The sequence below is a fragment of the Arvicanthis niloticus genome, chromosome 26 (assembly GCF_011762505.2).
Source record: "Arvicanthis niloticus isolate mArvNil1 chromosome 26, mArvNil1.pat.X, whole genome shotgun sequence".
Taxonomy (NCBI): Eukaryota; Metazoa; Chordata; class Mammalia; order Rodentia; family Muridae; genus Arvicanthis; species Arvicanthis niloticus.
In genome coordinates this window covers 34,888,300-35,032,478 of record NC_133434.1, presented here as the reverse complement: position 1 = coordinate 35,032,478, position 144,179 = coordinate 34,888,300, and the positions used below count along the sequence as shown (strand labels likewise).

The 144,179-nt window shown below is 44.8% G+C and overlaps 1 protein-coding gene, 1 long non-coding RNA gene and 1 pseudogene across 2 annotated transcripts; all 3 read right to left on the bottom strand.

Moving 5' to 3' along the window:
- Nucleotides 1–50,492: 50,492 nt before the first annotated feature.
- Nucleotides 50,493–56,559, bottom strand: LOC143439382 (uncharacterized). The gene is made up of 3 exons (XR_013107650.1): nt 56,380–56,559; nt 54,988–55,680; nt 50,493–54,239 (listed from the first exon to the last, which is right to left on the bottom strand). It is a non-coding gene; the product is annotated as an uncharacterized LOC143439382 (long non-coding RNA).
- A 29,044-nt stretch (nt 56,560–85,603) lies between these two features.
- Nucleotides 85,604–137,617, bottom strand: LOC143439381 (uncharacterized). The gene is made up of 29 exons (XM_076925710.1): nt 137,526–137,617; nt 134,445–134,530; nt 132,001–132,025; nt 130,583–130,668; nt 129,658–129,682; nt 128,242–128,327; nt 127,323–127,341; nt 124,477–124,581; nt 123,475–123,591; nt 123,130–123,168; nt 122,993–123,037; nt 122,826–122,906; nt 120,114–120,203; nt 115,652–115,716; nt 111,405–111,429; nt 108,859–108,966; nt 105,839–105,930; nt 105,177–105,201; nt 102,751–102,888; nt 99,344–99,445; nt 99,056–99,085; nt 97,255–97,319; nt 96,463–96,487; nt 93,818–93,931; nt 92,732–92,770; nt 92,598–92,639; nt 92,431–92,511; nt 88,877–88,987; nt 85,604–85,820 (listed from the first exon to the last, which is right to left on the bottom strand). Exons 1-29 carry the CDS (start codon nt 137,548–137,550, stop codon nt 85,747–85,749), a joined length of 1,965 nt encoding a protein of 654 aa, XP_076781825.1. The 5' UTR covers nt 137,551–137,617; the 3' UTR covers nt 85,604–85,746.
- LOC143438724 (large ribosomal subunit protein eL33 pseudogene) lies at nt 133,181–133,641 on the bottom strand (annotated as a pseudogene).
- Nucleotides 137,618–144,179: the final 6,562 nt, after the last annotated feature.

Genomic DNA, 144,179 nt, shown 5'->3' with positions numbered 1-144,179 from the left:
TGTAGACCAGGCTGGCCTTGAACTCAGAAATCCGCCTGCCTCTGCCTCCCAAGTGCTGGGATTAAAGGCGTGCGCCACCACTGCCCGGCACCTTACATATATTTTAAACTTCACATCACACTAATATAAAGCTAATATTACTTATACTTTCACATTTAAACATTGTGTTGTTTGTTTCTTTTAACATTTCTTTCCAGCTCATAAAAATTTACTTTTGATAAAGAACTCACTTTAGTGTTTGTATTAGAGCAGGTCTGAAGTGGAGGAATTCTCTTGGTTATTTCCTGTCTGAAAATGATTTCAGTTTGGTCAAACTCTCAGAAGACATTTTTGCTGGGTCTAAAATTCCACATGTCAGTAATTTTTGTTTTACCAGCTTGAAGATACTATCAAATTGCTTTCTAGCTTTCTTTTTTCTCCCCTTGAGCTTCTGAAGGGGTTTATATTTCAAAACCATCTTCAAGAATTTTCTCTTTGTCTTTGGTTACAGAGATTTACTGTGGTGCATCTGGGTGAAATCTGCTTCCTGTGAAGGCCACTTGGACTTTGTAACAAATCATGCATCTTTAGCTTCCTGCTGTAGAGTTAGTGAAAATTTTTACTTGGTGGAAAAACTCTTACTGGTTATTTCTGTTATCTTTTAAATACCATTTTCCCATTCTTTTCTTTTTTTCAAGATTCCAGTTCTATGAATATTTGAATTTTCCACCATTGTTGTATGTTTCTCGTATTTTTTTCCAAAGTACAATGTAACTAGCCCTACTCAGCTGTGCCAATCTATCCATGAGTTATTAATTAATTTTGTGAATGACAATTTTAGTTTTGGAATGTCTATTTGATTTTTTTAAAATAAATTTAGTTCTTGTGTAAAGCCATACATCTAGCTTTACCCACATATGAGACGATGAATCACAGTGATTTTAAAGACACTATCTCATGACTCTAATATCTAAGTCACCTATGTCTTCAGTTCTCCTGTTGTTTCTCCTGGATCCTGCAACTTGCTATACCTAGTGTTTTTTATTTTGTTTTGTTTAATTGGACCCTAAAGAGTGTACATTAAACTTTATGGAGGTCTAGGAATAGACCATTGTCTCCATCAGATTCCCCCTGCTTGCTGGTAAGGGCTGCCCACCTGCCCCATAAGCAGATGATTCTAAACTCTTCTAAGACTCTCCTTGTTCTTCCCCTAGGCAATCTGGTCTCCCACAGAACAGTTCTCCTGAGGTTCCAAATGTATGAATATTTCTTGGATCCTTCATCCTTTAAAGATCCTAAATTTAAGTTGTGTCTCTCAAGGGCCATGGGAAGTTTCTGGATGTCTTTATTTGGCTTCTTAGGCCATCACCCACACAGCTAAGAACTGAGGGGTACGTCAAGGAGATTGCCATGGGTTACACTCCCTTCTCTGCGCTGCTATGATGTTGGCTCTTGGCTCCTCCAGCCATAGCTGCCTTCGAAGTGGAGAACTGTGCTTGTCTGCCTCTACTCTGCATGGCAGCTGAAAGCCTCTGGCTTCTCTGCAACTCTGTGGTGACCTCTGCCTGCTCTCTGCGGAAAGTGCCCCGGGTGGAAAGTGATGACCAAGATTGGGAACCTTCCAAAGAACTTTTTTGTTTTTCTTGACTAATCTTGGCCCTTTGAATAGTAGATGCCTTGGCAGCTCTACAAGTCGTAAGTGAGATCTTTAAAAAATAAATTTGGCATTGTGCTGCACGCCTTTAACCCCAGCACCCAGAGACAGGCAGATCTCTGAGTTCTAGGCCAGCCTGGTCTACAGAGTGAGTACAAGGACAGGCTGGGATGCATAGAGAAACCCTGTCTTGGAAAACAAACCAAACAAAATTGCATCATCTAGCCTTTGAAGAGGATCTCTTAGGTCTGACATAAGCCACTTCATCTTAGCCAGATGCAGAATTATAACTCTTGACCATTTAAAATATTATTTTAATAATTTTTCAAAGTAGCAGAACCTACTATTTATTCCCTGATCTCTTTTTTTTGGATCTATGTGGGAAATGAATTCCGAGTAGTTTTGTGCTGTTTGCTGAGGCTCTTGAGTCTGTATCCTCATCGTCTCTAACAGATGAGCAAAATCTATCCATACTTCTATCCTTATGTATGTGTTCATGAGTGTGTGTGTGTGTGTGTGTGTGCTTCTGTGAGCAGGTTACATGTTTGCTTTGGTTTTTTGAGATAGAGTCCCACTGTGTAGATCAGGCTGGTCTAGAACTCATAGAGATCCACTTGTCTCTGCCTCCCACGTGTCAGGATTTAAGGTCCGCATCGCCGCCCCCAGCTCTCACGTTTATATTTTTCTAAGTGGTCATTCTAAGTATCTTTCTGGATCTCCTTCAACAGGGATCAGTCTGTCTCTTTTGCATATTAAAATGTGCTCAACCAAGAAAGGAAATGGCTTGTTCTTTCACTGGCTAACTAGTGACATTTTACTTCTTCTGGCTTGATATCTAATCATGGTGTGGCTTCCTTCTTTTCTTATTTGGGTGTTCATGTGTGTTCATCTGTGGGTTGGTGTGCACATGTGTGCATATGTGAAAGGGCCAGAGTTGATATTAAATGTCTTTTACAATTGCTCTATATCATATGAGTGTGTGTGTGTGTGTGTGTGTGTGTGTGTGTGTGAGAGAGAGAGAGAGAGAGAGAGAGAACGTGTGAGTGTTTTGTTTGTTTTTTGAGACAACTAATTCAGCCAGAATGACCAGCTGGCAACCTCCAGGAAACCTCCCATGTCCGCCTCCCAGGCACTGAGATCACAAATGCCCACCATCACAGCCAGCTTTTTACATGGATGCTGGGTATGGAAGTCAGGTCATCTTGCTTAAACAGCAAGCAGCACTTAGCTGGTAGACTGAGCTGTTATCCCGCCTCACATGCTTGCTCTTTCTTTCTTTCTTTCTTTCTTTCTTTCTTTCTTTCTTTCTTTCTTTCTTTCTTTCTTCTTCCCCTCCCTCCCTCCCTCCCTCCCTCCCTCCCTCCCTCCCTCCCTCCCTCCTTTCTTTCTTTCTTTCTTTCTTTCTTTCTTTCTTTCTTTCTGAATTCTATCAAAGCCAGAGATTCTTTCTGAATTTTCCTCAGTGGTCCTCCAAGATCAGCTTATGCAGTGGGTGTGTTAGGAGCACCTGCCAAGTTGATTTATATTGTGTTGCAGTTGTTTATAGGCAGGGCTCTCTGCCTGACCCTGGCTCTCAACTGTTGCATCAGATTCTATTTTAAAAGGAACTGAAAATAATAAATCAAATTCTAGTGCTACAAGGAACCCACTGAAATTGTGAGGAATGCAAGAAGATTCACTTAAACTCTTACTCAGTGTTTATTCTGTTCTGTCTTATATTTAGACCCATCTGGGTATTAGTAGATCAGGTAAATAACTACCCTTTACTATCCCCTCCCCTCTAAAAACCCCAAACTAAACTAAAGCAAACTGACCTCCTGTGACAGTTGATTGGACCAATTATGTTCTAAAATGACAGGCATGTACATGAAAGCCTTTTCTGGAAGAAACCATTCAGGATTCCAGGGGTGATGGTGGGGACTCAGTTCACACTCTCATCGCTGAAGCGTTTTGGAAAGAGAAGAACGTCCAACTTTAAAACATCTCCAAACCAGGCAGGAGGAATTACAGATGCTTTGGAGGAAATTACTGGTGAGCTTGTCAAAATTTGGGGAAGGATGGCTTCCTCCATCTGGGTCACAGAAGGCCTCAACACCCAGCAAAGCCTGGCACAACCCAACCCTCAACCTTGTCTTTCACAGAGTTTGGAGACTGTACTTTTAACTTGTGTAAAAGGTCTAACTACAACTTCTATTACTTGTTTTTTCACTAAAGATCTCTAAGCGTCTGTCTCGAGTTTATGTCTATCTCCGGCTTGGAACTGGGAGCCCAGAGCATCGGTGGAAATCGTCAACACTGTTTACAGATCAGGTTGCTGAGCAGTCACTGGCTAGATGAAAACGAAAAACAAAACCAAAAAACTATGCAGGAGAGACGCTCCATTGGCAACATGCTTGCTTTGCAAGCATGAGAGGCTGGGCTAGAACTCATGGATAAGCGGTCAGGCATGATGGCAGATGTTTGTAATCCTAGCACTCGGGAGGTGGACACAAGGTAGATTCCTGGGCCCCAGGAGCCAGCTTAGCCATATCAGGCAGTGAGAGACCCTGTCTCACATGCACAGGTGTGCTCTCACGAAGCTTAACTTGTTCTTGTCGACTTTACTGAGATGTATGTACATGAATACATACATACAGAAAAATGCACCCCTCTAAAATGAATCATGCAGGAGTTTTTTTTTAACAGGTATACAGTCATGAAGAATATAAGATTTGAGATATACAACTATTTTTTTAAATATAAAATTTTATTTATCTTTTACTTGTGTGGTGGGAGCAGGCGTGTATGCAAGCATACCCAGGTGCACATCTGTAGAAGCCAGAGCAGGGTGTGGTGTCTTCCTCTATTAGACCCCAGTACATACAGACAGGGTCTGTCCCTGAACCAGAAGCTGGACGTTTTAGCTCAGCTGGGTCGTCTGTTAGCTCTGTCCTCCAATGCTGGGCTGACAGGCATGCACAGTCATGCTTGGCTTTTTACGTGAATGTTCAGGACTCAAACTCAGGTTCTTAGGACTGCAGATCAGGAGCTCTTGGTACCCAGTGACAGCAGAGCAATTTTTCACCCTCGTTGTTATGCTGTGTTTTAATCTATCAGTCCCGAAGCCCAGCATGCCATGCGTGTGGAGGTCAAAAGCCAACTTGCAGGAGTCAGTTCTTTGCTTCCACTGCGTGGGGCCAGGGGTTGGACTTTGGTTGTTGAACTTGGCAGAAAGTGATACGTTTTATTAAACCAAGGATATGTTGTATAGAAGTGAGGTATGGTGCAGTGGGAAGGAATACCTCAGCAGGCCCAGGCTGAGGAATCCCCTCCTCTGAGGTACCAGCCATGGGTCTAGTATAGAATAGAGTTTATCTGGGGACATGGGAAGGGACGTTGAGAAGGAAACAGAGGCAGAGAAAGAGAGAGGACAGAGAAGGACACAGAGAGAGAGAGAGAGAGAGAGAGAGAGAGAGAGAGAGAGAGAGAGGAGAGGAGAGAGAGAGAGAGAGAGAGAGAGAGAGAGAGAGAGAGAGAGAGAGAAAGAAAGGTAGGAAGGAGAGGGGAGGAGAAGGGAGAGGGGGAGGGAGATGGAGAGAGAAAGGGAGAGGGAGAAGAGAGAAGACACCAGCCAGGAACACATGGAAAGAGGGGAGGGAGGGGGAAGGGGAAGAGTTGAGAGAGTCAGAGAGGCCCTTTTACAGCAAGCCAGGCCTCCTGGCTGTTGCTAGGTAACTGTTGGGTTGGGCATGGCATAGAAGGAATGCCAGCAGCAAGTCCTCTACCTGCTGCCACCTCACCAGCCCAGTATCATTTTTAATTATTGTATGTCTTTCATATATATATATATATATATATATATATATATATATATATATATGAAATATTATTCCATATATATATTGGAATCCACTGGTGATTCATTTGGGTGAAAACTTAAATTATGAATCCACTTTCTAAAAATGAATGTGCTGTGCTTGAGCTTTCAATTTCAGTTTCAATTTTTATTTTACTTAGATTTTACAAAACTCTAAAGAGAAATAACAAACCATAGAAAATGGCATTATCCCTTTATAAATGCATGCAGTTACTTCCTTTAAAAGCTAGGAGGTCAGGGTGTGAATGTGTTTGTGTTTCTGAGAGTGTGTTGTGTGAGTGCATTATGTGAGAGTGTGACTGTGTGTGAGTGTGTGACTCTGTGTGACTGTGTGCATGTACGTGTGTATAATACATAAGTGTGAGTATGTGTCTGAGTGTGCATGAGTCTGTATGTGATGTTGTGGTCCGAGCTGCCCCAACGTTTGGGGGCCAAAATGTTGAGGACCGCTCTGTCAATGTTGGACCCGCACTGCCAAAAGCCTTGGGGGCTAAGTTGTTAGAGCCTGCACTGCCCCAAGCTGCTCAGGTCTGTGGGTCAGGGTTCAGCAGGAGAGAGAGTGAGGACGGACGTGAAGAATGGAGACCAGACAGAGTGTGATTCAATCCCGTTTATTCTTCAGTCTCTCTTCCTAGTCCAAGTCTCAAGTCTTGAGTTCCTAGTCCCTAGTTCCTAGTCCCTAGTGCCTCCAAGTTCCAAGTTCTAAGTTCTTTCTCCAAGTGCTAAGTGCCTAATCCTCTGTTGTCTGTCTCGAGTCTCAAGTGCCTACTACCTATTGCCTACTCAAAATGTCAAGTACCTACTACAAGTGCCTAATACCTAATAATAATTTCTTCTGTCTGCCTCTCACCTTTATCTCATTTCTAAGCCATGCCTTTAAGTCACACCTTTAGGTCATGCCCTTAGGTCTTGTCTCTAAATCTGATCTCTAAGTCTCACCCCTAAGTCACACACCTTTAAGTCTCACACACTCAAGGGAAAATCCTGGGTATCTAAAACAAGATGTTATCAGAGTGTTCTCAGCTGTTGTAGGCTATTGTAATCAAGTCTCTTGTCAGGGTATATGGCTCAAGATGGCTGCAAGGATGATAGCCGCCTTCTGTCGGCTTCCTACAATGTGAGTGTGTAAATTGTGTGCTCTTCAAGAGAGAGTATGCTCAACAAATGTCAGTAAATCAAAGCGCCCAAAGATGTGGGTCACTCACATCTTCTTTATTCTTCCTAAGGTATCAACCCTTTACCCTAGTTGAGAGAATTGTTGAGACCCCTCTCAGTATCTGTGGACCTGTCCATATCCGTGCTGTTTTATCATTTCCTTCATGACTCTTGAAATGATTATTAGGAAGAATAGACATATTTAGAAAAATATTTTGAAACAGGATCTCATTGGATAGCTCTGGTTGGCCTGGAACTCTCTTATGTAGACCAGGCTGGCCTCAAACTCACAGAAATCTACCTGCATCTGTCTCTTGATTGCTGGGATTGAAGGTGTTTGCCACCAAACATGGCCCATATTTAGAACTTTTATGCCATATGCTTAATTATCTTTAAATATTTATTTTGATTTCCTCTTTCTCTAGATTTTTTTCATATTTATACCATCTCACCAGTTCTTTTCTGGATATTTTTTAAAAATAGAATATCTTCTTCCATCTTTGTATGTGTCTTTATAGGTTTCTTGTGAGCAGCTGGTAGTTGGATCTGCCTTCTCCTTTCATCTGACAATCTCTGATTTTTAAATTGAAAATTGGACCACTTATAATTAGTGTAATCTGAGGTATGACTCTTCCTTCTTGTTTGTTTCCTATTTGCACTGCCTATGTTTTGAACTTGTTGTTGTTACTGTTTCAGAGTTGAGTGATCACAAAATGCTGTATTGTGTCCCATCCTGGCACAACCTCCCAGCATTCTGCTAGTATTGATTCAATTATACTTTAAGTAGCTGAAAAAATAGAAACATATGTTTACCGACATATTACTATTTTCAACACTTGCTATTCCTTTTGATGGATCCATGTTTCCCTCTCATGTCATTTTTTCCTGCCAGGGTCATTTCCTTTATTCTTTCATAGAGTGTAGCTCTGCCAAGTCTGAATTCTATCACTGTTTGTCTGCAAAAGTTTTTGTTTGGTTTGTGTTTGGAGGACATTCCACTAAATATAGAATCCTAATTTGACTTTTTTTTTTTCTATTTTAAAGTTGTCTTTTATCATTCCTAATGGACATGGCTGTGACAGAGGTCTTGGAGTTTATGTGCACATATGTATGTGTTTTCTCTTATAAACTGGATTGTGGGTTTTTTCTTCTACTGTTTTTAATAATTTATCAGTGATTTTTTTTTTTAACAATTGGCACACAATGTCTGTCTGAATTTTTATCTGCTTGGAATTCATTGATGTTCTCTGATCTGTAGATTTGTTTTTCATCAAATTTGGGAACATTTCCCCAATCTTTCTCCACACATTTTCTTCTGCTCTCCTTTGAAACTGTAGCTTCATGTGTGTCAGTCAGCATAATGGTGTCCCATAAGTCAAAGTGGCTGCATTTACCTGTTGTTCAGCCTTTCCATGTATTTCCGTATAGAAAGGAACCAGTGCTCTATCTTCAATATTGCTGGTGTTCACTCAGTTTTCTCTTAACTCCATATGGATTTTAAATTTCACAAACTGTGTTGTTATTTGTAGAAGCCCGCGTATTTTTAAATTTTTTTTGTATCTCCTACATTTCCCTCACTGTGTGTACATTTCCCTTTATATCCTTGAACATATTAATCATATTTATAAAAGCCATTTAATTTTATTATAAATACGTATTTATTTATTTGTCCTTCTGTATTTATGTGTATGGTGTATGTGTGTAAATGATGTGTCTGTACACACATATTTCTGTGAGGTAACATGTGTGCCATGCATGCCCTCTCACTCATGTACACAATACTTGTGCACACACACACACACACACACACACACACACACACTCATGCATGAGCATACAGAAGTAAAACGTTTTTAGAGCTTAAATAAACCCAAGGCTGTTATTTGACTTGTATCATGAACTTTCAGCCTGCGTATGTGTGGTGGTTGATTTCATTGTTAACTTGACTGAATTTAGAATCACCATGAAAACATGGCAGTTGGTACATCTGTGAGGGCATTTTCAGAGAATGCTAATGAAGACAGAAGACTTGCTCTGAGTGTGAGCACCAGTCAATGGGCTGAAGTTCTAGACTCAGTCTGGGTGTGAGCAGCACCAATCAATAGGCTGAAGTTCTAGACTCAGCCTGGGTGTGAGCAGCACCAATCCATGGGCTGAAGTTCTAGTCTCAGCCTGGGTGTGAGCAGCCTGGGTGTGAGCAGCACCAATCCGTGGGCTGAAGTTCTAGACTGAATAAGAAAGGAGGACATGAACAAAGTACCAAGACTCATCTGTTTTTCCTTCATGACTGGTCATGCAATGAGATGGTCACCTCTTGCTTCCACTGCCTTGCTCACCATGGTGGACTGTATCCCCATAAACTGTGGGTAAAGATAACACTTTATCTCAGGTATTTTGTCAGAGGAACAGGCAAAGTAAGGAATACAATATGTATGGTGTCTTAGATAAGTTTCTATTGCTGTGATCAAACACCATGATCAACGCAATCTGGGGAAGGTCTTAATTACTGTTCTATTGCAGTGAAGGAACACCATGAAGAACATATTCTATAGAACAAAGCATGTAATTGGAGGCTTGCTTACAGTTTGTTGGTTGGACCATGATTATCATGGTGTGAAACTGGGTAGCAGGCAGATCTGATCCACAGACAAGAGACTAGAATTTTGAAACCTCATAACCAGGGCTGGAGAGATAGCTCAGCAGTTAAGAGCACTGACTGTTCTTTCAGAGATTATGAGTTCAAATCCCAGCAACCACATAGTAGCTCACAATCATCTGCAATCCTCTAAGTGTTTATATTTATTACTAGTCTTTCATAGGCAGAAAAGACCACTGTTCTCTCTCTCTTGTCTTTTTGCTGTTCACAAATATATAAGCATTCTTAGAATGAGGTAGCAGTTGAGGGAGGGAGGGAGGGGTGGTTCTCAAACTGGATAAATGTTTTTTTTAAATTTCATTAAATTTTTATGGTGAGGCAGTTTTGCCTGTATGTATGTGTGTGCATCCCATGCATGCCTGGTGCTTGTGGAGACCAGAAAAGGGCATTGGATTTTCTAGGACCTTTGTGAATTGTCACATGGGTTCTGGCAACCAAACCTGGGTCCGCTGGAAGAGCAGCCACTGCTTTCAATGGCTGAGAAATCTTTTCACCTCAGAGGAGTCTGCCTTGAACATTATGCACAGTTGATTTCCCTCGCCAGCCCGCCTGGGGGACGTGGGAGACACAGTCTATGAAGGACATCTCCAGGAATCTCGTAGGATTCCTGGGCTCAGGTAGCTTTAGGTTGCTGCAGGATTCTGGCACCTGTCTTCAGCCTTAGGCTCTAATAACCCTGGCCCTCCAGTGTTTGAAAGGACTTCGGATGACTCTGAACACTGGTCTGTAATGTTCTGTGACTTTTGGGTTGGATTTTAGTTAAGCTGTATAATTTTGTGTCTTCTGGATTCTAGAAGCTGGACTTGCAAAATGTTAATAACTTAGCCCCGAGGAAATCAATCTGGTTGCAGTCACTTGGTTGTCACAACTGGGCTACAGTGACACCGAAATTTTTCATAAATTTGTTCTAGAAGAATTTCGTATGAACCTGGAAGCCAAGAGTACAACATGTTTACTGTAATTCTCACAGAACTTGGTTGGCCTCTAGACTCTTGTATGCAAGAATCTCAGAGATCTTTCTTTAGAGTCAGTCTTAAATATTGCAGAATGTCTGATCATAAAAATATCATGTGCTCAGGGAGGGTGGGTTTTGTGCTTCTGCGTTTTGGCTGGGAAGACTCATCGGGGATCTGGATTGTGGCCTGAAGGACTGTCATCTAAGTCCACAGTGTTGGCGCTTGAGCATCTTGTGTGACTCAGATTCCTTGAGGCCCTCTAGCCAGCATGACTATGACTCGGGGTGGGAACACTGCCAGCAACAACTTGATGTGCTTTCAATCTGGGCTCTCAATCAGCCTCAGCATGCCCGAGGCCACTCGTTGACCTTTCATGCAGGCTCCTTCTTGCTTTCTTGATTACAGACCACTTCTTGGTAGCTCTGCCCTGATCATGCTGATATGCCCTGATCGGCAGCCTTGTCTGTGCTCCTTGGCAAGGTATGCCTGCACATCAGGGGTGTCACAAAGTGTGACTCACACCATAATCTTCTTGCTTTGTTTTTCAAAGCAGGGAAACTAGGATGCTCTCAAACTCCCAGTTTTCTTTCCTCCACCTTATGAGTGCTGGGTTATAGGCATGTGCCACCACTCCTGGCTCCCGCTTGCACTCTTATTGGCCCAAAGCTTGAACACTTGGAATTGTGAAACACAAGATTGTCTTCATTGAGAGACTAGCATTAGATAGCGTTCCTTCAGGCTAAGACTAGTAAGTGATTTTCACAAGACAGAATCCCAAATTATAAAGTCCAACAAACCAATGGCATGCAAACAGAAGAGATAAGTACTTTCTGTAACATAGCCATCTGGAGGAAGTCTCTCTGCCATTATCCTTGTGTGGTGGTTTAAATGAGAATGGCCCTCACAGGCACATGTGTTTTAATGCTTAGTCACCAGGGAGTGGCACTGTTTGAAAGGATTAGGACGTGTGGCCATCGTGGAGAAAGTGGGTAGACTTAGAGGTTTTAAAAGCCCATGTAAAGCCTAGAGTCAGTGTCTCTCTCTCTCTCTCTCTCTTTCTCTCTCTCTCTGTCCCTCCCTCCTTCCCTCCCTCCCTCCCTCCCTCCCTCCCTCCCTCCCTCCCTCCCTTCTTCCATCCCTCTTCTTTGGGATCAGGATGTAGCTCTTAGCTCCTGCTCCAGCACCTGTCTGCGTGCTGCCACGCTCCCTGCCATGATGATAATGGACTGAACCTCTGAATTGTAAGGCAGCCCCAGTTGAATGCCTTCTCTTGTAAGAGTCCCTTGGTCATGGTGTCCCTTCACGGCAGCAGCACAGTGACGAAGACTCTTTGTTGGTGGCACAGGCAGAAAACCCACGGATGGTAGAATATCAAAATCAAAGAAAGCTCGAGCTTCTGACACTGTGGAATATCATCCCAGCCCCCATGCCAGCAGAGACCTGAGTGACCTCAGTCAAGAGCATTAAGGTTGGATCTTGTGTCACTAACAGGCCAGCCTAATCTACTGTTGAAGTCCAAGATCAGTGAGCAGTTCTGAAGCCTTGGTCCCACTCGTCATGGCTTCGTGGCCAATGGGTCTCATGTGATCCACGTGCATCAGTGCACCAGATTATCTGTTGTCAACATAGCACAGCTTCTCCCCTCTCAAAGAGAACAATCCAAGAACTACATTTCCCACAATACCCTCAGTTTGACTCTGTATTCATTTATTCCAAGAGGCCACTTACATGAGAAGTTAAAGGTGATATGGACTGCCCTTACCTTGAATAGCACAGCAGACTCTGTTAGGCATTTTGACATAGGTTGATCGACTCTAACCTGTAGACACACTGCTTGTCTGTGCAAATCAAGTGTTATTGAGGAAAAAGCTATTACCTAATGCCAATAAACCTTTGAAGCTATGAACAGTAAAGTTGATTAGCTGCTAAGAACCATATGTGGTTGCAAAGCCTAAAAAATTTATATTCTGGTTTTGTACAGAAGAAAAAAGTCTCCAGGCCCCAGCAGTTGGGGACCTGCTATACAGCACATATGTAAAACTTAGTATTGGGTATCAGTTGTCTGGTATGGGGAGAAGAATGCAGTGTACATGATAAAGTGTTCATCGTGCATATAGTATAGTGTATATTGTATATACAGTACATAGTATATATACCTATACACAGTGTAGGTACCATGTGGTAGAACAAGAAAGTATCTTTAAGTATGAAATTAAACACTTGCTTATACTGCCTTAATATAGTCAGATAAATACATGATTTTTATTCTCTTTTCTCTTTCATTATTATGATCTCTTCAAACAGTATGCAATGGTAACACAAGGAAGAAATCTCACAGCTTAATCTCTCTGTGTCTCTATGTCTATGTTCTGTCTGTCTCTGTGTCTGTCTCTGCTTCTGTCTTTCTGTCACTGTCTCTGTGTCCATCTCTGTTTCTCTCTCTCTCCTCTCTCTCTCTCTCTCTCTCTCTCTCTCTCTCTCTCTCTCTCTCTCTTCTCTCTCTCTTTCCTTTGTCTATCTAGCTATATCAGGGACAGGAGATGGGAAAAGTAGCCACATACTCACTCCATGATAAATACTAACTGAATAAAATAATTTATCTAGCCAACAGCATTCTGCTGTGAAAGGGTGGGTGCTCACAGGCCCTGCCCCCCACTGAAGACCTGCAGGCAGTCTGTGGTGTAGCCACTGGTTAGTTGTCAATGTTCCTGAAAAGAATGTTAATTAAACTCACTGGGTCATGAAAGGAAGGAAGGAAGGAAGGAAGGAAGGAAGGAAGGAAGAAGAGGACAAGCTAGGAAGAAGAAGAGATCAACAGGGTGGAAGGGGACAAGAAAGGGTGACACTGAACAGATCAATATACCTTATTTGCATGTCTGAAAATGCCATGACATGACTCGTTACTACATACAAGTAACACCATTAATTTTAGAAGTTAACAATAAATAAATCACAATGTATTTTCTTCAAACTATATATGATTTCACTAGGCAAATATATATATAGGCATGGTGGGGGGCACAGAGTGTGGAGGCTCCCTCAGCAGGTGACTATGCAGAGGTCCTGGGTGTTCCCTGATATCCACTGCTAAAATCTGGGACTGTAAATTTCTCTTCCTTTCACTCTTTGAAGGCTCCAGATTGGCCCAGTTGATTTGCCCACACCAGCTGCTTTGATAAAGCCTTTGGATTTACTCTAAATGATAGACCTGTACCTGGAGAGAGAAAACTCCTGGGTTCATGACTATTCTAGAAATTAGCTTTCTTCATGCTCTGGACAGGGTTGCAAGTCCCCTGGTGAGTGGGTTGGCTGTCATTCCAACTGCCAGGGTTCCTTGTGGCTCCCGTGTAAGCAGGCTTACAGTGGGACAAAGTGGACAGCATCATCTCCAGCAAGCCTGAAAGTGTGGAACATCTCAGTCATTTACTCTAAACAAACACTGCCAGCAACCGTTGAGTGTACATGCTTCCCTGTTTGCCCACAACTGACTGGGAGCTGTGGTGAGCTGCTGCTGGCCAGCAGGGCAAGAGAGCTTGAGTTTCGTAGCCCAAGCAAAGACCAAAATCCAAAGCTTGAGATACAGTTTCTACCAGGCCTCCATCAGGTCAAACTGTCTTCAGTCAGACCTCCATGAGTTGATGACCATCTGTAACGTATTAGTAGTAATTACTATGTGTGTGAATGTTTTACCTGTATGTACACGAGTGTACCGTGTGCCTGCACTACCCACAGAGACAAGAAGAGGATGTCAGATCCCTGGAACTAGAGTTATAGACAGATGTGAGGCACCCTGAGAGTTGGGGGAATTGAACCCAGGTACCCTGGAAGAGCAGCCAGTGTTCCTAACTGCTCAGCCATCTCTCCGGACTTCTATAACATATTTTTATAAGAACAACCGGGTTTCCCAAGTGAAATAAAATTATTGAAAAGTATGGCATTCTTTTGTAGTTTTAGAAACTTCTTTGAAATGTGGCTTTACTAGCAGAGAGGTAAACCTGACTGCCTGCTTCGGAAGTTATCCACTGTACATGCGCTGGTTGTGCCATATTAAGGAACTCAGGCTTCACACAGACACTTATTTTGTGTGTGCTGAGGCCTGATCCCAAGGTGTTGCATACTTGAAATGCAAGAACACAGAGCTGCATTCCTGACCCCAGGAATGCAGTGGAAATTTCTGGGTTCTTTGGAGACTCTGTTGTGTGTCTGACATTTTATATGGAAGCGGTCTCATGAGAGGGCGTGTGGTCTTTTGGTTGAGCAGATGCTTGAGAGGGTTCATGATCTTTGGAAAGAGTAGGAATGGAACCCCATAAACAGTGGGAGGCTGCTCTTGCATTGCTATGCTAAGGAATGCTTCCCCTGTCTTCCACTGTCTTTGCTGGTCTTCAGTAGCCAAGCAACACTTTGCTGGTCTTTGCTGGTCTTCACTTTGTAGAGAGAAATGTCCCAAAGAACTTCTTGTAGATGCTCGGTGATTCCTGCCACTTCTGCTGACCTCATCAGAGCCTTGCGGTTTCTGCTGGATCGAGCTGCCCCTACTGATTTGCTTGGTGTGTGCTATTGGGCTGGACTGCTGGTATCCAGACAGCTGAGAGAGGAATCACCCCAAAGAACTACTTCTGAACAGGTCCACAAACCCCTTCTTTTATTAACTTTCTTTCCCCGTACCTTTGGTGTGGGCTAGAAGGGAGGTTGAAGCATTCAAGAACCCTAAATAAGGTAGACTTTGAAAACTCTAAGCCAACAAAAGAAGATTATTTTAGTTTGTTTGTTTTGTTTTGCTTTGTTTCCCTCCTTGATTCGCCCAATTTAGATAATTCCCCTCAGCTATGCCCAGAGACTCATTTCTGTAATGAGCCTAAATTTCATCAAGGTGATAATCAAGATCAACCTTTACAAACAGGGCCTTAGCTCAGGCTAGCCTTGAAGTTACTCTGAAGCGATTCTCGTTTGCTTCCTACGGCTCTGATGAACACCATGACTGAAAGCAACTTGGGGATGAAAGGGTTTATTTCTTCTTACAACTCTCCTGTCACACTCCATTACAGAGGGAAGTCTGGACAGGAAGTGGAGGCGGGACCTGAAACAGAGGCCATGAAAGAATGTGGTTTACTGGCTTGCTCCCCAAGGCTCATTCAGCTTGCTTTCTCCTGTAACCCAGGACCACCTTCTCAGGAGTGGCACCACACACAGCAGGCTGGACACTCCCACTTTAATCAACAATAAAAAAAAAAATGCCCTACAGACACACCCACAGACCAATCTGATGAAGGCAATTCCTCAGTTGAAGTTTCCTCTTCCCAGATGACCCTAACTTGTGTCAAATTGACAAAAACAAACCAACAACCTAACCAGAAGAGTAGCCAAGGATGGCTTAATTGGGGTTTTCATTGCTGTGATAAAACACATGACCAAGAATCAAACATGGGGAGGAAGGGGTTTATCTGGCTGACATTTCCATATTTCATCATCGAAGGAAGTCAAGACAGGAACTCAAACAGGGCAGGATCCTGGAGGCAGGAGCAGGTGCAGAGGTCACGGAGGGATGCTGCTTACTGGCTTGCTCTCTATGGCTTACTCAGCCTGCTTTTTTATAGAATCCAGGATCACTATCCCTGGGATGGCATCATCCACAGTGGGCTGGTCCATCAATCACTAATTAATAAAATGCCTTACAGGTCCGCCTCCAGCCAGATCTTATGGAGCTGTGTTCTTAATTGAGTTCCCTCTTCTCGGATGACTTTAACTTGTGTCAAATTGGCATAAAACTATCCAGCACAATGACCTTGATTTTCTTATTCTCCTGCCTCCACCTTGGAGCACTGAGATTATGAACACAGAGCATCACACGGGGGCTTCATGCAGGCCAGGCAAGCATCCTCTCAACTTTTTTTCACTCTCTCTAACATCGCCTAGTTTGGAATATTTTCTTGTTATTTCTGCTCCCTTGTGATAGTCATTGACGACCTGTGACCATTGAATAATTGCTCAACAAACTTGAGCCCCCAGCCAGCTTAGTCAGATGCTCTACATTCCCAACGCTGCTTCCACATACTGGCTCTGTGACCTTGAATGAGTCCTACCCCCCCACCCCACCCCCGTATGGCCTTTAGCATGTTCACTTGAAAAAAAAAAAAAAGATAACTCGGATGGAAATTTCCAGAATAGTGGTTGGTTCTCTCTCTTTCTTTTGGCCAGGCAGTGTCTCTGCATCCTGGACCGAGCCTGCATCTGAGTCACAGTTGTTCTTAGCATCCTCCTTGGACTGCACAGGGTCAGAGCATTGCTTGTCTTAGTGTCTGTCTCATTCCTGACATTATAGACGGGGAGGGCTGCTGCTTCCCCTACCCTATATTTCTCATCCTTCCTCCCCTCACCCCAGGGGCTTGTGGGAATGACTTAAAAACACAACTTGAAGGCCAGTGAGGGCAATTTCCCAAGGCAGAGTCAAGGATTCCCATGCAGCCCCTCTGGCTCCCTCCCAGGGACCATCCCACATAATGAGTCTTGAATTAATCACCTCCCCCTTTCCTGACCCTGGGAGCTCCGAAAGAGGAAGGCAGACAGTTCCCCCCTCTTCTTCCTGACCTGGTCTGTCCCTTCACTTCTTACCCATCTTACCAGCTGGGGCTTTGCAGCTGGGGCTCACTCATCCTTATTCCAGCTTTTTTCTAACCTAGTCTATCCACAAATGTTCTCCCTTGTAATATTCTCTTCTCTTCCTTCAGTTGTCTAGGAGGCCTCTCAGGCACCACAGCCTACCTCACTGCTTTCCCCAGGCTCTGCAGGCACGCAATCGTATTACATAGTGGTTAAGAACGAAAGTGCTGGTGGCCCCTGTGAAATTCCCATCACATCTCCACCTCTCCCAAAAAAGTCTCTTTGTCTCTGTATCTCCTCTCCCTCTCCTTCTCCCTCCCCCTCCCTCTCCTTCCTCCTCCCCTTGTGTGTGTGTATCTGTGTGCGTATAAGCAGACGTATGCTGTGTGTGTGTGTGTGTGTGTGTGTGTGTGTGTGTGTGTAGGTCAGAGGATAACAGTGGACTTCACTCCTCTGCTTTGCTTTAGATAGGATCTCTCATTCACTGCTGTGCACACCAATAACTTTCTGGGAATTCTCCTGTCTCCAACCTCCCATCTTGCAGTGTTCCGATTAAGAAGGGATTCTATCATGCCTGGTTTTACATGTCTTCTTGGGCTTCAAATACAGGTCCTCAAAGTGACAAGAATTATGCCCACTGAGCCATCTCCAGAGCCCACAGGTGGCTTTAATCACAGTGACCTGGTTTCTCCATGCATAGGAGAACACTGACAATTTTTTCCTTCAAAGGTAACTGAGAGATAAGATATAACAATACACAATGTATGTGTGTGTGAGAGAGAGAGAGTGGGGAGGAGAGAGAGAGGGGGAAGGGGAGGGAGAGGGGGAGGGGGGAAGGGGAGGAGGAGAGGAGAGGGAGAGGGAGAGGGAGAGGAGAGGGAGAGGGAGAGGGAGAGGGAGAGGGAGAGGGAGAGGGAGAGGGAGAGGGAGAGGGAGAGGGAGAGGGAGAGGGAGAGGGAGAGGGAGAGGGAGAGGGAGAAAAGGTTGGGGAGGGCTCTTCACTGAATCTCCATCTGGCCTGACTATACTGAGTCTCTCATTAGCTCACCAGGCTCTGAGCTAATACTGGAGCACAGAACCTAGAACTCCGAGCATGCCCTCAAGGAGCCCTCTGTCAGCAAGGGAGAGAAGAGGGCAGGCTGATGTTTAGACACAGAGCTGTGACCATACAGCATCAACAGGGGATTCACACCAGCCCGATCCAAACCTCTGTGAGGAGAGGGGCTCTCCTAGATAGTGCCACCAGTTGAAGACCAATCACTCAAATACTTGACCCTAAGGAGAATTTTACATTCGAACCATAACAGCACCATATCTGGACCAGATAAGGATTTTCTCCTTCCTGGGTCTGGCTCCGTGATGTCTTCTCAGTCAGCCAGGATGTAGGCAGGGCCATGAGCCTAGCTGTAAACTATGTTGCCTCCAGAGTGCCAGGAGGTCCAGCAAGGCTGAGCTTCCTTCCCAGGACATTGTGCCAGGGGCAACAGCCTGTCTTTTCTTCTGGAGGGAATATATCAGAACGCCTCTTCAACACCCAAATCCTCAAGCTTTATGGAAGCGTCTGGTCCCCGAAGTTGGTAAGACCTGTGGACAGATTCATTCATAAGACCTGATTCATTGTGTCCTGCCATCTGTATAAGTGGCCAACAGCTTATCTTCTCCTGACTGAGATAGAAAAGACCTAATTCACCAGTTGGTGCCTGGTACCTGAACCTAAGTCTTACTAATCTCTATCAGTGACCCTGAAAGGTTTGTGAGGTCAGGGGAGCTCAAGACCAACAATGAGACAGATTACTGGAGAGTGGTGAGTTTACATTAACATCGTGGACAGACAGGCCAAGGGCAACAGTGAGGCTGGAGTTCTGAATAGAGTTCAGGCCTGGTACTAGAGACAGACAGCAAGGTGGAGTCTCTGAAGAAATGTACCACAGCCCCCATGGCAGGATGGGGGAGGTTTCACAGAAAGATTCCCATGCAGAAGGCGGGGAAGTGGGTAGGGAGCAGGATCTGTGGCCAATACTTCCTTTGATAAAGGTTCACTTTACAGGTGAGAGAGCCCAGCCCCGGGAGGCTGATATCTAGGCACTGGTATTCCCAGCGGGGTGCCTCTGGTGTCTGTGAGAAGAAAGCTACTACCTGGATTCAGACATTATCTTCTTACAGCCTGCGTGCTGAGGGTTTACACCTTGATGGGTTATAGACTTCAAACTGGGTGACACACTCTGTCCTTAGAAGTCAGCAAGGCCCAGTCCCCTTCCCTGAGTTAGGAACCAGGGAGCTTCTGCTGACACTGTGTTCCTGGGATTGTTAGAGTCGGAGCCTGGGCCCTGGTAACAATCAAGGCTCAGTCATCTGTCCCCAACAGTCCAGTTCAAGAGACAAGTAATAGAAAAAGGCAGAAAAGGAGCTGTAGTCAACATGGACACATTGGGGAAAAGAACGGAGAGGAACGGTGGCTCCACCCCTTCCCAAGTTCATGTCCAGGGTCCTGGCACCCGACATAGGTTCTGTTTTAAATAGAAGGCAAGAGGCACGCAGAATCCAACTCGGTGCAACCGTGCTGCCTGTTGTTATCTGGGGTCCAGTCCCCCCATAGTCTGATGGGTGGTCTGATGCGTGGACTCTTGTCTGGAGACAAGTCACCCTCTGGCTGGCAGCAGGCTTTAGGCCTTTCCTCTTTCCATCATGAGCTTTCAGAGAAACACCGATTTCTTGGGGACCACCGTCCAGTCTGATCACCAAAAGGAGGGGACATGTGGTTCTTTAAAACAGCTTTGTCCCTGCCAAGTTACAACCCCCACCTGGAGCAAGTGGCCTGGAGCCACTTGCTGGACTGTGAGCCAGGAAGACTCCTCGCCCCCTGGGCCTTCTTGCTTCCCTCCTTAACGTTTTAGTCGGGGTGTTTCAGTCTCTATTTTTTTTTTTTTTTCTGATCTGGAAAGGGCACATGGCACTGTTTGTTCAGCATCAAGGTCACCTGAGCACCAAGTTTACACTAGCCCTACTGTATTTGTCTCACACTCAGGCAAATTACTCGGGTGGTAAAACTCAATTCTTCCTGTGGACTCGTGACTTAGCTGGTGTCCCCTGTCTGGCTGTGGTTCTTCTCCAATGCTAACATTCCTGAGGAAAAGCAAAGGTTCCCATTTGGCCTCCTCCTCGCCGCCTCCCCTTCCTCCTCGTCCTCCTTCTCCTCCATTTGACATCCCCAAGTAATTCCACGAGACCCTGAGACCCTCTTGCAGGTTACCAGACCTTGAGCCGCCAGGGGCTTCAGGTAGCTCATCCCACAGGATGGACACACAGTAACTAAGGGTCTGAATCTTTCCCTCTTCCAATGTTGCTGGGAATTGGACAGCCTGACTCAGACAAGGATGTTGTGGCCCGAGCTGCTCCACTCTTGGGGGCCAGAAATGTTGCAAGCCTCTCTGCCCCACGTTGGGGGCCAAAAAATGTTGCGGCCGAGCCGCCCCCACGCTTGGGGGCCAAAATGTCGGGCACCGCTCTATCAGTGTTGGAACCTGCACTGCCAAAAGCCTTGGGGGCTAAATTGTTAGAGCCTGCTCTACCCCAAACTGCTCAGGTCTGCGGGTCGGGGTTCAGCAAGAGAGAGAGGACCGACGTGAGGAATGGAGACCAGACAGAGTGTGATTCAATCCTGTTTATTCTTTAGTCTCTCTTCTTAGTCCAAGTCCCAAGTCTTGAGTTTCTAGTCCCTAGTTCCTAGTCCCTCGTTCCAAGTTCTTCTTCCAAGTTCCTAGACTCAGGTACAAGTGTCTAATTCCTAGTTGCCTGTCTCGAGTGTCAGGTGCCTACTACTACTTCCAAGTTCTTCCTCCAAGTGCCAAGTGCCTAATACCTAATAATAATCTGTTCTTTTCTGAGTGCCTAATTCCTACTCCAAGTTGTACTGAACTCTTCTGTCTGCCTCTCGCCTTTTATGTCTCACTTCTAACCACGCCCCTAAGTCACGCCCTTAAGTCACACCCTTAGGTCTTATCTCTAAATCTGATCTCTAAGTCTCACCCTTAAGTCTCGGCTCTAAATCACAGCTTTAAGTCTCACACAACCAAGGGAAGATCCTGGGTATCTAAAACAAGATGGTATCAGAGTGTGCTCAGCTGTTGTAGGCTATTGTAATCAAATCTCTTGTCAGGGTATATGGCTCAAGATGGCTGCAAGGATGATGGCCGCCTTCTGTCAGCTCCCCACACAAGGACTCTAATCATCAAATACATAAGACCCACTCCATCCGGGAAACCTGTAAGAGAGGACCTCCCACACTCAGCCTCATGGGCCTGAATTCTCTTCAGAACCTATCATGACTGTCTGACTATGTCATTAAAAACTGCCCTAGTAGATCTCTTACTAAAAAGAGAGTTGGCCTCACTTTCTCCCTCAAATCAGAGACCCTTATACTCTGAACTTCAGTACCATAAGCTATAAAACCAGCACTTATCTTATCCAGCTTATTATATTTTTAAACGAAATAACGCAGGTGCAAAATGAGCTTCTGTTACATTGTAACACCCATTTTAAGTCAAGAGTCTGGGGTTTCTCCATCTCCTAAGGGGTAGCTGTCATTCCTAGAAAGGTCAGCAGGTGGTGGTGTCTCAGAACAAATCTTTCCACTGGTTTCTCTGCGCAGGTTTTCCATTGGGTAAGTTTGTGGTAGATTTGTTGGGGAGCCAAGCTGACAGGTAGAAGTTATAAAGAGTATAGCTCTCTCCTTTCCTAGAAGAGGTCTCTGAGACCAAGAAGCTTACACTTTCCACCAGCTGTGACAGCCAGGGTTCAAACCCAGAAAACCTGCCTTCCAGATGCTATTCATATTTCCAGCCTTCCTTCTTTGGGCTTCCCGCTCCAGGATGGTGTGAGATACCCGCTGAACCCAGATAATCATTGAGGTCAGAATGACCTGCTTCCCAGAGTAATTGATCTGTGGGATCAATTGACCTCAAAACAGCCACTCCTGGGACAGGGACTAACGTGCTCTCTGGGGCTCACCTTGTGTAATACACCCCCAACCCATGCACTAAGCTGCCCAGGCCCCAACTCTTAGGGCCTAGGGATTGAGCTGTACCCACTGCCCCACGGAGGGCTCCCTGCTGTCTCAAGGTACAACCTAATGCTACTGGCAGCTGTTCTCATCTCTGAGATCTTCAGTCTCCAAGTCTCCACAGGGTTGAGCAAGGTCCTCAAAGCTTCTATCCCTGGTCATTCTCTGGGAGTGGAGGAAGCAGAGGTAGTCCTGAGCAGACTCACTCCCCACTCACCTCCCTGCTCTCTCAGGAGCGGTCCTCCACATTCTCACACTCTGCTAAGCCCAGCAAGGCCTTGACTGAGCATTGATCTGCCTGCTTTCTTATAGAATTCAAGACCACAAGTCCATGGTTTATGGTCTGAGCCCTCTCCTACTAATCACTAATTCAGAAACTGCCTTACAGACCTGTCTACAACCTGATATATGTGTGCATACGCACCTTCACGAGTGCGTATGCACACCACACACACACACACACACACACACACACACACACACACACACACTTGAACACACTTGAATGAAGGTACCCATAGACACCACAAGAGAGAGCTAGAATTACATGTGACTGTGAGAAGCCAAACAGCTGGTTACAGAATACTGGGAGCTGCTAAGATTTTACAGGTTACCTGAAAAGTCACAGATGGGTTTTGTAAAACACCAAAGACATTATTCCCCCCTCCAAGCCTCTTTTTGCTGTGTGTAGATACAAAGGTTGAGAACGAAGCTGGTGCCACCAGTAGGTGATCACTGTCAGAGTTTCCACCAGCCCAGTTTACTTAAAGATGTTTCACAGTACAAACAATCCAATTTTAAAAACTGACCATCACTGGGTGGGATGCGGCACACCTTTAATTCCAACACTTGCAGAGGCAGGGGCGGGGGCGGGGGCGGGGGCGGGGGCGGGGGCGGGGGCGGGGGCGGGGGCGGGGGCGGGGGCGGGGGCGGGGGCAGGCATATCTCTGTGAGTTCAAGGCAAGCCTGGTCTACAGAGTGAGTTCCAGTACAGCCGGGGCTATGTAGGGAGACCTTGTCTCCCTCCTCCTCCACATTTGACCCTCAGTTAAATGGTTGTTGAATATTTTGACCCATTGTGACAACATGGCAGAAAAGCATCAATCATTCAGTGTGTGTGTGTGCGCGCGTGCGTGTGTGCGTGTGTGTGTGTGTGTGTGTGTGTGACAGAGAGAGAGAGAGAGAGAGAGAGAGAGAGAGAGAGAGAGAGAACGAGAGAGAGAGAGATATTAAGAGTCAAGTAGTCCAGTAGTCCAGGCTGGCCTCAAACTTGCTATGGAACCAAGGATGACCTGAAACTCTTGATTCCCGCTGACTCCAGGATGCTGGGATTGCATGCCTTGTGGAGTAGTTTGAATAAAAATGGCCTGCACAAGTGCATAGGTTTGGATACTCGGTCCCCAGTTGGTGGACCTATTAGGGAATGGTTCCGGAGGTGTGGCCTTTTCAGGAGGGTGTGCCACTGGGCAGAACTTAGGGGTTCAAACCCATGTCATCCCCAGTGCTTGCTCTGCTTCTTGTGATCTGCCGGGCTGTGAGCTCTCAACTGCTCTTGCCGCCATGTCTTTGCTCTGCCATCATGGATTCTAGCTCTCCAACACAGTAAGCCCAACTCAGCGATTTCCTTTATAAGTTGTCAGGGGCATTTCTGTTTATACACTGAAGGCCTGGAATCAGCCATAGGTCTGAAGACAGCGGTAGGTGTAACATGCATGCCTGATAGCACAAAGTCATGGGTCTCTGTGGAAAAACACTGGAACAGGTGGCTAAAAGCTATTGGAAACAAGCAGCTTTGGTGGAAATTTGCCAGCCTGGGTCATCATAGACCTCGTAGAGAAGTAGCCTTTGTGGACAGTACCAACTTAGATTAGGACAAGTGAATCATAGGCAGAGTCATAGTGTCCAGTCCCCTGAACCTTCACCCAGCTGATACCCTGTTCTGGAAGATATCTCTACTCCCCCTGAACACCTATGCTCCCGCGTCATCCCCTTCCCCACATCCTGCATTTTTGTGTATTAAACCCCTGTGTGAAAAAGTAAAAATTACGATTTGATCAGCCTATAGACATGCCAGGTTTCTTTGTATCTTTGCCTGCTTACCCCCTAACTCTCTTAGGTGATCTCCCGGACCCCTGTTTAATGTCCTGCTGGATAGGACAATAAGTAATCCTGCTCATGGCGTTTTGTCAATGGCAATGGAAACCCTAACTGAGACACCTGATTTATGAGGTGCTGAAAATCACATCCAGGGCTGCACAAACGGTAGGCAAGCGCTCTTCTAATGGAGCAATGTCCCCAGACCACACCCATCAGTTCTGCTGTACACAAGGCTGTTGCAGTTGTCTTCTGAAAAAACGAGAGCCTCCTCTGGACTGTTGGACTGTGGGCAAAGCTAGACACGTTGTTCTTTTGTAGGATACTGGCTTACTGGAGAGGCAGAGTATAGTTAATCTGAGTTGGACATTTTGGCAGATACCATCTTGAAAATAAACTCAATGAGCCAATACTCCGAAGAAAATAACTGACAACAACTTTGCCAACCACAAAACTCAATATCTCAAGGGCAGATTAGAATTTGGGAAAACTTTGTATTTGCCACTGTGAGACCGACAGCTTCTCAATACTTTGTGATAGGTTGTGATATCAAGGAATTTTAAAAAAAATTCTGCAATGAAATGTGTCAACATTTGGAAGGCCTACACAGCTCAGTGAACCAATATTTTCTAAACTATCAATATGTGAAGTTCAGAAATCACAAACGGCAAAGATCCATGTTAAGTGTGAAGCTGATAAGCAGATTTTAGTGTAAGTTTGGAAAGCACATCCTACCAGACTCCACGTGACAGCTAATGTCTAAGATCCACTGTGTTGAGCTTTGACACACAAAGGGTGTCTATGATCGTCTTTAAAGGCTTCTAAACTAGGGCAGAGAGAGGGCTCATTGGGGAAAGTGCTTGCCTTGCAATCCTGAGGACCTGTGTTCAAACCTCTAGTACATATGGATGCCATAGGTTGGCTGATGGAGATAAGTAGCTAGATTAGACTAGCCAGGGGGCTGAGCTAAAATGGTGAACTCCAGGGTCACAGAAGGATCCTGCCTCAAAAAAAAAAAAAAAAATGGAGAGAGATAAGAAAAATTGTTTAACATTGACTCTGACCTCTACATGTGAGTATATGCACAGGTAAATACACTTGCATATACATGTATGCACCACACAAGCATGCGCACACACACACACACACACACACACACACACACACACACACGCACACGCACGCACTAATTAAAAAATAAGATCTAGTTAGGTAGTGATGCCTTTAATCCCAACACTCAGAGGGCAGAGGCAGGTGGATCTGAGTTTGAAATCAGCCTGGTCTGCAGAGTGAGTTCCAGGAGTCCAGGGCCATACAGAAAAACCCTGTCTCAAAAGAGAACAAAACAAACAACTCAACTAAAATAATCTTTTGTTGGCTTAGAGTTTTCAAAGTCTACCTTATTTAGGGTTCTTGAATGCTTCAACCTCCTTTCTAGCACACACCAAAGGTACGGGGAAAGAAAGTTAATAGAAAAAGGGATTTGTGGACCTGTTCAGAAGTAGTTCTTTGGGGTGATTCCTCTCTCAGCTGTCTGGATACCAGCAGTCCAGCCCAATAGCACACACCAAGCAAATCAGTAGGGGCAGCTCGATCCAGCAGAAACTGCAAGGCTCTGATGAGGTCAGCAGAAGTGGCAGGAATCACCGAGCATCTACAAGAAGTTCTTTGGCACATTTCTCTCTACAAAGTGAAGACCAGCAAAGACCAGCAAAGTGTTGCTTGGCTACTGAAGACCAGCAAAGACAGTGGAAGACCAGCGAAGCATTCCTTAGCATAGCAATGCAAGAGCAGCCTCCCACTGTTTATGGGGTTCCATTCCTACTCTTTCCAAAGATCATGAATCCTCTCAAGCATCTGCTCAACCAAAAGACCACATGCCCTCTCATGAGACAGCTTCCATATAAAATGTCAGACACACAACAGAGTCTCCAAAGAACCCAGAAATTTCCACTGCATTCCTGGGGTCAGGAATGCAGCTCTGTGTTCTTGCATTTCAAGTATGCAACACCTTGGGATCAAGCCTCAGCACACACAAAATAAGTGTCTGTGTGAAGCCTGAGTTCCTTAATATGGCACAACCAGCGCATGCACAGTGGATAACTTCTGAAGCAGGCAGTCAGGTTTACCTCTCTGCTAGTAAAGCCACATTTCAAAGAAGTTTCTAAAACTACAAAAGAATGCCATACTTTTCAATAATTTTATTTCACTTGGGAAACCCGGTTGTTCTTATAAAAATATGTTTGTTATAGAGGTCCGGAGAGATGGCTGAGCAGTTAGGAACACTGGCTGCTCTTCCAGGGTACCTGGTTTCAATTCCCCCAACTCTCAGGGTGCCTCACATCTGTCTATAACTCTAGTTCCAGGGATCTGACATCCTCTTCTTGTCTCTGTGGACAGTGCATGCACATGGTACACTCGTGTACATGCAGGTAAAACATTCACACATAGTAATTACTACTAATACATTACAGATGGTCATCAACTCATGGAGGTCTGACTGAAGACAGTTTGACCTGATAGAGGCCTGGTAGAAACTGTATCTCAAGCTTTGGATTTTGGTCTTTGCTTGGCCTATGAAACTCAAGCTCTCTTGCCCTGCTGGCCAGCAGCAACTCACCACAACTCCCAGTCAGTTGTGGGCAAACAGGGAAGCATGTACACTCAACGGTTGCTGGCAGTGTTTGTTTAGAGTAAATGACTGAGATGTTCCACACTTTCAGGCTTGCTGGAGATGATGCTGTCCACTTTGTCCCGCTGTAAGCCTGCTTACACGGGAGCCACAAGGAACCCTGGCGGTTGGAATGACAGCCAACCCACTCACCAGGGGACTTGCAACCCTGTCCAGAGCAGCTAATTTCTAGAATAGTCATGAACCCAGGAGTTTTCTCTCTCCAGGTACAGGTCTATCATTTAGAGTGAACCCAAAGGCTTTATCAAAGCAGCTGGTGTGGGCAAATCAACTGGGCCAATCTGGAGCCTTTGCAGAGTGAAAGGAAGAGAAATTTACAGTCCCAGATTTTAGCAGTGGACATCAGGGAACACCCAGGACCTCTGCATAGTCACCTGCTGAGAGAGCCTCCACACTCTGTGCCCCCCACCATGCCTATATATATATTTGCCTAGTGAAATCATATATAGTTTGAAGAAAATACATTATGATTTATTTATTGTTAACTTCTAAAATTAATGGTGTTACTTGTATGTAGTAACGAGTCATGTCATGGCATTTTCAGACATGCAAATAAGGTATATTGATCTGTTCAGTGTCACCCTCTCTTGTCCCCTTCCACTCTGTTGATCTCTTCTTCTTCCTAGCTTGTCCTCTTCTTCCTTCCTTTCTTCCTTCCTTCCTTCCTTCCTTCCTTCCTTCCTTTCATGACCCAGTGAGTTTAATTAACATTCTTTTCAGGAACATTGACAACCAACCAGTGGCTACACCACAGACTGCCTATAGGTCTTCAGTGGGGGGCAGGGCCTGTGAGCACCCACCCTTCACAACAGAATGCTGTTGGCAAGATAAATTATTTTATTCAGTTAGTATTTAGTATTTATCATGGAGTGAGCATGTGGCTAATTTTCCCATTTCCTGTCCCTGATATAGCTAGATAGACAAAGGAGAGAGAGAGAGAGAGAAAGAGAGAGAGAGAGAGAGAGAGAGAGAGACAGAGAGACAGAGAGACAAAGAGAAAAACAGAGATAGACACAGAGACAGTGACAGAAAGAAAGACACAGAGACAGACACAGAGACAGACAGAACATAGACACAGAGACACAGAGAGATTTCTTCCTTTTGTTATCATTGCATACTGTTTGAAGAGATCATAATAATAAAAGAAAAAAGAGAATAAAAATCACATATTTATCTGACTATATGAGGGCAGTATAAGCAAGTGTTTAATTTCATAGTTAAATATACTTTCTTGTTCTATCACATGGTACCTATACTGTGTATAGGTATATATACTATGTACTGTGTATGCAATATACACTATACTATATACACAATATACACTTCATCATGTACACTGCATTCTTCTCCCCATACCAGACAACTGATACCCAATACTAAGTTTTACATATGTGCTCTATAGCAGGTCCCCAACTGCTGGGGCCTGGAGACTTTTTTTCTGGACAAAACCAGGTCCGGGTCATCCTGGAGACGACCTTTGTAGACTGTGTCTCCCACGTCCCCCAGGCAGGCTGGCGAGGGATATCGACTGTGCATACTGTTCAGGGCAAACTCCTCTGAGCTGAAAAGATTTCTCAGCAGTTGAAAGCAGTAGCTGCTCTTCCAGCAGACCCAGGTTTGGTTGCCAGCACCCATGTGACAATTCACAAAGGTCCTAGAAAATCACAAAGGTTCTAGAAAATCCAATTCCCTTTTCTGGTCTCCACAAGCACCAGGCATGCATGGGATGCACACACATACATACAGGCAAAACTGCCTCACCATAAAAATTTAATTAAATTAAAAGAAAACATTCCTCTATATTGAGAGCCACCCCTCCCTCCCTCTCTCCCTTCCTCAACTGCTAACACATTCTAGGAATGTTTTCATATTTGTGAACAGCAAAAAGACCAGAGAGCAGTAGTCTTTTCTGCCTATGAAGATTAGTAATAAATATAAACACTTAGAACATTACATTACAGATGGTGGTGAGCTATCATGTGGTTGCTGGGATTTGAACTCATAATCTCTGGAAGAATAGTCAGTGCTCTTACCTGCTGAGCCATCTCAGCAGCCCTGGTTTTGAGGTTTCAAAATTCTAGTCTCTCTCTCTCTCTCTCTCTCTCTCTCTCTCTCTCTCTCTCTCTCTCTCTCTCTCTCTCTCTCTCTGCCTCTTGTCTGTGGATCAGATCTGCCTGCTACCCAGTTTCACACCATGATAATCATGGTCCAACCAACAAACTGTAAGCAAGCCTCCAATTACATGCTTTGTTCTATAGAATATTTTCTTCACGGTGTTCCTTCACTGCAATAGAACAGTAATTAAGACCTTCCCCAGATTGCGTTGATCATGGTGTTTGATCACAGCAATAGAAACTTATCTAAGACACCATACATATTGTATTCCTCACTTTGCCTGTACATATTGTATTCCTCACTTTGCCTGTTCCTCTGACAAAATACCTGAGATAAAGTGTTTATCTTTACCCACAGTTTATGGGGATACAGTCCACCATGGTGAGCAAGGCAGTGGAAGCAAGAGGTGACCATCTCATTGCATGACCAGTCATGAAGGAAAAACAGATGAGCCTTGGTACTTTGTTCATGTCCTCCTTTCTTATTCAGTCTAGAACTTCAGCCCATGGATTGGTGCTGCTCACACCCAGGCTGCTCACACCCAGGCTGAGACTAGAACTTCAGCCTATTGATTGGTGCTGATCACACCCAGTCTTAGTCTAGAACTTCAGCCTATTGGTTGGTGCTGATCACACCCAGTCTGAGTCTAGAACTTCAGCCTATTGATTGGTGTTGCTCACACCCAGACTGAGTCTAGAACTTCAGTCCATTGACTGGTACTCACACTCAGAGTAAGTGTTCTGTCTTCATTAACATTCTCTGAAAATGCCCTCACAGATGTACCAACTGCCATGTTTTCATGGTGATTATAAATTCAGTCAAGTTAACGATGAAATCAACCACCACACATACGCAGGCTGAAAGTTCATGATACAAGTCAAATAACAGCCGTGGGTTTATTTAAACTCTAAAAACGTTTTACTTCTGTATGCTCATGCATGAGTGTGTGTGTGTGCACAAGTATTGTGTACATGAGTGAGAGGCCATGCATGGCACACATGTTACCTCACAGAAATATGTGTATACAGATACATCATTTACACACATACAACATACACATAAATACAGAAGGACAAATAAATAAATACATATTTTAGAATAAGATTGAATGGCTTTTATAAATATGATTAATATGTTCAAGGATCTAAAGGGAAATGTACACACAGTGAGGGAAATGTAGGAGATACAAAAACATTTAAAAATACACGGGCTTCTACAAATAACAACACAGTTTGTGAAATTTAAAATCCATATGGAGTTAAGAGAAAATTGAGTGAACACCAGCAATACTGAAGATAGAGCACTGGTTCCTTTCTATATGGAAATACATGGAAAGGCTGAACAAAAGGTAAATGCAGCCACTTTGACTTATGGAACACCATTATGCTGACTGACACACACGAAGCTACAGTTTCAAAGGAGAGCAGAAGAAAATGTGTGGAGAAAGACTGGGGAAATGTTCCCAAATTTGATGAAAAACAAATCTACAGATCCAAGAACTTCAACAAATTCCAATCAGAAAAAAAAAAAATGAGACAGACATTGTGTGCCAATTGTTAAAAAATAATTACTAGGTTGGAGAGATGGCTCAGTGGTTGAGAGCACTGACTGCTCTTCCAGAGGTCCTGAGTTCAATTCCCAGCAACCACGTGGTGGCTCACAACTATCTGTGATGGGATCTGATGCCCTCTTCTGGTGTGTCTGAAGAGATTATTGGTGTACTCATATACATAAAAATAAATAAAAAGTCTTTTAAAAAGATTTAAAAATAATTACTGATAAATTATTAAAAGCAGTAGGAGGAAAAAAAATCCACAATCCCATTTATAAGAGAACACACACACACACACACGCAAACTCCAAGACCTCTGTCACAGCCATGTCCATTAGGAATGATAAAAGACAACTTTAAAATAGGAAAAAAAGTCAAATTAGGATTCTATATTTAGTGGAATGTCCTCCAAACACAAACCAAATACAGACTTTTGCAGACAAACAGTGATAGAATTCAGACTTGGCAGAGCTACACACTATGAAAGAATAAAGGAAATGACCCTGGCAGGAAAAAATGACATGAGAGGGAAACATAGATCCATCAAAAGGAATAGCAAGTGTTGAAAATAGTAATATGTCGGTAAACATATGTTTCTGTTTTGTCAGCTACTTACAATATAATTGAATCAATGCTAGCAGAATGGCCAGGGGTGGGGAGGGCATGAAGAAGACATAAGTACCGAGTTCTGTGATAACCAGTGGATTCAACAAAAATAAATTTAAGAAAGATATACAACAATTAAAAAATAACACCAGTATTATTATACCACCTGGTGAGGTGGCAGCAGGTTGAGGACTTGGTATTGGCATTCCTTCTATGCAACGTACAACCCAACAGTTACCTAGCAACAGCCAGGTAGGCCTGGTTGGCTGCAAAAGGGCCTCTCTGACTCTCTCTGATCTCTCAACTCTCTGACTCCCTTAGCTCCACCTGACCCCTTCTCCCTCTCTCCCATGCACAGTGCACATGTGAAAGGGCCAGAGTTGAATTAGATGTCTTTTTCAATTGCTCTATATCATACGTATGTGTGTCTGTGCGTGTGTGTGTGTGTGTGTGTGTGTGTCTGTGCATGTGCCTGTGTACATATGGGAAGGTACCTATGGAAGTCAGAAGATATCAACTGCCTGGGAATACAGACCTGCAGAGTTGTGAGCTACTCAGAGGGAAGCAATCTCAAACTCAGGTCCTCTGCAAGAACAGAGAAAGCTCCTAACTACTGAGCCATCTCTTGAGACCAAATACACACACACACACACACACACACACACACACACACACACACATTCACAGCTTTGCATGAGTCAAACTAAAGCTAAGATACAGAGGATCTAAAAATAAAGGGATAGAAAAAACATACTATCTATGCATTAACAGTAACCACAGGCTAGCCCATAAGGCACATCATAACAAAGATCAAATGGTAAACAGGGTGTGTGGTTGTATGTGCCTATAATCCACTTGAAGGTTTGAAGCAAGAGGATTGTGAGTTCAAGGCCAGCCTGGACTACATAGTAAGAACTTGACCCAAAGGTTGGAGAGATTGCTCAGTGGTAGAAGTACTAATTATTATTCCACAAGACTGGGGTTCAGTTCTCAGCACCCACATGGTGGCTCATGGCTATCTGTTATTCCAGTTCCAAGATATCTGAACCTGAGCACAAACATACACACAGGAAAAACCCTAGTGCTCATAAAATAAAAATAAATCATTAAATTTTTTTATAAAAATAAAAAGGAACGTGACCCAAACCAAATTCAGACGGAAATGATTAAAAGTGTCCCCTTGTCTACTTGGCATGAATGAGTGAAGTAATGAACAGATGAATGAGATCTAGGAACTGAAGAAAGTTACACACGAAAGTTTCAGACGTTTGAAAATTAATCCTTGTGTTTCTAGATGTGGATTTGGGGGGTCATAATAGAAATTTGGACAGACAAATGTGAACTATCAAAACTTACACTGAAACTTGTGGTTAGTGGGAGGTTTATAACCATAGTTGCTTTACAAGAAAAGAAGACAGGCCCAAAGCTGTCTATCTAATGTCCATCTCCACCAGAATCTAAAGCCATTTTTAGACACATACATGCAACCTTAAATTTATGTATTAGAAAAAATTTTTTAAATCCTTTATATAATTATTCATCTCAAGAAATTTTTAAGAAACCAGCAAATTATAAACTTCAAAAATTTGAGAAAACAAACAATAGGAATGAGACCAGGTATTTATAAATAATAAAGAAGATTTAATATCAAAATTTGGTTGGTTAAAGGATTAATGAAATTAGGCCAGCAAGATGGCTCAGCTGATGACGTGCTTGCAGCCAAGTCTGAAAATGTGAATTAAACCCTAGAACCAACATAGTAAAGGAGAGAACGCCTGCAACTTGTGCTCTCTCTCTTACACACACACACACACACACACACACACACACACACACACACACACACTGTGATATTGTGCAACCATACAAGTACATGAATGCAAACACTGACAAAAGAGAAAATAGAATTTTAAAAATTAAAACATAAATATGGGTGAAATTGGTGAACCCCTAGAAAGGGTAAACCCCAACACTGGTAATAAAAAGATTTTATTTATAATAAGTGTGTGCGGAATAGTAAGAGTGCAGCATCTTGAAATGCTAAGACTGCCAGGTCTCCAGGACTAACCCAGAATTAGTGCACTTCATGCTCTGGGTAAGTTCTCAGCCACCTTCTTTTCAGCCTTTGCTACATTTCCCTTCTGAGGTTGCAGCTAGCTGTGTGCACCCATGGATGCCTTGCTGCCCAGCTGCACATGCTCTGAGACATGCCGGGCTCTTCTGCCCTCATCCTGTCTGCTGCCCTTTTGCAGTTGAGAGCCCTGAAGTGCCCTGTGGGATACTTCTGTTCTGGAGTCTAGGAGGTCAGACCTGCAGCACTGGGCCCTGTGCACCACTGCTGCACACCCTCAAGTGTGAGGCCTTGTCTAATCCTCCAGCCCCCTCCTCCCCTACATGCCCCTTCTCTGCCTTTGTCCCTAGATTTGCAGCTTTGATCCTGCAGCCTGGAACCAGACCACTGGGGTATCTGGGAACTGACCATTGACCCTTCCTACATAAGATGCAGGTACCAGCCCTGGAAAAATGTGAACTATTGTTAGGCAGCATGTGAGGGTGTAGGGGCAGTGATAAGGACCAACCTCCCTCCTCCTGCCCCTCTCTCTTCTCTTCCTTTCTGTCTTAGTTAGGGTTTTACTGCTGTGAACAGACACCACGATCAAGGCACCTCTTATAAGGACAACATCTAATTGGGGCTGGCTCACAGGTTCAGAGGTTCAGTCTATTATCATCAAGGAAGGAGCATGGCAGCATCCAGGCAGGCATGGTGCAGGAGGAGCTGAGACTTCTACATCTTGTTCTGAATGCAAACAGGAGACTGGTTTCCAGGCAGCTAGGACAAGGGTATTAAAGCCCACACCCACAGTGATACATCCACTCCAACAGGCCACAACCACGCCAACAAGGCTATACCTCCTAATAGTGCCACTCCCTGGGCCAAGCAGATACAAACCATCATCCCTATTCTTCTTGCCTTGCTTCCTCTCTCCTGTCCTCCTCCACCTCCCTTCTGCTCTCTACCCATCTCTCTTCTTTTTCCCTGTCTCTAGCATATTCTCCTCCTAGACTGGAGTTCATTCTGGGTGCTATGCCCTGAATCTGAAATGGCCCCTGTAAGTTGAGCACTTGGTCCCCAGCTGCTAGGTCTGAGTTGGGATGTTCTGGACAGATGGCCCAGCTAGAGGAAGTGGATGACTGGAGATGAGCCTTTAATTAGAACAGCTGTCCCTTGGGTGTTCTCTCTCTGTCCTTTCCTCCCTCTGCTAATCAGTCCAGTTCAAAGTGAGCAGCTCCTGCCACCATGAACAGAGCTGCTGTCTCCATGCCTTCCCTGCCCTAAAGGACTGAACCCTCCTGAAAGTGTGAGCCAAAATAAGACCGGCTTCCTGTAAGTTGTCCTGTGCCTGTCAGGTGCTTTGGCACTGTAACAAGAAAAGTAACCAGAATACTAGGGTGCTGAGTGTGGATCCTGGAGGACCAAGCAGCTGTCATTCTCTGGGTCTTGCTCAGTGCCTGTCTATATATGAGAGAAGAAAACAAATTCATCAGCCATCCCCACCCTTCCTTCACCAGAGGGGAGCAAGCGAGGTCATCCCAGGATGACCAGGATGTCCACAAGTCCCAGGGCAGAGATCAACCCAACATCTGCGCTCCAGGCACAGCTGAAGATCAGGCCTAGAAGGTCCAGAAAGTTCTCTCAGGAGGCCTGCAGTGCTGCTGGATGCTCCATTCTGAGGAAAGAGACCAGAGACTGGGAAGCAGGGAGAGCAAGACAGAAGGAGAAAAGCTACCTGGAAACAGAAGAGCTGGGGTTTGGGGGAGGGGGAGGGCAGAGCCAGGCAGGACCAGGAGGAGAGAGCAGAGGGAAGAGGGGAGAAGAGAGGAGCAGGAAGAGAGGAGACAGCTCAGGATCACTGCTACCCTCACCCTCACTAATGGTGGCCAGCACCCACAAGGGGCAGAACCCTCAAGTACAGTAGCAAGGGTTAATGGTGGGTCTCTGACCTGGGGTTCTCATATTCAAGGTGCTGAATTTGCATATTGGAGCCCTTCCCTGCCTCTCTGTGGGATGAATTTCAGGGACCTGGAGCCTGTGCTCTGGCTGTGGAGAGCCAGGAAAGGGAGAACCTATCTCATGTGTGTTTTCCAAAAACATCTGCCCTTCAAAACCACTTATTAGCCAGAGGCTCACAGGCAGAGTCCTCCCCACAGGACCAGACCGAGCCCATGTTCCAGGTCACAGAAACATCACCCTCCCCAGGACTCTTGGTTCAGATTCCCAGTGGCTTTGCAAGGACATAGGCTCTCTGAAGAAGATCATGGCATAGTCAGCCAACCAGCATGAGGATCAATCAGCCACCACACATGGTGTGGCTCTGAGCTGACAATCAGGCAGAGGAATCCACCATGATGGTTTTTCCAGTGGCTCCTGGCCTGCTCTCACCACTGAAGCCCTCAGGGCCTGGCTTTTCCCTTCACTTCTGCCAGGCTTCTTCTCCCTGGCCCTCAAGACTCTGGCAAGCAAGGCAGTGGGTGGCTCAAGAGTTTCTCAGTAGTCCCAGAGATGGATGAAGGAGGCCTTTCATCCTGCAGGAGGAGGAGTGAGCTCTGCCCAGCTGCAAACAGCAGTCTGTAGCCAGGACACCCAGCAGGCTGTGAGGAGCAGGCTGCATTCCAGGTGGAAAACAGCAGAAAGTATGCTGGAATCCAACCTCGGGAGTCTTGGGATTTTTTAAAAGGCCCTTTTCAAATGCATACTTTGAAAGATATATATATTTAAAGGCAGGGGAAATTAATTAGGTCTCTTCGTGCTGGAGTTGCCTGCTGCAGAGCTCAATGAGCAAGGGATGTAAAAATAGAACATTCTCTGCAGCTTCCACCAACACACACCCCACTTTGAAAGGTTGCCTGGAGGATGAAGAAGATTGATTTTTGGCTAAAGAACTAAGCCCAGGGTCAGCAACAAGCACTCATCAGTTGTTTCTCAACTGTACCACCATGCTGATCCAGGAACAAAAGTGGAGTTTTTAGAGAAGGGAAATAGGAAAGAGCCATCAGAAATGCTCCCCACAAATCCAACAGGTATCATGGCACCTGGGTTAAGATAGGACCCAATGAAGCTTTGGGGCCAGTCTTCAAGCCTCAATATTTACATCTGCAAAATGGGGTAATAGTGTCTTATGTGCTCACTATGCCCATCCCTGCCCCTGTTCAGAATGAACTAGATTTCCTGACTCCTAAGACTGAGGGCCCAATGACAATCACCCATCACCAACAGCATCTCCCCTCTTCTCCCTGTGGTGGTTTGAGTGAGACTCTCACCCATAGGCTCAGGCATTTGAACATTTGGTCCCAGTTGGTGACATTGTTGTGAGGTTTAGGTGATGTCACCTTACTGGAGGAAGTGACCTCTCAGCTTCTGGCTCCTGCCACCAGGCCCACTGCTTTCTGCCATGCTTCCCTCCATGGGAGGTGATGAATTCAGGGTCTATAGGTGTGTGAGTGGTTAGGCTGAGGTCAGTGGATGGATAGGGGTCAGTGGATCAGGATCAGGATGGGGCTGGATCTGAGGACCAGAAAACCAGCAGTGTTGACCTGGAGTAGCTCTCAGTTGCCTGTGAGCTGCAGCAGCCTAAAGCTGGCTCCCTTCAACAACAGCCTCGGTCCCAAGCCTTTCTCCTGGGTGTGCTCTGGCACCCCAGAGCTGCTGCACAGCTCCACACTGGCTTTGTTGGAGCTCTGAGATAGCCCACCACTCAGCTCCAGCACAGCACAGCCTGGGGTAGCACTGGCCACCACCCTGGAGGAGCCAGGGCTGCTCTCAGAAGACAGGATCATCTTTAGGAAAACCGAGCTGTGCAGCATGAACATGCTGGCCGCACGGGTCTCCTCGTGACACTGCTCTGTGGAGACAAAGTCCTGCCTCCTCCACCAAGAGTGAACAACCTTGGCCAAATCATTGGTCCTCTCTAAACTTCGTCTTGTCGTGAATAGGAATTTCTGTGAGAATGAATATAATTGAATGTTTTCAATTATGGTCAAAACTATAAATGAATAAAACAAAATGGGTCCTAGTTGCTTTTCTGTTGCTGTGATAACCATGTTCCAAAGCAAACTGTGGAAGAAGGAGATTCTCTTGGCTCCCCCTCCTCCCTCTCCTTCCCTCCCTCCCCCTCCTCTCTCTCCTTCCCTCCCTCCCCCTCCTCTCTCTCCTTCCCTCCCTCCCCCTCCTCTCTCTCCTTCCCTCCCTCCCCCTCCTCTCTCTCCTTCCCTCCTTCCCCCTCCTCTTTCTCCTTCCCTCCCTCCCCTCCTCTCTCTCCTTCCCTCCCTCCCGCCTCCTCCCTCTCCTTCCTTCCCCTCTCTTTCTCCTTCCCTCCCTCCCCCTCCTCTCTCTCATTTCCTCCCTCCCCCTCCTCTCTCTCATTCCCTCCCTCCCCTCCTCTCTCTCCTTCCCTCCCTCCCCCTCCTCTCTCTCATTCCCTCCCTCCCCCTTCTCTCTCTCTTTCCTTCCCCTCTGTTTCTCCTTCTTCCATCCCTCCCCCTCCTCCCTCTCCTTCCCTCCCTCCCCCTCCTCCCTCTCCTTCCCTCCCTCCCCCTCCTCCCTCTCCTTCCCTCCCTCTCCTTCCCTCCCTCCCCCTCCTCTCTCTCATTCCCTCCCTCCCCCTTCTCCCTCTCTTTCCTTCCCCTCTGTTTCTCCTTCTTCCCTCCCTCCCTCTCCCCTCTCATTCTCTTCTTCCCCTTCTCCCTCTTCTTCCCTCACCCCACTTTCTCCCTTTCCATTCCTCCCCCTGCCTCCCCCCACCTCTCTGCCTGTGGACCAGGAGGTAGCTCTCACCCACTTCTCCAGCACCACACCTACTTGCCACCACACTCTCCGCCACGATGGTCATGGACTAAGCCTCTGAAACTGTAACCGGGCTTCAATCAGATCTGTTCTTTATTTATAAGGATTGTCTTGGTCATAGTGTGTCTTCACAGCAATAGGACACTGGCTAAGACAGGCTCTGAGCAGGAAACATCCTTGAATGTGGGTTCCAGCCCTCAGTGGCTGCTTCTAACCACCAGGAGCTCACTACTCTATGACTGGCCTCCATCCCCAGTCTGGAGACAGGGCTGCACCCTGATTCTAGATCCACCAGAACAAGTGCTGCTGTTCACACAGCAGAAGGGACAGTTGGGTCACTCAGTACCTCTTCATGGCAGGATATAGAGAACCTTGAAGCTAGGAGGGGCTCAGAGGCATCTTGGCGACACATCTGTGGTCCTTACCACCCAGTTCAGCCCTTCATTTCTGATTTATAAAATCTGGCACCTTCTTCATGCCTTGATCATTTCTCTGAATGTGTTTGGTATCAGTGAAGCATCATGCACTTCTGTCAGGCAGCGCATGGCTGTGACAGAGTCCTTCACTCAAGATCCGATCATGGCTGTTGTCATCATCACATCAACTGTGCAGTGTCAGCAGCACATGCACTGGAAGAGCTTAGTTACTGTCAACCTCAGAGCTCATGTTGTTCGGGCTAGCCTCAAACTCACTAGGTACCCAAGGATGACCTCAGAATCCCAGCCCTCCTTCCTCCACCTCCCGGAGTGTGGAGGTCACAGGTGTGTGCCACCCACCACTTATGTGGTGCTGATGTTGGAATTCAGGACATCCTGCACACTAGGCACACACTCTGTCAGCTGAGCAAGGTCTCCTCCTCTGGAAAGTTCCAGTTTCTGAGCAAAACCATTCATGATCTGGCGCTGGCACACAGCGGCTTGGCAACAGGGCTGCAGATGGCGAGTGGGAATAATGGAAGGAGAAGGAGCAATGGACGGCCACATCTTTTCTTTTACAGTAATGAACAAATTCTTTACAGATCTGAGGATAGTGATGCCATGTGTTGTTGGGCTGGCTGGCTGGTTCAGTTATGCATTGTGTGATGAGATCTTTGTCTATCTCATGCTAAGCAAAGCCAGGGGAGTGGAAGAAATCACCACATCTCCCAGAATAGATGAAAGAGTTCTGGCCTCCACGTGTGTTCCAGGGCTGGATCACATGTGGGTCTGCAGGGAGATTGCTGACTTGAGCAAAGCATGCTATTAACACTGGTCACATTTAGCCACTGCATTTTATCATGGTGACTTAAAAGTGTCTCCCTTTGAACTTTGGCGTCTCTTTCTCTCTTTCCCCACCTGACCACTCCCTCTAACTAATGACAACTTATAGTTAGAAAGGACCTCAAGTCTTTTCTATCAGGTTGCCCCAGGCTCAGGCAGCCCAGTGGTCACCCTGATAGAAGCTCTCACAGAAGGATTCAGACATTCCTGTCTCTGTTTGTTTTGAGGTATGGTCTTGCTATGTAGCCCGGACCTTGTACTCCCAAGTGTTGGGCTTAGAGACACACATGGGCCACTCTGACTGGCTTGCCTGCTTGACCCTTCGGGGATTCTGTATAATAACATGAGAAAAATATTATAGACAATGTTCTATGCCCCTGTTCTATTTATTCTATATAAATATCAGCAAATTACTTTTATTTAGTTATGTATTTAGTGTAATCCTGGAAGGCCCGGAACTCACTATGTAGAGTAGGCTAGCCTCAGAATCACAGAGATCCACTTGCCTCTGCCTCCTAAGTGCTTGAATTAAAATGCTATGCCACACTTCCAGCAAAATTATGTCTAAGTAACATGCCAGGATTCCAAGAACACCTATCCCAGTGTCATCTATATAAGCCCATAAAACAGAAAGAGAGAAAAATCACATATCTCAATATGTGTAAAAAAATTGTATTTGGCAAGTTCGGCATCTCCTCCTTTTTAAAAGGATACATATACACATAAATATTTATATATGTATGAGTACTGTATTTGCATGAACCCCTGCCTGACAGAAGAGCACATCAGACAGTCGAGGGCATCAGATCCCACTATAGGTGGTTGTGAGGCACCATGTGGGTACTGAGAATTGAACTCAGGACCTCTAGAAGAGCATCCAGTGCCATCTCTCCAGGTCCAGCATCTCTTTTCAGTAAAGATCTTTAGACACCAAAACTAGAAGGAAGTGTTTTCACTGTGAGAATCCTAAAAGCCAATAGAAAATACTGTTGACAAAAATGATTCAAATTTTAGATCTATTCTTCTTACTGTTTCTCTGTGACAGGCTGACTGGTGGTGTGGTTGAGATATGGTTTGACCACTGTGTCCTTTAAGGACCATATGTTGAAGCTTGACCCCAACGTGGTAGCATGGAGAGGTGCTGGGACCTTTAAGAGGCGGGGCCTGATGGGACTCAGATGTCATTAGGGCAAAGGTGGCTTTCATGGGCAGTGAGTCCATTCTCTAGAAAGGAAGTAGTTATGAAAGAGCAACCTGGTTGCTTGGTTTCCTGTCTTGCCACACAATCTTTTCCTTGTGCTTGTGCTCTCCTCATGTTGCTGTCACCATGACAGGACACAGCTAGAGGGCCCCTTGCAAGCTAGGACCATGCTGTTGGGACTCTCAATGCCTGAAGCTGAGAGCTAAATAAATCTCTTTTCTTTACAACTACTGGCCTCTGGGATTTTGTTATAGCCATGGAAAACTGACTGTCACAACTATTCAACTTGCTACTAGAGAACTTGACCAAAGTAATAAAATAAGAAAAAAATAAAGATTATTAACTATTGCAAAGGAAAGGGTAAAAAATATAAATTGTGGGAAATATGATGAATACAAATACAAGCTAATACAACTGAAATAAACAGTTCAAGGGGATACAAGGTCTGCCAGTAAAATTCATTTGCATGTATCTAAAGTATGTAATACCACAGGAAATTGAGCTCGAAATAAACATTAATTCACAGTAGCACCATGTTTACAGAGGACCCGGGAAAGTGTTAAATTAATAAGGCATTTGTGAATCAAGTTGTGAAACTCCAGCTGGATGCAAACATAACTATGAAAGCATCACAGAAGATAAACTAAGTGTAGCAAGATGGTCTAAGAATATCTGGCTGGGAGCAGGGAATGCCTTTATCTACAAGTCCTAGAATTTGCAAGTAGGAAGGGCTGCCTGGCCAGAGAACCTGAGGAGCTCCTGTCTCCAGTTCTCTAATGCTGTACAGGCATGTGTCACTGTGACCAGGAGTTTCCTTTCTAACAGATTGTAGGGATTATATCCTTGTGCTTCTATGGAAAATACTTTAGTGACAGAGCCATCTCTTCTGCCTCCCTTGAACACAGACTCTGGTGATGACTGTGAAGAGGAATCTAGTCCAATCCCTACCATATAAGCACCATGGTGATTTAAATAGGTTTGGCCCTCATAGACTCATGTGTTTGAATGCTTGCCCATAGGGAATGGCACTATTAAAAGGCCTGGTCCTGTTGGAGGAAGTGTGTCATTGTCAGGGGCGGGCTTTGAGGTCTCTTATGCTTAAGGTCTGCCCAGTGTGGAACTCCAGTCTCCTGACTGTCTGCAGAAGATAGTCCTCTTCAGCTGCCTCCGGATCAATGTAGAACTCTCAGCTCCTCCTCCATCACCATGTCAGCCTGGACATTGCCATGTTTCCCACTATGATGATAACGGACTAAACCTCTGAAAGTGTAAGCCAGCCCCGATTAAATGTTTGCTTTTATAAGAGTTGCTGCAGCCATGGTGTCTCTTCACAGCAGTAAAACCAAACTAAGACAGGCCAAGTCTGGTTTTCAAAGAGAAGGTTCATTCTGAAGAGAGGGCTCAAGGGACAGACATAGGGACATCTTATGGGGACTGTTCTTCTGCCTGCCATGTGGATATTGACCAAATTACAAATGACAGAATACCTGTACTCAAAAAACAATATTTTTCTTAACTCTCTTAACTTCCTCATTGGCAAAAGTGGGCCTTAGAGCCTACTCCACAGGGTTCAGGAGGGATCCCAACTCTCTCATGAGGGTTCTCAGGCAGCCAAAGGCATGGGATAGAATAAGGTCTTCTGTCTGGTTCTCTGGGCCAAAAAGCTCCTGCTGTCTTAGTGAAGAGGTGGGAGCAGATGGAAGCCTCCAGGCCTTCTCTGCTTGGCCTGAAGGGGTTTAGGGGTTTATATGAGTGCCTAGGTCTTGCTAGGCACATAGTAAACACTCAATAAATGCTTATAAATCTTCTGAGACAGTGAATGTTCCCCAAGAGGGACATTGTGGCTGGACTTTGCTGGATGTGGGAAGGAGAGAGATGCCCAGGCATAGTAGATAAATACTGTGAACTCCAAAGCCAGGTAACCTGGGATTCATTCTAACAATGCTTGCAGATGTGCCTGTCGTCAGAAGCACATGGGGAACTTGTTCAGTTCTGGCTGGAGGTCAGGATGGTTTTAAGGCAGAGGCAGCATTTGGCTTGGATCTCGGGTAGATGAGGTAGAGACATTTTATGCAGAAGCAACGGGGTAAGGATGTGAGTCCATTTGTCCTGAGAACCAATGGGGACAAGTGAGAAGAGGAAGAGATGGCGGAAGGGAAGAGGACCTGAAATGTGGAGAGAGCTGTCAGAGCTCTGAGGAGACCTGTGGGACACATGTGTGTATAGGGTGCCCTCACCCTAGGCACGCTCCAGTACTGCCTCTTTCTACTCTGGGCTGTAAGGTCACAAGGCTCTCCATGCTGCCTGGGTGGGCTGCACTGCTTGGTGCAACATTATTGGCCTCCTGCCCCACATAGCTCAGGAGGGAAAACAATGACACCATCAGCCCTGAAGCCTTCCCTGGGTCTCTTCCCTGAACAAAGCCAGCATTTACAGACCTGGTGCAGGCCGGTTCCCCTGCAGATACCTGAGACAGAGGGTTTTCCAGAGAGCAGAGCCCTTTCTGTCCTGTTGGGAGATCATATGGAATTTGTGGAGGGTCCAACTGATGGTATTCTGCCCTCTAAACCACAGTGGAAGAAGCTGGATACAGATGAAAGCAGGGCTTTTGTGCTTCCAGGGTTGAGGGGCCTGCAGAGAGCAGCAAGTTCAAGTTGAAAGCAGCTGTGTTCCAGAATAGGGACCCATGGGGGACCAGGGCATCACAGTGATAGGCCAGGATGGGTAGTGGAGGCCTTCAGCCCCACATATGTGTGGGCAGTCTCTTGAGACCAAGTGCCCTGATCTTTCTGGAGCAGAGAAGGCACCTGAGGGCTCCCAGGCCCTCTTGGGGTTAAGACAGGAAGCAAGGAAACTGAGGGGCCTGCTTCCAAAACCCATTCAGATCAACTGGGAAGAGTCTGGAAGCTTCCAGCTGCTCTTGCCCTCCTCACCAAGACAGCTGGGACCCTGTGGCCTGAACATAGTTCATCCCATGTTCTTGGCTGCCAGAGACTCTCCAGGCAAGGGAAGAGAAATGGGTGACTCACACCATCTCTGGATGTTACCAACACAACCCTCAAGTCACCCCCACCTCCTACTATCTGGGGAGATTTGAGACACCCCTGAATCCCGCCCTTCCCCCAAACTCTCCCCTCCACCTTTGCATGGGTCCTGCTTGAGACAGGTATTTCTATGAGGAGATCCTGAGTTTAGGGTTCAGGAACTAGGTCCCCAGAGGCCCCTATTTCAAGTAGAAAGCACATGCCTGGAAAGGCAGGGGCAAATTCAAGACAGGCCTAGGAGAAGAAGCAGGGCCTGGAGGATGTGGTCAGCTCAGGAAAGAGCAGCATATTGGAGAGACATTTTGCCAGACTTAAGTCTGGGCAGAAGGAAAAGCAAGAAGCACAGAGTGGCTGTGAGAACACAGCAGGAAGGAAGGATGAGGGAGGGAAGAGGGAAAAACCAGAAGAGCAAGGGATGGAGCTGTAGAGCAGGGGGAGAAGGATTGGAGTCCTCCCTCCCACAGTGAGAAATGTGGATGGAAGGGATGCAGGAAGAGCAGGCAGGAGCATGCTCTGCACCCCAGCTGACCCATCCTCCTGGGTGCAGTGCAGAGGGTCCTAGTCGGACTATTCAGTAAACGCTTCTTCACCAAGGTCCTAGGATGCCTTGATGCATTCCTCCCATGGCTGGCGCAGACAGGCTGGGACTTTTTGGATGTGTGTGTGTGTGTGTGTGTGTGTGTGTGTGTGTGTGTGTGTGTGTAAGGTGGTCTTGGGAATTGACCTTGAAATTGCTGTTTCTAGCCAAAACCAGTGTCAATGCCAGCTGCTTAGAGAGATGTAACCCTGACCTAGGAGACACAAAGAGACCTGGCTCTCTTATTAATCCTATGAGACACATGGTCTGAGCCCCTCCACCACTCCTGCTGAGTCCTGCTACAGCCAGTCTCCTGGACTGCAGCTCTCTCCCTGGTGCTTATGCAGGAAGATGCAGCACCCTAAAGGCAGGCATTCTGGTCGTCCCTTGAACTGCTTGCTGTGTGACTCCACAGCTATGATCTTCAGGTTTTGGCCATGAGTTGTTACCTGGGGCAGAAATCGCCCAAAGACATGCAAGTGTGTGGTGTGAGAGTAAAGGCTGCTCTCTGGGGACAGGCTGGGGCAGCGACAGCAGGCAGACCTGTACCTTGGAGGCAGACGTGGGACTGCCAGGAAGTAGGACAGCGGACTTGGAACAAGCACAGTTGAGCCTAAACTTCCTCCACTGATCCAGTGGCTTTGGACAAACCAAACCCCGACTCTGTGTGTCATGCTTGCCACCTGGGGGCGGAGTGCCTTTGCTGTTGTCACCAGTCCCTTAATCACCTGTAAATCATTTGTTTGGCTGTCTGACTCTGTTTAAGTCCCACATGGTGGTGCACACTTGTAGTCTCCCTCAAAATGACCCTACTGAGGGCCAGAGACACTTGCCCTGCATGCGTGAGGCCATAGGTTCAATCCCCAATAGCACTGCCAAAGACAAAACCAAACCTTATTGGAGTCAGGCATGGGTAAACTCCTGCAGTTACCGAAATTGGAAGGAGGAGGCAGGAGGATTTTGAGTTCTGGCCAGTATGGGCTACATAGTGAGAGTCTAATCATAAACAATCAAACAAACAAAAAATTCTCTTTTATTTTTAACTTTTTGATATAGCCAAGGATGACCTTGAACTCCTACCCTCCTGCTTCTATCCCCCACAGTGCTGCAGCCACAAGTGTGCATGAAAACACCTGACAATTACAGGTGTGCACGGAAACACCTGACAATTATAGGTGTGCACAGATGCACCTGACAATTACAGGTGTGCACGGGAACACCTGACAATTACACGTGTGCACGGAAACACCTGACAATTACAGGTGTGCATGGAAACACCTGACAATTAGAGGTGTGCACAGATACACCTGACAATTACAGGTGTGCACCAACACACCTGACAATTACAGGTGTGCACCGATACACCTGACAGTTACAGGTGTGCACCGATGAACCCGGTTTATCCACTGCCAGGGCTTATGCATGCTAGGCAGGCATTCTACCAACACCTACATACCCTATGGTCTGTAGAATGGGGGGGAGGGCTGGGTGCTGAGGATGCTGCTGTCTGCTTCTCTTGCATCCTCCCTTCCATTCATCTCTCTCACTGTGGGTGGGGGGACCCCAATCCTTCTCCTCCGTTCTACAGCTCCATCCTTTTCTCTTTTGCTTTTCTTCTTTTCTCCCCTCCCTCCCTTTCCTTCCTGTTGTGTGTGAACTCACTGCCACTCTGTGCTGGGTCTCTATGGAGACCAGAATTGCTGTCCTCACTTCAAAGAAGACATGGCCCACAGTGCCTGAGGTTTGCCCAAGGCCCCAGCTGTGGAGGTGGAGGGACCTTGAGCCTGGCTTACACTCTGCCCATCTGACCTGGAATGATGACTGGTGTCATTCCTTTACCCTTTAGAGTGAAGTAACTTCAGACTCTAACTAAAACCCAGACTCTGTGGAGAGGCTGAGTGAGGGGAACTTAGGCCCGGCGCTACCTCAAGAGCAGATGCGCAAGCTGGTCCAGGGCTCTGTATCAGGGATGGTTACTGGAAGTTTCAGGTGTCTGCACTGGACCGGGAAAACCCAAGTTCAATTCCCAACTCTGCCCCTTTGGCTATGTGATTGTGTGCCTCCGTTTCCGCACTTATAAAAGGAAAACACCAATTGCTGCCCATCACCCGCTGGTCTTCTGTAGGGGGCTGCACGCTGCTCAGAACTTCAAAGCTCTAGACCAGTGGTTCTAAACCTGCCTAACGCTCCAACCCTCTAATACAGTTCCCTATGTTGTGGTGTCCCCAACCATAAAATTACGTTCATTGCTACATCAGATCTGTAATTTTGCTACTGTTATGAATTGTAATGTAATTATCTGATATGCAAGATGTATTTTCAATGTTACAAATTGACCCAAGGGGTCAAAACTCACAGGTTGAGAGCCACTGGTCTAGTGAAATCCATGTGATACCTCCTAGGGGAAGGAAATAAAGGATGAACCACATCGGTCAACACCACAGATTGTAGGGGGAGCACTGGATTTTGCTTTGGGGCCACCGGGAACTTTATCCCAGCTCCAGGATAAACAGCAGTCTGCCTGGAAAACATTCCCAGAAATCCAGAGCACCAGAGGGGCAGCTTGTTAAAGTGGACCTGGTCAGGTTGGGCGGCCACTGATGAAGTGTGAGCTTGAAAGCACGAGGCCTGGATGGATTTCACCAGAATCTACACCTCTGGTGCCTGCTTCCTATAAAAGCCCCGTTCAGCTCTCAGCCCCTCAAATTCCTAGACAGAAGAATCAGCCTGGGCTAGCCATGGAATTTGCAGAAAAGAAGGCTTTGAGAAACCACACTTGGGAACAATAGTTACCAGGGAGTGTCTGAGTCTCAAAGGAAAAGCCAACACCCAGCTCTCTCACGGGGATTTCCCAAGCACCCCATGCTCAGGATCCAGCCACCACACAACATGACCCACATGAGGCTTGCCTGTCAAAGCTTTTGGTCATGAAAATAAACCACTGTCAGACACAGCCGCTGGACTGGAACAGATTCCTAAGGACTCCCCAAAGGCATAAAAGTCTGGAGTGCTGAGGGCTTGCTCCCCCAAAGCTCCTGCTTTACAACTATTCCCCAGTAGTGCTAGATGCCAGGACCTGTCATTCCGGAGAGACAGCTTCTTGTCTGTACTGATCTCCAAGTCCTTCATTATTCTAACCCTAGCAATCTATGCACGGAGTTCTCCAAAATCAAATTATACCATAAAATGTTCAAAAGGACACAAGTCTCTGGGCTTGCCTCACCCCACACATGTGTCTGTGATTGGCCTGCATATCGACACCTAAAAAGATTACAGATCTGACCCTTTCTTTTTTCTTCTATTTATTTTCTAGCTGACAAGTAAAAACTGTGTGTTCACCATGCACCTACATGCACATGTACAAACACACACATGTATATGTGTCTATGTATGTATACACACAGCTGCGGGTGTGGCTAAGTTGATAGAATGCTTGCCTAGAATGTAGGAGGCCTTGGGTCCCATTGCCAGCACTGACCAAGACCCTGTCTGAGCACATCTGTTAGTCTCAGCACTTGGAAGGTTGAGGCAGGGGGGATCAAAAATTTCAACATCCTCCTCAGCTACTTAGCAAGTTTAAGGCCAGTCAGGACAACATGAAATCAGGTGTGTGTTTGTGCCTGTGTGTGAGAGAACATGTCTGTGAGTGTGTGTGCGTGTGTGTGTGTGTGTGTGTGTGTGTGAGAGAGAGAGAGAGAGAGAGAGAGAGAGAGAGAGAGAGAGAGAGAGTATGATGCTCAGTATATATCCTAAACGATAAACCAATCCATTTAACACATACCTTCTCTCACCATTTTTTCTTGTTTTGTTTTGTGGTAAGAACACTTAAAAATTTATCTCCTTGCAATTTTCAAGCACACAATACATTGCCACATTTGTGTGTTTGCTGGGTGGCAGTGGTTTCAAGAAGGGGTTCCTCCATGTAGTCCTGGCCTTGAACTCAGAGATCCACCTGCCCCTGCCTCCTGAGTGCTGGCATTAAAGGCGTGTGCAGTGCCACCTTTCTGTACAATAAACCTTGAATTCGTTCTCCCTGAATGGCAGAGAGCTTACAGCTTCTGACCAACCTCATTGTCCCCTCAGCCTTTGGTGGTCACTAGTCCGATGTTTGTGTCTATGAATGCAACGCTTCGCACTTCCCACATGGGCGAGATCTTCTGTTCTTTACCTTTCTGTGCCCGATGACATCACTTAAATAATGTCCCCCAAGGTCGCCTATATAACTGTCAGTGACAAAAAAAATCTCTCTGTTTAACGCCATGCAGTATTTCATTGTGTATACACACACGCATATATGTATATGAAATTTATAACATATATATGTATGTGTATATACTTCCACTGTGTTTAATTATCATAGCTTACAGGGACACAGGTGAGGGACTGTCTACAGACGTACTGAATCCATACCAGTAGCTACACCATGAAGACGATGTCTCCTTTTCACCTAGCAACCATTAATTCCTGAAGCCCCTCAGGAAAGGGCAGGGCCCAGTGACCCTCTCTCTTCTCATGATGGACAGGACTAAGTTTGTAGGTGACTCATACAGGTCATTGCAATTGCCGTCAATCGAGATTACAACAGCCATGTGAAGCCCAGCAGAAGGCATTCCATGGCGCTTCTGCCCACCCTCCAACTCTCTTCCCACTCCCTCTTCTGTGATATTCCCTAAGCCATGGAGAGGGGTCAGATGGATGTCCCATTCAGAGCTGACATTCAATAGTCACTGATTTATCAGCAGATTTTGGGGGTTTTGTTGGTTTTTAGATTTAAGGAATTTATTTAAACTTTGAAAGAGATGTGTTTTTATTTTATATGTATGAGTGGTTTTTGCACATGTGAATGTGTACACATGCATACCTGATGCTCTCAGAAGCCAAAAGAAGGCCTCGGATTCCCTGGGACTGGAGTTACAGGTAGTTGTGAGCCATCATGTGGGTGCTGAGAATCAAACCCAGGTCTTCTTCAAGAGGAGTGGGTGTTCTAGTTCCAAGACTTATCTTTATTTTTAATTATGTGTTTGAAGATGTGTGTGTGTGTGTGTCTGTGTGTCTGTGTGTCTCTGTGTGTGTGTGTGTGAGGGTCTGTGCACATGAACACAGTTGCCCAAAGAAGCCAGACAAGGGCATCAGATCCCTTGTACTCTGAGTTATAGAAAGTCATAAGGCCACTGTGGACTGTCACATGTGGGTGCTCAGAAACAAACCAGGGTCTTCCTAAGAGCTCCCTGTTAGCTGCTAAACCATCTCTCCAGCCATAGTCACGATGGCTTGACCAGTTATGAGTGTTCTACAGTAACCACCACTCACTTCAAACAAACAAACAACTGAGGAAATCTCCTCTGACTACTTTTTTTTTTTAATCCATTCATCCTTGATGGGATGAGATTGATGTCTTACCTGGGCCAGGATGAGCACTACTGTCATGAACATGCAAGTACAGGTGTCCCTTTGACCTTGATTCTGAGTTTTTCAGTTTTACTCATTAGTCATTCACTGTCTAGATGACAACTTAGTTCATTTACACCTCTTCCCACATCACAGTACTGGACATATACACAGGTGTGCGCACACAAACACACACACTCATGCACATGCACATGCATGCACAGAGGGGAGGAGCTGGGCCTGAAGATGGAGGATGAAGGGACCATGAGCACCTACCAGAGTATCAGGACTGACTTCATTTTAGTGGTCTTTCACGCTTTGATGAGACACCAGTACTTTATCCTTAGTCAAGAGGGGCTGTCACTGCCTCACGAATGGTCCCTGAGTTAGAGTGAGCTGAGGTTGGAAGGACGATGTCTTACAGCCAGTAGTGGAGTGTGCAAGACATGAGCTGTCATTTTCTGATGGGCTCCTTGTGTGGCACTCTTTTCCCCAGAGTCCAGGCAGGTACACCATTTAATAAATGTACGGGTGGGTGACCTAGGAGAGTGGAAGTTCCCCCAAGCATTTACTACAGTTGTTCCTCCATGCACTGGACCTCAGAGAGGATCCTGTGTTTCACAAAACCACATATTTCTAGCTCCTTGCTTGAAGGCTGGGGAACCACATACTGTCTTTGACCACCTTGACTGTCTTCCACAGGAACCATGTCTGCTAGAAGCTGGGGGCTTCTAAGATGCCCCCTGTAACCATTCCTTTGGCCACTTTATTGGGTTCTTTTATCTACTGCCCTTCCCTACCCCAGTCCCTTCCAAGCCAACACTAGGTCAGCAGGAAGGAGGGTGAGAGGGGAAAGGGGCTGAAGAACTCTTTAGACAACGTCCTGCTGACTGGGGAAGATCAGTCTTCATCGTCTGCACATCTCCATCCAGAAATCCAGCCAACAGCAAAACAGCAGAGGCAGCAGCAGGGACCAGCAGCAGGGGCAGGGCAGCTGCCACTCTCTCTAGGGCTCTGGCATTTATATACTCTCTCAAGAGTCCCCAGAATGCCACACCTAAACTATCTGCAGCTGGCAAAATCACACGCCTGCCAGAGGACAAGACAAATCACAGTCAGCTGCTGTGGACAATCTGAAGCAGCCCTATATCCCACACCTGTGATTAAAACAAAAACGTATTCACATAATATAACTAGGGTTTATTTTTTCTTTCAGAAACTCAAATTCTCACTACACATCCCTGTAACCACAGCTGAGAAGTGGCCAGAGCTCATCCTGGTCAGAGTAAAGAGATGTGGATAGGAAAAGTGATAAACAAGATACTCCCATTCTCCTGTCACTGCAACCGGGCAGAAGGGACCACGGCTCCCACCCTGCTCTGTCTGCTGTCACCAGGTGCCCAGCTTTCACTGTTGACTTCCATAGTTGCTGCCTGGACTCAGCAAAGGGACCTCCTGGGATGGGCTGTTTTATGACCCTCCTACTCTCCCCCTCTTTGTACATCAGTAACAGAGACCCAGGCATGATGCCAGGGTCAGGGTCCTTGTTCCTGACCTCTTGTTAAGGTCTCCTGTAGCTCTGAACTCTCTGTCTGTCCCAGCATGAGGGCCCACAGGCTATGATGTCAAGCCTGGCAAAGGCTTTCCCAAGCATTCCTCTCAGCCAACGAACACAACATTTGATGGAGCCTTTGGAGAAAAGACCTGAAGCAGAGCTTCAAGAACAGTCCAAAGGAAAAGAGGAAGGAGGTCCAGTGCTGACAGTGCTGTCTGAGTGATGGTGGGGCCACGTGAAGTGGGTAGATCACTGCTCCAGACGGACTGACCACAGATGAAATCCCAGCTCCCTGAAGTTTCCAGCTCTGTGTGACCTTAGATGGCTTACAAATCTTTTTTCAAGGTTCCCACCCCCTCTTGTTTGTGAATATGCATGTGTGTTCATTTGTGCTGATAAACATGTGTATGCCTGTAGAGGTCAGAGGTCAGTCTCTGGCGTAGTTCCTCAAGTGTCCTTATTTTATTTTATTTTATTGACAATGCCTCTTTGTTGTCCTGGAACTTTCTGGTTAGGACAGGCTGGCTGGCCATTGAGCCTCAGGACCCATCTATCTTCCATCCCCAGTTCCGGAATTGCAGCATGTGCCACCACATCTGGGTTTGTGTGTGGTTTCTGAGCCTTGGACTTGGGGACATACTCCTGCTTGTGCTTTGCTGACCAAGCTGTCTCTCCGGCCACACGCCACTTTGTCATCTGCACCTTGAGGTTCCAAATCTCTACAGTGGATAACTGTGAGGGTTAAGGCAGACCAGTACCAGTCTGTAAACTGGTTGTTTTTTGTTTGTTTGTTTGTTTGTTTGTTTTTCTGGTCTGCAAAGAGACCACAACAGTGTGCAGACCCCGTACACTCTTTGGAAATGCTGGAAATCCGAGCATGCTCAGCGGACATGCTGCATTAAATAGGTGTCAGTCAAAACATTCATCTTCACTGGACTGTAAGTGGATTTTAAAACCAACCAATCAAACAACAACAAAAAAACCAGCCCGGTTCCCGCCAAGGATTTGGGAATTCTGCTCTTTCAGATCAGCTCCAAGGGATGCTCAGAGCAGGCCACAGTTGTCTCTCACCTTTTCTCATGTGAAGTTCCCTCTGCACTGGAGCTTGCAACAAGAAGATTCCTCCCTTCAGCTTAGTCCCTCCCCTAAGGCTTCTCTGTCTCCTGTAGAGCCTGCCTCTTACCACTAGAGGGCGGTAGATCCACACTTCCGTATTCCAACCCTCCCTACAGCTCAGCCCTCCTTCCCACCCTTCCTCCCTTCTGCCCCTCCTACCCTTATTTTTGTTTGAGAAATGTTCGCGTTATCGAAATCTTTCATAAACCGTGTAGAGTGCCGCACACACCCTTCCCGAAGCCTCCACTCTGCTGAGGTGCTTCCTTGCATGTATGCCAAGGAAGATGTCAGCGCTGTTCATCACCAGAAACCCCATACCCATCAGGGTAGCACTAGCTTTCTTCTCATGTGCCTTTTCTATACTGGCACCCCATCCAGGACGCTTCGTCACGCTGTTACTGTGCCCTCTTATCCCTCTGTGGACATAGTTAAAGCAGACCCCACCAAGGGCTTTCTCTCTGCAGGAACCTCACAGGCTCCATGCTGGAAGCTCCACTCCTGTCACGCTCTGACCCACGCTACTTAAACTCTTCCATTCCTGCCCTCTCTACCCACCTGATACAGGCGTCTTCTGGAACGATCCTGAGCTCCAGGCTGTCTGTCCTCATCAGGGTTTGAAAACCTTTCTCTGCATCCCTTCCGTTCTGGGGATCAGAAGTAGGTGAGCCTATCTCTGATCATTTCTGGAGTGAGCCCCCAGCTAACTGTGGGTTCCTTTATTTAGCTTCCACTCTGCTCAGCTGCCTGTCTTTCTCCCTACTAGACACCGGCCTCACAAGACAGGTGACTATAGCTCTGTGGCCTGGCAGTCAGGAAGCATCCAGTGGTGGCACATTAGAGGAGTGTTTGGCTGTTCTCACTCTTTTTCTCTTACCTATTTATTGGACAAAATATACCCTAGCAGATACAGCCAACCTCTTTTGTAAGTTACATTGTGTGGGCTGTCATGGAAGGATTGCCAGTGTGTGTGTGTGTGTGTGTGTGTGTGTGTGTGTCTGTGTGTGTGTGTGTCTGTGTGTGTCTGTGTGTGTGGACTGTGGGAGTCAGTGATCTCCTTTTCCCATTTGGGTTCTGGGAATCAAACTCAGATTTGCAGTATGGCTCCACAAACCTTTGCCAGTTAAGCCACCTCACAAGCCCTGTATCCAACCAACCTTTTGACATTGTGACATGACTTTGTCACCTACAAAGTTCACACTTGAGAACCTTTCAATCAGGTTGCAAAAAAACAAAACAAAACAAAAAAAACAAACAAACAAACAAAAAAAACCCAAAACTCTCATAATGTCTCAGATATGTTTGCAGTCTGTGTTGGGACACATTCATTGCCGTCCCTGGGTTTGTAAAGCCTATGGACCTTGGGCTGACAGACCTGTCAGCGTCAAAGTGAGCCCTGCACGCATGCAGAACATGCCACAGTGCACACACTCAACACACTGATGATATCACTGTCCCTGCTGCAGACATGTTTGTACCCATCCGCTCTGCAAAAAGTTTTGTAGCTTTATAACGACTCAGGACCCTGTGGCAAGGTCTAAATCTATTAATGACTCAGGGCCCTGTGGCAATAACTCAATCTAATCAATGTTTCCTGCCCAAATGTCTAGGACCTGAGTAACCAGAACCCAGGTAACCCAAAGCCAAGCAGGATGGTGTAATTAATCCCGCCACTGAGAAAGCAGAGACAGATGGATCCCAAGCTCCACTGGCCAGCCAGCCTACCCTAATTTATGAGCTAGACCAGTGAAAAACCTGTCTCAAAGTAAGATGGATGGCTCCTGAGAACTAACCTTTGAGGTTGTCCTCTGGCCCCATACACATGTGCACCAAATTGGGGAGGGAGGGGCTGATGTCCTGGGATAAATCATAATTTGTATAATCCATGAGATTTCAGCCAGTTGCAGGAGCAGCATTTGGGAAAAGTCATTTTCTATTGGTGCTTCTGGAGTCATGCCTGTCTGCCTATGACGACAGTGCCAACCACAAAGTCCCTGAACACATATTATTGGGTGACAATTGTCTCTAGAGTGAGGTCACCCAGACAAGGCAGGGACTGGCACATGGCCCTTCTTGGACAGACAAGGCAGGCAGGGCTTCCAGCCACACAGGCAGGATACTCCAGTGCCAGTCATCGGAGGCTGGGAGCGGGTCCTTAGGCAGTGTCTCTGTAGTCAGAAGATCAGAGTGGGAGGGCACTGGCCAGTGTCAGTCCTCAGCTCAGTCATTTGTCAGCCCATCCGGTTCCTAAACACTGGGAGATGTCTTCTCTGAGTCAGATTCCACCCTGTTGGAGAGAATGTGACAACTGTGATTCCACACATTAGTCACTTAAGAAAAACTGTAGCCCAGGCTCACAATGTGGTGACATTTGTGGAATTCCTGTCAGTAAGCTGCCCTGAGTCAGGAGGTTTGTTTGCTGAGGAAGGCTTGGGAGTAGCTCTGGCTAATGTGGCCTGGGCTGCATCACTGTGCCCTCTGCTAAAGCTGTCTCCTCGGTTCCAAGCATAATGGTCGGTCTGTCTGTCTGTCTGTACATCTGTCTGTCTGCTTGCCTGTGTTGTTCTCTGTCTTTCTGTCTCTCTATGTCTGTCTCTGTCTCTCTGTCTCTGTCTCTCTGTCTCTCTGTCTCTGTCTCTCTGTCTCTCTGTCTCTCTCTCTCTCTGTCTCTCTGTCTCTCTCTCCTCGCATGGGTGTGAAAGTGTATGTGGAGACAGAGATTGACTTCAGGTACCTTCCTCAATCACACTCTGCCTTATTTACAGAGGCAGGGTCTCTCGCTGAGCCCAAAGCTTACAAATGCCCACTGCTTTAGCTCGTCAACTTGCTATGGGGTTGCTTCCCCAGTGTCTGAATACAGACAGCTGTCACACCTGCCACAATTTTAACTGAATTCTAGAGAATGGAATTCTGATCCTTGTGCTTGCATAGTAGGCAGTTTATTTACAGACACATCTCCCCAGTCCCTCCCCTTCTTACGTGTGTGCGTGTGCGTTTTCATGTGTGTGCTAGTGTGATTGTGGATGCATGCTCACCTGTATGTCTGTGGGTATCCAGAGGACAAACTTGGGCATCCTTTCTCAGGTTCTGTCCATCTGTTTGTTATGTTTTGATTTGACTTCAAGACAGGGTCTTTCACTGGCTGGTAACCTGCTGAATGAGCTGGGCTGGCCAACAAGCCCCAGAGAGACAACTGCCTCAGTTTCCCTAGCACTGAGATATGTCTGGCTTTAAAAAAAAAAAAAAAATCTGGGTTCTGGGAATCCAGCTCAGATCCTCATGCTTTCATGGTAAGCACTTTAAACTGAACTATCTCCCAGTCCCAAAATTCTCTTTAGCCAACCTTAGGCTGCAGACACCTGGGTCCTGTGTGAATTTTCCTTCTCATGTAGAGCAATGCCCAGCTCACTGGAGTTCTCAATAAATATTTCCCAAATGGATAGAAGTAAATAAACAGAAATGCACAAATCAAACACTAAAATTGGACCCCCACAGAGGCTGGAGGCTGAGGAATCACAGGATTCAGTCCTTCTAGCCAACCAGGTATGTATAGGTTCAAATCCCAGCCTAGCTCTGACTGAACAATAAACCACCTATGGGAGCCTGTGTCTCCGCTGCTTCATGAGAGGGAATGGAAATGAGATTCTTGTACTGCTTGGCTTCAGGTGCCCACAATGTATGCATGTGCGCAGAACACACAAGGTGGTGGCTTCTTCCTTATGGATGACCTGCAGGCAGGTAGAGAAGAGCAGGGACTCCTAACAATTTATTATTGGCTGTCAAATAGAAACCCTAAAACACTGAACCCTTTCGAACTAATGCCTCCCAGGAAGCCTGCCCTGGCAGGGGAAAAGATGAAGTTCTTGTGCCAGAGGAGGACCTTGCCTCAGGAAGACATTTCTCACAGGCTTCTGACCAGTTCGCTCAGACAGAGCAGCATATGCAGGGAGCCCAGCTCTTCTCGTGGTTTCTGTGTATTTGTAACACGGCCACAGAAAAGACAGAACCATGAGTACTCTCTCCAGCTCTGATCAGAATATAGATAAATACACTTTTCTTTACCCTGTTCTGTTTCCTGATTTCTTTTAAAAACATGGGGAAATGAGGGCAGCAGGGATAAGGGACTAAGTGTCCCCAAGCAGTCTCAAACCTCCGAGATTATCGGACTATGTGTTACTACTGCACCCGGGGCCCAGCCTGACTAATACAGGCCTCTGTGGACTCTGAGAAGAAGCTCAGGAAAACCACATACTCTGGCAAAACCCAGAGACTCTCAACTTTAATATCCTGAGCTTTTATTTGTTTTTCTGGGATCCCCTTGCTGCCTCTTCTAAACAGCTTGGGCGTCTGAGTGCCCCCAGGTAGAGTAGTGTTGTAGGGAGGGACAGAAAAGCTCACCAAGCTGCCATGTGGCACTGGGGACTTACCCTGAGACCTCAGAGGCAGGCCTGGGCTTATGCCGATGAGTCACGGAGGGAAGAACGTGGGGTTAAGCTTTTTTTCTTCTTTTGAATGTGATTTGTTTCTCAGATACTTTTATGAGCCTAAACTTTCTTTTTGGCTGCTTGCAGATGCCCGCTTTTTGTGGCCCCTCCTCACTGAGAGCTTCTCCTCGAGAGGCATCAGGAAGAAGGTCTCTTGTTGCTACTGCTAGGAAACACTATGTAAACAGTCAGCTCACATGTGTGTCCCAAGCAGATGACCTGTGGCCCAGAGGGGCTCAGGCTACAGGGTGGAGACAAGGTTATTCTGAGGTCACCTGAAACCTCTCTCCTTCAGAGGTGGGAACAGGGCCACATGTACCAGGGCACTGCCAAGGCTTCAGGGCCCAGCACAGAGGGTCGTGTCCACTGAGGTTTGCTGAGAAGACAGAGGCCTTAGCACCCAGAAGAGTCCATACATACAGGTCACGCTCAGTCTTTCTCTGGGTCACACACTCTCTTCTGGCTGAAAGGCCCTGCTGTTCCAGGGCCAACTGGTGAGATCAGACATCTGCCCTAAGACGTCTCTGGCCATTGTGTCCGTGCTTCAGAGGAGAGTAGGGATTCATCTGCTCTGGCCAAGCGGGGAGGAGCCTTGGTTCCTGTTTCAGACTCACAACCAGCCCGCTGGGTAACCTGGGCTGGGAAACCCTTTTCCAGTTCCTCACTATCTGGACACTGAAGGTTTCCTGCTCAGCCTTGAGGGGCCCACACAGGGGCCTCAGCCAAGCTCAGCATCAGGGCCGATTTCTAGAGTTGGCAAATGGCTGAAGAGTGAGCCCTCTTCCCTCCAGAGGGCAGAGCCTTCATGTCACTGAGGTCAGGGGCCATGCTCGCTGTGTTACAGAAAGCTGGGCTCCCCAGTCTATCTCCCCAACTAGTTAAGTTCGCAATGAAGAGGCAGCCTCTTGCTTGAGAGTTCAGGAGTCAGCAGAGCCTGAGATTGCATAGATAAGTTCCTCAGAAGGTGGATGCAGTGTTTTTGGTGGCATCGAGAACACCCACCAAAGGACACTCCCAAGGCCACTTTCTTTTTCTTTCCTTTTTTTTTTTTTTTATTATTTGTTATTGGATATTTTCGTTATTTACATTTCAAATGTTATCCCCTTTCCCGGTTTCCCCCTCAGAAACACCCTATCCCATTCTCCCTCCCTCTGCTTCTATGAGGGTGCTGCCCCATCCACCCACCCACTTTTCCCTCCCCACCCCGGCATTCCCCTACACTGGGGCATTAAGCCTTCACAGAACCAAGGTCCTCTCCTCCCATTGATACCCAACAAGGCCATCCTCTGCTACATATGTGGCTGGAGCCATGTGTACTCTTTGGTTGGTGGTTTAGTCTCTGGGAGCTCTGGGGGATCTGGTTGGTAGATATTAGTGTTCTTCCTATGGGGTTGCAAATCCCTTCAGCTCCTTCAGTCCTTTCTCTAACTCCTCCGCTGGAGACTCCATGATCAGTCCAATAGTTGGCTGTGAGCATCCACTTCTGTATTTGTCAGGCTCTGGCAGAACCTCTCAGGAGACAGCTATATCAGGCTCTGGTCAGCAAGCACTTCTTGGCATCCACAATAGTGTCGGTTTGGTGACTGTATATGGGATGGATCCCCATAGATATGGGACAGGCTCCGGTGGCCTTTCCTTCAGTCTCAAGGCCATTGTCCACAATGCTCCTTCACCTTAACAGGTGCTAGAGAACAGGTCCTCAGAGAGCTAGCCGGCAGGGGGCAGATTAAGGTATCACCCCTTAATTTCTAACACCACTCCCATTTGTGTCACTGTATTACAGTCAGGGAGGCACAGAATGTCATACTGCAAGATTTTTCCTTTCCTTACCAGTTTCCATTCTGTCTACTGCTCCTGGGGTGAGCTCTCCACTCGGTCTTAAGTTGTCCCCCTCTTCCTTTGACATCCATTTGTATTCACCCCATGGGATCCTGTCTAGAGGGTTGGGGTTATCAGCCCTGGCCCAGCTCCCTCCCTGCCAGCTCTAGTTTAACTGCTATTGGCTTCCTCTAGACTGATGATTTTCAACCCTTTGATACAGTTCCTCATATTGTGGTGACCCCCAAACCATAGAAATATTTTTGTTGCTACTTCTTAACTGTAATTTTGCTCCTGTTATGAATTATAACTAGTGTTAAACTAGTGTTTTCTGGTGGTCTAAAGAGACCCCTGTGAAAGAACCCTTTCTTGACCTCCAGAGGGGTTTCTACCCACAGGTTGAGAACTGCTGGTCTAGGACCAGCAAGCACTCCAGCCGGCTTCCCATCCCTCTCCTGGGAAGCAGAGTCCCTGGGCCTCCCACCTTTGTAGGTCTCTTGTCCTTGGTCATATCTCTACAGAATAGCCCCTTCTGCAAGCTCAACCATCTCTCAAGACAGACTTTCTATCACTACCTAAAGAGGCAGGCCATATTAAAATCCTGCTGGGTAGCTCTGCACCACCACAACTCAGAGCTCTCCTGAACAAAAGCCAGCAAACCTGTGGAGTGCCAAGCTGCAGGGCCCCTGTGCAGCATCTCTCTGTAAAGTAGAGTCCTGCGGGGCCAGGTCTGAGGATGGTGTCTGTGGTCACTCTCGAACTTGTGACCTTCCATGACATCTGTGCTGTGTTCAGTCAGTGGCCAGTGGGCCTGAACCTGGCCGAGAGGCCAGGACATTTTTGCCCTCATCCTGCCCTCCTTCTCTCTGTCAACTGAGTGCTCCAGGTGAAACAGCTGGGGCCACATTGTGGAACTGGTTAAGTCCCTCCTATTGCCAGCCTTGCATGGTGGGAAGCTGGTATTTAATGGAGAAAGGGCAGTATGGATGGAACAAGGTGTGACAGGCCCACAGGAAAGGAAGGTTTGCTAGCAAGCTCTCCTAAAGTCATGAATGACGAGTTTCGTAGTTGTCTTCTGGTCCATCTCCCTGCATCTGGCTTCTCTCTGCATCTGGATTATCTCCCTGCATCTGGATTATCTCTCTGTATCTGTCCTGCTCTCTGAATCTGCCTTATCTTGCTGCATCTGCCTTATCTGGGTCATCTGAACCAACCCAAGCAGGTCGTCATCTCTATGGTGTCCAACTTTGATGCCACTTCTTCTAGAAGCCCTCAACTGGGAATGAGGAACTAGCTCAGTGAGGAATGGGGTGGCTGTGTGAGCGTGAGGGCCAGAGTTCAGATCTCCAGCATCTAAATGCAAGCCTGGCCCAGCAGCTCAGGGCTGTAACCTGAGTGGGGATAGGAGGGGGCAGAAACACACACATTTCTAGAGTTCCTTGGCCAGCCAGTGTAGCCAATTGGTGAGCTCTGAGTTAACTGAGATCCTGTCCCAAAACATAAGGTAAGGAGCCTGCTAGTCAGCTCAGCCTAAAGTCACAAGCACTGAGTCCCAGACTAGTGACTGAAGTCAATTCCATGAGCCTACATTATAGGAGACCCACATGTCCCTTTCTCCAAAAACTCCAGCTTTCCACCATCCAAGGCTGGTGGGAGGAGGGACTTACAGTTCCGTGATCTGTCAAGTTGTCCTCTGACAAATACATGCATACAGAAATAAATCTGTGCGTATGTACATGTGTTACATGTATGTGGGGGATACAGAGCAATAGAGGACCTTAACATGATCTCTGGCCTATACATGCAGATACACATACCTACCTACCTACATACATACATGTGCAAATGCACACACACACATATGTACCCATCTACACCTACACATGTGCAAATGCACACACATACACATAAATTTTTGTGGTTTAAAAGAAAATGTCCCCATAAGCTCATATATGTGACTATCTGGTTCCTAGTTGGGGGTTCTTAGTAAGGATTAGGAGGTGTGGCCTAGTTGGAGGAGATGCTTTAAATGCCCAATCCTCGACCAACATCAATCTCTCTGCCTCCTTCCCTCTTGTGAATCAGATGTAAGCATTCAGCGACTGCTCCAGCCCTGTGCCTTCTTACCTGGTGCCATGCAAGACCCCTGTATTAAATGCTTTCTTCTATGAGCTGCTTTGGTTATTGTGTCTCTTCACAACAGCACAGCAGTAACACACACACACACACACACACACACATCTCTGGTTCTTCCCAAGTCAGAACGTCTACCCCGTGTTTGAACTCCAGTGTCTGCCAAGTTCAGTATTCTCCAGGCGGCAGAAGAACACATCCTTGAAACATGGCACACAGCCTGAGCACCAGAAGGATTCCAGAGCAACCAGTTATGCTTCCTCACACCAATGCATGACAGGCTCCGTCAGTGCAGACAGGACCTCAAGAACATTTGGTTGAGGCCCCCACCCCCACTCTGCAGAGAGGGAAGCAGGCTGAGAGAGAGGGCATGACTTTAGCCAGCTCTGCTTCTTCCAAATGCCAGCAGAGGCATGGGGCTCTGGGCAGTGAGGGTGGCTGTTTCCACAGGAAGGAGGCAGGCATGAAGCTGGCAGGCTGGAAGCTCAGCATCCTCACCAGCGGTGGCATCCAAGATTCCTTGGTCGGAAGCTTCCTGGGGAGCAGCTTAAATGCTGGCAACTGGAAGACATTTGACTCATGCCCCCTCTCTTCATGTTTCCTCCTTCCTAAAAATCTCAACTATTGGATATTTTTTATTACAGGAACAAATTTGACTTTGTGGTTTTTCTTTCTCTTTCCCCAGGATTCTATATTAGTTATTCTTCTTGTCGCTCTGGCCAAAATACCTAACAAAGCAATTTAAGTGTCATGATATTGACTGAAGACTTTGGGAACACAAAGCAGAAAGGTATGGTTTAGAGTGATGTGTTTATGTGTCACGTTGACAAAGGAAGGGTTGTACTGGTTAGTGATTTCACATTTTATTTTGTTTTAGTTCACATCCCCAACCTCCCACTGCTTCCACTAACTCCTCCCAGGACCATTCCTTCATCCCCATGCTCCCTCCCAACTTCAAGTCCTCTTTTGCATTTTTGCTAAACCCATTGGTGTTGCCCGTATACATGTGGGCGTGAGGCCATCTGTTGAGAGATGGACCTATCAGTGGCCACGTATCCTTAAAGAAAGCTCTCTCTCTCTCTCTCTCTCTCTCTCTCTCTCTCTCTCTCTCTCTTTCTCTCTCTGTCCCCCTCCCCGGATTCATCAACCATCAATTGCTCTTTGGTTGAGGGTGGGGCTCCTGTTGGAATGTTGACTGGTTGATCTTGAGTCTTGTGCAGTCGACCGCAGCTATTGTGAGTTCATGGGTGCTGTGGTCCAGTCAACGCAGAAGGCACTGTCTCATGTCAACTGTCCCTGACATCTGGCTCTTGCTATCTTCCCACCCTCTCTTTCATCATGATCTTTGAGCCGCTAGAGTAGCGAGTATGACAGAGATGTCCCATTTATGACCCAGCTCCCCACAGTCAGTCTTTCTCTACACTTTGACCAGTTGAAGCACAGGTTCTTTTACAGGTGGGTAGGAGGTTTGTCCCAATTCCCTCTGAAGATGGAGACTATCAGGAGTCTGGCCAGGAAGAGGGTAGACCCGAGGTTTCCTTTCAGCTCCTGCTCTGCTGTTTGACTCTGCTGTTTGACTGTGAACCAAGCTTGTATCCTTATTCATAAAAACAGTGTTTACAATCCCAGCCCAAAGTGCTCATGGGAGGCTAACACAGAACATTCAAGGGAAAAGAAAAAACCCAAACCAACATGATGGAAGAGAGCCTGCTTCCCAAAGCCCGGCCCTTGTCCTGGCCTGCTCTGAGGCTCAGTTCTGAACCTTCCCATTGCCCAGCACAGCCAGTTGGTCTGCATTCAGGGGTCCTTCTCAGAGTTTAATGTTATGTGATTCCAAAATCATCAAAGGGCAGGAGCAGCTGGAGAGCTCGGGTGTTATTCCCCACCATAAGTCAGCCAGGATGAAGTCAGCTCGCCTCCCTGGCATGCATCAGGTTTTCCTTCCATGTAGAGAGAGGCCTGGACCCTGCCAACCCCACCAAGCCACACTGGCTGCACCCCCAGAGTCAATGGCTTTACCATCCACTGGTGCAGCTCACTGTCCCTGCCAAGCCACTTATGCAACTGTCTAGAGAAACAGACTGCAAATGAGCCCAGCTAAAAATACTTCATCTTCATGTGTGGGGGGCTGGAGGGAGGGCTGTGGGAAGGTGGGTGACATTCCACAGGCTCTGGATGTTTATCTGAGCTCTGCTAGGAATCTAAGAGGAACACAGGAGTGTCAGCTCTGGTCACAGTTATCCACAACTCTCATATGCTTCTCTTTCCTCAGAAAGGTACCAGCCATGATGTGATTGACACCAAGATCCTAGCTCAGAAGGCCAGGCCCTGTCCTCGGACATGTAAGGAGCCTGCCCTCAGATGACCCAGTGCACTTGAACTTGGGATCCCTTTGGTTTTTTATCAGGAAGAACCCACGTTACGAGCCATCCCCCAGGAGCCCAGACTGGCTGCCTCTCCTGAACAACCTCCAGGGGACAGGTGGCCAAACCTACCCCTCTTCGGTGGCCCCAGCAAGCAGTGCAGTGCCCCCTTGCCACTGTGCCTCCTCGTCATTTTGAGTTGAGAGTGTGACAACTCCAAAGATGTGGCATCAAGTCCTTTGTACAAAGGAGAAGAACTCTCAAGCCCACTTCTGCACTCCTCCACTTCCTCTCAGGCAGACTACTTTCCCTGGATGGCTGCCTGGAGAAGAAGTGCTTGTTGGGTGCTCAGTTACAACTGTGTCACACCCTTCCCCAGGCTCAGCGGCCATCTCAGGCTGTACGAGCCAGCTGTCAAGGAGAAGTGGAGCAGAACAGTATCTTCTGGACATGGCAGGAAGCTGTCCTCACGGACTCATGGGAGCCGCAGTTGCCTGCATTAGACCTGCACAAGGGCAAGCCAGTCAACAGTCCAGCTTGGAGTGGGAAAGGTTCAAGAGCTGAACGGATACTGATAACTGGTGGCTTCTAGGGAGGGAGAACCAGGTTTTCTTAAGGGTGTGGCCCCTCATAGGTTGACTCCTGAGCTGCACAGATTGGACTCCTTGGGTGGTTTTTTGTTAAGCAAACAAAATTTGAAGAGAGTGAGAGAGAAGTTAAGGGGAGGGAACAGAAGGGTGTTATGATCAAAATACATTGTTTCCATGAAATTCTCTAAAGCTAAATAAAAATGTTGTCCTTTAAATGAATAACTTTTGAAAAAAAAATCTGCTGAGAGAATTCTTAGAGTGCTCAGTACGTCTGTGCCAAACACAACTCTTATAAGATATGTTTTCCTGATGCCCTATAACAGCCACATCCTGTATTTACAAACAGAAGCTGTAGGGACTTGGGAGTCGCCTTAGCTGTGAGAGCACTTGCCTGGCCATCTCGCCAGCCCAAGTTCATCCTGTAACCAGCACAGAGCTTGATGCTCATGAAGAGCAGAACCCGGAGAGCAGGGTGCTCGCCTGTGATCCCCACAGTCCTGTGGTGGTGTAGGAGGCAGAGACAAGAGAATCAGCTGGAAATGAGGGCCAACCAGCTTGGAGTGTGCTAAACAAGAGAGACCCTGCCTCAAGAAAACGAGGTGAAAGGTGAGAGCTGATTCCTGAAAGGTGTCCTCTGATTGCCACACACCATGACACGTGTGTGTGCACCCCCACCCCTGCTGGCTCTCTCTCTCCCTCCCTCTCTCTTTCTCTCTCCCTCCTTCCCTTTCTCTCTCTCCATCCCTCTCTCTCCCTCTCTTTTTCTCTCTCCCTCCTTCCCTTTCTCTCTTTCTGTCTCCCTCCCCTCACACACACACAGAAAGAGAGAGCAAGAGAGAATTAATTTTTTCAGTTGTGGGGCTTGGGGTACACTGCTTGCATACATAAGCTCTGAGTTCTGTCCCCAGCACTGTAGAAATCAGACATAGGGGTGAACACTTATAATTCCAGCATTTGGAGGAATGCTGGAGGATCAAGGTCCAAGGTCATCCTCAGCTACATAGTAAGGATAAGGCCAGCCTGGGCTACACAAGATCTTAGAGTTGTTTGAGATGCCCTTCAAGGTCCCCTCCCTAGATTTTTTCCATTCCAATCTACCTGACTCTACCCAATCTCATAAACTGGTTACATTAGGAAAAGGAAGAAAGGTTTATATGATCTGTCTGTGGTCAGCCATGCAGTGAGATGGAAGACCTCACCACACCCATCTCAGAGGTCAGGAAGCAGATTTAATGGAGCAGAAAAAAAAGTTTCCTAATTTTTCAGGTGCCAGAAGTAGAAACTTCATTCAAATTAGATTAAATAAAACAGGATATTCCACACAGGCTTCAGGCCTGGCTAGACCCAGAAATTCTGACAGTCAAGTTACTGCTTCTTCCATCAGCTGAGGAAGACCTCAGCAGTATCCTACAGTGTGTGTGTGTGTGTGTGTGTGTGTGTGTGTGTGTGTGTGCGCGCATGCATGTGTGTGTGTACTTACGTGTATGTATGTGTGTTTGCGTGTTACTGAATGTATGTTTGCATGTATATGTGTGTAATTATGTGAGTGTATTTGTGTCTATAAGTGTGTGCACAAGTGTATGAATGTCTGTGTATATGTGTGTGTACAGGTGTATGTGAGTGTATGACTGTATGGTTTTTTTGTATGTGTGTGTAGGCCAGATGATAACCTTGGATGTGGTTTCTCGGGACATCATCCGCTATGGTATGCTGGAACAGGGTTTCTCACTGGCTTCAATGCCATGGCGAAGCTGCCTGACCTTTGATCCCCCAGGGTCTGCTTGTCTCGGCCTCTTCGTGCTGAGATTGTAAGCATGTGCCATCATGCCTAGAATTCTTAGGTAGCTTCTGGGAGTCAAGTTCAGGTGCTCGTGCTTGAAAAGACAGCACTTGACTGACTGATCCCTCTCTCTGGTCTTCCAAATCACTCTTCAAATCTACGGCCACAGAAGAAAGCAGATTGCCCTTTTTGATAGCTCTTGAGAAAGTAGAAGTGAAGGGGGGGAGACTTAAATAAGTCTGTCATTCTCTGCCTGATACCATCCATACTGGTGTGGCGAGTCCCTGAACAGTCAGACCTTGACCTGGTGTTGACACATGGAGAGCAAAGACATGCTGGCCCATCTGTAATGGACCAGGATAGGCCAAAGGACTGAGCCACAGGTGAACTGCCAAGGCCAAGGGCTTCGTACATGGGAAAGCTGAGGTTCAAACAGGGGTCTTCTGCCTTGACGTCAAGGCCTGGTTCCTTTAGGACACACTGGGGTCATAGATCTCAGCCAGTACTGGAAGTTGACCATGGTCAACCCCTGCAACCACGGAGGCTCTCATTAAGCCAGCATGGAGCCTTTGCCTTCTAAATCACCTTACTCAACTGTTAGGAGCCACAGTGAGCGTGACAACATTCGCCATTACAAGATGGCACGGGCATCCTGTGCTCCCACAAGTAAACAACTAACTGCGCAGGTGCAAAAGGCAAAAGCGCGCCAAAGTCACTGCCCATCCCGGGGCGTAATATGGGTAATGAGTGAACAGCCAATCAGAAGTGAACACGGCACTCTAGGGTACATATAGCAGTGCCTTTCCCAGGCTTTGGGTCTTTCCACTTCTGCTGATACAAGAATAAAGCCTCGTTGTAGTAACCACCCGAACACTGCCTCAGGTGTCTCTTTCGAGGGCGAAGGGGACTTGAAAAGGGGCGAGGAACACTCAACACTGTTTTGATCCAGTGACTGTAAGCTGAGAAGATTAATGTGCAGCTGTGAAAAATAACACTGAAATATCTCACTGTAGCTGTTGCTCTGCTCCCCAGTGCTACCATCCTGTATGATCACAGAAGCACATCACAGCTACCATCCTGTATAATCACAGTAGGACATCACAGCTACCATCCTGTATAATCACAGTAGGACATCACAGCTACCATCCTGTATAATCACAGTAGGACATCACAGCTACCATCCTGTATAATCACAGTAGGACATCACAGCTACCATCCTGTATAATCACAGTAGGACATCACAGCTACCATCCTGTATAATCACAGTAGCACATCACTGCTACCATCCTGTATAATCACAGTAGGACATCACAACTACCTTCCTGTATAATCACAGTAGGACATCACAGCTACCATCCTGTATAATCACAGTAGGACATCACTGCTACCATCCTGTATAATCACAGTAGGACATCACAGCTACCATCCTGTATAATCACAGTAGGACATCACAGCTACCATCCTGTATAATCACAGTAGGACATCATTGCTACCCTCCTGTATAATCACAGTAGGACATCACAAGCAGGATTCTGGCATTGTATAGTCAAGATATAGAATAGGTCCATCTGCAAGAATCTCACACGATGCCCTTTATAGACATGCCATCTCCTTTCTTGTTTCCATTATCCCCAGATGGTACCCATTTCTATTCTCTGTCATATGAAGAATGATGTAAATTGAACTGTTCCGTGTATCACCTTCTGTATTGACAAGTGTATTGACTTCTTCCACTCAACATCACTCTCCGGAGATTCAGCCACTTGTCTCAGGTCACCATGCTTACTTCTTTTTCGTGGCTAAGTAGTAATCCATGTCATGGAGGTACCACAGTTTACTTAACCTTGCTCCTAACAGAGGATGTCTAGGCCATTTCTAGTTCAGAGCTATTACAAATAAAACTGTAGTAAATATTCACATACAGCTCTTGAGTGAAAGGCTTCGTTTCTCTGGGATAAATGTCCAGGAGTGTGATGAACTGCTGGCACATATATTAGATGCCTGTTTAGCTTTTAAAGAAACTCTGATCCTGTATTTCAGGGCAGAGTTCCTGTATTCTTCTTCTTCCCTTCCCTTCCCTTCCCTTCCCTTCCCTTCCCTTCCCTTCCCTTCCCTTCCCTTCCCTTCCCTTCCCTTCCCTTCCCTTCCCTTCCCTTCCCCTCCCCTCCCCTCCCCTCCCCTCCCCTCCCCTCCCCTCCCCTCCCCTCCCCTCCCTTCCCTTCCCTTTTCTTTCCTGTCCTTCTCTTCCCCCTCCTTCTCCTCTCTCTTCTCTCCCCCTTCCCCATTTCTGACAGAATCCTATGAAACCAAGACTATCCTCACACTCACTATACAACCCATGCACGTCTGACCAGCCTGTCTCCACCTCCTAACTGCTGACACACCGGTGCCCACCCCCACGTGGTGCTACTGAGCCAGGGCTTAGTGCATGCCAGGCCAGCGCACTCTCTGAGCTCTCCAGCCCTCCCAGGTCATTTTTACCAGATAGACTCGCACTGCCCGGACACTATTGTTAAACTGGCACCAATCTGCCGGTTGTGTGGTCATTCCTCTGGTAGCTTCAGTGTGCATTTTCATCATGGTTGATGGGAGGGACATCCCAGTGTGGGCTGGCTCGTCACCTAGGTGACCTCTGGGTGAAATGTCTGTGCACATTTTTCCTCCTTTCCTAACTGGCTACTTTTCTTCTTACGGATGCATTTAAACTCCGGTCTGTGTTCCAGCCCCAGTCAGCCCCATGGTATGCACTGTTTTTCTCTCTGTCTCTGCTTTGTTTTTCATCCACTTAGCAGAGGGTTTTTCAGAGCAAACGTTTTTAATTCAGATGAGGTCAAACTTGTACATTTTTCCTTTTATGGGTCATGCTTCTGGTGTTGAGTTCAAGAACCCCCCGTCAGCCCTAGACCACAAAGATTTTCCCCTGTCCTTCTTGCTAAACATGTTGACGCCTCACGTGGAGTCTGTGATTTTATGTCAGGTGTGAGGTTTATATAAAAGCCCCCCCACTGGATACTCACCCCTCTGGCACCATTTACTGAACAGGCTGTCTCCTGTTCTCCACAAATTACTTTTGTATCTTTCTCAAAAATCAGTTGGGCCTATCTGCATGGGTTTGCTTCTGAGCTGCCTTTTTTTGCCATGTGAACTCTGACCTATGTGACCTTTGACCCTCCTGCCAGTAAGTTCCTCCACACTGTTGGCCACTATGGCTCCATAGTCAAATGAATGAGTCTTGAACTTCGGTGAACTTCCAAGTTAGTTTTCTTTTCAAACTCCTTTAGGCATTCTGATGCCTTTACTGTTCTATGGAATTTTTAAAGATTTACTTATGGTTTTTAATTGTGTGTGTGTGTGTGTGTGTGTGTGTGTGTGTGTGTGTATGTGTGTGTGTGTGTGTGTGTGTGTGTGTGTGTCTGTGTGTGTGTCTGTGTGTAGGTCTCTGTACTTGAGTGTAGGTACCAGCAGAAGCCAAAAAGAGGGTGTTAGATCCCTCGGAACCTTAGGTGTGAGCGCCTGACTTGGGTCTAGGAACCACTTATAAGTCCTTTGCGAAGCAGTCTCAGTCTTTTCTCCAGTCAACATAAAAGCTTTTTAAAAGCAATCTTGTCTGTGTCTATAAAATATCTTCCTGGCACTTGAATAGATTTTAGGTGTAATCTTAAGCACATTGATTTAAGGGGATACTGAGTCTTCCAATCCACAAACATATATCTCTTGATAAATTCAACTCCTTGGTTCCTTTCCTAAGTGTTTTGTAGAGATATTCACAACCACTCAGAAAAGCTAAATTCGTGTTAACTCCAGCCAGGTACGCAGAAGACTAGCTACATAGTAGTCTTTCCTGTGCCTGTTTTTGTGATGTATACCCATCATGATGTCTATGAGTGACAGTAAATGCTACTGGCTTTTATTTCAGTGTGTTTTTTTCCTAGTATATGGAAACACAGTCAATTTTTTGTTGTTGTTGTTGTTTATCTGATACCGTGTCGCCTCCTGGGACTCACTTGTAAGTTCTGAGCTTTATTTCTTGGGGTCTCTGTAGGGAGCTGTTGTGTGTGGGGGGTCTTGTGTACAGCCAACCACCATCCGATGCTAGCGCTTGGCTTCATCTTCTAATGCTTGTCTTTTCTGCCTTGCTGGTGATTAGTGGACAGCCTTGCTCTGTTCCCCCCTAAGAGGGGTAGGGGTGGGGGAGGGTGGGGGAGGGTGGGGACTTGCATCTTCCAATGTGAAGTGGCTATTGGTTTTCTGCGGCCGATATTTCTCACATTCCAGAGGCCATTCTGAGCTGATTTTATCATAAATGAGGCTTGAATTTTAAATAATGTAGTTCTGTGATGTTTCTTCTTTGGTCATTTGTAAGGAGGTCCTGTGGAGTTGATTTTTAAACCTTGAGCATATCTTAACATTCTTTACAGAATAAACTCCACTGACTTATTGGTTACAGAAATTTACAAGGAATGTGGAGGAATGTGGTGTCACTTTTAGAAAAATGAAAACATTTGCAAGTGAAACAATGTGTTTCTCAAAAGTGGAGTGGTAAATGACCTCACATGCATGCTGTCACGTATTATGTACATGTATAGGTATGTAGTCATGTGTACATGAGAAGAACTATATATGTAGTTTATTTTTTCAAGACAGGTTCTCACTATGTAGTTCTGGCTATCTTGAAACTCACTACTGTAGATCAAGCTGCCTGCCTCTGCCCAGAGTGCTGGGATTAAAGGTGTGTGCCACCACACCAAGCTGGATATTCGATTCTTACTTCTGGTAGGGAAAGGTTCAGATGTACGTGGGCCCTGCATCAGCACCAGCTTTGCAGGGGGAGGCAGACTGATGGGATGGGAAGAGGCAAGTCTCAAGAGTTCTCTTTCTAGGAGATGAACATTGGGTTTGAAGGTGATACACAGCCATGCTGAGCAGAGCCATAAACCTCATGGACAGACAGACAGACAGAAGACAGACAGATACACACACACACACACACACACACACACACACACACACACACGTGAGCTGCTCCTGAAGCAGGGAGAGGCCTGGAGAGATGGTTCAATGAATAAAATGCTCGTCAACAGGCAAACGACTCAGCCTTGCTTTAAATAGTCACTCATTTACTGTCCCTTTCATACATGTCTACTATGTTTTAGGACCTGCAACACCACAGTGGGCCCAATGGAGCTGTCTTAGGAAGCTCTCTGGGCTCACCTCCCGGTCAGTGTGAATTACCCAACCTTGGTCTTCTTCAGGTCATGCCCTGACTTCATCAAACTACCCATGTCTGTCTCTCCCCAGCTTAGCTTTCTGGTTCTGTTAGTCATCAATCCCATCAGCAACTCTGAGCCTGCTGGTTCATTCATTTTTGTGACCTAGAGCCCAGCATCCTGCCCAGCAGCCCGGCATCCTGCCCAGCACACAACTACCACAGCAGAATGTCACATGAAGCTGCATGGACAGAAAATCCCAGGGGAAGGCAGACAGGAGGCCATAGTGTGAGAACCACAGCAAAAGAATCAGAGTGGTGGGGTCTGTCTCTTCCCCAGCTCACTGTCGGGAGAGCAAGGACAACCTGATCAAAGGTCTCTGTCCTAGGGAGGCAGGGAAAGCAAATGCAACCAACTGCAAAGGCGACAGAGCTGGATGCAGGTCTCTGCTGTACAGCTCAATGCGCTGGGGGCTGTGAGGACCAGGCAGTTATCACATCATGTTCTTAAGTGGTGACAGACACTCGGGAAACCAGTACATCTGGAAAACCCCACACGAGGCTCAATAAAGGGATCACAGCCCTACTGGGCAAGCCTCTGCTCCCTGGACTTGAGCCCATGTTGGGTATAAGCCCCAGGGAGGCTGGACTCATCTGGAATCCCACTGGATTCTCAGCAGCCAGAGAAGTGCCTGGCGTGGAGAGAATGCAAGCTGAATGTTTACTTGAGGAGGGAAAGATTTGACTGCAGAAATATAATGTGCAGAAACCATGATTGTATGAAATGACACATCCTCAAACTCTGTTGCTTTGGTTAAAAAAAAAATGACTTCCTGGAATAAAAGAAAAAACTAACCTCAAAAATGTGTTTTGTAGTCTTGAGGAGGCCAAAGGCCACTGGACATGCTCCCTGTTCTGTGGCTGCTGCTGTTGCTGAGGTACCATGATGAGCTTCCATTCATGACTGGAAGCCACCAGCTGGGCTAGGAGGAGGTCTGTGAGCCATTCACTCGGTTGTTTGACTGCTCATCTCTCTTTTGGCCTCCAGGCTCCAGACATCTCTTGTAGACACCATGGCCACTATTGCCCTGCCCTTTGACACATGCCTGACAGTCTTAGTGCACCCTAGGAAGGAGGTGACCATGTGTGCAGGAGTCTTGAGTGTACGTGTGAGTGAGGGGGGATTCACATGTGGATCTGTGTCTTCAAATGTGTATGACATCCCTTTCCCCCACATGAGCTTCAGATCTCATGACTCATTTGTGCCTCCCATGGGCCCTGGAGCCAGGCCCTGCACTCTGCTATGTCCCATTTGTCTGGACAGGGGATGGTATCCATGCACAGGAGATGTTCACCAAATCAAGATGAGCCAAGGAGCTAGATAGATGGCTCGGCAGTTCAAAGTGTTTATTGCTCTTGCAGAGGACCCAGGTTTGGTCCTAGCACCCACAGACAGCCATCCACAACTGACTATAACTCCAGCTTCAGGGAGGCCAATATCCTCTCTGGCCTTCTCAAAACCCTGCAACTGTGTGCACACACCCCCATACTCACACACACATATACATATGATTTTTAAAAATTGGGAGGCAGAGGCAGGCAGATCTCTATGAGTTCAATGCCAGCCTGGTCTATATGGTGAGTTCCAAGCCAACCAGGGCTAAAAGAAGATGAGCCAAACCTACATGGTATCTCCTCAGAGGCTTCCCAGCCCACTCAGATCGTCTGGACTGGACCCAACTTTATAGAACACTTTCCAGGCATCAGGCTCCCCGCCACATTCTCATGTTCACCTCCTCTGACGTTTCCCCAGTTTCCGTGATTCCCAGTCTACAGGCTACTGAGATACTGCACAAAGTACCTCTAGCCTGCCACAGCATCTAGCCTGTTGCTGGCCCAAACCCCATGATTTTCCACCCTCCCCCCCCAATATCTGTTCTCCACTCTGAGCCTCCCCCGGGAGCTTCTCATGGGCCACCTCTTTGTTAATATCAATACTTTATTATATTGCATTTTATGACTACCCCATGTCCTGCAAAGAGGGTTACCATTTTCCTCTGATGTGTCTCTTTTCTTTTCTTTTTTAATTTTATGTATATGAATACACTGCTTCTCTCTTCAGACATACCAGAAGAGGGCATCAGATCCCATTACAGATGGTTGTGAGCCACCATTTGGTTGCTGGGAATTGAACTCAGGACCTCTTGAAGGGCAGTCAGTGCTCTTAACTGCTGCGCCATCTCTCCACCCTGGTGTCTCCTTTCTTTTTTTCTCTGTCCTTGTGGGAGCATTCCTTTTTGGTGAGGAAGCAAGCCCCATGCTTTGTTCATTGACATAGTCCCTGCTATTGGCACAGGATGGGCCCTCAGCAAATACTAATAAGTGTATAGTATGGCTAAGTAACAAGTCTAAGTTCAACCCCAGTGGCTCCAGATAGGATGCTCTGAGGGCATGAGAATTGGGACATTATTATCTGGTGAAAAGCTTCTTTTCACCAAAGAAACCAAAACTAAACCAAATCAAACCTACTTCTCCTCACATTAACAGTTCTGTTCTTTGCTAGCCAAGTCCATTGTCGGAGTCAGAGCACCAGAGTGGAACACAGTCCCTGAGTTTCCTGGTGCACCCTAGTTTTGAGATGCTAGCTGTTCACTGGAAATCCCCTGCCTCCACAGGTCACTTGTCCGGGGAACTTGGAAGAAGCACAGGATATGTACTTTTAACAGCTCTTGGGATGGGAGAGAGGTTCTCACATCTCATTCTGAGAGCAGGGATGTCAGAGCTCCTAGGCCAGTGGGCGTGGCCAGCTGTAGCCTGACCAGAAGGAGGCAAGGAGGGGACAGCAGAGGGACCTGAATAGAGGTTCTGTGTAATCTCATGAGCTGTGGTTTAAAAAGGGCCTATGACAATAAAATCACAGCCAGCCAGACAGCCAGACAGACAGCGAAGAACAAAGACAGAAGCATGGTGCAGAGTTAGTGAGAAGGTGGAACTCCAGAATAAATTAAAGAGGGTTTTTTTTTCGTTTTGTTTCGTTTTTTGTTTTACACTTTTTGTTTGTTTGTTTTTTTTTTCCCCCTGAGACAGGGTTTCTCCTTGTAGCTCTGGCTATCCTGGAACTCGCTCACTAGAGCAGGCCGGCCTCAAACTCATGGAGATCTGCCTGCCTTTGTCTCCCCAGTGCTGGGATTAATGGCATGGGCCATCAGGCCCCGTGGGGAGGGTTTTTGTAAAGGAAGGAGGTGAGGGTTTCCTTAAACCCTCTTCTGAGGAGAGGAGTGAGGAGCTTTTCCCAGAGCTGCTGAGTGATGAGAACACAGTTCAGCCCAGCCTGTGAGGATCTTCGACTCTCCCTGCAGGAGAAGGGGCTTTGAATTCCATTAGAAACTGGAGAAAGTTTTAGTTCCATCTTTTCTTCTCAGCAGCAGTACCCTGTATATCCAGAAAGAAAAGCTATGGCCAGCAGCCAGCTTGAGGAGCAGACAAGAGCCCCAGAAAGAAAACTCCCATTAAGATGTGGCCGCCGGGGGCTGGAGAGATGGTTCAGTGGTTAGAGCCCTGGCTGCTCTTCCTTAGGATCCGAGTTCCATTCCCAGCACCTGCATGGCAGCTCACAACTGTCTGTAACTCCAGGTCCAGAGGATCCGACCCCCTCTCAGACCTCTGCAAGCACTGTGCACAGACATACACGCACACAAAACACCCAGCCACACAAAACACATAATAGCCTTTTAATAACTATAATGAAAAGGACAGGGACTCCTGGAGAGGGAGGTGGCTCCGTATATCAGGCACTTACATGCAGACATGACTATCAGAGTGTGGATCCCAGAACCCACATCAAAGCCAAGTGTGCAGCAGGCTGCCTGTAATCCCAGCACTCAGGAGGTAGAAAGGTCCCTGACAAGTGGGCTGGCTAGGCTAGCAGAATCAGCAAGCTCTGGGCTTAGCCAGAGATGTGGCCTCAGTAGACAAAGAGGAAAGTGGTTAAGGAAGACCCCCAGTCAACCTCTGGCCTCCACATGCATGTTCACACATGTGCACCTGCTTCTGGATACACAGATGCACCACATACATGTGAACATACACCTACACATGCATGGACATTACACACGCACAGTCAGTTTAGGCCAGACCTGAACTCCTAGGGAAATAGTTAAGACCATCTGAGGAAAGGTGAAATAACTGTACTGCAGAGGCAGGGTGCAGAGAGGGAACATGGTGTCTATGGGCTCTTATTGTTTTGCTGAAATGTCATATGTAGCCTTTCACTTGACACACAGTCTTTATTAAGCTCAGCTCATGGGGAGAGTGTGGCACAATCAATAAATCTTTTTCCATGCAAGCTTGAGGAATAGGATTCGAGCCCCAGCACTAATATTTTAAAAAGCTTCTCAAGGTTGTGTGTGCTTGTAATCTTAGAACTGGGGAAGGAAAGACCAACCAGCCTAGCTCAGTCAGCATGGTCCAGGCCCGGAAGAGACACTGTCTCAAAAACAAAACAGACAGCTCCTGAAGAATGATATGAGAGATTGTTTTCTGGATTACACATTCTCTCTCTCTCTCTCTCTCTCTCTCTCTCTCTCTCTCTCTCTCTCTCTCACACACACACACACACACACACACTCACACACATACACACACCTACACACATGTATACACACTCACACACATGCACACACGCACACACATGCACACACATGTACATACATGTATACACACACACATGCACACACACACTCATACACATGCACACACACTCACACACACATGTACACACATGTATACACATACACACACATTGACAAATAAACCTTCCTTGAGCTTTATTGCTTTCCTAGTTGGCTTTGAGGAGTGAGCTTGCTTCTCAGAGACACAGAAAGTCTTGGTTTCTTGATGAAGCTGGATCTGGGACATGACCCAGAGCACCGCTCACAGGAGAGTCAAACCTGGTTTTTAGCCATGCTAACGGCCACTGTCAGTTGAATTTGTACATGCGCAGAGCTAAGTGCATTACATACACTTTACATCCAATTCACTCACAGTGGAACTGACAGCCTTCTTTTTTTAAAGAAGGAAAAACTGAGACTCTAAATTAAACTCAGTTAGTGACAAACCTGAACAGCCCAGGATTCCACCCTAGGCCTGTGACCTCAGACCTGGGTTTTAAAAGCTTTCTCTCCCAGCAGTGGTTTTCATTATGCCAGTGCAATGAACAATCCGAGGCTGGTGACTGGCACCCAGGGCTGGGATGGGGGCGTGGGGGGGGGGCATGAGTACCAGCGAGAGTTCTGGCATGGAAAACACACACAACACAGTTAGCATGGCCCATGTGCTTGGAGACACACACATGTCTTTTGTATACTTCTACAGGGAACAAACCATCTGCACCTCTACTCTGCCTGGTCTTCCCCTGGGAACTCTGGAAACTTCCAACAGGAGACCTGAGGCCATGGGAGTTTGGCAGAGAAAAGACTGCACTTGCTTCCCTGGGTCTACAGATGTTGCCTAGTGACCTGGCTGAAGCCATGCAGGGTGCAAGGTACAGGGGACATAGGAGCACCAGAATCATTAAGCTCACTGTTCTCAAGGAGGAGACAGACTTCAGTCATCTCCCCAGACAAGCACTCAATTGCTCTGTGACTCTGGGGACCGTGACTGGGCAGAGATTGGGGCACCAGAGGCTGAAGACTGGAGATGAGCAGATGGTTGTCACCCAGGTGACAGATGGGAGGAACATTTCAGGCAGAGGGAATAGCCAGTGTGCAGGGACCCTGTGGTGGGAAGGACTCAGTGGGAGCAGCCAGGGCCAGCATGAGGTCCAGGAGAAGATGGCGGCATAGACCTACCAGGCAATGGGGAAGCACAGGACTGCCCATCTGAGGAGAGTAGGGAGACAAAGATCACACACAGGAGTTGTAGCAGATTTGCATTTCTGAAAGGGAAGTCTGGCTTTCAGGGTGGGGACAAGGAGGCATAAAGAGAACCCGGGAGGGAGGCACCTGTAGGGCACACAGCCTTGACCATCTAGACAATGATGACAGAGCCAAGGCCTTTAGAAACAGCTTCCCGTAGTTCCTAAGTCCTTAGCATCTTCTGGGGGTCCATCCAAGAAGAGAGGACCAGCATCTCAGCCTATGTGAGAGCAAAGCAGTCCCTGGAGCTAGGGAGGATGCTCTGCCTCTTTCTCAGAGTCTCTTATGTTTGGCTTTGTCAGGCTTTTTTGGAAAAATAGTAGAGGGTCGAGGAAAGAGGCAAGTTCTCTGATGTCTGGGCCATTTTCCCATTTTTTTTTTTTTTTTTTTTTTTTTGTGGGAAAGTGCCCTGCAGTTATCTGTATAGATGGTCAGAGTGGATGGCAGCAAGCCCAGCCCAGGCCCTTTAGGGGAGAAGAAATGCATGAATCAGCTGGCAGGAGGGAGCCAGGGAGGTTAGCAATTGATGGCGGAGGCCAGACAACACTAAGGGGAGAGGGGAGAGAGTGAGGGCCCTAGATCCTCTGGGCAGAGACACTCTGGAGAGCATGATGGGACAGGGTTGAGACTTTGGGGCCCATCTGCAGGCAGAAAGGCTCCTGGGCACTGCTGCCTGGAGGCAAATCTGCCATGTAGGGAGCCAAGAATTAATAGGCCAGGACCAATGGGGTGGCTGATCCAGTGGTAGAATTGCTCTTGGTCCAAGTCCAGCCTGCAAATTACAGGCCTGGGTTTCTGCTTCTGGAAGAGCTACTGGAATCGGGGCCTTCTGGTGACTGTGGTCAGCAGTCACACTGCCCTGCCTTGCCTTTCCGGGGCATTGGTCATCTCTGATGGGGGGAGGGGGTCTCCTGTTTGTCAGGAGCTTTGACACCACTAGATGTCAAAGAAGGATTTGAGGGCTCCTCGTTGCAAAAGTGAGCCTGGCTTCCCTGGGCCTAAGAGACAGGAGCGCAGGTCTAATTCTCACGTGCCTGCGTGGTGTCCCGCATGGAGTCAAGGAGGTGGGACATGGATTCCCTGGCTTGACCATAGCTGCATGGCTTTGGAAAATTCATTGCTGCATTCTGAGCCTGGTGTCCCAAGCTGGGAAATGAAGATTTTCAATGGCCAAGGTCAACATCAAACAAAACCAGGATGACTGTATGACTATGAACAAGCTCCTGTCCACTGGGATGGCACGTTCTCTGGCCTTCTGCCTTGGAAGGAGCCAGCTACCCTGCTGCACACACGATAAAGCCAAGGCTACAGAGTGAAGGGTTTTGACTGTGATCGAGTGGATGGTGACTGACTGAGCCAGCACTCTCTCTCCATCCACCCAGTCAAGGCTAAGGTGCCCCACCCCCCCCCTCCACCTCCCAACCCTATATGGCTGCCTGCGGAGTTATAGAAGAAGTCTATAACTAAACAGTCTGGAGTCTGTTTACATTTCAAGAGGTTTTTAAAAATGTTAGCTCTGAAATTCAGAACCAGAGACACCAGTTGCCTTGTTAATTTTCAGGCCTTAAAGTGGGCGAGACTGGGGGGGGGGGGGGTCAGCGCCAGCCAACACCACGTGAACTCAGACCAAATAAAAAGCCTGGAGCGATGCCACCAATATCTTTGGAACCTGACTAGTAAGGTCAGACTGGGTGGGGTTTGTTTACAGAGATCACAGAAGATCAAAGATTTCAGACACCAAGTACTCTGTTCCAAAGTTTTTATTACTTATTACTGGGTGTGAATGTATGGTGTGTGTGTGTGTGTGTGTGTTTATGTATATATATATATATATATATATATATATATATATATATATATATATTAGGCATTTGGGTGTGCACATATGCAGAGCCTAGATGTTGATATCAAGTGTCTTCTTCTATAACTCTCCACCTTATTTTGAGACAGGATCTCTCACTGAACCCAGAGCTTACCAATTCAGCTATACTGGCAGACCAGTGGACTCCAGCCTGTCTCTGTCTGCTCAGTTCTGGGATTGTAGGCACACACTGCTATGCCAGGCTTTTAGTTTTTGAATGTGTGTGCTGGGAATCCAAACTCAGGTCCTCATGCTTGTCCAGCAAGCATTTTACAAACTGAGCATCTCCTCAGGCCCCACCTCCAGTTTCACAGATACAGAACCCGAGCTCTCTAGACAGGGTGGAAACTCACATATCCAGTCAGAGAGAGAAAGTCTTCCTTCTTCTCCACAGAGCTTCAAAATGGCAGCTGCTTCCTCTACTCGTCACAGGTGACCAGATAATCTCAGGAAGTGAGGTGGCTATACTTCTCAGAAGCCCTTCAGTAGGTCACAGGGAGTCCCGCTGGCCTCTATGAACTTGCTCAGAGGGCTTTAGCTGAAAATTCATCTTCACCCCAATCAGTCCTACCACAGGGCTCCCTCAGCAGCCGCTACCACCTCCACAAATTCTCACTCCCCCACACCTCAGTTTCTACCACCATGCCAATTGTTCATATTTTATTTGCTTGTTTGTTTGTTTGACTGCAAACATGGCCTTCGCACATGCTGAGCTGCTGACAACGCCAACACTGACCTACAGCCTCAACACTAGGGTTTATTGTGATGTGATTTCACGATGTAGACTGGGCTGGATTTGAACTTGTAATCCTCCAGCTTCAACCTCTTCAGTGATGGGATTACAGGTGGTACCACACCATGCCTAACCAAAAACACAATGTAATCTTAATAGTCAGTGCTAGGAACTGAGGGCAGTGCTCCTGCCGGAGCCACAGCCTGCCTGTTACTCCACTTTTAAGGGTGTGGCCCTGCCTGTTTGCAGAGGACAGACCCCCTCTCTGAACCAGGATAATAAGAGTATGACAGTGATAGCAAGTGACACCTATTGAGGCTTAGTACACTCAGAAGGTTTTGTGCAGAGGCTATCTCCCTGTAAACCCCAGGCACACAATTGTTCCCAGTAAGTACATTTGCACTTTCTGAAGATGGTAAGGAATTTGCCCAGCGGGGCTAAAGTCCTGGGTTGGTTGTGTGAGTCCATCCTGACAGCTTTCTACACCTGTGTCACCAGTGTCCTTTTATCAGGATTAATCTTTTTAGACCAGCTACACCTTGGCCTCTCAAGGAAGAACACCTGTACCCTCTCTCCTCAGTACTGGTGAATCCAGCAGAGTTAGTTACTCTCAGAAATGACCACATTAGCTGAAGAGCTAATCTCTGCTCAAGTACTCACCTTGCAAACACAAGGACCCCAGTCTCATCCCCCTAGGGCCCACATTTTAAAAGCCAGGTCATCTGTGAGTTCCAGGACATCCATGACTACATAAAGAAACCCTGTTCAGGCTGTGGTAGACCCAGCACTGAGCAGGTAGAGACAGGCGGATTCTTGGAGTACCCTGGCAAGCTTGCCTGACCTACTTAGTGAGTTACAGACCAGTGGCCTTGTCTCAAAAAACAGGGTAGGAAAAACAATCAAGCAAACAAATAAAGAAGGTGGGACTGGGGAGGTGGCCCAGTGGATGCATGTTTGCTGTGCAAGAATGAGGACCTGAGTTCAAATCCTCAGCACTCACATAAAAGGCTGGCATGGCAGTGCATACTTACAACCCAGCACCTAAGAGAGGGAGATATGAAGACACAGGCAGGTTCTAAGGAATTACTGACCAGCCCTCGAGCCAAGACATCAACTTGCAGGTCCAGTAAGAGACTCTATCTCAAAACAGTCAGGTAGAGCTGGGTAGTGGTGATGCATGCACTCAGGAGGTAGAGGCAGGCAGATTACTGAGTTTGAGGTCAGCATGGTCTACAGAGTGAGTTCCAGGACAGCCAGGGAGACAATTTTTTTTGGGGGGAGACAGAGAAACCCTGTCTCAAAACCCAAAAAAAAAACTGTAGAAAGCAACAGAAATAGACTTCTCTCCTCCATGCATGCACACATAAGGGAGCACACTTACATACATGTATAGAACAGAGAGAGAGAGAGAGAGAGAGAGAGAGAGAGAGAGAGAGAGAGACAGAGACAGAGACAGAGACAGACAGAGACTGTGTCCCGAAGCGACTGCAGACTTATATGCCCGTCAATGCCTTTACCCAGGAGCCCACCCTGCTCATTGGCTTGGGACCCTGAACTTCTAAGATCCTCCTGCCTCTACCTCCCAGTTTCTGGGGTGTAAGTGTGTCCCACTGTGCCCAGCCTTGTACAATGCTGGAAACGAAATCCAGGGCTCCTTGCACACTACATCAGCACTCTGCCAACTGAGCCATATCCCCACCTTTGGTGGTGGTGGTGGTTGGATATATCTGTATTAGACCTACTCACATGGCCTGTCTGTGCCTGCCACCACCTTCCCGTGGTGGACACAGGAGGACACTGGGGAGCATAGAGGGATGGCAAGGTTCATTTAGCTAGAAACAGACTCATGGACTTTTTCCTGCTTATGACCGAACCCAGAAAATGTCTCTTCCCCCTCATTTCCCCATTCATTGTCACTCTCTGGGTTTCATCTGACCTCCTAGGCTCCCTGCCTCAAACTCAGCAACAGCTACCTAACATGGCCTTATGGCCAGAAAGACATCAGCCTTCGTGCCTTGGGGAGGTGGTAAAAGGGCAGCCTTGAGGGGGAAGAGCTGCCCTCTGGCCCCTGATCATCCTGCACTTACTTTTCTCTTTCTGTCTGATGAAGAGAAAATGGAGCCCAGGTTCCCCTCCTTTCATCATTGTGAGAATCCATCAGCCATTCAGTGAATGCTTGCTGCACGTTGAGCCTACACTACTCCAGTACAGTAGGCAGCAGCTCACCTAATTCCCATGCAAACCCTGACGTTAGTAGATGTTGGGCTGGAGAGATGGCTCAGCAGTTAAGAGCACTGACTGCTCTTCCAGAGGTCCTGAGTTCAATTCCCACCAACTACATGGTGGCTTACAACCATCTGTAATGAGATCCAATGCCACTAATATACAGAAAGTATATGTATAGATATGAACTCATTTACATAAAATAAATTTTTTTAAAACTAGAGAGGGACGTTAAGTCATTGACTCAAGGTCCCACAGTTCAGGGTAAGTCCACCTGAATCCAGAGTCCATAACTTTGACTCACTTAGTGCTCCTTCCTTATAATCCAAATACTTGCATGGTCCAAGAAAGCCAAAACAACCTAGTCACGCTGTCGTGGGTTCTTGGAATGGTTAGCTTCAAACTGTCACCTGGGAAGACAATTAAGGAACTGTCTAGATCAAGTTGGCCTATGGATATGTTTGGGTGGGGGTTGTCTTAATTACTATGTGTTATTGAAAGACTCAGCCCACCATGGTCGGCATCATCCCCTAGGCTGGGAATCCTGAATTGTATAACAGAGAAGAAAGTCAGCCAAACAAGCCAGCAGTTCCTCATACATTTATTTCCCTCCACTCAATTCAGGTAGCGGCTTCAAGTTCCTGCACTGTGACTGCTCAGCCATGACAGACTGTAACCAGGAATTGTAAGCCAGGGGAACCCCTTTCTCTCCCAGGTTTGATCAGTAGACTTTATCACAGAAACAGAAATGAAGCTAGGATACCTTGTCTGATTTGTGTCAATTTTTTTTCCTTTTGGTTCCCTACAGCAATGGGTAAGAAAGAAGCTCTCTCTGTCTCTTCCAAGGTCCTTCTTGGCCCATATGACATCATCAACTCTCCAGTGTTTTCACAGAGAGAGAGAGAGAGAGAGAGAGAGAGAGAGAGAGAGACTTGGTTTTCCTCACAGAGAGAAGAGAGAGCCCAGGCTGAGAGGGCCAGGAGGAGGCATCCACACACCATTAGCCCTTTGACACTGACTATAGCCAGACTCCAGACACACAGGAGCAAGAGAACCTGTGGGAGGTGGCCCTTCACTCTTCTACACTGTGACACAGCCAGTCACTGGAGGCAGGTGCCCAGGGTCCTCCTCTCCATCCTCCCTCCGCTGCTGAGGTTGGGAAGCTGTCCAGCATGGAAACCATGGGGTCCGGCTGGGTTTCCATTTTCTCATCCTGTCTCAGCCTCTCCCAGATCCTCAAGCAATAAGCAGATTTGGAGAAAACTGCAAAGTTGGCTCTTCTTTCTGAAATATTGTGGAGAGAGAATTCCAAACAGAGAATCTGGACATATGGAACCTCCAGGCCATGGCACAGCTAACTGAAAGATGAGTCTTCCTCGGGACAAAGCCAGGCTGGCCAAATGAGCCAGCTGCAGACAGGAAAGTGGTGAGCAGCAGCCTTCTGTTTGGACTGTTTGCGTGTTTTGGTTGCTTGTTTCATTTCATGTTCCTCCTGGGAGCAATTTGCTGAGAGAGTTGGTGCCAGCCCAGCAGTACACTGTGTATAAGAGAGGATAGGCATGTGTGTGTGTGTGTGTGTGTGTGTGTGTGTGTGTGTGTGTGTGTGAGAGAGAGAGAGAGAGAGAGAGAGAGACAGAGACAGAGACAGAGACAGAGACAGAGAGACAGAGAGAGACACACAGAGAGAGTTCTTTTATGTATTATTTTTAAACTATGGAACGTTTCATGAGTTTGTGGGCTATCTTGCACAAGGTCCATCCTCATCTACTCATTATTTTACATTCTTTATGTGTGTTGCCAAAGCAAGCACTGTGCAGCAGTTCTATAGGGGGGAGGAAGGAGGAAACACACACTGGGATCAAGGAGCGATATGGCTCCTTGCAGTAAGAACCCCTATCCTTCAGGACCAGAGAGCATCCTTCATTGCACTAAGAAGCTGAGGTGCAGGGAGAGGGAGTGACAGGCCAGAAGTCACACAGCACAGCTTGGGGTCCAGAGTTCTTTGTCCTTGAGACAGCTTTTTATTCAAAGCCTGACATTTATCAGGGGTCTCAATGAAAGAGCTCCTTTCACTGTGGGCCAGAGGGGTCACCAGCCCACTGCATCGTGGTGGTGGAACTGAAGCTAGTCTGATGGGCTTCACTGGAGAACATTCTCAGTGTCTTTACGATCTGTGTCTCACCTCCAGGGCTGTCCCGTGTCATCCAGACACTGACTTCCTGACTTCTGAAGGTGTAGCACACAGTACTCAGGCCACGCCTCCCATGCCAGACTGTGAGCTTCTGACAGACCACCTCACTGTGCCAGCCCCAAGCACACAGTAGCCACTCACAGCATGTACATAAGTAAGGGAGTGGATGCATTCACATTAGACCGATGGGTGAATGGACCAGTAATTCTCCAGTAAAAGACCTGTCTAATGTTAAATGCAGTTTCCTGTGCCTGGAGTAAAGAATGAACAACTACATCTGAGCTCTCTGCTCTCATAATAAACTGTTAAATCAAGTCATACCCTTTAAAACTCTCACAAACAGCCAGCAAACTTGGTAACTCTGTTTCTATTTTACAGATGCACCAAGGTGCAGAACCATACTGAGTCTGGGGCTTAGCTCAGCTGGTAGAGTGCTTACCCAGCATGCACAAAGCCCTGGTTCCATCCCCAGCACTGCACAACCCCAGGTGTGGTGATACACACTTGTAATCTCAACACTTGGGGGGTGGAGGATGGAGGGTGAGAAATTCAAGATCAATTTCTGCTACATCATGAATTTAGGACCAGTCTAGACTGTATGAGATCTTTTTTTTTTATTGGATATTTTATTCATTTACAATACAGATATCATCCCCTTTCCCTGTTTCCCCTCCCTAGAACCCGCTATACCATCCCCACTGGCTTTATGAGATCTTATCTCAAGAAAACATCAAAGGCAAGGCATGATCTGTGGACTTTGGAGGGTTCTTGCTTTGTTTGTTTGTTTGTTTTTACTGTGTAGGCAGTGTTCTTGCTTGTTTTTGTTTGTGTTTGTTTGTTTACATATAAAAGGGCAAACACTTTTATCACACGAGCTATGAAGGACTGCATATTTCCCTCTCTGGGCTTTGATCTTCTGCAGATAGAACTCAGCTCCTTGTCTTCGAGCACATAGCCATCTGCCCTGCCATACTGGCCTGGTCTTGAGGCAATACAGGGGAGAAGCTTGCTCTGCTGGAACTATTCCTCCAGAAGACTACTGGCTTGGGCATTCTTTTTCCTTTAGTCATATTGCTTATGTATACTCATGCTCCTCTTGCCCACCAATATTCGTTGTAACCGCCTCACCTGTCTTCTATAATGCAGTGTAATGGCTGCCTCTATGAAGAAATCGTTAATCTGAAAATGGGCATTTGAAATGTTTTAACTTGTTCTCTGTGCCTTCAGGTACCAAGAAAATACTGGCAGTTATACAGGAAAGGCAGAAATTATCATTACTGCTTTGCTAAAATTTCTTCCACATGCTATGATGCTTAAATGAACTCTACCAGAACAGCACTTCTCTGCCTTCAGGGGCCTGACTACTGTTCACAGTTTAAACCATGTTTCCTAACACATCTTGATTAAGGTGTGATGGACCCAACTATAATCAATCCCAACACTTGGAAGGCAGAGGCAGGAGGATTCTGAGTTTGAGGCCAGTCTTGTCTATGTAGTAAGTTCTAGGCCAATCTAGGTACATGGTAAGATCTTGTCTCAAAAAAAGCACAAACTATGTGTGTGTGTGTGTGTGTGTGTGTGTAAAGTATATATGCACATGCATATTTTAAACTCAAAAGTTAAAGAAAAACTTAAAGCTTTTATAAATAATAAAATTTTTCTAAAGCATAGTAAGATAAATAGCCATTGCATTCTCTATGCTTCTTAAGAGACATGTTAATTCCAACGTCCTTGGACTACCAGGCTCTCCCCACCTCCTTATTTTTATCAATACTCTTAGGCCAGTTTTCTGGTTTTTCGAACACTGAAATTACTTTTTGAAAAACAGTTAAAAATTATCACTCAGATTGGAATTCTTGTAAATATTCTTGTGTTCTGGGAAATTCTCGTAGATGAACTCAGTCAGTGGATTCAGATGTCTTTTAAGCATTACGCTATGCAAGAAGCCAAACAGCAGTTTCGAATATGATAAGAACAACGATGGTACTGTGACATGGGATGAGTACAACATCCAGATGTATGGCCGCGTGATTGACTTTGATGAGAACACTGCACTGGATGACACAGAGGAGGAGTCGTTTAGGCAGGTGGGTCCACTCTGCTCCTTTTGAGCACATCCTTCTCTTTATCCTCCCGTTTGAGGAAGCACAAGAGGGCCTGAGGTCCTAGACTGTTGCCTTGTCACTGGGCATCCACCAGTTCCACTCCAGTGGGGGTTTCGATGGTTTCCTTTTACCCACACATAGGACTCTTACCTGTAGACCTGTTATCCCTGTATCCGTTTCCCTGCTCACTAATTTGTCCACATTTCCAGAGTTGTTCTTTAAGTGCAATTTAATGATACTAATATATTTATCAACATTTTATTTTTAAAGCAATTTAACAATCAGCTTAACATATTTACATCTGGGGGAATACAAGAAAAACAGTTACTTATATTTCTTTTGGTTGTGAGCTTAGCCTTTAATGGCTCAGCCATGTCTCCTGCTGCGGCCATTCATTTTGAGATACTCCTGTTGTCCTCCCATGCGCGATGTGGAGGACCAACAGGTACTGCGTTTGTGTCTGAACCTGGAAACAGAAATTAATTTAGTTAAGAGACACAGATGACGTTTTGACCAAGTTCTTGTCACTGTTTCCTGGAAAGATCAAAGTGACCACGGAGGTGCCTTCTTCCCTGCTATCCCCATGTTTGGGCAAAGTTTCTGCTGGTTTCGATTCTTTCCCTGTGTCTGTTCTCATGCTGGGAATAACACTTCTCAGGGCATTGAACTCCTCCCTCTTGGTACAGTTCTCCCGCTTGAACAGCTGGTCACCAGCAACCTTCATATCTGCTCCCCAGTAAAAGGAGCAACTGAGGTGGCATACTAAGTCTCAAATGGCTGTCTCCCTAGGAATATTCCTATGTAGTGCTCAGTTCTGTCTTCTCACCATTGGGCACAAGTCTGTGTGAGCAGCTTTGTAAGGGAGTCAAGTAGGGACATAATTCATGAGGCACAAGGTACTCTGACAGAGAGATAGTGGGTAAGTGAGGGACTAATAATAAAACACTCAGTTCTGTGGCGGGTGGGACTAGGGACACCAGGTCAGGAGCAAGGTAACAGGTGAAAAAGATTCTCCTTGGACTGGATTCTCCAGAGTCTCCCTGGACTGCCAGGCAGAGAACCCAGTGCCAACATAGCCAAAGGAAACAGAAGGAAGAGGGGGCTCTGGGTAAGAGATAATCAGAGAAAGAGCGATTGCAGGATGTGGCCAAGGAAGCAGGTTTTGGGAGCTGGGCAGGACACACAACAGAGACTCAGTGCACAGACAATGAGAGATCACAGTTTACGATAAGCAAGGCTATGGCATTTCCTCAAAGGCTTCTGGGAAGGCAATGGAGGAAAGAATATTTAACTCAAACTAGTGCCTACAGAACTGAAGAAACACCTCAGTACTCTCTCAAGTGGAACACACAGAAACTCCACAGGTATCTGGGGACAACCAGAGATCTCAGGAAGCCATGACAACATGATGGTAGAAGATAGGGGTAGGAAAGTGAGGTTTGGGCATGTGTGAGTCTATGGCTCCAGAGTTTCAAGGATATGGTGGCCAAGTGCCCATCTGTTTTAGCTCTATTAACTGTCTGCCATAGCTGTGGGAGATATTTAATATCCACAGTCCTCTTCCTATTACATACTCAAGAAAGAATATTTGAAAAACAGGCCAAACAGGAGCCAAAGGCCATATCCCCCATCAGCTCACTAGGTGTGAGACCCCAAATGGACAGGCCACCCTCTAACCCCCCTTGCCTGGCACCCCTACAAGCCCCTCGAGTGTGCAGAGCACCAGCTGTAAACGAAGTGCATCACCTCCCAGATGCCAGAGTGAGCAAAGGCTAGAGTGCCCTGCTCTTCCTCCAGGTGTGTCCTATAGAGTGGGACTAAAAGGACCAAAAGGAGAAAAAGAAACCTGCATGTGGTTCTGCGTGTATGGACAGAGCACAATGACGTCTGCTCGTCTTGTACTGGTGATCCAACTGTAAGATTCCTGTCTCCAGGTTTGTGCCAAGTGTCCATGAAAGAGTTCAGTCCCACCAAGTAGATTCCCTCTGTCACAGGTCAGTTTCCCAAAGTCAAACTATTATGGACACAATTGACTAGATCTTCATTAAGCACAACAAAGGAAACAGGAGGAAGCAGGTGTGCTGGCAAAGATGGTGTTTAAATGGCAGAGCAACCAACAGACACAGCAGAACCCACAGACAGCACTGCTCAGTGTTATGCCTTGAAAAGGAAAAGCTCTCGCCCCTCCACATGTCCCACTGCAATCTCCGCTCCCTCAGCCTCTGAAGCACAAGGGGTGACCTGGCTGCGCCTGGATCCTCTCACTGTATGCCACAGGGATGCTTGGACTTTACCTCATTCTAGTCCAGCCTCTGTAGGGTAGTTTTATCCCGATGTCCTAGAACACTGCTGTGTTGGGGGAAAAAAAAAAGAACAGAGGCTGGCTCTCTCATTCCTGCCTGTGCCAGGTGAAGTCATCCTGGTTCCCACAAGATCAACTTCAGTTTTCCTCTGTCTAGGAAGTTTCAAAATACCAACATCAAGTAATTTAAAGATAGTCTGTAGCTCAGTAGTTTAGGCCTGTGTTGAGCTCTTCAGGTATTTCACAAACACCTCTAATCTCAGCTCCTGTGGATCCATCCCCCACTTCTGACCTCTCAGGCCCCACACACATTTGGCGTGCACTGACACAGATGTGCACACACATACATCTTAAAAATAGTGGAAACATCCAAAATGTACTCAAGTATTTCTCACGTCATGTTGTGTGCTCAACTCTGGTGTCCCTATGATGAGTCGGGGTTTTGATCACTCTTGCTAAGGTTGCTACCCTCGAGCCCCTGGCTTCATTCACAGAGGTCAAACTCATGGAACTTCTGAAGCTGCTGGTAACTGGCAGTATAACCTGCTGCCCAATGTGTAAATCAACATGAAATTTTAGAGCTAAACTCAAATCCTCACAAGCACCTGACTGACTGAGCTGTCTTCCTGATGCTAAAAGGGACATTGGAGGCTTGGTGACCCTGTGACCTCACATAAAGACTGGAGTTCCTACATCTGCTGTCTATGCCATCAGACATACAAATTTAATTTTAAGACTTCACAATAGTTTCAAAATAGATTCTATATATGACTCTCCACAAAAGAAAACATACAAGAAATAACTAAATTTCTTATAAATGCAAGTACAGGGAGACAGGAAAGGAAACTTACTTTACTTTGATGATAACAAACTACTTAAAAGCCTTGGGCAGATGACACAGGCATTACTACTTTCTCCCTGGGTTACACCAGCTCCTTTGTCAAAGGATGATAAAGAACAGAGTATTAACTGAGAAGCTGAATCCTTGTGTTCATACGTAGACAACACAGTATGTGATATGAAGTGGTCACTCTCTCTGAGCACCTAAACTCAGTACTCTGCCCAGATGATACCTCTGCAGCATCACATCTGTGGATCTCGAAACCTATTTGAGCTGACTTTCTGACTCCCTTTGCTACCCTGAAAGAAGGCATGACCTCACCACTCCTGGGTCCTTTCCCATTGAATCTAATCAAGAATGCATTACTTAAAATACTTACAGTCTGAACTTTTCATGCTTGTGTCAGATGAGTCATCCTGTGTGTCAGTTTGTTTATAAGAACCATTTGTAGTAAAGTCATCCTTTGTGTCACTGTATTTATAAGAATTATCTGTAATAAAGTCAATACAGAAAATAACTTACACTCAAAGTATTGTCTCTAGTAGATGAAACCACACTTCTTCCTGAAAGGACCACCTCAGCTGTTCTTTGATTCATATCATTCAATGAGTTACAATACATTTTTATTTTAAAGCCTGTTTTTAAAGTTCTCCTGATGTCTAGGTAATCAACACTTTATAAATATTGCAAGATATCATATCATATTCTTAATCTATAATATGTGCTATAACCCATGACTATGCTAAAAGACTCAAAGTAATTACAGAAATGATCTTGGATGAGAAAAATACTGAAATAAATGTTATAGGTAAAAGACAGATTTCTATCACTTCTTCAGACTATTTTCAAACCAGGAAAATAGATGCTATTTCTAAAACTCAGTCAAACTTCTTTTCTCCACCCAAGATCCTATAGGGATGTGTGTGTGTGTGTGTGTGTGTGTGTGTGTGTGTGTGTATTGTATGACTATTTTTAATTGCTTTATATTTTCAATATATTTATTACTGTGTATGTACATGAAGAGTATGTTAGAGTACATGTCATGCCACATGTGTGGGGGTGTGTTAGCAAATCCCAGTGTTCAGCAGGGGCCAAATCAGCACTCTCCCCAACTCTAATGTCAATTTGCTGGTCCTCCAAGACAACTTGGAGGAGGTAGTTCTCTTCTTTCTCCTCTATGTAGGTTCCAGGAGTTGAGCTCAGGTCATCAGGTCACAGTTATGAAAGGCAAGCACATTGATTAATGGAGCTGTCTCTCCAGACACACAGACACACAGACAGACAACTTCAATCTTGATAGAGTGACACTGTTCTAGGAAAGGCAGTGCATTATGAAGCACATGATGTGATGGTGCTGAAGCAGTCACTCTCTTTGTACAGTAATAGCTCATTGGATGGAGACAGTATTATATTTACAAAACAACCACTACACAGCATTTGTTTCTTCTGGTTTTCCTTTACAGTGGCACCAGCTGTATTCAGTGTGTAAAGCATCAGTCCAGGTTCAGACCAGCAAACTGACATTAGAGTTGGGAGAGTGCTGATTTGGCCCCCCGCTGAACACTGGGGTTTGCTAACACAGTTCCACATGAGAACTCACACAAGAATGAGGTATTATGAGAGCATTAGAGCACCACTCAGGATGGTTCTCTACTTCTGTCCCAGGCTGTGGAGCTCACACAGCCTCACAACTTCTAGCTGACATCTACACTGCCTTTACCTATCACTAAAGGACCTGCCCATATCTAAATGGCTTTAGCACAGCAGTGAGGAGTGATCTGTTTCTCACAGGTCGTGGGCTTCCCAAGTGGTGAGCCTCCACACACTAGATCAGCATTGGTTCTTCTATGTGCCATTCACATCACCACAGTGATGAAAATCAAGATTCCTGTAGCAATCCCTATACTGGGCTATCTTACCTCAGACTTGACTTTATCATGGACTGCGATAGGCTTCAGAGATCCCTAAGCCTAGGCATAGACTAACAGAACCTCTTATATGATAGTTAATGCACTAAGAGAGTAATACTAAATACAGAATCTGGAAGTACATGTGGGACTTCCAGCTTGGCCCTTTTACCTAAGAGTGTCAGAAGCCTGGGTCAATTCATCCTTGATTCCAGCCAGGGGACATGTATAACTAAAGAAGACATATTGGAGTGCTGTTCCTCAGTGACTGAGTGAACACGATGCATATGCTGTAAATGCTGAGGAAGGTCACTCACTGGCAAATTATGTTGTCAAAGACCACACATCTTAGGTTCCATAGACATGTAAACCCCCCAAATAACACATTCTCAAATAGTTGTTCTTCTGGAACATAACCATGCTTATTATGAAAGTGTTCATTTTAATTTCACATGGAATTGGATTGGATAGTTATTAAAAAGTTTAAAAACAGTTCCCAAGTTGTCCTGAGTGTGTTCTTGGAGTCTGTTCCTAACATGAGCCACCACTATTCTACATATGGAACAGATTTCTATGTTTGAATGAAAACTCAGGAAGACTAGGTAGATTAAAATTATATATTAAAACGTTTACTTTGGTTACAAATGGAAACCCCACCACCATATATTATTAATGTCTCATAAATATGACGGCTTCTGTTTAGCCACCAGGCAACTCATAGAAAAGTGGTTGTTCTTCAAGGCAAGCTCTGTATCTCCTGAGCTACCCACACAGCCACACATGGGCATAAAGAAAGGTAGAACCAATTGCTTTCGGTGAGAATGTCTAATAGTTTCACATAACAGTTTTCACCTTCATTTTCTACACCATTATATATAAAGAACAAATTCCCATAGAGTTTGTAATACAGATTCCCTTCCCTCTGGATTCCCTTTACTGTATGTGGTTTCAGCAAAACATGGCACATAGAAATGACTAACATACAGAATACTGCAAACTGTGGGGACAAGGACACAGAAGAAAATGAGCTTTGGTTTGAGGAACTAAATGATAACAAACAGAAAAATGACATTGTCTTCTAACTTAGAGCATACTATATTCCTTTTTGGAAAAAATGATAAAGAAAGAGTAAATTAGGAAGTATGTCATTTTTGTTTAGATAACACATTCATGACCTGATGTGGTGAATTCATACGAGGCCATAAACTAAATACTATGGGTTCTAGTCTGAGTGTAAAATGCCCCTCACAGCCTTGTGTGTTTAAACATGTCCTATGGAGCCAGTAGTGCAGTTGGGGAAGAGCTTAGACTCCTTAAAGATGGGGCCTCCTTGGATGAAGTCAATCACCATGGAGGACCTTTAGGTTTTGAAGCTGGCTCCACTTCTGTTAACTTTCTGTCTTCTGATTATGGATTGTGAATACAATGTGACCAGCTAGTCCCCTGGACCTACAGCTGTCCCTTCCCTGCTAGCTTCCATGTCTTCTTTAACATGATTCAAGGATTCACTTTAACCAGAAGTCACAATAAACAATTCCTCCATTAGATTGTTTCTTGTCAACGTATTTTGTTACAGCAATGAAAAAAAATTAAACTCAGTGACCACTAGTAGATTCTGGTCATCACTTCTGTCCATTTGGAAGACCCTTGAATTGACTTTCTGATTACTGCTAGGCAATTTGTGTGGTTCGAATATGTTTGGCCCAGGGAGTGGCACTTCGGAGGCATAGACTTGCAATAGGTGTGTCACTCTTGGTGTGGGCTTTAAGACCCTCTTTCTAGCTGCCTGGAAGCTCGTCTTTTCTGTTTTCCTTGGGATGAAGATATAGAACTGCTGCACCAGGCCTGCCTGAAGGCTGCCATGCTCCTGCCTTGATGATAATGGACTGATCTCTGAACCTGTAAGTCAGCCCCAATGACTTGCTGTTTCTTATAAGTGTTGCCTTGGCCATGGTGCCTGTTCACAGAAGTAAAACCCAAACTAAGACATTATTCATTGTATCTGACCAGGAGCGCCATTACCTACCAGTATCCAAATTAAAACTGTGCAGGCTGGTGTCACTTCTCAAGTCATTCTCCATTTTGGCTTCATATATGTCATGTATGTCTAGAAGAAAATCAGTGAAGAACAAGATCTTACTACCAATGACCTACCACTACCAAGACCATCTCTTTGAAGGCTGTTCTCCTTACCAAACTCATTCAGAACATCATCATTATCCAAATCACCAGTATCTGGAAGAAAGGCAGGCAAGAGTTGGATGTGACCAGGAATACCATTACCATACCACCACCAAGATCATCACTTTAGAGGCTGTTCCTCATACCGAAGTCATTTTCAGTCCTATCTTCAAACATATCAACATCTGGAAGAAAATCAATGGAGACAGTGAGTGACTCCTACCTTAGTGATCATAATACCTGAAGCTACCCTGCCTCACATGAGAACAAGTTCAACTTCCTTTGGCCCACATCATTCACTGAGAACCACAACAGACATTCTACTAATGAGCTAGAGTAACACCTCATATATCAAAAATACTGCAAACGTCTTAATTCTTGTGACACAGAGATACAGTCTTACTTACAGCTCCTATTATTAATAGTGAACTAGGAACTTGAGCGATGGCCCTATAGTTAACAGCACAGCTCTTCCAGAGGACTGGGGTTTGATTCCCAGCACCCACATGTCATTGAAGTTTGGTCTTTTGCTATGTATTATTCTCTTAAATACTGGCCTCCAAGGCCTACTTGCCCCCAAGGATAAGAGAATCTGCACATAGGCTGAAGTGACACTATGCAACCTTGCCCTCCAAGTTACCCCTGATTGATGAGTAAAGATGCCTGCAGCCTATAGCTATAGTATATAGCCTGTAGCCATGTGCGCAGAATTGTAAGAGGCAGGGCTTGGGGTTGCCCAGAGTTGGCATGAGAGAAGAACCACGAGGAGAGGGAGAAGGTGGAAGGAGGAGGAAGCTGTCATGGGATAGGTGAACCGTGAAAACTTAACTCTGGGGTAGCCAATTGGAGTTAAGAGCTGCCCACATGGAACATGGCAAGTTAAAACTTGGGGTTATAGATGGGGAAATAGATTCTAATATCATAGAGGGTAGATCTATGCCCAGCTTTAGTGCTGATTAAGGCTTATTATAAATATAAAGGTTGTGTTTCTTTTATCTAGAAACAGAATGGCCAAAGGCAGTGTAGAAGCCCTGGATTGAGATGAAATATTTCCACAGTAGCATGGTGGTTCACAACCATGTGCTACTGCACTTCTGTGCTATTGTATGCCCTCTTCTCGCCTCCACTGTTGGTATGCAACATGTGGTGCACCCACATACATACAGGCAAAGAACACTAAAACTTAATGGATTAATTTTAAGAATTCAAACATTATTAAATTTTCACAGTACCGTCTTGTGTACCACAGGCCTTTTCGGCTGTAAACACAGTCTGTGGCTGAAATGCACCACTGATTTCATGATGCTGGCCACACACGGAACCCAGTCTTTGCAATATAGCGGAAACTGAAATGCAGTCACAACAAAAACAGGTTAGCTGAATCACATGAAAGGAAGGCTGACCACTGCTCTGTGCTTAAACATTTGATCTCATTACTGATTTGCATGTACATTTGTCTGATACCCAAAGTCACTCCCGGAAGACCAAGGACATCAGTGAACACTTAAATCCCATGTGACATGGTCAGTGTAGATACGATCTCAACCCATGTGGATGAGAGGAGATGGACAGAAGAGCATTTGACTGAGTGTGCAGGATGGCCAGCATCCAAATGATGTTCAGAGCCATGAAACTTGGGCAATTCCTCACTTCTCTGTTCTTGAAACCACATGACACTACAACTTCCTTAGGACTCCCATTAAGCCTAATGAGTCTGAAGGAGTAAATGAATGTCAAGCCCTAAATGTATATCACTAGCACTGAAAAGGAGCTCTATGTGTAAATCAGCAACAGGCCACAGTTAGAGTCAGAGACAGTGTATGTATGATGCCACACCGATGTTTTACAGTTTGTGCACAACATATACTATCGCCTAAAGGAAAGGGTGTTATTAAGGGACCATCTCTACTTCCTACTTTGTCTGAGGACACTGTAAGAGGTACCTTAATAGTATGGACCAAGTTATCTGACAGAAAAAAGAAAACAGAAACAATGATACATGTTTCACTTTTCCAACTCTGCTTTTGAATGGCCTTCAAAAAATGGGCATTTCCTTTTGAAGCAGTGATATGAGGAAGCAGGTTAGTTCCAATGTGTAGCATTTGCGCACCACTGTGTTACCCTCTCTGTGGCCTCTCAGTGTAAACTCCTAAAAATCAGGCGGCCACACTGAGAGGACCTCATAATGATTCTGGCTCCAACTTAGTTTAACCCACTTGTCTCATTATTGCTTTGCAAAATATATTTCCCCCTTCAATCGACAAACCCTGGATAAGTCCTCAATCTAAACTGAAAAACCAAGAATTCTGGTGATTCAATAGACTAGATCTGTTCTATTACTTACTTGGTAGCAATGGCCTTTAGTGCTGTCTATGTAGCTTTGACTAAATACACCTCAGAGAAGGGAGGGGTTTTAGTAGCTCAAGGTATGCACCTAACCTTGCTTACTCCTTGCCCAGAGTCCAGCTCTACACAATCTTCTGTCCATATTGTAGCCATGAGCAAGACACATAGTCCCAGTCCCTTAACCAGAGCCCCTCATTCCCTAATGTCTCAGTATATAGACACACCTTGAGGAAAAGGGCATCTTCAGAATGATGACTCTCCAAAGCTAACTGCATGGATTCACTGACTGTAAAGACTCCCCATGGTCTTACTTACTATTCACCATGGAGACCGATCAGCATTGAGTGCAAGTACTTTTGAGGGATAATCTAGATTCACTTGAAACATTTATGGTCAAAAGAATGGCTGAGACCAGATCAATAACTTCAGGGGTGACTGGAGTTATTATTAGTGGTCGAGCCTTGAACTGTGGATTTTGGACTAACGGCAACAGGTTCTATTATGCTGAAGTGTTTCGTCAGTTCTCTCTAGAACCAGCCATGGCACAGATCCACAGTGTATTCTGGCAAACAGTTTTCTATTGTTGGAGGGCTATGACTTACAAGAAGTAGACTTTTTCCTTTTCTTTTTGTTGAGGTGATGGTAATTGCTGTTTTGGGGCAGGGTCTGTATCACAACCTGGGCTATTTAGAAAATGCCTGAGACTGAAGAAGACATTAAATTCCTGACCATCCTGAATTTCCTTTTGGAATGCTAGGATCACAAAGCTGTGTGCTAACCTAGTTTCTGCAGTGTTGAGTATCAGTCTCTAGGCCTCACACACAACAACCTGGTATTCCCATAGCTGAGCTAAAATAAAACAAAACACCCTATATATCAGTACACCTGAGATATCTGCTGTAACCTAAGCATAAAAGATACCTTTAAGTTCTGACTACTGGAACACAGGACTGTTTGGGTTCTCTGGAGGTAAGGCTTGCTCCAGGTATATGCTGGAAAGCTGAGATTTCTACACAATTTCTATACATATCTTTATAGAATGAGAGGCAGAGGTTATAAACTGAAGTGTGATATGAATCCCATATGTCTGCTCTCATACTCCCTAGCAATTCACCTTAGTCACTCATCTTGCTGTCCTGGTTGGTTCTTCTGTAGCGTGGATTGCTAAGAAATTAATCTACCATATGTGGCTAGGATGAGCTCTGACCTAATTAATTTAGCAAATGGGTGAAAACTCTGATTTCTTTCATTGACAAAACTGACACTGGAAATTTGTTTAGAAAGTTAAGAGAAACACACATAGTCATTTCATTACACACAAAATCCCAAGACAGCTAAGGGGAAACAGGTAACTCTAGACTTATGACCATGATTTGTCACTTACAATATCAGTTGTGATCTTAAACTATACTCTAAATCCTCCTTGCCAGCAGGTTGCTCTGAAAACACTGGGGAACTACACAAAGACAGTAAGTAAGTGCACAGTTCTTATCTACAGCGTGTCCTAAGAAACCCATTCCAGAATACATACGGCAATGCCATTTTTCTGACAGGACCTGCAATTTAGAGAAAAACACTCTTAGGCCCAGATCGTACTGAGTTAAGTTTGCACAGATCTTTGATTCTCTTGTTTTATTGAAGAACTAATAAACAAAAAAATGTATTGTTCTGTTTGATACTTTCACAAAACACCTGAGTCTAGGTTGTGTGTAAAGAAAACAAGTATTTTCTCACCTTTGCCTATCAAGCATGATCAGGCAAACCTATATCTTTGTCCTCTACAAAAGGGAGTTCTAAAAGCTACATTATTGGCAGAGAAGCATGTTGACAACCTGATCTTGTGAGATGAATTTCTTCAAAGGAGTTCCTCTTTCTTCTAATTATCTAACTTTGTGCTTTAAAGAACTCACCACCTCAATGTCCCTTAAAGGATGACAGAAACTTTTACCACATCAACATTGAGGGAAACTCATTCCAAGTGTGCTAACCTTAGAAGTCCACAGAGGAAAGTCAAGAGAATAAATGGAGGAAAAAAAAAAGAAACTTGTCATAAACCATATGCCTGTCAGTTCTTCTACATGTTTTAATCTAAACAGGTAAGTGTTTGTCAGAAGAGCTTCCTGACACTCTCTGTGGAACCTGACACAATTCAGTCTTCTCTCATGTTGTGTCATGCCATGGGTGGCTTGGCATAATTCCCTCTCTTCCTAGGGATATCTGCTCTTTAAGCTGTCAGTGTTATAATTGAATGTGGTATCTATAAATAAATAAAGGAACCATAGAACTCATTTTCCTACCTTAGGAAAGGAGGAGGCCATCTTACCTTAACCAGTGCCGGTCTGTCAGCATCTTCTTGTGAGGCTTTCATTTGGTTCTGCTCACACATCTCTAGAAGACAAAATGGCCCTGAGCTCACGGTACTGCCTGATACATACCAAGTGTTCTTAGCTTGATATAGACAATGGCATATGGATTGAGTCCATATGCCTGGCTGTACACATAATGCTATTGTGCACTGTGTAATGATTATCCTTGTATTCTTCAAATTCTATCTCTGCCCTTATATCTGGTTGCAATCTGGACATGGCATTATAATGCTTATTCTAAGAATCTCCTGTCTCAATGTTGCATAAACATTGCTCCCCAATTATCCCCAGATTGGCCAATAAAAAGCTGATCATCCAGCGACTAAGCAGAGGAGAGACTAGAGCTGGACCTATGATCACAGTGGAGAAGGGGGAGAGAGAGGAAGGGAGAATTTGTCTCTAGGAGAGAGTCCAGAAAACACCATGAGAATACACATGGAGCAGAGAGAGTCAGATCAATACTAAAATGAAAGTATCTTGGGCATTTTGGGTGGGAGGTAGCAGATTGCCTTAGAGTATTAGATTGGTAACTTCTCAGTTACTGTACCATGAAGCTTATGAAGTAAATCTAATAGTCTGTGTCTCTGTAATTTGGGAGCTAGTGGGTTAAAGAAAAGCTGCTACTTTATGTTTGCACTGGCACCTAGCCTTGATGGATATAGCTGAGAAACAAAGTGAGGCTTCTCCTGGACTGTTCCACAGATGAAAGGGGCAAATCAAAGGAAGACCTGAAGAATCAATGAGGAAAAACAGCATTTTCCCTCCAAGATTATAAAAGAATCCATCTTGGATTGGTAAGATGAAATCAGTGTTAAGATTAAGTGATAGATTTCTATCATTTATTTCTTCAGGCCATTTTAAAGTCATGAAAATTGACATTTCTAGAGATCCAGATTTTTTTTGTCTACTACAGATCAAGGCTAGCATACTGCATTCATTAATGATATATAGTTTTTAATAACTTTCAATTATTATTGTCATTATACTTGTGTATGTACATGAAGTGTGTGTTAGAGTACATGCCATGCCACGTGTGTGGGGGGTCTCAAGACAACCTGCAGGAGGTAGTTCTCTCCTTTCACCTCTATGTAGGTTCCAGGAGTCGAGCTCAGGTCATCAGGTCACAGCTATGAAAGGCAAGCACATTGACTAATGGAGCTGTCTCTCCAGACAGACAACTTCAATCTTGATAGAGTGACACTGTCATAGTACACGACATTACATCATGTACTATGAAGCACATGATGTGATGATGCTGAAGCCGTCACTCTGTGTTGTACAGTAATAGCTCATTGGATGGGGACACTTAGAATTTTCCTTTATGATGGCACCAACTGTATTCACTGTGTAAAGCATCAGTCCAGGTTCAGACCAGCAAACTGATATTCATGTGAGGAAGAGCGGTGATTTGGCCCCTGCTGAAGACTGAAGTTTGCTAACACAGTTCCTGCTGACTTCCATGGCTTCCTCACCATAATAGAACTTCCCTTGAGTTGGAAGCCAGAATAAACACTTCTGCATTAAAATGCTTCATGTCAGGTTATCACATCAAAAAATAAAAGCCACTGAAATAGGATGACTTCATGTTAAGATCTCATCATCTTCTGCCCACTGGGGAGTCTCCTGAATTGCCTTTCTCCTTCTCTGCCTCCCCAGCAGAAGAAACAACACGATTACGCCTATACTCTGCCATTGAATCTGACCAGAAATGCCACTGCTTGCCATGAATGCTTGCTTACTTCTTACTAGTCAAGTTACCTTCAATGTTGTCGTCCATGTCGTCGATATCTGAAAGACAGTCAGTGGAGAGAGTGACTCACACATTGGTGCCTATACTAGGTGAAGCCACGCTGCCTCACACAAGAACACTTGTCATTCAGTGAGGACCACAATAGACAGGGATTGCAGCTCTACAGATGAGTGGGGAAAACTAACATGTCATGTTAAAAGTAGTGCAGAACATCCTCATTCTTTCCCCAGAGGAGATGCAGTATAAACCTACAACTATCGTGTAGAACTCAAACTAAGATTGAATTTCCACTGTACCGTTAGTGCTGCAGGCCTTTTCTGCCGTATAAAGGACTTTTCCATCAGGTCCTTTCTGGGACTTGATCTCTTCCATACCGAGTCTTCTAGGAATTGTAGAAACTGTAATGCATTTGCAACAACAATAAAAACATAGGTCAGCTGACCTGCATTAAAAGACAGGAAGCCTAACAATAGCTGTGTTTAAACACTGCACTTATCTATTCAGAATTCTTGATAATGACAGGCACCAATGCTCACTTACTGTACGCAGGACTGGTCAGTCCTTACATAGGTAAGCTCTCCGTTCATGTGCACGAGATAACGTGGACAGAAGGGTAGTATAGTAGGGTGATGAGCACACAAATCGCTTTAGGAGTCATGTAAACACAGTGAAATGTGGGTTATTCCTTGGTTCTGCATTCTTAATGATATGACACTACAATTTCCTAAGCACACACAGTAAGGTTAATGAGTCTAGAAACGTAAATGAATATTCTAAATTAGCTATCATGAGAGAGCTGGAAAAAATAAAGTCCCTTCCCTTCAGTTGGCACACCCTGCTTAAGACACCAGACAAAGAGGACTTAATCCACTGCACCTGTGCATACACACTGTTGGTGACAACTGCCCTCAAGACTGTCTGAGAGGCCTGAACACAACAAACAAGGAGCAGACGCTTCAATAACCCTAGGTTCGCACCTTGTCTGGTATACTGGCTGCTTTTGTGTGTCAACTTGACATAAGTCAGAATTATCAGAGGAGGAGGAGCCTCAATTAGTGATCAATGGTGGGGAAGGGGGCAGACATGGTGGGCGGAGCCATTCCTGGCCTAGTCATCCTGGTTATGCCAGAAGCAGCCTCTGCATCAGCTCCTGCCTCCATGTTCCAGCCCTGCCTGAGTTCCTGTCCTGACTTCCTCCAATGGTGCACTATGTATGATCTGGAAGAGTATGCCAAATAAGCCCTTTCCTCCTCAACTTGCTTTTTGGACATGATATTTTATGGCAGCAAAAGATGCCCTAACTACAACATCTAGTCACTGCTTCCTCAATAAAGTCCAGTTAGCACTCTCAAACTCTCTTCTCCACAGGCCATCCAATGGCAGGGTACACACAGTCCTGCCTCTCTCAACTAAAAACCTCCTTGGCCTGGACACACAGACAGACATACCCTGAGCCCCAGCCATTTTAGAAATGATCATATCCAGTGCTGACTGGATAATCCACTGAGTGCATAGATTCCCTGCATTCTCACTCATCAGTCAATATGGCAACTAACCAGAAGTGAGGGCAAGTACTTTGAGGGACAGAGTCTGATTCATCTGGAAAAGATAAAAGAATGACTGAGACCAGTGTTGACTGGAGCTCTTAGTGGATAGCATCCCTACACCAGTATGTAGGTTTCAGAGTCATGGGAAGTTTCTAATTATGTTAAAGCATTTTACCAGTTCCTTTGGGATTCAGCCATGTTAAAGGGAAACCAAATTATGATACATATGCACTATGTTTCTGATGTTGAATGTCCTGTTTTCAGAATGGCATGGCGAGGAACAGGTGAGCTTTTCCCTTTATTTGCTGTTGTTGATGAAATTATGGTGGTGGTGGTGGTAATGGTGTGGTGCTGGTGGGGGTGGGGGTGTGTGGTAATAATAATTAATGTTTTTAGGCACTGTCTCATGGCACAGCCCAGGCTGGTCGGGAAATGCCTAAGACTGAAGTAGACATTAAAGTCAACTACCTTGCATCCCTTCTGGAATACTAGGACTACAAACCTACATGCCAACACTCTTGTTTCTCCAGTATTGAGCATCAAACCTTGTTCGTGACCGTTTGAGCTAAAAACAAAGAGGAAACCCAGCACATCTGTGCTCCCTCTGTCTTTCCCAGTTGTGAATATCTGCAGCCAGATATGTAGAAGCTAACTTCAGGTTCTAGCACTGGAGCAGCTGTAGTGTTCCTTGAGTTCTCCATAGGCCAGGCTTGTTTGGGGTTTATTATAAAGAGCTAGGATTCTTCTATATTGACTACCCATGTCTTGATGAGTTGATAGATGGAAATTTTAACTAGGAATGTCACTTTTATGCCATATGTCTGGGAACACAATTATCTATCCACCTTAATGAGGGTTGGCTCGTCTGTAGCAGGGCACGCTGAGAAATGACTCCACCATCCACGGCCATGATGAGCTTGGGCTAAATGATGTAGGGAAAGCATGGTCTCTCATTTTTGTTCATTTACAAATTGGCTGAAAATTGGGTTGAGCAATTGGGTTATCTTTGGGGAGATTTTTATACAACACACAAGTTTTTCCATGCCTCTGTTTCCATGCCTCTAGACAATAATTGTTTTAAGATTCCACAGACTTTGTTTATGTGATATATGTTCATTCTGACTTGACCTTTGTCAAAATAGAGTTTCTGTCCATAAGCATGTTTCCCGTACTCGTGGCATGAAAGAAAGAACTAAAATAATTATTAATAAAAGCAATTGGAGGACAAGGCAGCAGAGAAAATGGGCTCTGGTTTACTAACATACATTTTTAAAAAACACCGAATTCCTGACCATACAACATAGTCATTTCTTTCTACTTGGAATTTACTGTCTTCCTTTGTGGAAAGATGACAGGAAAGAGGTTCCTTAGATTTCTACCTAGGCTCCACATTATAGGACATGACATGTGCAATCTACATATCTCTGTGTGTCGTGGTTTGGGTCTGCACCTGATGCTACCCCAGGAGGGAGTGGAAACTTTAAGGTCTGGGGCCTATGCTCAGTCAGCAGGTTATGAAGGGCCAACCTTCAGGTTCTGGAGCCCAGGCCCACTTCTGCTTACTGCGTTTCCTCCTCAGTGTGGATGCAAAGGGACAAAGTGGTCCCTACAAACAAGGCCACCCACACTGTTCCTGACAGTGCCAGGGATTCAAACATGGCAGAAAACACTTCCTTCCTTCAGTGCTACTTCTTAGGTCGTAGCAAGGAGGAAAACAACAGACAGAGTGACCCCATAAGAGTTGCATCATAGCTTCTATCCATGCAGAAGGCCCTTACACTGCATCCAACCAGGATGCCATGATCTACAAAAAACAGGGTCTTTGTACTTCAGAAAGGTATGACAAGATGAGTCTGACATTTCATCACTGCCACCTAAGTCTGAAAGAGAGCTAGATGAGAGAGTGACTCACACAGAGTGCTTGTCGCCACACTGCCTCACACAAGAACCAGCTCAGCTTTCCTTGGGTTCCTTATCATGTAATCAGAACCAAAAAAGGCGTTTAAATGTGGTTTTCTAGTTCTACTAGTGGGCTAGGGAAATGAACAATTCCCATTTGAAAACTACTGCAAGATATCTTCGTTTGTTTTATAGTGTGGATACAGTATAATCTACAACTACTGATAATAGCTGTAGTTATTGAATTTCTACAGTACCGGCTTTATTTTCTGGTAGTGTCCCTGCCGATGGTCCTGTTATTGTCGATGGTATTGTCACTGCTGAAGGCGCAGGTGCTATGTCATGCGTAAATGAAACGGTCCAGCGAATCCCACATTTTTTCAGCATAGCAGTGACTGGAATGCACACACAACAAAAACATTTAGGTCCACGGGATTCATTAGAGACAAACAAGAGACTAACAATTCTTCTGTGTTTAACATTTGATCTCATTACTGACTTGCAAACACACTTGTCTGATTCAGAATGTCACCTCTGGAAACTCATGGAAATCAGTGAGCACTTAATAGAGATATGGCATGGTCATTTGTGTAGTGTAGGTGAGGTCTCTGTTCACATGGATGGGACAGTATCGACAGAGCAGTGTGAGTGTGAGATGGCCAACATCACTTCACTCTGAGAACCATGTGAACACATTGAAATCTGTGCAATTGTACAGTTCTGAATCTTGACGTATAACATTACAGTTTCCTAGCAACGCACATTAACCCTAAGGAAGCTGAAAAGGCAAATGAAGAAAAAGCCTCTAACAGCAAACACTGATGCCACAAAGGTCCTATATGGTGTTTGCTGATGTCAGAGAATCAGCTGGATGGTGATGGTTAGAACCACAGACCATATTTGGATGGCTTCTGGAAAGGAGATATGGTTGTTTCTTTCACTATGTATACCATGTGACTTTTACAGTTCACAGACACAGCAGTATGACCTACACAGAAAGGCATTACGACACCTTTACTACACCTCCCACTTCTGACATGAATTGACATGAAGGCACTGTACTAGTTACCTACTAATGTCACTGTGACAAAGTCGCTGACAAACAAAACCATTTTCAATCCCTGCTACAGAAAGTCACCATTCCTCCCAAAGAAGTAGTGTAAGGGACCATGGCATGTGGCATTCCTCCCCCACAACTTCTCGTGGCCAGCTCCTCTCAGTGGGTCTTTCAGGCATTGTCTTATGGGCTCATATGGCTGGGAAAGGCCATCGACTGAAGATGAGATTGAGTTCCTGATAACCAAGGATCCCCTGCTAGAGTGCTAGGTTAACAAACCTAGGTACACCCATCACACTTTATGCACTCTTAAATATCAAACCCAGAGACCCCTGAGTCAAAGTCTGGTATTCCAATGACAGAGCAAAAACACAAACAAAACCACAAAAACCAGCCTTCTGTCTTTCCCAGCTGTGAATGACTGTCACCTGATCCCCAGCTGCTACCTGAGGTCTCTGATCACTAAAGCAGATAAGGAACTGCTCTCATTCTCTATAGGCAGCAGTATTTCTGAGGACAAGCTGGAAAGCTGAATGTGTCCTTGTGAAATGACAGCTCCTGTCTCCATGGGGAGATAAGTTAATAACTAAAAATGTCACTTTTATACCAGATATCAGGGAACACATTTTGATCTTGTACTCCCTAGCTGTCCACCTGGACACTCACCTCCTGTCCTGGGTGGGGCTTCTGTAGCAGGGTCTACTGAGAATTGAATCCACCAGACATTGCTGTGATGAGCTACTAACTAAGTGATACAGGTAAAGCATGGTCTCTGATATTTTTCATTGACAAAATTAACATGGGTAACTGGAATATCTTTTGGGAGAAAACATATAAAGACATGTTTTGATACAGGAAATCCCAAGGCCATTAAGGTGAATGAGGGAAGGACATACACATGATCATCATGTGTCTCTTCAGATATGAGTTGTTGATTTACCCAAATCCACAATCTCATTGCCATTAGGTTGCTTTGAAAAGAATGAGAAACCAACAAGACCCAACAGAGCTGGTGGCAGCATCCATAGGTTCAAGCCAGACGAGTCCACACGCCATGAGGGGGAGTAGACATGGGCTCCCATTGCTAACCAAGAAGCTGTCTGCAACTGACACCCACTCACAAAGGAAACATGAGTTTTCTCAAGTGGATTCTCACTGGGTATATAAACCACATTTCTGGTACATCCTGTGTCCAACAGTAGAGCCAACAAATAACAACCTAACTAACATTTTTATAGATTGTTTTTGTCTCGTATTTCAATGTTCTATCTTAACTAATATTTTTGTATATTTTGTATATTATGGTTTCTGATTCTGTATTTCTATACTGTGTGTGTATGTGTATGAAAGAGAGAGAGACAGAGTGTGTGTTTGTTGTGCTTTTTCTGTGTTTTATTTCTTTTTTTTCCTGTTTTCTAAGGAGAGAGTGAGAAGCATACAGACTTGGATGGGTGGGACAGTGGGGAGAGCTGTAGGGAAATGGGAGAGGGAAGCATGAAGATTTTTTACAATGGAAATAAATATGTTTATAAACCAATACAGAGTGGAGAACTAGACAACGACAATGAGGAAGTGCACAGTTCTTATCTACAGTGTGTCCTAACACAACCATTCTAGAATACATACTGAATCTTCTCCTTCGAGACGGGACCTGAAATTTAGAGAAAACACTCTTAGGCCCAGATCATAATGAATTATGTTTGCACAGGTCTATAGTTTGTTCAGTGTCTCAGGTTAGTGGTAAACAGGATTGGGAAGAATAGCCAAGTCAAAGATTTGATATTAGTCTGTTGTGTGACATTCTTATAAAACACCTGAGGCTGGGTACTATGTGAAGAAAATAAGTATTTTTTACACTTTTGCCCATTTAGCCCAGATCTGGCAAACTTAATCCCTTTGTCCCCTGCTAAGACTTCCCTCAGAGCTACTTTGAAACATGGTAGAGAAGCATTATGACAGCCTGGTGCTGTGAGATGAATCCCTTGTAAGGAGTGCCTCTGCAGCCCAATTATCTACTCTAACTTCCTCCTATAAAGGTGTCTCTGCCTCAATGTCCCTTAATGGACATAGAAATCTTCTGCCATATCAGTATCTGGGGAAACTAAACCCAGCTGTGTTAGCCTTGGGAGATCCCTGGCAGAAAGACAAGAGGACAGTTGTAGAAGAAGCAGGAACTTCTCCTATACCATAGACTGTCAACTTCTTACACATGTTTTCATCTACACTAGAAATTGTATCATGAAAGTAACCTTTTTATCTGAGAATAAAAAAAGGAAAGGCCATCTTACCCGAGTCAATGCTCGTGCTACCTCTTCTCCTGAGACCCATGGTACTGTTGCCTCTTTTCCTAAACTCTTCATTTGATCTTCCTCATTCAAATCTAGGGGGACAGGAAGAACTTTCAGCTCATGACATCACTTGTCATGAGCAAGGGTTTTTATGTTGGCAGTGACAGAGACATATGGATTGAGTCTATATGCCTTGCCTAGGTGCATATAGTTAACAAATACAGTTGAAGCACTGCAAGACCCTTCTCACAGCTCCAAAAAAGGAGAGCAATGCAAGACCTCAAGAGAAATGAGAACGAAATGTTATTCTCCCAAATAGGAGTCTAAAACCCCTGTGAAATAATCCACCTTGGATTGGGTCAACAATGGATAAAGGTTGTGATAAATGAGAGTTCTATCCCTTTTTCTGGCAGATTTCAAGTCTTTCTAGATTCCTCCTAACCTGTTTCAGCCACTACAGATCAACATACACAGATTCTGTATTCCTTTACCATGATCTTATGTTTTGACATTGCTCATTCATTACTGTGTGTGAATGCACACATACACAGTGTCTATGTAAGAATGCATGCTATGTAGCATCTATCGGGGGTCAAAGAACAGGATGTGGAGTTGATTCTCTCCCTCTGCCTTCATATTGATCTGATAAATGGCAACTCAGGTCCCAAGAACTGTAAGAAATATACACTTAGTCACTGAATCATATTACTATATGTACTATAAATACTATGGCCCTAGCATATAGAATTGTGATCTTGTAAATGTATACATGTTCAAGGAAAATTAATGTAGTATCAGGCACATGATGTAATGACGCTAAATTATTTACTCGTTGATACATAATACCTTATTGATGAGTGCAAGATACTGACATTTTTACATTTTAAATAATAACCACCACACATTGTTTTTGTCTCCTGCTAGGTTTTCTTTGCTGGGTCATGCTCTGTATTCCTTTTGTAAGGTGGATGTCGAGGTTCAGTCACCCCAAATCACATTAAGGCTGAGAATTTTGATCATCTGCCCCCTGAATCTCTAGTTGTTCAGCAACAGGGAAATTAGTACAGAAGAGGTACTCTTGTACAATGGTGAAGGTTCTCATAGCCTAAACATAAGCACAGGTCAGCAGTTTGCAACCTCAGCCTCAGGGCCACACACCTGCCTCCCTCCTTGGCAACATTCTGACCTAGGGTCTATTCATCATCAGGCCTCTCCAGTTCCATCCAGGGAATATCCACCATCAGTAAGAAAGCATTCAGTACACATATCTGTATCGTTCCTGAGTAATTTAGTGAACATAACATATGTGGTGTAAGTGCTTAAAACGGCTGTTAGTGATATGTACTACTGTTGACCTTGCCCCCAGCATACTTTACAGATTCACAAAAAACCTAGAGTCAATTCTCAAGCTACTGTTCTCAGATATATCCTTGTTTATCCCAAAGGTATTCATTGTAATACTTTAAAAAAGACTTTTGTTGCTCAGCAACAGATAAAACTATAAATTAATTCCTGTGTTGGCCTGAGTGCATATTCAGCATCCACTTGTTAAAGTAAAATCACTGTCACTCTTCAGGAACTCCCAACCACCTGACTAGTCAGAAGACCCTGCTTGAATAAAATGAACTATAAAAGACTGGTTAGGTTACCATTATTTGTTTAAATGTCTAGTACTCTTAAACATAGAAAATCCACTCTCTTATATTACAGCTGCCTCGAAATATGTCCCTGCTTCCTTGAGCTATTGGTCAAATTATGGGAAAGTGTGTATGCTTGAATGCAAGCACTTTATTAACTGAGCTAGTCACTTAACCAGCAAGAAGGATATAAAGATACAGGAAGAAATCGTTCCTAGTGAAAAAGTGATCTTACATAGCAAATGAAGTTTTTCCATTTGTTTTCTAAAGGCATGCACAATAACCTTTGAAAAAGAAATGTCCCCTATATGTTCAGATACATCTGGTCCTTAGATGGTGGCTCTGATGAGGTAGGTCATGGAACCTTTAGGGGACAGCCTTGCTGAAGGATGTTACTGACAACAGGGTTTGAAGAGCCCTTAGTCTCACCCTAACTCCTGTTCATTCTCTCTCTTTCCAGTTCGTGGTTGAACATGGGACTTCTCAGAATGAATATGTGAGTGTGACCTGTTCAGTAACCTATGTGATGTGACTTGTATGTATATGACTCAGGGTTGATCACTCACTGTTGGATAACGGGGTTGGGGGAGGGGGAGGAGTTCATCTCTGAAGAAGACTGTTTCTCCTGTTCTCAGTATTCTCCAGTTGTCTACACTTCTTTCCCTAGGGGCAGGGCTCAGTGAGATTCTCCTCTTCCGTGTTAGCATGTCTATTGGTATTGTATCTACTTCACGTCTTGTGTAGGCAACCATACTGTTGAGCTATCATTTGGTGAAGCTTCCCTGTCATTTTTGTGGGAGCAGATTTCCTGCTCTCCTGGTTTTGACAACGTTTCTATGCAGTCTTCCTTGATGTTCCCTGAACCTTAGGTGAAGGAGTTATGCTGTGTATGTATCAATTGAGGCTTGGCACCTGTGGAGAAGTTTTCAAATGAGCTTAATGCATTTTGCATTATAATATGCTCATAAGCCTACAGAAGCCAGAAGCACAATGTACTGGGGAAGTCATAGGCTCCTATAATGGAAACCTTGTGCCCTGGGAGTTGATGCTGTTTGGAAAAGTTGTGAAATGTTTAGGAAGTGGAACATCACTGGCGAACCCACACCACTGTGGACAGGCTTTAAGAATTCACAGCCTCACCCAACTTCCAGGTGGCTGTTTTCTGTTTGTCATTAAAACATGGTCTCTCAGGCTGCTTGCTGCCATGACTTTCACTACCATCATTGACATTGATCCCTGTGTGATCTTAATGGGACAAAATCTTTCTTCTATAAGCTGCTTTTCATCCTACTGTATTATCACAGCAACAGGAAAGTGAGTAATACAAGTGTTACCACCAATGACTATTAATAAATCAAACTAATTATTGAATATCAACAGTACCTTTATCAAGGCCACAGGCCTTTGCTGCCACATCCACAGGTGATGTTTCAGTTTTGACCCTCGAGGAGTTGGTGGGCCTACACCTCAGCTTTGTTAAGATAGCACTAACTGGAATGCATTCACAAAAAAAGAGGGGTCAGCACAGTTGAATTTTAAAAATGAACAAAACCCAGAAAAACTAACAACTGTTCTGTGTATAACTTTGATCTCAATAGTGACTTTCAATCACACTCATCTGATACAGAGAATTACTTCTGGAATATCACAACATCAGGGTCCATTTAACACAAGTATGGCATGGTAAGGTCTCAGTTCATGGGAATGACATAGTATTGACAGAGAAGCAATGGGACTCAGTGTGTGAGACAGCCATTAAGATCCATGTAAACCTAGTGAGACTTACGCAACTACTAGGTACATCACTGTTGGCACTATGACACTCTATTGCCCAAGCACTTACATTAAGCCTGATGAATCTCAGAAAGTAATGAACATAGAGCCTTAAAGAGTAGCAGTAAGTCTACAGGAGTGTTCTGTGGTGTTTGCTGACTGAGAGAAAAATCAGCAAGACAGTAATCAGTGGTTGTTCTTTTCATTTTTCACCTAAACATGGTGTTGCACAATCTGTGAAGATTGTATAATACCACACTCAGACAGAGAAGTAGGGAAGAGGCTGTCTTTATGCCACTGTGACATAATTACCCTAAGAGAAAAAACTCAGAACCGGAATGGATGTTCTACTTTTTTCAGTTCCTAATTTATATACGGACCATTTTCCCCAAAAGGAGTGTTAAGAGGAAGTTTGGTTAGTTCCAATGCCTCCATTTTCATAGCAATGTTTAGCATACAATGACCCCACAGTGATTCAGACTCCAAGCCATTCTAACAAGGCTGTTATATTACAGTGTGGACAGAGGGCATTTCCTTTCAATTGATATATTCTGGATAAGCCTTCAAACTCAATGAACAAGACAAGAAGTCTAGTGATTTGGTGATTTAATGGATGTGTCTGTGCACACCACTTTCTAGGTGACAACTGTCACCAACACTCTCTCTGTGAAGCCTGAACTAAGAGTAGTCCCAGAGCAGGGCACAGCCTTCACTAGGTCTGAGTGTGTACACCTCTCCTGCTCATTCTTCCTCAACAAAGTCGAGTTTCTACACTACACACTTTACTATCCACAGTCCAGTTCTGACAAATACACAGCCCTACTTGCCTTTAACAGCAACAATCTGAAGTGGATGTCAACTCATAGATATTCCCTCATTCATAGGCATATTAAAAATAGTGACATGAAATCATATTGTTTGATAGTGTGTGTATATATATATATATATATATATATATATATATATCCATTGAGTGTATAGGCTCCCTATACACTCCTATTAGCCAACATGGGAACAGCACCAGTGAGAGGAAGTAGCCTTCAGACATAAAGTGTAGCTCATCTTGAAAAGAAGTACGGTCAAAATAATGAGACCATATTAATAACTTAGTGGACACGAGCGTTGAGATGTGTGGCTCTTTGGACTTACACTAATAGCATCTATAGCACTAAAGTATTTCTCTAGAATAAGCCATGTTGAAGTAAACCCAATGATGACACCCATCCACCATGTTTTCTGATGTAGAGTCTCCCATTTTTCTGACAAGCAGCAGAAAGATTTTAATTTTTCTGGGTTGTTTTGGGTTTTGTTGTTTCTGGTGGCTGTTTTACTCTTCTCAGACAGGGTCTTATGTCACAACCTGGGCTGACCAGAAAATGCCTCAGACTGCTCACCATGCATTCCTCTCTACAGTGCTAGGATTACAAGACTGTGTACCAACTCCCCAAGGAATGCAGTGCTGAGGATTGAACCCAATGCCTTCTGCATCGTAGCCTAGTTTTCTGTGAGCTAAACAACCAGAGCCTTCCTGGGCTTTCTCTAGCTTTTAAACTAGTATCTCCAGCATAATGCATGGATGCTACCTTCAGCTTTGACCAATGAGTACTGTTCAGAGTTCACTGTGTGTTGGATTAGAGTTCCTCCATAATTTCTACCCAAATCTTAATAGAATAAAAAACACAGTTTATAATTTGGAAAGTCACTTTCACACCTCCTATCTGGAGACACATTTTGTTCTTGTACTCTCTAGCTAACACTCTGGGTCACGTGACTCCCTGTCCTGGTAGGTTCTTCTTTAGCAGGATATACACTGAGAAACAAATCAATCAAGGATGTCTGTGGTGAGCTACAAACTATTGTGAGGAAAGTGTGAACTCTTCATTTTTTTTCATTGACAAAATTGACATTAAAAATTGCCTGGAAAATTGAGCCAATCAATTTTGGGGAAGGATACATATATAGATATTGTCCGTTTTGTAAAATACTAAGGCGACTAAAATAAATGTTAGAACTAAAGACACATGACTATAATTGTGTCTCTTGGAATACCAGTTGTTCTAAACCAAGCCTGACATTCTCACTGATATCAGGTCACTCTGAAAAGAGTGGTGCAGTAAGTGCTTAATTTTTATCAACAATGTGTCCAGAATACATACGACATCCATGATCCTTTGAATCAACCTGCAATGTAGAGAGAACACTCTTAGGCTCAGATCATACTGACTTGTATTTGTCTTTGGTTCTTCTAGTGACTTAGGGCAGTGGTAGCCAGGACTGGGAAAAGGGGCCAAGTGAATGATTCTATATTAGTCTTAATTGTGTGATACTCTTACAAAATACCTGAGGCTGAGTACTGTGTAAAACAAATGTATTTCTTCACACTTCTGCCAAGTTAGCTCAGATCAGAAAATCTTATCTCTTTGTCCTATACTAAGAAGTTTCCTTAAAGCTTTCTTGGCACATGGTAGAGAACTGTTCTGACAGCCTGGTATTGTGAGATGAATCCTTACTAAGGGGTGCTTCTGTGTCTGGATTATTTACCCTAACTTCATGCTTTAAAGATCTCAATGTTTCAATGGCCTTATAATCAACATAAAAATCTTTTACCACATCAATATTTGGAAAAATATTTTCCAACTGCCTTCATCTTAGAAATGTCCTGAAGAAAGATAAGAAAACACTTAGAGAGAAACAAACTTTTCAAAGGTAATGTGAGCCAACTTTTGAGTAAAGATCAATCAAGTTTTAATCTAGACCAAAAAAAAAAAAAAAAAACTTTTATCACAAGAAAGGCTTCCTTAGAGCTGCTCTCTGTGCCACAGCGCTCCATACCCAAATACTGTCGGGAGAGGACTGGTCTCCCAGGAGCTCTGACACACCTGTGAGCACAGGTAAGACCACCACTTCTTCTCAAATTCCTTCCCCAACAGGGACCCACCCAGAACTATCAGGACACAGGAACCAAGAAAGAGTCAGGGACAGGACCCTTCCAGTTTCCAAATGCACCCTGGAGCTGACCCTGTGCCAGATCTCTCCATACCAAATTCCTCCTGGAGATAAATGGTCTCCCAGGAGTACTGACACACAGGCTTGTAGGAGGGATAAGCCACAGTCAGAGACAGCAAAGCCAGGTAACACCAGAGATAACCAGACAGTGAGAGGCAAGGGCAAGAACATAAGCAACAGAAACCAAGGCTACTTGGCATCATCAGAACTCAGTTCTTCCACCACAGCAAGCCCTGGATACCCCAACACACCAAAAAAGCAAGACTCTGATTTAAAATCACATCTCATGATGATGATAGAGGACTTTAAGGAGGACATAAATAACTCTCTTTTAAAAAATATAGAAGATGGGTAAACACGTAGAAGCCCATAAAGAGGAAACACAAAAATCCCTTAAAACAGGAAAACACAACCAAACAGGTGAAGGAATTGAACAAAACCATTCAGGATCTAAAAATGGAAAGAGAAACAACAAAGGAATCACCAAGGGAGACAACCCTGGAGACAGAAAACCTAGGAACGAGATCAGGAGTCATAGACACAAGCATCACCAACAGAATACAAGAGAGAGAAGAATCTGAGGTATAGAAGATACCATAGAAAACATGAACACAACAGTCAATGAAAATGCAAACTGCAAAAAGCTCCTAATTCAAAACATCCATGAAATCCAGGACACAATGAGAAGACCACACCTAAGGATAATAGGTATAGAAGGGAGTGAAGATTCCCAACTTAAAAGGGCCACCAGGAAATATCTTCAACAAAATTATAGAAGAGAATTTCCCAAACCTAAAGAAAGAGATGCCCATAAACATACAAGAGGCCTACAGAACTCCAAATAGATTGAACCAGGAAATAAATTCTCCCATCACATCATGGTCAAAACACTGAATGCAAAAAAAAAAAAAAAAGAGAGAGAGAAATAATATTAAAAACAGTAAGGGAAAAGTCAAGTAACCTATAAAGGCAGACCTATCAGAATTACACCTGACTTTTAGCTAGAGACTCTGACAGCTAGAAGATCCTGGAAGATATTATACCGACCCTAAGAGAACACAAATGCCAGCACAGACTATTATACCCAACAAAACTGTCTATTAACATAGATGGAGAAACCAAGATATTCCATGACAAAACCAAATTTACACACTATCTTTCCATAAATCCAGCCCTACAAAGGATAATAAATGAAAAATGCCAACACAAGGAGGGAAACTACACCCTAGAAAAAGCAAGAAAGTGATCTAAGTCCAAAAGAAGATAGCCACACAAACATAAAAATAACATGAAAAATAACAGGAAGCAACAATCACTATTCCTTAATATCTCTTAAACACCAATGGACTAAATTCCCCAATAAAAAGACATAGACTAACAGACTGGATATGTAAACAGAACTCAGCATTTTGCTGCATACAGGAAGTGCACCTCAGTGACAAAGATAGACACTGCCTCAGAGTAGAGGGCTGGACAACAATTTTCCAAGCAAATGGTCCCAAGAAACTACTTGGACTAATATCAAATAAAATCAACTTTCAACCAACAGTTATCACAAAGGATAAGGAAGGACACTTCATACTCATCACATGGAAAATCCACCAAGAATAACTCTCAATTTTGAACATCTATGCTCCAAATGCAAGGGCACCCACATTCATAAAAGTAACTTTACTAAAGCTCAAAGCACACATTGCCCCTCACACAATAATAGTGGGAGACCTCAACATCCCACTCTCACCAATGGACAGATCATGAAAGCACAATCTAAACAGACACATAGAAACTAACAAAAGTTATGGACCAAATGGATTTAACAGATATTTACCTATAGAACATTTCATCCTAAAACAAAAGAATATACCTTCTTCTCAGCACCTCTTGGTACCTTCTCCAAAACTGACCATATAACCAGTCACCAAACAGGCCTCAACAGATACAAGAAGATTAAAATAATCCCATGAATCCTATCAGATCACCACAGACTAAGGCTGCTCTTCAATAACAACAAAAAACAGGAAGCCCACCTACTCATGGAAGCTGAACAATGCCCTATTCAACGAAAACTTGGTCAAGGAAGAAATAAAGAAATTAAAGACTATTAGAATTTAATGAAATTAAATTAAAGACTATTAGAATTCAAGGGAAATGAAGGCACATCATACCCAAACTTATAGGACACAATGAAAGCAGTGCTAAGAGGAAAACTCATAGCTCTAAGTACCTACAAAAAGAAACTGGAGAGAGCATACACCAGCAACTTGACAGTACACCTGAAAGCTCTAGAACAAAAAGAAGCAAATAAACCCAAGAGAAGTAGATGGCAGGAAATAATCAAACTCAGGGCTGAAATCAACCAAGTAGAAACAAATAGAACTATACAAAGAATCAACAAAACCAGGAGTTGGATATTTGAGAAAATCAACAAGATAGACAAACCCTTAGCCAGACTAACCAGAGGGCACAGAGACAGTATCCAAACTGACAAAATCAGAAATGAAAAGGGAGATATAACAACAAAAACTGAGGAAATTTTAAAATTCATCAGATCTTACTACAAGAGCTTATACTCAACAAAACTAGAAAATCTGGATGAAACGGACAATTTTCTAGACAGATACTAAATACCAAAGTTAAATCAGGATCAGATCAATCCTTTAACAGTCCTGTAACCCCTAAAGAAATAGAAGCAGTTATTAAAAGTCTCCCAACCAAAATAAGCCCAGGACCAGATGGCTTTAGTGCAGAGTCTTATCTGACCTCCAGAGAAGACCTAATACCAATACTCTTCAAACAAACATTCCACAAGATAGAAACAGAAGGAACACTACCCATTCCATTCTATGAAGCCACAGTTATGCTGTGTATTCTCCCGGGAAGATGGAACGGTTTCTGTCTAAGCAGGAACTTGTCATAATTTCCTTTCATAGAGGACTTCATAAGAGACATAAGAGATTTTTTTCTACTTCTATCATGTTTAATGTTTCAAATAGATTTAAAAAAACTGGCTGAGTACATATTACTTTTAGCTTCAGAAGATATCATGTATATTTAAGAGGTATTTAACTATTATAAATTACTTCGATGACTTAAACATGTCAATACTGACTTGTATATTTTAAAATAAATTTTATTAGTTTTAAATAAATAATTAAATAAATAACTAAACCTTTAAAAAGAAAGGCTCCCTTAAACACCATCTGTAGAGGCTGGCACTGGTCTGTTTGTATAGAGCCCTCCATCAAGGATCCAGTTCTAGTTCTTCCTTTTACTAAGAAAATTCTTGAATACCTATAGTGTAGGCTATCAGTTTATTCCTCAGTGTGATAAAATAGAATATAAAGGAATTCTAAAACTTACCTTTCAGTGTTTTAGAAAAAGGAAAAAGATATTTTACCTCCATTCCTGGTGGATTTGTCTCCATTTCTTGTATGCTCTTCATCTGGCGGTCGTCAGAGAAACCTGGAAGTGCACAAAACAGCTCTGAGCTCATGGTACCACTTATTGGATTAACAGGGGCTCTTGGCTTGATGTGGACAGAATTCTACGGATTTAGTCTAAACATGTAGGCTTGCCGCACCTAGTTCATTAATAAATATACTTGTGCTGACGTGAGAACACCCTCTTGGCTGGGGGAAAAAAATAACAGGAGACCTGGAAAAATAGAAAGGTAAGTTCTGCCCTTCTATAGAATGTGAATCTAAAAATATCTGAAAATGTTACATTGAGGAGACAATGAAATAAATGTTAATGATAGGTTTCTGCTACTTCTTCAAACTACTTTGAAGTCAGGACAGTTGGTACTTCTGTTGGGTGTCTGTCAGACATCTTTCATCTCCAGTGGCCAGCATCTAGATTCTGCATGCATCAACCATATAGGATTTTTAATTATATATCATCTTAGTAGTGTGTGTGTGTGTGTGTGTGTGTGTGTGTGTGTGTGAGAGAGAGAGAGAGAGAGAGAGAGAGAGAGAGAGAGAGAGAGAGAGAGAGAGTGTAAATGAAGTGTGTGTTTGAGCATGCTATGTAGTATGTAGGTCCAGAAGACAACTGTGTGGAATTTCTTTTCTCCTTCACTGTTTATATGATATCTGGAAATCAAAAACAGGTCATGATGGGTAAATTTTTGTTTTGTTTCTTTTTTGCTTTGGTTTATTATGTTTTGTTTTGTTTTGTTTTGTTTTAATGTCTATCTATGTGCCTGTATGTATGTGCACCACATCCATGCCTGAGGACATCAGCGGTTAGCATAGGGCATTAGATGTCCTGAAACTGAAGTAACAAATGGCTGTGAGCATCTGGTATAGGCTCTATAAACTGAACCTGGGTCTTCTGGAAGAGTAACAAACATTTCTGACTGATGCCCAAGCTCTCCAGCCCCCGAAATATTCATTTTATACACAATGATGATTTATTTAAAAAGTTAAAGAAACTGATAGTATTACATTTTAAAAGTAGCCACAATAGCTGCTACAACTTCTGTGTCCTTTTCCACTGTGGTGGAATGATCCCCTTGAACTAAAACCAGGATCTTACCAAGCTTTCAGTCAGGTATGTTGGCAGCAACAGGAAAGCAGCTAATACAGAACGGTCCAGTCATTGCCTCTGCCCATTTGGAAGACTTTTATCTATTTTTTAATCTTTTATTGGATATTATATTTACATTTCAGATTTTATCACCTTACCCCATTCCCCCCACCATCCAGGAACCCCCTATCCTATCCCCCTTCTCCTGATTCTATGAGGATGTGTCCCCACCTACCCCTACCCACTCCCACCTCTTCACCCTCTCCACCCTCGAATTACCCCACCCCTCAGTGTTAAGCCTTCATGGGACCAAGGATCTCTTCTCCCACCTATGCCTGACAAGGCCATCTGCCCCTACATATGAAGACCTTTAAATTGCCGTTCTCTCTTCCTCAACCACCCAAGCGAAGCAATAACCGGACCACCCCAGACCTTCTCACTGGCTTTGACTAGGAATGTCAATATCCACCCCTACACCATGATCATCGCTTTGAAGGCTGCTCTCCATACCTAAGTCATTTTCAGCCTCTTCTATATTGAATCTAGAAGACAGTCAGTGGAGAGAGTAACTCACACATTGTGTGAGTCTATAGTAGGTGCCTACAGTAGGTGAAGCCATACTGCCTCACACAAGAAGCAGCTCAGCTTTCCTTTCGTTCATGTCATGCAATCAGAACCAAACTAAATGTTTAAATGTTTTTACATTGTGTGGCTGAACTTGTACACTAGCCAGAAAAATACTGCAAGACACCTCTATTCTTTTCACAGAGATGTAGAATACTCATAAGTGCTATTCATAAGAAACAGACTACAGAATTCCCATAGAATCAGTAGTGCTGCCTGACCTGCTTTATTCACTGTCACATGTCAACAGTCATGTCCTTCTACTGAAGCCTCTTACTGCTTCTCTGCACTTTTAAAGAGAAGTTGAACTTTTATATGGCTGGCATTATTTGAAGACTGAGGAACTTTGAACACTGTCACCACTATTTTATATCATATCAACATAAGATCTTGGAGAAAAACAGGCAAGACTATGATTCAACGGTGGCAGGCTTCTGTGCCAAGGCTGATGTGCATGCTTATGGGCCAAGGGGAGAATAGGGTGCTTTGGATCACAAACGTCCCTCAAAGCTCATGCATGTGTCGATTCCATAGGTGGTGATCATGTGTGGGGAAGGTTGTAGAACTTGTAAGACTTGAAGCTTTATTTGGAGATGTACATCCTTACATGTGGGCTGTGCAAGTTTGTAGCCTCACCCCACTTCCATCTGATGTGTTCTGCTTGCTGGATGTAGTTGAAACTGGGATCTCTTGGCTTCTTTCTCTGTCCCACCTATTCCAAGACTCTCCCAAAATAGACTGCATCATTGGAACATAAGCCCAAAAGAAAGGGTTTTTTTTCTTCCATTTTGATTCTGATATTTTATTACAGTAACAACAAAGAACCAATGCAGAAATTGGTGCCAGAAAGCTGGGGCATTGCTGTGACAGACCTGACCACATTCCTGGATGGAGGATTATGGAAGTGTAGAATTTTGACATGGAAGATGCATTGAGTGTTCAAAACGTAATAAGCTTATGAGCAGGATGTTGGCAAATAATGCTACAAGACAGACAAGCAAGGAAAGCTTGGTTTATGGTGTTTCAGAGAGCAGCAAAGTCTCCTTGGAGCTACTTGAGTGAAGTTTGGGTTAGGAATCTGTGAAGAGAACCCTGTGCCCTACTGGGATAATAATGGCTCTTGGGTAGCCAGGGCTGGGAATTCAGATGAATAGGGAACCAGCATGGTCCCTAAGGGGAAATCTTCCAAGAAGGATGTCCTTGGAAGTCAGCACACAGAGGCTGTGGCTCACAGAGGGCAAGGATGAATCTCAAGTTGACACTCAGACTTGGTGATGTGTCAGTTTTCTATGTGCTTTTTGGTGTGGTAGCATAAAAGCTAGAGGATTGAAGGAGACATGGAAAGAAGCTGAGGTGTGGCACCATGTGAATGGGTCAGAGTCCCTAGAGAGTCTAAGCAAGGCCATTGGTGAAAATCCAAGCTCAGTTGCAGGGAGACCTCTGCATGTTGGAGATGACAGGATACAGAGAGCAGTGAACTGGGAGTGGAGCTGACGTGACCCTCCAGCAGGAGGCGTGTGTGCTGTGGGTGGTTGTCTGGGAAGCGCAGCTCTGCAAGTCTTTAAATGCAGATAATGAGAACCTCCTAGATGTTAGACAGGGAGCTTCTTGGACGATTGTGTTGTTTTGTGACGATTGTGTTGTTTTGTTTTCTTTTCCTTTCTTTTCACTACGGCCTTCTTATTGCTTCTTTGAACAAAGGTAACCTGTTTAAACTTGTTTTTGTTTTTTTGTTTTTTTTGTTTTTTTTTTTTTTTTGACAGGAAACTACAGTTAAGAGATTGGACTTGAACTTTTAATGCTTGGCCTTATTTGAAGACTTTGAATATTGTACACTATTTTATATCAACATGAGATCTTGGAGAAAGCCAGGCAAGGCTATGATTTAACACTGGCATGCTTGTGTGCACACTTACATGTCAAGTTGACAAGACTGAACAGTGCTATTTAATCATCAGCTACTTCCACACCTAGGAAGACAATCAAAACTGGGGAGTTGTTCCATCAGATTGTCCTGTGAAAATGACTGTGGGCATGCGCCTGACTGCTAATGGACACAGGAGGGCACAGACCACTATGGGTGGTGTTATCCCTTAAGCCGATAGGGTTGTCTTGTGTAAGAACAGTGACTGATGAAACCAGAGAGAGCAAATCAGTAAGCAGCACTCCATCATCTCTGCTTATGTTGCTGCCTCCCGCTTGCTGTCTTGAGTCCCTGCCTTCACTTTCCTTGATAGTGGACTGTAACTCAGAGATGAAATGAGCCTTTTCCTCTCAAAGTTACTTTTGGGCAATACATTTATCATACTAGTAGAAAGCAAATTATAACATGTGCCTTTGATAAGAAGTAGGACACAGAAAATAACTAAAATAATTAATGAAAGCACCACCAGGACAGCAACATGGGAAGGAAACAACTTTGGTTTGACCATTAGATGACTGTAACAAACTACATTAAATGCCGGACCAGATGACATGGCCATTTCTTTGTCAAAAGAGTACATTATCTTCTCACAAATAGTGAAAGAATAAGAAAGAATAATAAAATACTTGTTTATAACATTGAGAACAACATAATGATTTACTAATACAACCTCATTGGTCCTTCTGCCTATGTGAAAGCCCCTTAAATTGACTATCAACCATGGAGAAAGAATAACATGATTGTTCCCAGACCATCTCATCTGACCAGGAATGTCATTACCTACCACTAGAACATTCGGTCAACTCTCTGTGGTCACTAGATGAAATACCAGTCGTGCTGGTGGGATAATCTCTGCCACCCGAATCATCAGTATCTAGAAGAAAGTAAGTGAAGAGAGAGACTCACATACTGGTACCTGTAGTGGGTTAAACATGCATTGCAGAATAACAATCCCAGCTTTCCTTTTGGTCTCATCATTCAGTGAGGGCCACAACAGTAATTTAAATGTGTGGGTTTTTTTTCCGAGACAGGGTTTCTCTGTGTAGCCCTGACTGACCTGGAACTCACTCTGTAGATCAGGCTGGCCTCGAACTCACAAATCCACCCGCCTCTGCCTCCCAAGTGCTGGGATTAAAGGCGTGTGCCACCACTGCCCGGCTTAAATGTGTTTTTCAGTCCCATGTTTGGACTCCTTATAAGTTAGGGAAATTAACACTTCACATATCAAAAGAATTTTCGAGATATCTTCATCTTATTCACAGAGAAGATACCATAAATATACAAGTATTTTTAACACAAAATATAAACAATGGGTTACCACAATACCATTAACAGTAGAGTCATGGGACTTTTATGCCTTGTTCAATGTCACTTGGCCATGGGAAAAAAGGAGCCAGAGGCAGAATATGATGGTTTCAATAGGAAATGTATCTTAAAAGCTCATGTATTTAAACATTTGGGTCCCCAGTGGTGGTGCAATTTGGGGGAGGTTATAGAATGTTATTGTCCTGAAGTCTTACTGACCAAAGGGAGTCACTAGGAGCATATATTAAAAGTGGATAGCCTCCCCCAACTTGCAAGCCTGTTCTAATTTCCACATCTGCTTGAAGATTTGATCTCTGAGCTTCCTTCTCCTACCATTATGGGTTCTACCTCTGGGACTGCAAGCCAAGATGGCGTTCTTTCTTCCATAGGTACCTTTTGCTGCAGATGTTTTATTATTGCAACAGAAAAGAAACTAATACAGGTTGGTAGCAGGAAAAAAAATGATATGTTGCTGTGATCCGACTGACTAGTTAGTTTTGAGTATTGTGGAAGCATCTGGAATTTGACTTGAGCCATTGAGTGCTCAGAGCTTAGTAAATGGGTTAGAGGGTAGAAGATCATGTTGAAAGGCAGACAGTGCAGGCCTGAGTTGTTTCATACAGCATCAGAGATTCTATTGGGGTTATTATCAGGTGTGCAGTGGAGCTGTCTTCTCTGCAAAACAAAACTTGCTGCTGCTCATAGAACCACAGAGGTACAAGTTACCTGCGTGGGTTACAGATATTAAGCAGTGTGTGTCTTACACTACGGGGTTTATAGTGTGTTTTGATTGTAAGTATGCCCCGATTCTTCCTTCTAAGCAAAACAAGGTATATGACTTCTTTTACATTTGAAAAGAGCTTATAGTTAAAAGACTCATGAACTTTTAAATGGTTGGAATTATTTGAAGACCATGGGGCTTTTTTACATTATATTAATGTGAGACCTTGGGGACAAGCAATAAAGAAAAGACTATGATTTGAATTTAACAATAATGTGTTTGGGTGTCAAGTTATAAGTGGTATCTTGTGTTGGTTAATCTTCATTGTCAGCTTCAGGCATCTGGAAAGAAGGGGCCGAAATTGGAGTACTGTCTCCATCAGACTGGCCTGTAGGAATCTGTGTGTCACTGTCTTGATTGCTAACTGACATAGGAGGGCCTAGCAAGTGTGACTGTGGATATTCTTACACAGCATGGCCTTAGATGTGTATTACAGGTGGCTTAGCAAGCCAGAGAGATCAAGTCACTGAGGAGTGATCTTCCATGAGCTCTACCTTCCTGCCTCTAGGTTCCCGCCTTCACTTCCCTCCAGGGTGGCCTATCACTTTAAAATAAAATGAAATAAAGCATTTCTTCCCCGAGTTTCTCTTGTTATTGTGTTTCTCAGAGCAACAGAAAGCAAACTAGAACAGAATACCTTCGACAAAGGGCAGAACACAGATCATGCCTAATGAAAGCATAAAACACAGGAAAGGAATGTCTTCAACAACCTAGATGGCGACAACTTACATTAAACTCTGGACCAAATGACACAGTCATTTCTTTGTCCTTGGAGTATATTATCTTCCTTTGCAGAAGGGAAAAAATAAGAAACTGGGTCCTTGTCTTTCTACCTACAGTCCAGATCATGTGGCATGAGATGGTCAATTTACACAAGGCCTTAAATTATACTGTGTGATCCAGGTTGAGTGTGAAGTGTTCCGCATAGCCTCAAGTGTTCAAACACATGGTCCTCAGCTGGAGGTGAGTCTTGACAAGGGTTGGCTCCAGCATAGGTAGATCTTCCCTGGAGAAAGTGACTCACTGAGGGAAGTTTAGGCTTTGGAGCCCAGCTCCATTTCTGTTAACTCACTGCCTCTTGAGGGTGGATACAATGTGAACAACTGGCCCCTCAACTGGCTAAGATACCTTCCCTGCAGCTGCCATGTCTTCTCCACCATGGTGGAGTCATCTCTTTAACTATCAGCCACAATAAACACTTTCTCAACTAAAATCCTTCCACTCAGGAATCTGGTCATAACAATGAGAAGAGCAACTAAATGTAATGATTCAATAATAGAGTTTCCTCATTGCTTCCTAGCCAGTTGGAGGACCCTTCAAACTACAGTCTTTCATACAGACCCAAAAAAGGAATAACCCAAATGATCCTAGACCCTCCCACTGGGTCTGACCAGGAACGCCATTACCTACCAGTAATGAATTCAAAACTGTTCGTGCTGGTGGCACCATGCAAGTCACTGTCAGTGTTGCCTTCATATATATCATGTGTCTCTGGAAGAAAATCAGTGAAGAACGAGATCTTACCAGCAATGACATAGCACTACCAATACCATCTCTTTGAAGGCTGTTCTCCTTACCAAACTCATTCACAACATAATCATCATCATCCAAATCACCAGTATCTGGAAGAAAGGCAGGCAAGAGTTGGATGTGACCAGGAATACCATTACCATACCACCACCAAGGTCATCGCTTTAGAGGCTGTTCCTCATACCGAAGTCATTTTCAGTCCTATCTTCAAACATATCAACATCTGGAAGAAAATCAATGGAGACAGTGAGTGACTCATACCTTGGTGACCATAGTAGGTGAAGCTACCCTGCCTCACATGAGAACAAGTTCAACTTCCTTTGGGTCACATCATTCACTAAAAACCACATTAGAAGTTTGGTTTTATGTGTTTTTAGAAGTTGTGGTTGTAGTTCTACTGATGAACTAGGGAGATTGATATTTCACTATGAAAAAAGAGTGCAAGAAATCTTTATTCTTTTCATAAAGAAAAGACAACATAATCTACAACTACTGTTGATAACTCAAAATAATTATTAAATTCCAGTACCATCAGCAGGGCCACAGGACTTGTCTGCTACATACACAGTAGAGGTGTTTGAGGATGTTCTTGGCTTAATATGCATTGTGATGTTTGTGATATCCTCATTTCTTCCCAGTGAAGGACCTGGAATGCAATCACAAACAAAGGAGGCCAGCTGAAGAGCAGACACATAGGCAAACTAATCATCAGTCTGTATTTTACTGTTGATCTCATTACTTATTTCCAAGCACATCCTTCTGATTCAGGACATTATTTCTGGACAATCACAGACATCCGTGTACACTAATTGCAGGTATGACATGGTCAATGGAGGAAAGGTCTTCATTCATGTGGGAGAGCACTGTGAACTGAGTGTGCAGGACAGCCAGCATCCAACTTGCTTTAAAAGTCACGAGAACACTGTGAAATCTGTGCAGCTCCTCACTTCTCTATTCTTGGCACTAGGAAGCTACAATTCTCTAAGGACTCACACTACACTAAGCTTGATGAATCTACAAAAGCAAATCGTGGCAAATCTTTCCTTTAAAGGCACTCGCCCCACACAAGTGCTCTATAGTGTTTGGGAAGTGCCAGGAGAATCTGCTAGACAGCAGCAGGTAGATCCACTGATGGTTTGTGTGTCTCAAGAGGTTGTTTCTTAGCATCCTTTACCTACTCAAGCTATTCACATTCATGAACAATACATCTCTTACTCTGAACCTGCAGATACCATGTTAGGTGCTACTTTTATGTCATGCAGGGGTTAAAAACTTAGGGGGATGTATGTTCTATCTTTCAATCCCAGAAATGAAAACAGTTACCAAAAAAGAAAGAACAGGAATGAGACACATTGGTCAGCTCAGATATGTGGTCATCTCCTACCACTACCTTCATGTGGTCAGCTTTCCTCTGTGAATATTTCTAACCATGTCAAAAAAAAATATAGGTAGGTGTGATCATTTACAGATGGGATATAACACATCTACAAATAACTGCAAATAACTCATTGGCTACTGAGTTTCACAGTACCTTCTCCACTGGTACTGCTACAGGTGCGCAAATCTCCAGAAGGCCCGACTGTAGATCTTCCAGTTCCTGATGGTCTAACATCCCTCAACATTCTTTTGGTCTTGCCTGAAAATGAAATGAAAACCCAACAAAGAGAGTTCAAACCTAATGGCATAAAACTGACAGAGAGCAGCTAAGCATTGCTCTGAGTTTAAATATTTATCTCACTGCTTGCTAATGGATCATCGTGAAGATCAGCATACACTTGAGATAGGTATTACATGGTCAATATAGGGAAGGTCAGTAAAAAAAAAAAAAAAAAAAAAGCAGCAGGATCCAGTGAGGCAACAGTAGAACCTAGATGAACACCATCTAAGGAACTTGACGAACCACATGGGTATAAAGAGGTCGAGATAATTCCTTGTTTCCCCGCTCTTTGCACTAGGACACCAGAAATTAAGGACACTTCATATGCCTTATGAGTCTGAAAATACCTAACAGTAGAAGATTAATCAAAAGCACTGGCATGACCAGGCCAGGCCATTGGACACTGATTGCAGGCTCTTCTTTCTTAACTCAGCCTGATGGTTTGCAGATCATGGAGAACATGTATTTATCACCTCCAGAGGGCCATAGTAGAACAGTTATATACATTACTTCATTTCACCAGAAACTACTGGAATACTTGCTTTTATGTCATTGTAAGCAAACTGCCTGACAGAAGTAAAACATAAGATAGGGAGGGATGTTCTACTTTTGAATCCCGGACACAAAATATGAGTTTGCAACAGAAGCAATCCAGAGACCTTGTGGGTGTGTGAGCCTCCCTCCACCACCCCCTCATGCTGCCTTTCAGTGGTTTATAACTGCCAAGTCCATGGACATTGGACCACTTCTCCATGTCTACCACAATGACTCAGATGACAAGTCATGCTAACCCAGTTGTCACTTGGTGTTGGCAGGGAAGTGACACTATCTTTCAACTGATCAACTCAGTTTATTGAAAGTAAATCAACCCTCAACATACACTGACAGGACAAGATGCCTCGATCACTGTGGCTTAACTCACTGAGTGTGTGCAGCCCACTTTTCACTGGCCATTACCCTCAGCAACCATCTCTATAGCCAAGCCAGGCCTGCCTCTAGCAAGAGCAGTGGCTGCACTAGCCCTGAGCGAGCTCCTGCCCTGGTCACTCCTTCCTCAGTGAAATCCAGTCTCTACTATGCAAGCTGTCTTTACATTCACTGGCTACCCAGGGGCAGAATACAGGGTCCTGTTTCCCCTGATCGCACACCCTGCTTAGCACATGCCTGGACATGCAGACACACCTTGGTCTGACAAGCAGCCACATCTTCAATGCTGTGTACATACACCCAATGGATGGGTTCCCTGAGGTCTTATTTACTACTCAACACAGAGACTGACTGTCAGTAAGAGGAAATACTTTGAAGCAGAGTCTAGCTCATCTTCCAATGTGGCCTGTTGAAAGAATGTTTGTGACTAGATTTATAACAGTATTGACTGGAATTGGGCCCTAAACTGTGTGTTGCTTTGAGCTCATGATGACAAGCTAAAGCTAGTCACCAGTTCTTACTGTGATCTGTTATGTCTAGATGAAATTCAGTTGGGACACACATGCAGTTTGTCTTTCTTTGCTGGACCTTCCATACTTACAGTCAATGCTCTCACTGGGCAGGGCAGCTCGTTCTTTCCCTGTTTGTCATTTCCATTTCCTGTTTTGTTATTGATGTTAGGCATGGGCTCACTGTGCAGCCCATGATGAGCAGAAACTGTCAGACTGGAAATGACCATGGCCTCTCAATCCCCTGCTTCTACCTCTAGGGTGCTGAGATCATGGGCTTGAATGCTACCACTCAGGTTGGTGTGACACTAAAGATCAAACTGAGAGGCTCCTGCATCACAGGAAGGCACTTTACCACGTGAGCTATTTTCCAGCATCTGTGGGCTCTCCCTCTCACACACACTTCTGCAAGTCTGCACCCAAGCACATGGATGCTAAATTGGGTTTATGTTGTTCCTTTGTATCTCTGCAGAAGTGACTTGTTCCAGGTCCATCTAGGGGCTGGAACTCATCCACAGTGACTACTGGTGTCCTGACAAGGTAGTAAGTGGAAGCTTGATCTCATACACTGATACTGCACCCATGTTTGTGTACACAGTGGTGATCTTGGCCTATGAAGTTAGACAACTCAGCCACTTAACTCTGTGTCTTGGTGGATTGCTCTATGGAGCACTATGCAAAGAAACAGAGCCAGCATGCGAGGCTGTGATGAGGCCTAAACTAAATGTAGGCAAAGTGTGCACTTTTGTTTTCATTGAGAAAACTAATGTTAGAAATTGGGTTTAGGGGCTGGAGAGATGGCTCAGGGGCTAAGAGCACTGACTGCTCTTCCAGAGGTACTGAGTTCAATTCCCAGCAACCACATGGTGGTTCAAAACCATCTGTTATGGGATCTGCTGCCCTCCTCTGGTGTGTCTGAAGGCAGCTACAATGTACTCATTCACATAAAACAAATAAATATGTCTTTAAAAAATGAAAAGAAATAGAGTTTAAGTAATTGGGGTTCAAATCTGGTACAAATACAGATATAGATACATTCTGGGGCTTAAAATCTCAACCATGGTTATCACAACTAAATGAGTGCAGAGCACACGTGCTCACACTTTGTTACTTGGAATATAACTTTGTAGGTTGGCTTGGAGGGGGGTTGGTGGGTTTTTTCTTTAAAGTCTCAAGACTTACTGCCAGCAGGTGGTAGAAACTGTACCCCTTACAAAGGATGGGCAGTACTGATACCACTCTTATCTAAGATAGGTCTTAAGAAAGTGGTTCCACAATACATACATTTTTTTCTTGGTTCCACCTACAATTAAGAAAAAAAGAAACACTCTTAGTCCAGAACATGGAGAGTTCTACTTTTACAGGTTTTTTTCTCTCTTTGTACTTAGGTCATGGTAGTTAGAATGGAGAAGAATGGTCAAGACAAAGCTTCTGTATTAGTCATATGATTTTGTTGTAAAAACACCTGATCCTGGATACTCTGTAAAAGAACTATTTTTCACATGTTTGCTAATTCAGCCCAAATAAAAACTCCCTGTCATCCTGTAAGACTTCTGGATGCTACACTGTCACACAGTAAAGAAACTGTATAACAACCTGCTCTTAGGAGTCCCCTTTAAGAAGTTCCCCCAGGGTGGATGATCTGTGGGCCCAGTGGCTGTGAAGAAAGGGGCTGCTCTGCTGTGAGTTGGATGACTGCAGAGGCACAGTTGAGAGGAAGGGACCTGGGAGCTTCTCTGACAACCCCTGCTCTCACCCCAGCCTTCACCCTCTCCCAAAACCTAACAGCCAAGACAGGAAGTGACCTAAGAACTCTTTTTAAAAGTGTGTTGGGGTGCTGAAGCAGAGCTGTTCATAGTGGATGGTTTCCTGTGGAGTAGGGCAAGACTCAGTACTACTTAAGGGGCACTCCAGGAGAGTTTGGCCATGATCCAGGGAGTATATAAATAACACAAGTTGAACTTGCTTTTTTTATTTTTTTTTTTCTACTGGTTTTCTTTAGGGGGTGTCATGGAAGGACTGGGAAGTGAATGTGATCAGGGTGCATGATGTGAAAGTCCAAGAGAATCAAAAAAAATATGTTATGTTAAAGAAGGGGGTGCCTTCATGTCCCCAATTATCCACACTAAATTTCATGTTTAAAAAGGTCTGGTGACCTCAGTGTACCTATAATTGACATAGGAGAATGTGTAGGCCAACTTACATTCACCGGCTCTGCCAATTCATCTCCTCTAATGATGTCTTTCTGGGGAGGTATCTCCTGTCTTACAGGTAGTACCTGGTTGTTGTCTGGAAAAAAAATAGAACACAGAAGAACAGCTCAAGGTACAATTTGTAATTTCCCAGAGATCTTTGCTTCATATGGACAAGGCTCTATGGACTGAGTCTACATGGCTGAACTGAATGGATGTAGTGCATTAAGAAGCATATATTAACTAGTGCTACACCATCCCTTCTGATGGGGAAGTTGGAGAAAGGAGGAGTGAGAGACAAAAGTTTTGGCCTCTCTCAGGAATGAGAGTGATGTCTAAGGAAATGTGCACCAACCCATGTTGGACAGGCTGAGCACTAAAATGAATCTTAAGGTAACACAGGACCTATAACATGTCTTCAGGCCATTGTGAAGCCCAGGAAGATTGACACATTCTAAGGAATCTCTCGAACCTATGTCAATGCCCACAATCTGAAATATGCAGAATTTTCATCTGTCATTAAGCACTTTGAAATTTAAACTCAGTAGTCTACACAGTGTACTAGGGAAATAGGTTTGATAGCAGGTACACAATGTAATTATATTCACCCACTCATCCTCTCAAAACCAGTAAGATTGCTGAACAGTGGAAGATGCTGATGGTGCTACACTGTCTAAGAAGTGAACCACACACATGTGGTTCTATTGGTCTTCCTTCCATTTGTCTTCATGGTGTGGTGTGGCTGCACAGATACAGATAGGCAAATCCACACTGGAGTGGGTTAGAATGAGGGTCTGAGCCCATTGACCACTAGGGTTCTGTAATTCAGCTCTCTATCCAAGTTGTCACTAAGATGATACATCACATCAATATTGGAATGCTATTTCTAGTTCTTAAACATCACTGTCCCGGGGTGTGCAGTTCATTCAATGTCAACCTTCTTACCTTCACAAATATCACTAAAAGGTATCTCCATTTCTAACTGACTTCATGGCAAGTATGGAGACTGATTCAAGACTCACAGAATGTGCATCTCCAAAGCCTCAGTGTCTGTGAACTAACCAAAACCATGGGCTCTATGTGTTTTCCATATAGTAAATAGGATGAAATCTGATATTCCTATAGCAGTATCTGCCCTGGGGTTTGTAAGCATGCTCAGGAAGTGGATAATGTATGCACCTTACATGGACTGCTAGGAACCAGACATTTTCACAGATCATGGACCCCCTTACATGGTAGCTAATAATGCCACAGCTGACTAATGACCACAGGTCAACAATTCAAGTGTCAAGTGCTTTGATGTCATTGTAAGCAAACTGCCTGACAGAAGTAAAATGTAAGATAGGGAGGGATGTTCTTAGGGAGGGCAGTACTGATACCACTCTTATCTAAGATAGGTCTTAAGGAAGTGGTTCCACAATACATACGGTAGCGTTTTTTTCTTGGTTCCACCTACAATAAAGAAAAACAGAAACACTCTTAGTCCAGAACATGGAGAGTTCTACTTTTACAGATTTTTTTCTCTCTTTGTCCTTCGGTCATGGTAGTTAGAATGGAGAAGAATGGTCAAGACAAAGCTTCTGTATTAGTCATATGATTTTGTTGTAAAAACGCCTGATCCTGGATACACTGTAAAAGAACTATTTTTCACACGTTTGCTAATTCAGCCCAAATAAAAACTCCCTGTCATCCTGTAAGACTTCCGGATGCTACACTGTCACACAGTAAAGAAACTGTATAACAACCTGCTCTTAGGAGTCCCCTTTAAGAAGTTCCCCCAGGGTGGATGATCTGTGGGCCCAGTGGCTGTGAAGAAAGGGGCTGCTCTGCTGTGAGTTGGATGACTGCAGAGGCACAGTTGAGAGGAAGGGACCTGGGAGCTTCTCTGACAACCCCTGCTCTCACCCCAGCCTTCACCCTCTCCCAAAACCTAACAGCCAAGACAGGAAGTGACCTAAGAACTCTTTTTAAAAGTGTGTTGGGGTGCTGAAGCAGAGCTGTTCATAGTGGATGGTTTCCTGTGGAGTAGGGCAAGACTCAGTACTACTTAAGGGGCACTCCAGGAGAGTTTGGCCATGATCCAGGGAGTATATAAATAACACAAGTTGAACTTGCTTTTTTTATTTTTTTTTTTCTACTGGTTTTCTTTAGGGGGTGTCATGGAAGGACTGGGAAGTGAATGTGATCAGGGTGCATGATGTGAAAGTCCAAGAGAATCAAAAAAAAATATGTTATGTTAAAGAGGGGGTGCCTTCATGTCCCCAATTATCCACACTAAATTTCATGTTTAAAAAGGTCTGGTGACCTCAGTGTACCTATAATTGACATAGGAGAATGTGTAGGCCAACTTACATTCACTGGCTCTGCCAATTCATCTCCTCTAATGATGTCTTTCTGGGGAGGTATCTCCTGTCTTACAGGTAGTACCTGGTTGTTGTCTGGAAAAAAAAAATAGAACACAGAAGAACAGCTCAAGGTACAATTTGTAATTTCCCAGAGATCTTTGCTTCATATGGACAAGGCTCTATGGACTGAGTCTACATGGCTGAACTGAATGGATGTAGTGCATTAAGAAGCATATATTAACTAGTGCTACACCATCCCTTCTGATGGGGAAGTTGGAGAAAGGAGGAGTGAGAGACAAAAGTTTTGGCCTCTCTCAGGAATGAGAGTGATGTCTAAGGAAATGTGCACCAACCCATGTTGGACAGGCTGAGCACTAAAATGAATCTTAAGGTAACACAGGACCTATAACATGTCTTCAGGCCATTGTGAAGCCCAGGAAGATTGACACATTCTAAGGAATCTCTCGAACCTATGTCAATGCCCACAATCTGAAATATGCAGAATTTTCATCTGTCATTAAGCACTTTGAAATTTAAACTCAGTAGTCTACACAGTGTACTAGGGAAATAGGTTTGATAGCAGGTACACAATGTAATTATATTCACCCACTCATCCTCTCAAAACCAGTAAGATTGCTGAACAGTGGAAGATGCTGATGGTGCTACACTGTCTAAGAAGTGAACCACACACATGTGGTTCTATTGGTCTTCCTTCCATTTGTCTTCATGGTGTGGTGTGGCTGCACAGATACAGATAGGCAAATCCACACTGGAGTGGGTTAGAATGAGGGTCTGAGCCCATTGACCACTAGGGTTCTGTAATTCAGCTCTCTATCCAAGTTGTCACTAAGATGATACATCACATCAATATTGGAATGCTATTTCTAGTTCTTAAACATCACTGTCCCGGGGTGTGCAGTTCATTCAATGTCAACCTTCTTACCTTCACAAATATCACTAAAAGGTATCTCCATTTCTAACTGACTTCATGGCAAGTATGGAGACTGATTCAAGACTCACAGAATGTGCATCTCCAAAGCCTCAGTGTCTGTGAACTAACCAAAACCATGGGCTCTATGTGTTTTCCATATAGTAAATAGGATGAAATCTGATATTCCTATAGCAATATCTGCCCTGGGGTTTGTAAGCATGCTCAGGAAGTGGATAATGTATGCACCTTACATGGACTGCTAGGAACCAGACATTTTCACAGATCATGGACCCCCTTACATGGTAGCTAATAATGCCACAGCTGACTAATGACCACAGGTCAACAATTCAAGTGTCAAGTGCTTTGATGTCATTGTAAGCAAACTGCCTGACAGAAGTAAAATGTAAGATAGGGAGGGATGTTCTTAGGGAGGGCAGTACTGATACCACTCTTATCTAAGATAGGTCTTAAGGAAGTGGTTCCACAATACATACGGTAGCGTTTTTTTCTTGGTTCCACCTACAATAAAGAAAAACAGAAACACTCTTAGTCCAGAACATGGAGAGTTCTACTTTTACAGATTTTTTTTCTCTCTTTGTCCTTCGGTCATGGTAGTTAGAATGGAGAAGAATGGTCAAGACAAAGCTTCTGTATTAGTCATATGATTTTGTTGTAAAAACACCTGATCCTGGATACTCTGTAAAAGAACTATTTTTCACACGTTTGCTAATTCAGCCCAAATAAAAACTCCCTGTCATCCTGTAAGACTTCCGGATGCTACACTGTCACACAGTAAAGAAACTGTATAACAACCTGCTCTTAGGAGTCCCCTTTAAGAAGTTCCCCCAGGGTGGATGATCTGTGGGCCCAGTGGCTGTGAAGAAAGGGGCTGCTCTGCTGTGAGTTGGATGACTGCAGAGGCACAGTTGAGAGGAAAGGACCTGGGAGCTTCTCTGACAACCCCTGCTCTCACCCCAGCCTCCACCCTCTCCCAAAACCTAACAGCCAAGACAGGAAGTGACCTAAGAACTCTTTTTAAAAGTGTGTTGGGGTGCTGAAGCAGAGCTGTTCATAGTGGATGGTTTCCTGTGGAGTAGGGCAAGACTCAGTACTACTTAAGGGGCACTCCAGGAGAGTTTGGCCATGCTCCAGGGAGTATATAAATAACACAAGTTGAACTTGCTTTTTTTATTTTTTTTCTACTGGTTTTCTTTAGGGGGTGTGTCATGGAAGGACTGGGAAGTGAATGTGATCAGGGTGCATGATGTGAAAGTCCAAGAGAATCAAAAAAATATGTTAAGTTAAAAGGGGGGGTTGCATTCATGTCCCAATTATCCACACTAAATTTCATGTTTAAAAAGGTCTAGTGACCACAATGTTCCTATAATTGACATAGGAAACTTCTGGAACAGTAATTCTTCAAAAACCTGCTCATACCATCTAAATCACAGAACCTTGCAAGAGAGAGCAGAGACAACACTTACAGAAAATACAAACTTTTCATAAATGATGAGTCAGCTACCTTTGAAAATACTTATTTGCTGTGTATGTGTGCTTAAGTGTGCACTTGCCTTAGTTAGGGTTTTCTTGCAGTGAAGAGACACCATGAACAAGGCAACTCTTTTTTTTGTTACAAGAGCACCAATCTACTTTATTTATTTACTCTTCATTAGTTTAAATCTGGGATGGGTACAGCATCACACACATTCTGAGTCCAATGGCCTTTGCACGAATGTTGCTTCAGAATTTGGCAGGAGCCATACCACTGTTTCTGTGGGCCTGAGTTACTTTTCCCCAGATCACTCTGGTTTTGTTTGGTTTGCCTTCAGGAGTTACTGTATTGGTTTTTGCTTTGTACACATAAGCACATCTCTTGTCTCAGTAGAACTCAGTCTCATCTTGGGCATAAACACCTTCAATTTTAAGAAGAGCCGTGTGCTCTCTTTGCTCCTGGAGACCTCACTTGTAGCCAGTAAAAATGGCCTTGCACCACAACCTTCAGACACACTTGCTGTTTTTTAGAAGTCCTGTTCCCAGCAGGCCTCCACAGGCTCCAAGATGGCAGAAAGAGCAACCAAGGCAACTCTTATAAAGGACATTTAACTGGGGCTGGCTTACACTTTCAGAGCTTCCATCTATTATCATCGGGGTTGGAAGCATGGCAGGATGCAGGCAGACATGGTGCTGTACAAACCCACAGTTCTACATCTCGATCTGAAGGCAGCCAAAAAAGTGTGTCTTCCACAGGCGGCCAAGAGGAGGCTCTCTTCCACACTGGGCAGAACTTGAGAAGTAGGAGACCTCAAAGCCTGCCTACACAGAGACACACTTCCTCCAACAAGGCCACACCCATTTCAACAAGGCCACACCTCCTAAGAGTGCCACTTCCTTTGGGCTAAGCAGATTCAAACCACCACAGCACCACATGTGTGCAGGAGTCCACAGAGGGCAGAGAAGGATGTCAAGTCCTCTAGTACTGGAGTTACAGATGGTTGTGAACAGATGGTTATAAAGGCTTTATGCCATCGGACAGTGTAGCATCTGGAACCCTTGACAGAGTGATAGGATGAGCTGATTTGAGCTGAGTCAGGGAAAGTGTGAGACCACCAAAGGAATCAAACCTGAGTCCTTTGGAAGTGCAGCATGTGCTCGAAAGTGCTGAATCATTGCTCCAGCTTCACCTATTATCTTGTGAGTAAAAATTATACAACTTTAACTATAAAAAGGAATACCTTTCGAAGAAAAGGCCTCCTAAAACATACCCACAGGGATCAAGTCAGGGGATAACTTGGTGTGATCTCATTTCATTCACTTCCTAAGTAAACACTGTAATGTATATGTGTATATCATTATTTTTATTATTCTAATATGGTGTCTACTAAAAACAGGACTGTGAAATTGCTTGGAAATTCCTTGGAGAATGTGTAGGTCAACTTACATTCACCGGCTCTGCCAATTCTTCTCCTCTAATGATGTCTTTCTGGGGAGGTATCTCCTGTCTTACAGGTACTACCTGTATGTTATCTGGGAAAAAAATAGAACACAGAAGAACAGCTCAAGGTACAATTTGTAATTTCCCAGAGATCTTTGCTTCATATGAACAAGGCTCTATGGTTTGAGTCTACATGAATGTCTTCAGGCCATTGTGAAGCCCAGGAAGATTGACACTTTCTAAGGAATCACTCGAACCTATGTCAATGCCCACAACCTGAAATATGCAGAATTTTCATTTGTCATTAAGCACTTTGAAATTTAAACTCAGTAGTCTACACAGTGTACTAGGGAAATAGGTTTGATAGCAGGTACACAATGTAATTATATTCACCCACTCATCCTTTCAAAACCAGTAAGATTGCTGAACAGTGGAAGATGCTGATGGTGCTACACTGTCTAAGAAGTGAACCACACACATGTGGTTCTATTGGTCTTCCTTCCATTTGTCTTCATGGTGTGGTGTGGCTGCACAGATACAGATAGGCAAATCCACACTGGAGTGGGTTAGAATGAGGGTCTGAGCCCATTGACCACTAGGGTTCTGTAATTCAGCTCTCTATCCAAGTTGTCACTAAGATGATACATCACATCAATATTGGAATGCTATTTCTAGTTCTTAAACATCACTGTCCCGGGGTGTGCAGTTCATTCAATGTCAACCTTCTTACCTTCACAAATATCACTAAAAGGTATCTCCATTTCTAACTGACTTCATGGCAAGTATGGAGACTGATTCAAGACTCACAGAATGTGCATCTCCAAAGCCTCAGTGTCTGTGAACTAACCAAAACCATGGGCTCTATGTGTTTTCCATATAGTAAATAGGATGAAATCTGATATTCCTATAGCAATATCTGCCCTGGGGTTTGTAAGCATGCTCAGGAAGTGGATAATGTATGCACCTTACATGGACTGCTAGGAACCAGACATTTTCACAGATCATGGACCCCCTTACATGGTAGCTAATAATGCCACAGCTGACTGATGACCACAGGTCAACAATTAGACTGTCACATGATGGCCACACATCTGTGTTCCCACCTAGACCCTTTTCTCTTGACCCTTTACCCCTAGGAGTACAGCAGCCTGAATACTTTCATCCCTCTGTCTCTTTGATTCTCTCAAAGACCCTGGAACAGTACTAGGGACACACATGTGTGCTGTTGGTGACTGGCTGAATGAACAGAAGGCAGTGGGTATAAAGCCTCAGGAGGGTTAGGTTTTGGCAAAACATACTGACAAAGTTCTCCCAGCTTAGCCAGAAACACAGACTCATGAAAGTCTTGGATTCTAAATTCCAAAGCTATTGTTCCCCTTTGACATACTTCCCAAAGCAACCATTTTCATTCATGCACACTCAGATAGAACAAAGTCAGTTCATAGTCTAAAACTTATGGCTACGTTGGCCTATTACACACTGATCACTTCTAAGGTGATGGCAGCATCATTCTCCAAAATGTCCCAGTTTTCTGGCCATAATGAATGGGGTTTCTATAAGGCAACCCCAGAAAGCTGGGTGGGTGAATATTATTTATTAAAACATTTACTATTTCAAGACCTGGAAAACCTACTATCTTACACTATTAATGCATCACAAACTTGAGGATATCTCCATTTAGTTCTTGACAAAGTCATAGGAAAGCCCAGAGCTCAACTTTTGCAAGAGCTCAAAATGAAGGGTGAGGAGAACTAACCCACATAACATAAGGAAACAGTTTTACCTAATAACATCTTTTTAAATCTACAGGTCTATATTCAGTAACCGCAATGATCTCTGTAAGCAATTCTGATCATCATATTATATGTGTACATTTTATACCAACTGCTGGATACAAAACAATATTAAGGTCTGTTCTTAGTCATCAGTCTTACAACTGACCCTGGTCCTCCCTGTACTTTTGAGTATTAACACTGACTCCACACTGAAAAAGCAATTACCACACTTGACAATGCTTAGCTCTGGGGAGAAATAGGTTGGAAAATGATCTCTAATTGATACCTCTGGCAATTCAGATAACCCACAAAATAAATGTTTTAAGTTTAATGAAATATGGAAAGTGCACATTCCCATGAACCCTCACATAAATGGAAAACACATGCCCGTAATTTTCTGAATAAAATACACAATTCAGAAAAAAGAATGGAATGTGTGTTTTAATAAAACAAAACATACACACACATTATATAAAATGCCTTAAAACAGCTCCAAAAATTTTTATTCATTCCAATCCCCTGAGATTAGTAATTTAAATACATATAGCCTAAATATTGTCAATATATACAAGAGTTATTGTATTTACACCATAGATCACCTAGTAAGAAAAGACTAGCAACATACACTATAATAGGAATTTATGCACACGTATGTATACACGGAGACACAGACACTGGTTCATTTTGGTTGTCAATTTGACTATACTCTAAGCTTCTGGGCATTCCTGTGAGGGATTTACTTGATTGATTTGATTGTTTGAATCAGAAAGCTCCGCCCTATGTCTGGGCTGTACCTTCTGATGCAGCCCAGGTAAAAGGACATGGCATTATGAAAGTTTGCTTTGTGCTTCTTTGCCCTCACTCTCCCTGGCAAGACCATCAGCCCTGTTGCTGCAGTGCTCCTTCACTGGGCTTAGAACCAACTTCTTTGGGACTTCAGTGTAGACTGAAGATTAGGAAACCTCCAGGACTCCAGTGTAGACTGAAGCTGCTGAGACAACTAGCCTTTAGATCAAACCACTACTGAATTTCAGTCTTTCAAGCATGAGACAGCCTTTTCTGAACTAAGTTACTAGACAGTAGTATTCCAAAAGCCAATCTTATGAATCCCTGTTTAAAATGTGTGTGTGTGTGTGTGTGTCTATGTGTGTGTTCATTCTATCAATTATGTTTATTTAGAGAACACAGATACAATATATATTGAAAAATAAAGTCAAATTGCTTTATCAGACAATCAAATAAATATATTTTACAGAAAGTAAAATATTAACCAGTCCAGTAGAAGGACAACATTCAATAGTGAATATCCTACCTTGACAAGAGCAAAAATTTCCCATTTTAAAGTTCACCACAAATAAAACAGCACGTTCTAGTATCAATGTTGCTTGTTCAGCAGTCTCTACTAGACTGAGACTCAGACCTGAGACATGAGGACATGTACTCACATAACTATGACAACACTGTGTCACAGAACTGAGGTCACAATCAATACTGCAACAGTTATCAGCTGCTAGTGTGGCAGGTGTGCTAGTACAAGTTCAAGACCACACTGATGACTAGGTTAGTGGGTTGGCAAGATGCTGGAGTGCTTAGAGTGTCACACAAGCCTGATGACCTGAGTTTAATTATCAGAAGCCATGGTGAAATTCTCAAAGGCTGTCTTCTAGGATTCTATGTACTTTATGTATCGATATCCATCCATAAACCATCAATACACCTGGACTAAATACATACATAAACACCAAAAAGTAACACTCTTTTTTAAAACAAAGAGGTTATTGGACATGTTATCTGTAGTGGCTCGAGTTCTCATGCTAATTATGTTACCCCAAAACCTGCTTGGAATGTCCTGCATGTAGGGTAAAGGAAGCCTGTTCCCAGTTGGTTCTGACAGGGAAATAAAGTTGCCAGTGGCCAATGGCTGGGCAGGGAGACAGAGGCAGGACATTTAGGATTCCCAGGCAAGAAACACAGGAGAGTCATGACAAGGGGCTAGGAGACGAACCTCACCAAGGGGATAGAAGATGGACCAGACAGGAAAATGCAGGACAGTGAGATGCTGAAATGTAGGTGCAAGGGGAAAGTGGCCCTGAGGGCCTAGAGGGGTGGGACCTAGCAGGGTCCAGGGCAGCAAAGATAAAATACAGACTTAGTAAGTATTAATTCAGAGATACCTGAGGTGAGAGTATGTTAGCCATGTGGAGGTTCAGGAGTGGCTGAGCCATCGAGCTGGCTTAGGGCATATTAAAATATAATCCTCTGTGTGTGTGTGTGTGTGTGTGTGTGTGTGTGTGTGTGTGTGTTCATTCTATCAATTCTGTTTCATTAGAGAACCCTTGGTCCATGCTGCTGCTGAGGGCCATGTCTGAGTCTTAGATTCTACTGCAGCCGAGGTCAGTGTTTACTTACATGGCCTCTATTATCACAGAAGGTCATGTGGATGTCTGTGGTCTGTGCTGAAGCCTGAAGCTATGTTGATGTCCATGGGCTGGGCTGATGCACAGGGCCATGTTCATGTGAGTGGCCTGCACTGCTGCCTGAGGTCATCTTGATGTCCTTCTCCTGTGCTGCCACTGAGGGCTGTGATGGTCTATGGCTTGTGCAGAGGCAGAGGGGCAGGTTGATGTGCATGGTCTGTACTGCCACAGGAAACCAGGCTGAAGTCAGTGGCTTGTCCACGGTTCATGCTGTCACCAGAAACCCCATATAAGTTCATGATCCATGTTCCTGCTAATGATAAAGGGCAGGGAAGCAACTTTTCCATGGCATTGATGACTGCAAACTCACAGCTGAGAAAGAGGGACACAGAAGGTTTCTGGGACAACTCTGACCCCTGCCCCTGATAAATAACAGCCTAGACAGAAAGCCATTAAAGAGAATTTTTTAAATTGTGATAAGGATGCAGAAGTGTAGCTCTCCAGAACTGTTGATGGCTTCTGGCTGGGCTGTGGGAGGGAAGGGCTCCATTTCCTTAAGGAGCTGGATGCCTGAAGTTTGACCAGGTTCCAGTGAGTATATGGGCAACACAAATTGGACCTTTTTTTTCCTTCTTTTTGTTGAGGGAAGTCGTGAGAGTTGGGGGGGGGGACCTGGAAGTACTAGAAAGTGAGGGTGCTTGGGGTTCATGATGTGAAATTCCCACGTAATAAAAATATTTTGGAATAAAAGAAACCAATACATTAGGGCTGGACAGAGAGGTACATAGAGTGCCTGGTGTTACACAGCTACCACAAAGGCAGGGAGAGAGGCTAAGAATATTTCTGTCTCTAATTCTGGCCCAGTTAAAATAAATTTATTTTTACTTTAAAAATATATTAATCTTAGGAGCTTGATCCAGTATCCACTCCTGCCCAGGGGCTAACACATTAAAGCCGGCCCTGAGGTTGAGGAGCTGAAAGTGAGAGGAAGGCCAGTGTGGTCCTGAAGGACTACTGGCCCCAAGCAGACAGTGCTGAAGCACTGGCCCAGGAAGCTCCAGCAGGCTATGCAACTGGACCTTCAGTGTGGGGCCACTGGGCTGCTGCTGGAAGAGGAAGGTAAGAGAACATGTGACCTATGCCCTGCTGGTTATCTCCGTTTTCTCCAGGACTGGCCTTAGTTGTGTCTTCTTCCAGCTTTCAGGGATGGTATCTTCTGAGCCAGAGTGTGGCTTTCTGTTTCTTAGTTGTAATTCCCATTTTTTTTTTTTATTTTTTTTTTTTTTTTTTTTTCCTGTTAAGGACAGACTTCTGCCCTCAATTTCATAGACAGCTAGAAAAGAAACAGAGATATCAGAATCTCTAGACCTCAAAGTCCCACCTCAAAGCCGCCCATCAGGGGAGTTATGCTTGCTGGAGAACATCAGACAGCACCTGCAGTGTCGCAGCATCACAGACAGCCCTTCCTCACATGGGAACAGACCATTGGGAACTTGCTGAGAAGATGCACTCCTTTCCAAGGGCCACCAAGCTCCATCTGATGACCACCAGCCACTTCAACTACCCCTGACTGAAAGGAAGCACATTGTGTTTTGAGCAAAGTTCAGAGGTACTGAGGGATGGCCACTCAACCCAGCCACTCCCAGCTATTCCAGCTTCCTGGCCACATTGGCTAGCAGAGGTGGCTCATTCCTGGAAACCCAGGGGAGGCCTCTCCCTCCAGGGGATGCTGGAACCTCAGCAGATTGGTGGTTAGAAAAACTGGCCCCACTGGTGCCCGGCACCCAGTGCCTGCAGTGTATCTGGGCTGCCACCTGTCTGTCACCCCACATGAACTGCGGAGTCTGGCTAAGCTTTGGGGTTAGTAGAACTTAACTTCTCTACAGAACCATCAGTTGGCATCTGTCAGCATCAAGGCTGTACAGGTACCTCTGTGCAGGGACACTAAAGTCAGACATAGCTGCTCCCAACCCCAGCACTGCCTTACAAACCTGTACTCATTCCTTAACTCTAAAAGCTGTGAGCCACTTTAGTCTGTAATGGAGTTGGTGCTGTCTAGTGGCTGAGTTGGGGAAAGGTGAACTCTTCATCACTGAAGATAAAGAAATGGGAGGACGGAGCTAGGGAGATGGCTCAGGAGGAAAGTGTGTGGCACACAAGCCTGAGGAACTGGATTGCCAGCACCCATGTAAAATCTGGGTATGGTGATACATGCTTGTGATCCCAGTGCTAGGGAGTGGAGACAGAGGGATGTGTAGAGCTCACTGGAAAGTCAGCTCAGATATATTGGTGAGTTTCAGGTTCCACAGGAAATCCTGATTCAAAAAAATAGGTGGAGGGGACTGGAGAAGTGGCTCAGTGGTTAAGAGCAATGACTGCTCTTCCAGAGGTCCTCAGTTCGATTCCTAGCAACCACATGGTGGCTCACAACCATCTGTAATAAGATCTGATGCCCTCTTCTGGTGTGTCTGAAGACAGTGACAGTGTACTCACATAAATCTTAAAAAAAAAAATAATAAGTGGAGAATCACTGAGGAAGACACCCAACCAAAGATGTATAACACATATACACATGAAGATGTAAAACACACACATATACACACGAAGATGCATAAGACACACAAATGAAGGTGTATAACACACACATGAATATGTATAACACACATACATGTGAAGATGTAGAATACACACAAGAAAACGTGTAACACACAAGAAATGTATAACATACATACACACACACATGAAGGTATATAACAGATATATGAAGATGTGTAACTCACACAAAGATGTGTAAAACAGACACATGAAGGTACATAACACACACACATGAGCTCCATCCTTTTGGGGACTCAGTTTGGTAGAATAGGGTCAGAATTTTTCAACTGTCAGTATGTGAATGGCATTAGCCATCAAGCCTCACCGTTTCTACCAATTCAAATGACATTTTGTTTGGACATTGTGGGGTGTGTGTGTGTGTGTGTGTGTGTGTATGTGTGTGTGTTTGTATATGTCTCTCTCTTGTGTGTGTACATATATGTGTCTATCTGTGTGTATGTGTGTATCTGTGTGTTTGTACTCCAGAAGTAAATTTCAGACATCTTCCTCAGTAACTACCTTGAGACTAGGCCTCTCAATGGAGCTCACTGTGTGACTGGGCTGGCCATGGAGCTCCAGGAACCCTTCTGTCCCCATGTCCTCAGTGCTGGGATTACAAGGCAATGCCACCATGTCCAGATTTCCCCTTGGGTTCTGGATCTCAAATTACACTTGCATGGTAAGCACTGTACTCACTAACTCCAAAGTAAATGCCTGAATTAAAATTCTGCCCTTCCACTGTGGCCTCAGGCCGGACTACAACCCTTCTTCACATCCTTATTCCATATCCTGAATTGCAAAGCGGCCTCCCAGGGTGGCCTGTGCTTCAGGACCAGAAGCCCCACTACCCGCAGCAAGCTCATTCTCCTGGTATCTACAGACTGTGCTCCTCCCAGGGCTTCAGTCTGGCTAAGCCTCCCTCTCTGTTTACTGAATAACCAGCACACTTCTGGATCAGGTTCAAGTGCCACTTGAACTGGGGATCGCCTCTGAGTTCTCAATCAAAACAGCCCATTTCATGCTCTCTTTGCCCGAAGTACAGAATTAAATGCAAGACAATCCGTCAACACAGGAAATACTGGCTGTGGGCTCACACTGGAGGCCCACCTCCTAATAGCAGCTTATCCAACCAAAAAGATGCATTTTGGATAGTAGTTTTTTAAAGCACATTTAAATTTTTTAAATTACGATTTTATTTATTTTGTGTGCACATGCATACACACAAGCTGGTGTTGGTACGCCGACCATGTTGTGTAGAGAGCTGTGATGTGCCCCGCTGTAAAGATGGCACTGGCTCCCGCCCCTGCCTGCCCGATGGCGAGTGCTCACTAAGAAAAACAAGTCCTAATATGGACAAGGCTGGTGATCTGTGCTACTTCCCCTTATGTGTGCCTATCTGCTGCCGCCATGGAGCTTGCCGGGGTAGGTTGCTCCAGGAGTATTTAGCCTGTGGGCGGGCTTTCTCCAGGGTCAGAAGAAGATACAAAGTTCCTGAATAAACTGCTTGAGGAAGAGCTCCGGCGTTGTGTCTTCCTTGCTGGACGAGGTGGGTGCAACAAATGGTGGCCTGTACGGGGAACCGAAGCTCAGAACTTCAAGCAGTCTGGGTGGTCAAGGGGTAAGTTCCCAGGTTAAGGTGGGACAATAGAGAAGGTCCTCAGGGAAGAGGTGAGAAGGTCCTCAGGGAAGAGGCAAGAAGGTCTCTGGAGAAAGAGTAATAAAGTCTCCAGAGCGCTGAGCAGTAAAGTTTCGGCTTAGTACGGGACAAAAGTGAAACTAAGTTAAAGTTTCGGCTTAGTGCTGGACGAAAGTGAAAGTAAAATGGGAAACTCTCCGTCTCACCCACCTTTAGTAGCTCTTCGGGAGCTGTTGGCAGCTAAGGGGCTGAAAATGAAGAAGCAAACACTTGCCACCTTCCTTTCAGAGGTTGATACTGCGGCCCCATGGTTTGCGGTTTCTGGACACCTGACGTTGGCCAGTTGGGACAGGCTAGGAGAGGACTTAGACTTGGCATGGGATCAGGGTTGCTTAAGAAGAGGAATAAGAGGGATGTGGAGATTAGTTAGGAGTTGTCTGACTGATGAGCGCTGCTGTCGAGCTCTGGAGAAGGGGTCAGAGGCGTTGGAACAACTTAAAGAAGAAAGATCTGGAAAGTCAGGAAAGGGAGAGTCTGACAGTACTAGCTAGAGCTCCGAGGATGACCTGTAGAGTCTCGAGGGAGACCTAGAAAAGCTCATAGCCAGGATTGAGGCCATAAATTGTAAGAAGGAGAAGAGGAACAAGAAAAGGGAAAGGCATAAAGAGCACAAAGAGGAAGGAAAAATGAGGAAGTGCCTCCATTGCCAGTCCCAACCCTCGTCTCCCCCACCTTATGCGGAAGCTGAAGGAAAAGGGGAGTCAGATACCTTTTGCCCTGAGGTGTGGAGGGAAGCTAGAATGGCCTTCCCAGTATTTCAAGATGCAAATGGCCAGAGATATCATGAGCCTCTAGATTTTAAGGTTTTAAAAAACCTTGCAGAATCAGTAAGGACATATGGCATAGCTGCCTCTTTTACTGTTGCCCAGCTGGAGGTCTTGGCCCGACATTGCATGACACTGTCCGACTGGATGAGCACAATTAAGGCTTGTCTAGCTACTGGACAATATCTAGATTGGAAGGTTTTTTATCAGGAATTTGCTCACCAGCAAGCAGGATTAAACAGGCGGGCGGGTAATGCTGCCTGGGATTTTGACATGATAATGGGACATGGTCGCTATGCAGGCGCCCAGACGGGCTATCCCATCCAGGTCTATGAGCAAATTAACACCATTGCCATACGTGCCTGGAAGGCCCTGCCTAATAGAGGTGAAGTGGGTAGAACTCTGACTAAGATTGTACAGGGGGCCACTGAGCCGTTCTCAGACTTCGTGGCCCGCATGGTGGAGGCAGCGGGATGAATTTTTGGGGATCCCAA

Coding starts and splice junctions, on each gene's coding strand:
- LOC143439381 (XM_076925710.1), bottom strand. CDS start 137,550: ATGGGAAATTTTTGCTCTTGTCAAG. Junction 132,026..134,444: donor AATTGGCAGAGCCGGTGAAT/GTAAGTTGACCT, acceptor TCTTTATTGTAG/GTGGAACCAAGAAAAAAACG. Junction 129,683..130,582: donor AATTGGCAGAGCCAGTGAAT/GTAAGTTGGCCT, acceptor TCTTTATTGTAG/GTGGAACCAAGAAAAAAACG.